General features: G+C 51.9%; 7 protein-coding genes and 1 non-coding gene across 14 annotated transcripts; 4 read left to right on the forward strand and 4 right to left on the reverse strand.

The window, feature by feature from the left end:
* The first annotated feature begins 42,404 nt into the window (after positions 1-42,404).
* Positions 42,405-64,786, forward strand: LZTS1 (leucine zipper tumor suppressor 1). The gene is made up of 4 exons (XM_054049601.1): positions 42,405-42,537; positions 58,683-59,170; positions 59,548-60,369; positions 62,073-64,786. The coding sequence occupies exons 2-4, from the start codon at positions 58,820-58,822 to the stop codon at positions 62,736-62,738; spliced, it is 1,839 nt and encodes a 612-aa protein (XP_053905576.1). The 5' UTR covers positions 42,405-42,537; positions 58,683-58,819; the 3' UTR covers positions 62,739-64,786.
* Positions 64,787-70,870: 6,084 nt separating this feature from the next.
* On the reverse strand, positions 70,871-80,692 carry ATP6V1B2 (ATPase H+ transporting V1 subunit B2). The gene is made up of 14 exons (XM_054088878.1): positions 80,537-80,692; positions 77,430-77,485; positions 76,649-76,747; positions 75,937-76,030; positions 75,765-75,842; positions 75,137-75,276; positions 74,905-75,006; positions 74,496-74,593; positions 74,121-74,244; positions 73,561-73,711; positions 73,113-73,195; positions 72,913-73,017; positions 72,634-72,763; positions 70,871-72,511 (listed from the first exon to the last, which is right to left on the reverse strand). The coding sequence occupies exons 1-14, from the start codon at positions 80,634-80,636 to the stop codon at positions 72,369-72,371; spliced, it is 1,503 nt and encodes a 500-aa protein (XP_053944853.1). The 5' UTR covers positions 80,637-80,692; the 3' UTR covers positions 70,871-72,368.
* A 3,740-nt stretch (positions 80,693-84,432) lies between these two features.
* SLC18A1 (solute carrier family 18 member A1) lies at positions 84,433-94,906 on the forward strand. 2 transcript variants are annotated; one of them, XM_009571462.2, is made up of 16 exons: positions 84,434-84,638; positions 85,587-85,782; positions 86,014-86,374; positions 87,046-87,104; positions 87,323-87,406; positions 87,687-87,779; positions 88,097-88,186; positions 89,408-89,451; positions 89,577-89,637; positions 89,778-89,873; positions 91,968-92,046; positions 92,418-92,469; positions 92,657-92,720; positions 92,808-92,927; positions 93,100-93,233; positions 93,549-94,904. In XM_009571462.2, exons 2-16 carry the CDS (start codon positions 85,659-85,661, stop codon positions 93,660-93,662), a joined length of 1,575 nt encoding a protein of 524 aa, XP_009569757.2. In that variant the 5' UTR covers positions 84,434-84,638; positions 85,587-85,658; the 3' UTR covers positions 93,663-94,904. The 2 variants fall into 2 exon arrangements, with proteins under 2 accessions (XP_053944856.1, XP_009569757.2); XM_054088881.1 differs by lacking the exon at positions 87,687-87,779 and having other exon boundaries at positions 84,433-84,638; positions 93,549-94,906.
* An 865-nt stretch (positions 94,907-95,771) lies between these two features.
* Positions 95,772-99,732, forward strand: MAK16 (MAK16 homolog). Its single transcript, XM_009571416.2, has 10 exons — positions 95,772-95,867; positions 96,750-96,799; positions 96,965-97,074; positions 97,181-97,245; positions 97,359-97,510; positions 97,959-98,013; positions 98,104-98,178; positions 98,522-98,632; positions 98,916-98,972; positions 99,217-99,732. The coding sequence occupies exons 1-10, from the start codon at positions 95,853-95,855 to the stop codon at positions 99,403-99,405; spliced, it is 879 nt and encodes a 292-aa protein (XP_009569711.1). The 5' UTR covers positions 95,772-95,852; the 3' UTR covers positions 99,406-99,732.
* Positions 99,733-99,764: 32 nt separating this feature from the next.
* Positions 99,765-104,043, reverse strand: TTI2 (TELO2 interacting protein 2). Of its 2 annotated transcripts, XM_009571465.2 has the most exons (7): positions 103,305-104,043; positions 102,555-102,741; positions 101,983-102,075; positions 100,950-101,134; positions 100,733-100,876; positions 100,134-100,296; positions 99,765-99,899 (listed from the first exon to the last, which is right to left on the reverse strand). In XM_009571465.2, exons 1-7 carry the CDS (start codon positions 103,946-103,948, stop codon positions 99,819-99,821), a joined length of 1,497 nt encoding a protein of 498 aa, XP_009569760.2. In that variant the 5' UTR covers positions 103,949-104,043; the 3' UTR covers positions 99,765-99,818. The 2 variants fall into 2 exon arrangements, 1 of the variants encoding a protein (XP_009569760.2); XR_008453613.1 differs by lacking the exon at positions 99,765-99,899 and having other exon boundaries at positions 100,159-100,296; positions 100,733-100,895.
* A 390-nt stretch (positions 104,044-104,433) lies between these two features.
* On the forward strand, positions 104,434-104,529 carry LOC128849218 (small nucleolar RNA U13). Its single transcript, XR_008447210.1, has one exon. It is a non-coding gene; the product is annotated as a small nucleolar RNA U13 (small nucleolar RNA).
* A 1,197-nt stretch (positions 104,530-105,726) lies between these two features.
* On the reverse strand, positions 105,727-112,582 carry RNF122 (ring finger protein 122). 4 transcript variants are annotated; one of them, XM_054088933.1, is made up of 7 exons: positions 112,561-112,582; positions 111,485-111,536; positions 108,983-109,139; positions 108,054-108,099; positions 107,602-107,643; positions 106,751-106,833; positions 105,727-106,672 (listed from the first exon to the last, which is right to left on the reverse strand). In XM_054088933.1, the coding sequence occupies exons 3-7, from the start codon at positions 109,090-109,092 to the stop codon at positions 106,558-106,560; spliced, it is 396 nt and encodes a 131-aa protein (XP_053944908.1). In that variant the 5' UTR covers positions 109,093-109,139; positions 111,485-111,536; positions 112,561-112,582; the 3' UTR covers positions 105,727-106,557. The 4 variants fall into 4 exon arrangements, with proteins under 4 accessions (XP_053944908.1, XP_053944906.1, XP_053944907.1 ...); XM_054088931.1 differs by lacking the exon at positions 112,561-112,582 and adding an exon at positions 112,175-112,251; XM_054088932.1 differs by lacking the exon at positions 112,561-112,582 and adding an exon at positions 111,751-112,128.
* A 1,984-nt stretch (positions 112,583-114,566) lies between these two features.
* On the reverse strand, positions 114,567-118,934 carry DUSP26 (dual specificity phosphatase 26). Of its 2 annotated transcripts, XM_054049671.1 has the most exons (5): positions 118,691-118,934; positions 116,740-117,052; positions 116,370-116,642; positions 115,786-115,994; positions 114,567-115,316 (listed from the first exon to the last, which is right to left on the reverse strand). In XM_054049671.1, exons 3-5 carry the CDS (start codon positions 116,546-116,548, stop codon positions 115,117-115,119), a joined length of 588 nt encoding a protein of 195 aa, XP_053905646.1. In that variant the 5' UTR covers positions 116,549-116,642; positions 116,740-117,052; positions 118,691-118,934; the 3' UTR covers positions 114,567-115,116. The 2 variants fall into 2 exon arrangements, with proteins under 2 accessions (XP_053905646.1, XP_009569712.2); XM_009571417.2 differs by lacking the exon at positions 116,740-117,052.
* Positions 118,935-121,896: the final 2,962 nt, after the last annotated feature.

Here is a 121,896-nt window from a genome sequence, read left to right on the forward strand (position 1 = left end):
CTGTCAGCACACTCAGGCAGCAAGAACACAGCTCTTAAAGGGGGGAGAAAAAAGGAGTAGGAAAAAATTCTGCACAGCCCCCTGCCTGTCCCTGACACCCAAGGCTGTCATCTTTGACGTGGGAAACTCGTTGCCAGAGGGAAGCGTGGGAGAGCAGAGTTCACAAAGGGAGAGGCGTACATATGTATGTGCGCACACACGCATGATCTCCCTGTCTGTTGCATTTGAAATAAAAATGTGTTTCCTTTATTCTTGCAAACGCTTTCATATAGAAAATGACTCATTACATCAGCGGGAGAAGCCACAGGGCGAAACGCTCTGTACCTTCCTTCGGGGTTCCTCACACCTTCTCCTGACCTGACCCTCGAATGCAAGGTGCAAGGCCCTGCCAGGGCAAGATGCAACACAGGGCAGCAGACAGGGAGCTGAAAGCTGCTGCTGGCTGCACTGCGGCACAGTTTAGCATTGCCACCTAGCGGGGTCCCTGCCAGCCCCGCTGCTGCTTCGCCATCCCTGCGGGTCACATCGCTTATGATTAGTTACAGGGATGCTGCAGAAATCCCATGCATCGCATAAAACCCACCCCTCGGTGCTGTTCACAGCAGATCCTGAACAGCGGGAGAGAGGAGGGGGCTGCTGGAATTTGAAAGAGTCGGGGTTGTTCAGCCTGGAGAAGAAAAGGCTGTGGGGAGACTTTAGAGCAACTTCCAGGGCTGAAAGGGGCTCCAGGAAAGCTGTGGAGGAGCTCTGGATCAGGGAGGGCAGGAATAGGATGAGGGGGAATGATTTTAAGTTGAAAAAGAGGAGGTTGAGATGAGATCTTAGGGAGAAATGTTCTCCTGTGAGGGTGGGGAGGCCCTGGCCCAGGTTGCCCAGAGCAGTGGGGCTGCCTCATCTCTGGAGGAGCTCAAGGCCAGGCTGGATGGGGCTCGGAGCCCCCGATCCAGTGGGAGGTGTCCCTGCCCATGGCAGGGGGTGGCACTGGATGGGCTTTGAGGTCCCTTTCAACCCAAACTATTCTGTGATTCTATGAATGGTGACAAATCCAGCAAAGCCTGTGCTCTGTCCCCTCTCTGGCAGCACAGCCTCCTCTAAGCAGCCGCAGGGAGATGCTGTCCTTCACCACAGCCATAAAAGTTGGAAGCAATGAGTTGAAGCAATGCCTCAGACTGTTTTTGTTCTCTCCATCCCTACAGTCTCCACAAATGAATATCTCCCTGCTCTGCCTCCTTTCAATTAAGGGAAAGATGGCAAAGGTCAGGCTTTGCCCCTGGCTGGCCTCTTTGGCTGTCCCCCCGCCGGGGAGAGCTGACAGACACCTTCGGCTTGCAGAAAGAAAGTCAGCACTAAGTTAAACTCCAGGCAGCGAGACACAAAGTTCCTTCCCCAGGGCACTGAGGGCTTGTTTCAAAAGGTGCCTTCAGTAGGCAGCCAGTTTACGCTTGGATGACAAAGTGCTTATGGATAAGGGATGGAGCCAGATGAGGCGCTGAGATTCAGAGCAAATGGAGAGACATACCCAAGGGCACAAGAGACGAGACTACATCTTACAGCCCAGCACCCTGGCACAGAACTGCTCACCCCCATCAAACACCCACAGCAGATGCCCCAGTGCAGCCGGCATCGCTGAGGGATGCAGGGATGAGACACCGCCTCCCCAAATCCCAGAGCCTGGGTCCCAGTGGGACGTTATTTCCCTTCCACTCCTAATTCTGTGTGGATTCCCAGAGATGGCAAAAGCCAAGAGCAGCCTGGACAGGTGCTGGGCATCCAAGGAAACTGCTTGCGATGGGCAATAAATGTTTCAGCAAACAGCAAGCTTGGGAAGGAAGGCAGCATGCGGCGCAGGAGAGCTCTCTGCCTACCATCCAGCTCTCTCTAAATGATTCATGTCCCTCCCTGCCTATTCCGGGAAGACCCAATTACCAACATTTTCTTCTAAACCATTGAGACGGTTGAAACCTTTTGTTGGAAGGAAGCGAGGAGCAAGTTGCCTTTGCCCAGCACTCGGTGCCCTCCACTCAGACAGAGCCGCAAAGAGCTTCATTCAACTTGGAGAGGGCAGAGCTGAGGCTCTGGAAATACCAGACCCCCCCGGACCAATTTGGGTCAAGGGCAAAGGATGGCAAATCCCTGGTCCAGAACACCTTTGCCAGACCCAGTACAGCAGTAACACAACAGCAATGTAAGCAGCATTCAGAATTGAAGTTTTCTAAACATGCACCTAATTTGGAATTAATGGGATGATTTCCCCCCACCCTGCATTAATTGAAAAGAAAAAAAATGATTATTAAACACAGATTCTCTGAGCTTTGACAACTAGGTAGTAAATATCCATCCAGCACATGGCTGCTAATTCCCAATAAATATGTTTCGTTCAATAACCAGCTGGTTTTAATTTAACAAACAAATAGCTGTCTGGTAAAATCTAAATTAATTGAGTGTTTGGAGACCTTAATGGAAAACAGCAGTTGTGTCTCAGCCCCCAGCCCCAGCCTGTGCAACCTCCTCATGCCCATAGAGCTCAGTGCTTGTAGGGAAAAGCAAAATTGCGTGGGTGCCTTGAAGCTGCAAGAGGGGAGATTGAGATGAAATCTTAGGAAGAAATGTTGTGCATGAGGGTGGGGAGGCCCTGGCCCAGGTTGCCCAGAGCAGTGGTGGCTGCCCCATCCCTGGAGGGGTTCAAGACCAGGATGGGGCTCAGAGCCCCTGGTCCAGTGGAAGGTGTCCCTGCACATGGCAGGAGGTGGGACTGGGTGGGCTTTGAGGTCCCCTCCAGCCCAAACTGTTCCACAATTTGATTTCCCAAACTGGACTTCTCCAGGAGCAGCCTGCACCACTTCTGGTGCTCCCTGGTAGAAGGGAGCAGCTGCTCCTGGATGTTTTGGCTGGGAAGGGAAAGCAGGGCCAGGCAGCAGCGTGGTAGTGAAAGCTGTGTGACAACACCACATTGGCAACCCCTTCTTGAGGTTTGTGTGAAGGGAGGGGTAAGGAAACATTCCCATCGCTGCACCTGCAAATCCAAATGAGCCCTTTCATCTCTCCTGTAGGACAGCAAATGCCGTGAAGCTTTTTCCTCCTGGGTTCCTTAAAGCAAGTTGTTCACAGATGAGACACAGCAAGCAACCTGCCTCGAGGGTTATTTTACATGGAGAGGTGGATTGGGGAAAGCGGAATTCAAGCAGCCTGTTGCAGGAGACAGCAGGGACCACAGAGACCACCCTGCCCTGCCACCATCCTGCTCCCAGCCCTGGGGAATTTGCTTCCAGCCTTAAGAAATACAGCAATAAAGTGGCCCCATCAACTGAGCAGCTCTTTAGCAAATAGGAGGGAAGAGTGGCCCAAATTATACCCAGCAGGAAGCTGCACACTCCAGTCCCCATCAACGGCGCAATCACCAAATCAAGGTCCTCGTTCCCCATTAAAGACCCGACAGCGTGCCTTAGTACGCTGTGCCTCTGGGTTATTGTTTGGAAATAGAGTTATTACAACAAATAACAGTGCTTAGCGCCTTTTGCAGCACCCATCGATGCCTCAGGTGCCTCCCTTCAGGGTTTACATTTGGGAAAGAAAAAGATGAACGGCACAAGCTGCAGCCTAGCAAGGCACAGCCTGGAGATGCTCTGCAAACCTGCGTGGAAATAGCACCCTAAAACCTGAGCAAGCGACAGCTCCGGCTGCAACGCCTGCATCCAACAAACATCCTCTGCCCCTGAGCTCCAGGAGAACAAACAGCACAGTCAAGGTGATTTACGCCTGTTACTTCAGTCAAGAAAGTCTAAGCCCTCTCCAAGTAACTCTTCGATTTACTTACAGTTTTTCAAATGTTTTTTTCTAATACAGCCACAACAATGGTATCAAGCCACTAAAATGCACTTTCCACACTCCCTGTGCATCAAATCCCTGGAGATGCATCTGGAAGCCCAAGCCGCAGCACATCAGCAGCACTTACGGTGCTTTATGGGGGGGGGGGGGGGGGGAAAAAATGACATTTCCATGAGCAAGAAACAACCTGGCCCTAAAGTTCAAGTGTGATGCCCTGTGAGTGGGCAGAACAGTCAGCACAAGTGACATGAAACATGTTCAGCCTTGGACAACATTCACACCCTGTTTTACAAGTGGAAGAGAAAGGGGAACGCGTCCGGAGCTGCAGGGACCAACCGAAGGGGACAGCATTATTTCTTTATAATCCCTTAGCTGACAGTTTGGCTTCAGCTCTGGAGCTGAACGAGCAGCAAAAGGGAGGGAGGAATGGGGAGGCAGTGGCTGAACACAGCCATCGCCTCCCAGCCTCTCCTCCCTGCTCCGGCACAGCACAGGATCAGAGGATTAAATGAGCACATAAAAGACCTTGCCAGACACCATGCAAAACTGTTTAATCAGAAAATTGCCTCTTGACCAGTGTGAGATTTTCCAGCTGCCATGGAGATCCCTGTCTTTCTGAAGGGGTTGCAGCAGGGCAGAGTTAAATATCTCTTTATTAAATCCGAGTGTCAGGGATACAGTGCCAGCCTGTTTGCTTATTGCAGAGAACAAGCCATGACCCCAAAAGGTCCAGAAGCTGTGACACAGAGCTGAGAATGAATTGCAGACACTTCAAAGAGGAGTGGAGATGTGATGTAAGGTCAGTGTGCCTCCCTCACAGCAGCCTCCTCCTCCCCAGGCTGCCGCCGCCTTTCAGCACTTTCCTCCTGCACCTCGGACTCCCATGGGTGCAAACTGAAAGGAGTGGAGGAAAAATACAAATCATAGGATCACAGACTTTCATGAGTTGGAAGGGACCCACAAGGAACAATGACTCCAACTCCCACTTCTGTACAGGACAACCCCAACATCCACACCATGGGTCTAAGGATGCTGGCCAAAGGCTTGGGACCATGACTGCTTCCGTGGGAGCTGTTCCAGCGCTCCATCACCCTGCCACGGAAGAACCTTTTCCTAATGTCCAACTTAGCCCTCCCATGGCTCATCTTCCTGCCATTCCCTTGGGTCCTATCATTGGTCACCAGAGAGAAAAAGCTCAGCACCTGCCCTCCTCCTCCTTTTGTGAGGAAGCTCCAGAGCTCAATGAGGCTCACTGTCTTCTTCTCCAGGCTGAACAGATCAAGTGACTTCAGCAGCTACTCATATGGCTTCCCCTCTAAACCCTTCACCACCTCCATGTCCTCTCTGGATGGTCTCCAGTAGCTTTAGATCCTTTTTCCCCTTTGATGCCCAGAACTGCACCCAGTGCTCAAGGTGGAGCCGCACTAGAGCAGAGAGGAAGAATCCCCTCCCTCAATCACTGGTGATGCTATTCTGGACGTACCGCAAGACAGTTGGCCTCTTGGCTGCCAGGACACGCTATTGGCTCATGTTCAACTTGCTGTTGACCAGAATCCCCAGATCCCTTTCCCCAGGGCTGCTCTCCAGCCTCACACTCCCGAGTCTGCCAGGACACCCAGGGCTGCCATGTTCTAGACAGAAAACCCAGCACTTGCCCTCGTTAAGCTTGAAGCAGTTGGCTGATTGCCCAACTCTCCAGTTGGTCCAGATCCCTCTGAAGGGCCTCTTTGCCCTCAAGAGTGTCAAAAATGACAAAATTGAGGGGAGCTAAGAAGGAGAAGAGACTGACGAGAGGTGGGGCTGTTCAGCTGGGGGAAGAGAAGGCTCTGAGGAGACCTCATAGCGAACTTCCAGTACCTGAAGGGGCTACAAGAAAGCTGTGGAGAGAGTGTTTACAAAGGCTTGGAGTGATAGGATGAGGGGCAATGAGTATAAACTGGAGAGGGGCAGATTTAGACTAGAGATAAGGAATTTCTTCAGGATGAGAGTGGTGAGTCCCTGGCCCAGGTCACCCAGAGCAGTGGTGGCTGCCCCATCCCTGGAGGTGTTCAAGGCCAGGTTGGATGGGCCTTGGGCAGCCTGATCCAGTGGGAGATGTCCCTGCCCACGGCAGGGGGGTTGGAACTAGATAATCTCTAAGGTCCCTTCCAACTCAAACCATTCTATAATTCTATGCTGGTGTCTGAGGGTAAAAGAATGCTATCTCCTTTACATTTTCAAGAGATGAACTGATGACAGCCAAGGATGTACACCAACGCCAGCCGGCACATCCCTCTCCCCAGGTACGTGCAGGCACACGCTCGCCTGCTGGAAGTGCTCCCAGTTGACAGATTGGGCTGTTTGGCCACAATAATTCCTGTATCCACAGCATAGCAAATTGTGAAAACCCGATATCTAGGAGAGGACCCCAGACTTCAATTATATCTTATTTCCCAGCTGCAGTCAATTCCTGCTACTGTTTAATAAACAGGTTGCATGAGCCGTGAACATATTTGGTTAATTTTCCTCAGGAAAATTGAGTTTTTACTAGCATTTTGGCAGAATTGCTTATCATAACAATTACAACAAATTGGTGAGAAATTGAAAACATCTGCAACAAGAAGAAACTTTGGGACAGAAGGACATCAGTCAGTCTGAGCATGGCCAAAAAGTAATTTTCAACAGATTATAGATGCCCCATGTTGTCTTGTTTCCTCTCCACACAAAATACTGGGAAAAGGTGTTTAAGAATCTGATCATTTGAGATGAGTTTGGCTTAAGTGTGTGTAAATCAGAGCTGTTCTCTGCATTTGGGTGTGTTGACAGTCATGGAACCAGGCAATTATTTAGAACAGGAAGGGGAAATAAAACCCTAAAGCAGGTAAAAATGCACACGCATTAGAAATGCCAGACAAACAAAAATGTGAATTTAATTCCTACCTATTTGACTTTGGACAGTGCCCTTGGCAAACAAAAAAAAAAAATAATTAAAATACACTCCAAGTTAAGCACTGATTTATCTTTCTGTAAAAGAGACAAGTTCTCCTCTTTGTTGCCTGGTAGACTCTGAACTCCTTGCCTGGGCATACAGCACGTGAGCACTGTGAGACCTTCCTGAGCATTAGCCTAAGCTGTATCATAGCAAAAGGAATAAAAATAATTGCCTGGCCCCTCTTGGCCCACTTTGATGCAACTCAGTAGTTGTACAAGCTGTATTTCCACCAATATTTCATCAGACTCATGACCACGGAATGATTTGGATTAGAGGAGACCTTAAAGATCATCCTGTTCCAACCGCTCAATTCTACACCAATACACTAAATACATGCTTTCCTCCCCCTCCTTCCCCCCCCCAAAAAAAAAACAAATCCCTGATGTTTTAATATTCTGCTCACAGCATAAGGGATTTTCCACAGCACTCATTTCAGCAGCCACTGAGTCCCATCACTGCCTGTATTTACAAGGACAGAAGGACAGACAGAAGGGTCCCTTGGCACTGCTTTGGGGCTGCAGGTACTTTTGGGCCCCCTGCAGCATTCAGCACCTCCTAAGCTGGTCCCCCAGCTCCACATCTCCTCCCCATGCCCCACCAGCCTTGTCCAATTCATTAGCGCGCCTTTATGCCTATGAATTCCCTGTGAATGGGATTCAAACAAACTTCAGCAACAGTGATCAAAAGGAATCAGCCAAGACATGAAAGAAGAAAGGTTGAAGCAGAGGTGTGGTGGTACAGGAGTGATTTTCATGGTTCTAGTCTTTTTTTTTTTTTTGCCTTCCTCTCCATTATTTCTTATGAGACGATTAAGTTCAGTCAGAAGCAACATTGCTGTTTTGATGGCTTGGAGATCTGAGGCGTTGAGCTGTCAGGAGATGCTCTCTGTTTAGCATCTATAATAACTCACAGACACCACAATGTGAAGCTGCTTTGCACACAGCAGTCCCAAAAAAAACCCACCAAACACTTGTCTAAGGAGAAAGAGATGAGCCTGGCAGTGTCGAGACCAGGATGGGTCTGGTGGTATCAAGACCAGGCAGCCTGGTGGGTAGTGGCAAAGACTAAGGTTGGAACCTTACCAAGAGCAAAGAAAGACAGGGAAAAGCTGAAATGTGAATTTGCAGACATTTAAATGATAGCATGACACCAAGATTTCCTGGGGAAAGAGACAGAACCCAGTAAAACTTAAAGGGGTTGGAAAATGTAGGCAAAAAAACTCTGTATGGATATCATGTGCTAACATATTCCCACCAAGTAGAGCTGGGAGCAGGCTCTGCTGAGCACCACTTGTCTCCAGAAGCTTTACCTTCTAGGAAGGAGGCCAAGGTGTTGGAGTTACAAGTAAGGGACTGACCTTTTTTGGATAAGAAATTAACACCAAAAGAAAATCCAGATATCTATATAACTTCTTCTGGCAGTCAAACCTTTCACCACCGGTTTAAATTCCCAGGAAGAGACTCTCAATGTTTCTACCATGGAAGAAAAAGTCCATTACCACCACTGCTTTAATTGTTTCCTTGAACAAACTAGGATACACCCACAGAAAAGCTTCACAAAAGGAGCTGTGCTGGGACAGAAGCACAGCCTCAAAGGAAGAAGTCGTCGCACCCTCTGCCAGCACAAACGTCCCCATGTACATTTTAAGCACAGCCCACATGTGACACTCAAATCCTTCCTTCCCTCTCCACCATTCAGGAACCCAAAAGAGCCTCTCGGCACAGGCAACTGTGTGTAGCAGCTGTGAGAAAGAGCTTTATGGACCCATCCACTTCAGATGCAATCCTGTTTATTGCCCAAATTCTCCTCAGTTGCTTTGATGAAAGCAATGTTTGGTCACTTAATGGGGCAGGAGTTGAATAAGCATTTGCCATTGGCTGCACAGCCGAGCAGCTCCCAGGACGTCTGACGCCATGCCTCTCGCACCTGTAATTTAGCATAATTGGCCATGGCCTTCATTGTTCCACTATGAAAATGAAAGCTCATTAATGTGGCAGTAAAAAGAAAAGGGGAGGGAGAAAATAAAAGGAAAGAAAATGAAGAGACTTTTAGCAGAGGATGGTTTAGTGCTTTCGGGGGAGATTGGCATCTCGGCACGCCGCGCCAATAAGTACCGGGCTAATTTCACCGCCGTACGGAGGGAGTGATGGATGGAGGCAGTTACGAGCACCATGACAGCAATAAAATAGATGATACATGCCAACGCTCAGAGAGCTCCACCTGCACGTCTTGTTCCTCCACTGCCACTCTCCCTGTTCCCAATGTGGGAGACTGGGAAATAGGACTGGATGAGGGGTAGTGGTTTTAAGTTGAAAGAGGGGAGATTGAGACAAGATCTTAGGCAGAAATGTTTTGCTGTGAGGGTGGGGAGGCCCTGGCCCAGGTTGCCCAGAGCAGTGGTGGCTGCCCCATCCCTGGAGAGGTTCCAGGCCAGGTTGGATGGGGCTTGGAGCCCCTGATCCAGTGGGAGGTGTCCCTGCCCATGGCAGGGGGTGGAACTGGATGGGCTTTGAGGATCTTTCCAACCTAAACCATTCCATGATTCTGTGAAAGCATCATGGGAAAACCTCTCAAACCTCAGCACACATCACCCTGCAGGCTTTGCTCCGCCAGAGCGGGAGGGGAAATAAGTACTCTAAAGGCCTTAATTCTGCCTCCATTAAACCCACTTGATGATGTTAATCTGCTGCGAAGCACCAGCATCCCAGCAGAGTCAGATCTGGGCAAGCAGCTACTTGGGTTAATTTAAACCATCACCACCGAGCTGATCCCAGAGGAGACTCCAGGGTAGGCTGAGCAGACAGGACAAGGCAGACTTTGCTGGGGATGTTCCCAGGTTTGAAACAAGGGCATTGGCAAAGCTATGAAGAGCAAAGGAAGTCACAATCGCAGACACAAACATCGGCAGAAGGATGGAGGGGACTGAGAAACGCTGCTCAGCATCTTCCTTTGGGTAGGAATCCACTCGTCCTGCCCTTGGTTTAAGCTCCCTTCTTCTCCCCGGATATGCAATAGCCAGTCTCTGATCAAGAATCAAATGAGCTGAATGTCAAACCACTCCGGACAACAAAGATAATAAACAATACTAACATTTTGCAGCCTCCTTTCCTTGGTGCTGGTTCATCACTGGCAGCTTTTGAAGAAGACTCAGTTATTTCATCTCTTCATCCAATCTGGCACTAAAAATAAGCTGCTTTTTTCCTACAGGTTCTCAGGTACAAAGCAGCACGAGCGCTTTGTAATTTATTTGAAAGAAAGGAGTTATTTTCTTTTTAATCCCCTAAACAGCGTTTTTCCCTTCTGCAATGTGCCAAATCGCCGGGATTTTGTTTTTAATTTTAGAAAAAGAAATTAATGCACGGAACAAAACACCACCCCAGAACAAAGCTGAGAGGGTTTGTTTGTCCCCAGCAAAGGAAGGGAGATGACAGACAGACAGCCTTCCACCACAGGTACAGCCCACATTCACGCTTCTTTGTCTTTGATGCCTTAAATTAAAACGTGGCAGAAGAAGGTAATTAAAAAAAGAATCCTGAAAACCACTTGGCTGTTTGAATTTGTCCGGATACATCACGATTTAACCCTTTGAAGGCTCTCTCCAGCAATAGGTGTTTCCTGCAAATACTCATAACTGAAGGGGGACAGCAAGATTCACGCTGTGCCTGAGATTTCCCTGCAGGACAAGGGTCGTAGTTCAGCTGGGACCAGAGGAAAAAGAGATCCCGCCCTTGAGGGAAACCCAAATCCTTGCAAATATAATAAAGACGACATTGGAGCAGAAGACTGCTCCAGAAGAGGCCACAAAGATGATTCGAGGGCTGGAGCACCTCTCATATGAGGCCAGGCTGAGAGAGGTGGGGTTGTTGGGCTTGGAGAACAGAAGGCTCTGAGGAGACCTTGGAGCAGCTTCTGGGACCGACCAGGGTGTTCAAGGCCAGGTTGGATGGGGCTTGGAGCAACCAGATCCAGTGGGAGGTATCCATGCTCGTGGAACTGGATGGGCTTTGAAGTCCCTGTCCGCCTGAACGATTCCCTGGTGATTCTGTGATTGAAGATCAGGTATTTGCCTCCCCTTCTCCATCCCCCAGCCTTCAGGCTCTGCAACTTCTCACTTCCTAAAATGATTCTCCTTTTTCACCCGGGCTATAAACACAACCCTTCTCTTCGCTGGGGAACGCGCGCAGAGTCAGGGAGGCTGAGGATTCTTCAGGGTCTATTTATGGCTCTGCAAATGATCCACTGAGCGACCTCGAGGAGAGTCCTTCCCCCCAGTATGAGTCAAATCCTGTGCGTGCTCACAAGTGCATTTGCCATCATCCTGAGTGCACTTATCCTGCCTGAGTCCACTGGTGTAAATAAGAGAACTTGGTTCCCCTCTTCAGCACTACCCGCTCTACCCTGCTATAAAATGTGACTCATACTGGCAATTCTCCCAGTGGAAGGTTGTAAGGCTAAATTAATGTGTGCAGAGCACTTCGAGATGCTGGAAATTGTTTTATGAATGCAGAGTATTAATAATATTAGTGTAGTTACCACAGAAGAGGAAGGTGATTTAGTGCTATTTGTGTCTGAGAATTGCCATGCACAAAAATGATGCCATTACCATAATGAAGAAGGGGGAAAAAAAAATACATTAACCGGGATTTATTTGCAGCAAAGGGTGGCAGGGTCTCCCCATGAACAACCTTTTTTTGTGCCCAACGTGTAACAGAAGAGCAGTGCTGGGAGACCCCACTAGAGAGCAAAACCCCACTGGGCCAAGTGCTCCACAGGCATTTGCAAGGCAGAAGCTGCTACAAAGAGCTGATAAAAGGCATATGCAGGGGAAAAAGAAAACACACAGCATCACGTTTCACTGCATTCTGCTCTCCAGCTCAAATAGACACAGGCATGATTGTTCCCAGCCCAAAGCATCACCTCTGCTCCTCATCACTTTCCCTGACGTCTATCCTTGAGGTTTCAGAAATCGTTCAAGGCCAGATTGGATGAGGTTTCGAGCACCCTGATCCAGCGGGAGGTGTCCCTGCCCGTGGCAAGGGGTGGAACTGGATGGGCCTTGAGGTCCCTTCCAACCCAAACCATTCCATGATTTTGTGATCTGATACATATAGATACAGACAGCCACCTATTTTTAATCAATCCCCAGCAAGATTTCCAGAGAGAAATCAAACCGGACAGGGTTTGGGGGTCTGATAGGTGCCTGCACCCTGGGAGAATGTGCAGCACAGGCTGGGGGAAGGATCTGGGTACAAGACCAGTTGCAGCTGCTGATGGGGAAAACACATCAGCGAGGACCTCCGACCAGCAGGGCTCTTATCATAATGCTTACAAGAACAGCTACTAAAGGTTAATCCGAAAATGAAAAACCAACCCACATTGCCAAAATGGGAAACAGCTTTCTGACCACAAAAACCCTAGCAGCTTGCTGAAAGTTGGAGGATGAATCAGCTGGCAAAGTTTGCCCATCAATAACCCATAGCAAAAGAAAATGAAGCCACAAGACCTGTCTCCTGTTAGCCAGGTGCTCCAGCCCTTGGCCTGGGGACTGTGCAGCAGCGAGAGGAAACGTGAGCACAAATCATATCACAGGGGAGCAACGGAACTGTTATTTATCAAAGCAGAGTGAACAAATACATTTGCATCCATTAATAGCTCCATGATCAATTACTGATAAGAACAAACTGCTCCATCCTTCTTGATCACTGAAAGCTCGTTGCTAATTGGCTCTATGGCCGATTTCAGCTAACGAAGCCAACCAAATATGGATCAATCCACACAGGGATACAATAATGCCTAAACTTACAGTGGAAAAGAACTAAACCTCCTGTTCTCGATAGGATAAATTGATCGTCTGTCAGATTCAAGTAGGTTCGCTGGAGTTTAGGGGATGTGGCAGCATCTCCTCATACCTAATGGTAGCAGAGAAACAGCCTCTTTCTTAATTATCTCCCATGGGAAGCCAGAAGAAAACAGTGCTGTAGTAAACACTTAAAAAGTACACGCATTAATTTATGCCGGCTGCTGCCTTTGTATTTTGGAACAAGTCAGGATTGTTTTTTTTCTAATTGCTTGATGCAACGTCCCATCAATCCTGTCAACACAAATAATGCCACTACATAACAGATGCCCGCACACCACCCAAATGGCAGGACTGCTAATCAGAGCCTGCAAGCAGATGCAAAGGTGCAGGGGAAGAGCGGTGGGCATGGGGTGACCTCCCCTGCCCACTTCCAGCTCACTGTGCCAGCGAGGAGATGGCAGCGGCCAAACCACGCCTGCCACCGCGGCAGCTGGTGCTGATCACGCACTTGGCAGCTCTTCCCACAGACCCTTCCCACCTTCCCTACAGACCCATTTTGAGCCCGACAGTGGGACTGGATGTCCTGCCAGCAAGGCAGACGTCAGCGCAGTGCTCCGCCACCCCCTCCCCAGCTCAGCAGGACTCAGGGGTGACAGAGAACAGTCCCCATTCTCCAGCTGCAATGAGCTGCGTCGCGGCGCGTAGACAAGCTCCACGCATTGGAAACTGGGGTGATCCCAGCCACAAACCTCACTGCCCAGTGAGGATCATGGTGCCTCCAAAGTAACCTTCGAGCAGCTTCCAGGGCTGAAAGGGGCTCCAGGAAAGCTGGGGAGGGGCTCTGGATCAGAGAGTGCAGGGAAAGGATGAGGGGGAATGGTTTTAAATTGGAAGGGGGAAGATTTAGATTAGACATTAGGAAGAAATTCTTTACAATGAGGGTGGGGAGGCCCTGGCCCAGGTTGCCCAGAGCAGTGGTGGCTGCCCCATCCCTGGAGGTGTCCCAGGCCAGGTTGGATGGGGCTTGGAGCCCCTGATCCAGTGGGAGGTGTCCCTGCCATGGAACTGGATTGGGCTTTGAGGTCCCTTCCAAGCTAAACCATTCCACGATTCTACTAGAAGAAAAAATAGGGGGAAAAGGATGTAAAGAAAAGAATATCTTAATAAAACTTAACATGGTTTCTGGGTACATTTCTGTTCTGTGCTGCTTTCAAGCACCTCCAGCTGAAAGAGGATAATTCATTAACTTGCTGTCTGTATGGTTGGACTATTCCTTATTATTTTGGCTGTATTGCTGCAGCTGATTTTTGGCAGCGAGAGCATACAGGTTTATTGCTTTCTGAAAAAGGTAGACCAAAGCACTCTCCTTGGAAGCAGCACTGATAATTGATTTGTCATTATTAGGGAGATAATTTACTTAAATGCACTAGCAAGCTCCTGCTGAATGTAAGACCAGCTAATTCCAGCCTTGGATTAGTGCTGATAAACACGATTAGCGTGGGCCCATGGAGCTCTGCAGTCCTGGAAGCACTCAGGCCGAAAGGGATTGCTCACTGGAAAGCTGGATGGAGAAAAGCACAAATCTCAGACCAAAAGGGTGGTGGGTAATAAGTGCTGATATGAAAATGTTGTCTTAAAAATAAGCCTGGAGTGCAGAGCAGTGGGATCCCTGCAGCCCGTGGGTCACTGCTGGAAGGCATCACTGTTGCAACTGAGCATCCACATTGTTTCAGGATGGTCCCTTCCACCACACTAAATCCCAGACTAGGGCAACCCAAAAACCCTTTGGGTTTTGAACAGTTCTGCTTGACTTCTGTTTTACAGGCTCATGCCATGCATGGGATCTTGAAGGTGCTCAGCACCCACATCCATGTTCTCAGAAGGGCAGTGTTTGGCCGTCGACGCCCTCATTTATCACAACCAACCGAAGGCAGCCTACACCGAGGGCCCCAGCCCGATCTCAGGTGAACTTTCATCCATCAACCTCTTCCAAAAGCCCCTTGAAGGCAACAAGACAAACTCTGAATGCAGAAAGGGCTGCACAGGACTCCAGGAGAAGGCGTCGAGCACTTCGGGTGCAGAGGCAATGCCGATTAGAAACAACAGCAGCATCTGCACTCCTTACCTGTGCATCATGCTGTCACCCGGAGAGGAGCCCACGGACTCGCACGTGCACACGTAACAAAGATGTTGTTTAGCAGCTTGTCAGCAGCTGTAAATTGGCCAAGGAGCGAAGCCGTTTGCATTCTCCACAGGGCTTGAGCTGAGAATTAAACAGCAGCAGCAACTGCTGCCTGATGGAGCAAATCAATTCTCCCCCTCCTTCCTTTTCCCCAGCACCTCCCCAGCCTGGTTTCATCGCAGCGTTGGCCACGTAGGGCAACATTAGCCAGACAGTCCTTCAGGGCCGGCAGGAAAAGGCAGCAAGAGATCAGGGCAATTAACCTGAAAGGCCCCTGGAGAATGGAGAAAGGAGGAGATTGGGGTAAAACTCAGGATCCGAGCCCTCCATCTGTCCGCTTGCTGCTTTAATTGATCTGGGAGTCAATCAAAGCAGCAGCAGCTTTTACTCAGCTAATCTGACCTCTGTGCAAAGCAAGCAAATACAGGGAGAAAGGGCAGAACATGATCCTCCAGCACCGCTGCCCATCACAGATGAAAGGTCTGACACGGGTAACAAATCAATCAGCAGAAAAGGGAGGCAGGGCAGGACAGCAAGGCATCCTGCACTGATCAGCAGCCGATTGTATGGTGTGTTGAAACTGGGTTTATCACAATGGAGAAATCCAGATGCCTCTGATTAGGAACATTCACCTACGTGGTCAGTTCTCACTGATTAAACACCTTCACAAGTGACCCAGCAGGTCTGGAGCTGCTGTCCCTGGGATGGGGAGGACAGACTCACTGGGCCATGGGTTTTAGCCATCTCCTGACAGCTTCCGTGGCAGCTGTACCCCTGCACCCTCTCCCCAGCCAGCCCTGATGGCTGTTTCCTGGGCCAAAAAGTAATTAGGAGGAACAGTTTGTAAAGGCGGGTCATCAATAACCCACCTTAAAACGGTGACGCGTGGGAACCAGGCAGTCCATCACAAGGCAGTGACGGATCACCCGGCCAGCAGACCACAGAGAGAGGAGTCCTCAGGCACATTAATCATCCCCAATCCTGGGATAACCCTGGAGACCTTGCCAAACATTAGCAACACTTGCCTTCATCTCTGCTGCTTGCTGCTTCTCTTCCCCTTACCTTTTTCCTCAGCCTCAATTCCCACTTCCCTCGTGTTCACTGCATGGCAGCCCCTCAACTTCTCCCCAGCCCCTTCGGTAAGCCAGAACAACAGATACCGGGGGGAAGAGCCAGGAATGCTGCCCTCAGCCCTGCTATTTCCACATCCTTCAGTGCTCACCCCAAGCAGTAACTCAGCACATTATCCAGAGTGACAAACGTTCACATTCTCACCCCAACAGCACCATGCTCAGGTCACACATCCAACAGCCACCTTCCCACCTCTCCCCATCCCACACACCCCCCATTACAGTCCTGTTCTTTGCCAACGCAGGCTGGCGGCACACACCCACGTTCTTTGGCAGAGGTAGGTGCCTGCCGGTGCCCCTGTGCTCAGAGCTGCTTCCCTTCCCCCGTGCCCCCTCTTTCAGAGCCCGCAGCCTCACTGCATGCAGAAACATAATTAGTCCAGTGTCGTTGCCTCTTGCACAGCAACATCTGTTTTGCATGGGCAAGGGGCAAGAAGGGAAGTAGTAAACATCATTTTTATTTTAAAAGGAAGAAAAACATTAAAAGCCTCTGCACTGCCCTTTCCAAAGCCCTCTGGATTTCTGATTTCTCTTCACAAGACAATTCTGTTACTGCAACCAGCTCCAGGAAGCTTTTTTTTTTTCCTTGAGTGGTGCACATGCAGAGAAATTATGCTTCTCCTGAAGAGCTCTTATGTGCATAGAGATGCTCTGTCAATGCCCAGCCCGGATGATTAACCCCAGGCTTTGGCTCTCCCATTCAGTCTGAGACGGTCTGTGGAGGCGTCTGCTTTCCCCCTGCATCAGGGAATGGAGAGAACAAGACAGAGATGCTTCCCCTCTCGTTTTATTCTCCTCTGTATAGAAAGGTCAGATCCAGCCCTGCCAAAACCGTGCAAGGCTGCCAGGAGACTGCTGAACCCAGCTGCTGAAAGGAGATGAGGTTGGAGGAATGAGGCTGCATCTGTCTTTTATAAAAGAAGCTATTTTGCCGCCTTGCTCTCTTACTGGGCATGGAAAAAAAGATGCAGCCTGATAATGACCTCCTGATGAGGTTTTCCAATTCAAGGGTCTTCCAATGCATCACCAGGCACCTGCTGGAGTCAGAGCCGGGGAAAGGCTTCAGAATATCTTTGTCTACAAGTAGTGTTTGTACCTGCACGTCTCTGAATCTGAGGGGATGCTTTCTAGGGACAGGGACAGATGTTCAGGCAGAAAGCAGACATCTGCATGCTATCTCTGCCCAGATGTTTGCTGGTCCCCTCTGGCAAGGGGCCAGCCCAAAAACAAGGATCCAACCATGCCCTGCTGCCTGGTAATATCCCCACCTCAGCGGGGAGCCTCCTTACTCGGGACTCAGCCACAAACGTGGCAACCTCTAGTCAGGGAGGACCCTTTATCATAACTGTGCGTTATTCCAGGATGAAAGTTATGTAAAGAAAGTCATGCTCACAGCTGTACTCCCGTGTTTAACTACCACTGCGGTAACCAGAACAGTACACAGAGTTTCCAACTTCATGGGGAAACATCAGGTTTAGAGCTTATGCCAGAGCTAATTCCTTCCCAGAGGATACATGTGCCTTACAGAAAATAAACATCCCCATCAGCAGCAGATATAAGCCTGTATTCTGCAATGTGATCCCTATCAGCCTTAGTCTTATCTCTCAGGCTTACCACATTCCCTCCACGTGTGTCAGCATCAGAAACGGTCCTGCAGACTGCGCCTCGGCTCTGCCTTTGCTTTTACGTGGGTACTTCAGCACCTAAAGGGTTTGGGGGAGGCTGCAGGCTCAAAGTGATGGAGTGGACCACGTACCAGGTGATGGCTCACACTCTGGTATAAACCTTGGGATTGGAAGAGTTTGGAGCAATGTGACATTCATGCCTCGGCTCTCTTGCATTGGGAACATCTTGTTTTAGCATCAGGGTTGACAAAGACTAGACAATATCAAAGGGGATAACTTGGCAGAGCCAGTCTTTGAAACCCAGATTAGTACCAATGGGTTCTCTCCTCTCCATTTTCAGGGCTGGGATGAGAGGAACAATTAGATCATTAGCAATCCTCTCTAATTGTGCCATGATGAAAGAATGATCAATGCCTGCTGCCTCCTCTGCACCAGCCGCAGGGGACAGGCTGCTCTCTGGCTCAGATCTTCGCCTCTCTGGAGCACAGACCAGCTTTGTTGAGTTTCCTCTGCCCTCACATTTTGGTATGCGGAGGCACAAGCTCATGTTATTCCTGTTTACTTCAGCCTAGAAGAGGTAAAGCAACTCATCTCCATCCCAGGAGGACTTCCCAAGGCAAAGAATTTGAAGAAGAAACTGTTTGTGTTGTTGCTACAACATTTGGTACCAATCTCCTCTTTTCAGGTGGTCCAGAGATTGATTTCTGCATCATCTGTCTCTCACTCGGGTTTCTGGCCCGATAATATCACAGCACAGACTACAGAAAGGCTCCAGCAGCACCAGCACATGAGCAATAGGGAAGACCATTAGGGAGTGGGAAGTGTGACAGCTGCTGCCTTCCCACTGCTGCCAGCCACCAAGAGCATCGCTAAAAGCAGAGTCACAGCAAGATAAAAGTTATAACAAGACTTCGAGCAATATAGTGTTTGCGTGCCTCAAACTGCTGTTCAGCAAAGCACAGAGCTGGGAGGGATGGGCACAGAAGTGCTTCAAGCAGAGGCTCGGCTCCTCTTGCTCTTTGTTTTCCTCTACTTTGGAAAGGAGGGGCTGAGTGGACAGAATTGACAAAGTCAATGCAAGGGCAAGTCTGTTGGGCAGCTAAAGATTCTATCTAAATGGAGAATTAGTGTGTGTATGTGTAAAACTCCTCTAATTGCAGCTCAGTGCTCAAGACCACTCAGATGACGCTCCTCAGCAAGGCAGGAGCAGTGGTATCAGGCCACAGCTTTCAAGGAGAACAGCCCTCAAAGAAATCAGGCATCCAAACCTCACAACAATCCAACGAGCACTCCGAGCATGTCCAAAATCCGAGACAACATTCACTGGACAAATACAACCCTATTTGTAAAGCCTTGCCAAATCCCACCATCCTCAAGCGGTGCACTTCAGGATTGTGGGAAAGACGGGAGGCGTAGTCCTAAAGTCTGGCTGCAGGAGGGATTTTTACCACTTAAGCCCATCCTGGTCCATGCAGCTCTGAGTGAGCTGGCAGATTTCCACCTCGGCAGCTTCAACTGAATTTTCAGTGGGAAAACAGTTCTCATCCTTTTGCATGACTGACTCCTGCCATCTAGTGCTGCTCGCAGCCCTGGTTCCCCACAAACCTCAGTCAAGGCCAAAGGCCAAGTGTGAAAACCCATCAGGGACCCAAGGAAACGACTCTTTCCGACAGGTCATGACACGAGCCAGGGCTTTGGGGCAGAAATCTAAGAAGATACTGAGAAGGTCAGACAGAGAACAGAGGTCAGAGGAAGAGGAGCTTGGCGCTGCTGAAAGGGGGGATGGAGTACAAGGGTTCTTCTTGCACAGCTCAAAGAGGCTACACTGACCCACAAAATCAGCCTGGGTGACCTCCTGACAAGCATGTTGACTGCAGGGGCTGCACACGTGCCAGGAGGAAAGCAGGCGCTGGCAGCCCCAGGCCTTCCTGCCCTCAGAATTAAGAGCCCTTACACGGGGCTGGGGCCAGAGGGGTTACAAATGCAGAGTGGGAAAAGCCCCCCTTGGCCGCTCCACACTCCCACCCAGTACCTGCTTTGTGCCTCCACAAGCTCACACCCACACGGACACAGATCACACAACATTTTGCAGGCAGGAAAAGCCACAGCCCATTCCAGCTCACATTTTTAAGCTATGCAGCACGTAGCCGCTCCCGGCTCAGCACAAACACACACGACCCCCTTCTTCATAACCAAGCAAATCACAGAATCATGGAATGGTTTGAGTTGGAAGGGACCTCAAAGCCCATCCAGTTCCGCCCCCTGCCATGGGCAGGGACACCTCCCCCTGGATCAGGGGCTCTGAGCCCCATCCAACCTGGCCTGGAACCCCTCCAGGGATGGGGCAGCCACCACTGCTCTGGGCACCCTGGGCCAGGGCCTCCCCACCCTCACAGCAAAACATTTCTCTCCAAGATCTCACCTCAATCTCCCCTCTTGCAGCTCAAAACCATTCCCCTTATCCTCTTCCTGCCCTCCCTGATCCAGAGCCCCTCCCCAGCTTTCCTGGAGCCCCTTTCAGCACTGGAAGCTGCTCTACGGCCTCCCTACAGCCTTCTCTTCTCCAGGCTGAAGAACCCCAACTCTCTCAGCCTGTCCTTGTACAGGAGATCCAGCACTCAGATCATCTCCATGGCCTCCTCTGGACTCTGTCCAACAGCTCCACGTCCTTCCTGTGCTGAGGACTCCAGAACTGGACGCAGGGCTCCAAGTGGGGTCTCACCAGAGCAGAGGGGCAGAATCCCCTCCCTCACCCTGTTGGTCAGCTGCAAATGCATCACTTAGACAAGTGCCTAAGACCCTGGCAGTGCCTTCTTCCAAGTGTTTTCGCTATGATAAGCGGAACTATTAGGCAAATTTGTTATTGACTGTTTCATATTAAACTACTTTTTTTTGCACTTTCATGGCAACACGACTAATAAAAATGCACTTTATCTTTGGGGATTTATGGGTTCGTAAAGCTGCTTTCTTGTACCTCAGGGAATCAGGGGATTAGAGCTGTATTAAACATCTCCAGTGAATATGCCACTCAGGTGAAAAGGGGGAGGGAAAGGGGGGAAATTCAAGGGCAAGGAATGAGTAGAAGCAAACTTGGTAAAAAATATGGGTTTAATATATTATCTAAAGAATAAAACCCTCATAAAACGTTATCACCAGGCAGGAGGAATTCATAATATCACTGCTTGTGAATTCTGCCTGGGAACTTCTTCCGTAGATGAGAGTCATTAAGGAAAAGCAAGATACCAACACACAGCGTACGTGGACAGAGAGGGAAGGAGGAAAAAGGTAGAAGAGGAAGAACGGTGTCATTAACACGAATCATTCCTCTACGCATAAAGAGCAGCCATGGCACAAACTATTATGGATTCAAATTGTGCCAGGGGAGGTGTAAATTGGATATTAGGAAGCATTTCTTTACTGAAAGAGTGGTGAAGCACCGGACCAGGCTGCCCAGGGCAGTGAGGGAGTCTCCATCCCTGCAGGGGTTCAAAGAATGCGTAGAGGCGGCACTTGGGACACGGTTTAGCAGGGACGGTGGGGTTGGGCTGACAGACTGGATGAGCTTTGAGGTCTTTTTGAATCTTAATGATCCTATGATTCCCACGTAGCTCAAGGGCACTTTGGGAATGCAGGTTTGCATTGCTCCCAGAGAGGCTGAAAGGACAGCGGGAGCAGACAGAAGAGATGACCTCGCACAGCAACAACAAACAGCTTCAGACATCACCAGGTATTATCCATAGCTATGGTTTATCTCAAGCCTGCAGTCTTATCTATGAAGCAGTCTTGTACTTGAGATAATTTCATTACTGGAAATTATCATCTCATTCCAATTAAAGACTTTTGGTCAAAAAAGTCAAAATTAAAACACAGTCATCTTTACCATAAGCAAACACTTTTACTGGGAAGTCATCAATACCGAGTTATCTTAACAAAGCCTCTGATTTCAGCCAAACAACTTTTCCACTCTGGCGAAGGATTTCAAGCCTTGTCACTGCAGCTGGTGATCGAATCCTCAATCCCGAGGAGTTAGTTGGGATTTATAGTGGTAGGAGAACAGAATCCACAGTGCTCACTACAAAGGGCTTTAGGATCGGTTACCGGAGTTAAGCTATCAAGTTCTACTTTTCAATGAGTTTTAGCCCAAGGAGTAAATCAGTAGTTTCTTCTATCCATCACTTCCAGACCTGGATCTCTGACACAGACCCATTGTGCACCCTGCCCCATGGTCACCCCTGAGCAGAGATTACCCCCTACATTTTGATGCTGTATTTTCTCTTCCCTTTCCTTTGGCAAAGAGCCTTTGGAGAAGTTGCCCACAATAAACACAGCTGATTTACAAACACCCTGCTCTGGAAACATCTGAAGAAAGGGGTATATATCCCTGTAATTAATCCTCTGAGGGCACTAATGGCATAGGCAACACTGCTGGCGTAAGTCAGCTGCTACTAAACAGCTTGTGTTATCTAAGGAACAAATGCATTTCACACCCAATAAACATCCCTGGTGATGAGTGCTGCTAAACAGACCATAAATCTGCCCCCACATCCCTGAACACAGGGGGGCAGGTACATAGGAGTGCTTCCAAAAGCCTCCCTTCCCAAAAGCCTCTCTTCCTCTTGCACCAGACTTTTCTTCATCACTTCACCCTGGGAGGGGACAGTTTTGCTACAAAATCCTTCAGACAGCATCCACCTTCCAGGCTCAGGCTCAGTACAGGTTGCTTATCCCCCACAAACCGATAATCATGCATAGAATCCCCGCTCCAGCACAGATGTGCCCAGTGACTGAAGCAGTTTGCTTCTGTACAGCAACATCTTTTCTCCCTAAATTCACAGCTGAGCAGAAACAAGCATCACTTTATTTAAGCATCCCTGGCTTCAAACTCCCTGAGGCTGCAAACACCACCGCTTTGATGCTGGGATGTTTTCCCAGCCAGCAAGTGCATCAGCAGTGATTTGAGCTGAGCTGCAGCCTGGGTTTCTCTAACAGTGCCCTTTAAACATCTGCACGCGCAGCTGGGTACTTGCTGAGATTTTTCAGGTCCTTTACAAACCGCAGCCTTACTTTGGCTCAGCTGCATCTGAGAAGCATCATCCCAGTCTATGAAATCAGTCTCTGCAAGCTGCAGGACACAGCAGGACCACCAGCCCCAACACAGGCTGTGATCTCCCCAGGAGCAACAGCTCCTGGGGCTGGAGAAAACTCCCTCCTCCTGTCTCTTTTTGAGACAGATCAAAAAAAAGGACCATATTATACTTAAAACTCATGATATAATAATAACAGTCTGTGTGATGATGAAAAGAGAAAACAGTAATATGAAATACCAGGTGAAAAACATCCTGTCTGAGCCTAGTTTATATTACTTATGTTTATGACAGCGCTATCATCCCAGCCACAATAAGATGAACGATAGGATAGATCAGTAAATATTATCTACCTCAGGCAGAAAGAGAGCACACACCCCAGAGGCGTTTAAGCAGCTTGCCGAGCCCAAAAAGTGGCATAATCTAATACAGGCTTTGTGAGAAGAGGTTCCCAGAGCCTCCCATCCAACTCCCCCACATCAGGCATGGTTACAGCTTTGTGGTGTAGAGCACGAGACATTTTGGGCTGCAACCAGAGCAGTGAGATGTGCATGGTGAGGGAGGGGATTCTGCCCCTCTGCTCCGCTCTGGAGAGATCCCACCAGAGCAGTGGTGGCTGCCCCATCCCTGGAGGGGTTCCAGGCCAGGTTGGATAGGGCTTGGCACCCCCGATCCAGTGGGAGGTGTCCCTGCCCATGGCAGGAGTGGGACTGGGTGGGCTTTGAGGTCCCTTCCAACCCAAACCATTCCAGGGTTCTATGAAACGCATGGCTGGGAGGAGGTGAGTATGGGCTGCTGCGAAGGCACAAGCTATGTCGTGCCATGGAAGCAGAAGCGGGATGGATGGGAATGAGCTGATGTGTGTTTTCCAACAGCAAGGGATTCAGCCCACTGTTTCAAATAGGTTTGTTAGTTAAAATGAAGATCAGCAAAACCCTCCTACCTGGCAACGCAGGGAAATTCCATCTGGTGAGAACACATTTAAGAGTTGTACTTAAAACACACACTGCTGCCAAGTTCCTGAAGCAGAATTGTCTTTCCTTAATGCAATTGGAACTGGCTGTGATTTTACAGATTCTGAAATGGTTAAATGTGTGTGCCGAGAGAAAAGGTATTACCGAGATAATTGGACTACAAAAATATTCCCTACACACTAAGGGTTTGTCTGGTGGAATCCTGATAATCTCAAGACCGAAATTTGATTTTCAATAATCCTGGAATATGACGCTGAACTCAGAATTCTCTCTACGGTATTGAACGTATCTGAAGGGTAATGTAATATTTTAACATTACAGGGTTATTACATCCCTGCATTTGCTCCGATTCCTCCCCGAATCCTCTGGATGATTGTTTGCAACTATCTGATTGTTGGAAAGAGAAGGTAATTGCAGAAAGAAAATGAGACTTGAGAAAACTCTTTCAGAAGTTGAGCTGGTGTGGTGTGAGCAGCAGCCCAGCTGATTGCCTACAGCTGATGGAAAGCATTTGCATATTCCAATCCTCACTGCATTTGATATTTGTCTGCCTCTTTCCCCAGCAGGTGAAACCATCCCAGGTGGTTTTTCTTGCCTGAAACATGAAAATGAATACCCTAGGGATTTCTAACCCCTTATGCTTTTTGTCTGTGTGTCTATAACTGACATATGTGAGTTGGGCTCTTGGTGTAAAACACAGCACCATTAAATAGAATCATAAAATAGTTTGGGTAGGAATGGACCTCAAAGCCCATCCAGTCCCACCCCCTGCCATGGGCAGGGACACCTCCCACTGGATCGGGGCTCCAAGCCCCATCCAACCTGGCCTGGAACCCCTCCAGGGATGGGGCAGCCACCACTGCTCTGGGCAACCTGGGCCAGGGCCTCCCCACCCTCATAGTGAAGAAATTCTTCCTTATGTCCAAATCTGCCCGTCTCCAGTTTATACCCATTGCCCCTCGTCCTGTCGCCACAAGCCTTTGTGAACAGCCCCTCCTCAGCTTTCTTGGAGCCCCTTCAGGTACTGGAAGGTTGCTCCAAGGTTTCCTCAGAGCCTTCTCCAGGCTGAACAACCCCAACTCTCTCAGCCTGTCCTCGTACGGGAGCTGCTCCAGCCCTTAGATCATCTCTTCTGGACTTGCTCCAATAGATCCCATTTTTTCATGTATTTCCCCTGGCCACCACTTGGGAAAAGCTTTTCCTGCCGTCTTCATTTTCTCCTTTCTGAACCAAGTCAGGGAAGCTTCCACGACTGACTTTTAATCATTGGTCTTGAAAGGTTTATGCGAGCGTTAAACCTCCATCGGCACTAATAAAACCCTGGAGCTAGAAATATTTGCCATTGGGAGGGTGACTACAGAGAGCACAGGGAGGGGAGACCCAGAGGACCACACTCTGAAGGGAAGATAAAGACAATGGCAACTTTGTGAGTTGGTTTTCTGTAACCAGCAGGGAACTCGCCTGCAATTTTCAGGAGACAGGAGAGCTCCTGCCTCTGGAAGCCTCTTCTGTCGACTTCACAGGTGGCAGTGGATGCTCTGGATTAAAAGTACAGCTGTTGCCTCCCTGAACAACTCTGTTTAGTAACCGTTTCCCTCTGCGTCAATTTCCCTCTTCCTCTGCTTCAAAAGAGACACAGAAGGCAGATCACTGATTTTCACCCTAGGTGATTCCTCTCTACAGGACAGCTGCCCACCACCAATTCCTGCTCCCTGCTGAAGCCACTCCTTTCCCCCTGCAGGAACTCTTCTGCCTGGTTTCAATCACCCTTCCCAAACCCTGCCAGGCACTGATGCTCCTTTCCTTACACCCTCTTTGGGAGGAGAAGGCTCTCAAATCATAACAGCAACCTGCACCCTGCCATTTCAGGGCATTTAATGAATGCAAGGGGATGGCCATTCCCAAGGAGCCCAGCACCAAAGCCATCCTCCAACCACCGAGCAGAGCTCCTCCTCGCACGGCTCTAATAGCAGCTACCACCGACACGGCTCCCAAACACAGCCCTGGCAGAAGAACCAGAGCTTCATTACGATGTGCCACTCCAACTAAGTGCTCACCTGAATGTTGATGGGGACTGGAAGGAAGAGGGACAGGAGCACCTGGGCTACAACATTTAGATATTAGTATGAAAAATGTCTTTCTGATAACTTTTTCTCATTATTTCCATGTTATTGTAATTTCATGCAAACTTCTCCTTTCCAACACCACTCTTGACTGCCGCTACACTTGTTCTGAGCTGGATGTGCCCCCCAGCCATGCTAATAACGGCTTCCGGATCATTTTTATTCATTTTGTGTTTCACTCACAGTACTTCATGTGACTTATGTATCCCCCGAAGCTCATATTTCTATTTGAATTGCAGGGCAAGTAGTGGGTTTTAACATTCTGACTGCACACATTCTCCTTTCCCTCAAAATGAAAGATCATTTGAACTTTGAATTGCATTAGCATGACATTTTTCTACTAAATTACCCTGGCTGCACTCAGTCTGAAAAGAAACAAACCCCTTTTAACTTTGTGTAGGTTATGCTGATGTCTAAACACCAGAGGCAACACACAGGGGAGAGAGGAGGAGCGAGATCTGCAATGCCACTTGGCATCCTCACCCCTCAAGAGAGGTGAGGTCCATCTGTGAGGACTCCAGATGTGAGTCAAGGTCTACCCGATCCCTTTCCTGGACGCACTTGGAGTACCAAGGTCTGAACATCAGTCACTGACTCAGCAGCTGCTGGTAGCTCCAGCTCCATGCAGCTGGGACTGCTTCACATCTACAAGGATGACACCAGCTTCTGAAGATCATCCACTCACCTCTACCCCTGCACATCCCACCTGCCTCCTCCTGGCCACTGCAGGATGAGAAGTCATGGAATGGATTGAGTTGGAAAGGAACTTAAAGCTCATCCATTTGCAGCCCCCTGCCATGGGCAGGGACACCTCCCACTGGATCAGGGGCTCCAAGCCCCATCCAACCTGGCCTGGAACACCTCCAGGGATGGCGCAGCCACCACTGCTCTGGGCAGCCTGGGCCAGGGCCTCCCCACCCTCACCAGAAAACACTTCTCCCTGATATCTCATCTCCATCTCCCCTCTTCCAGGCTTAAAATCATGAACGCAGGAAGCGCCACCATTTTGAGACTTGGTTTTCAATGCCCACCCCAAAGGCTGCATCTCTTTGATGGCAAGAGACACCCCAGCTCCCAGCTCTGGAAGGCTTTCAAGCAGCAGTGGTGTTTGGGTTGTTTTTTTTTAATGCAGTATCAACAGGTGACGAATGTTTTAGGTCTGGAGAAACATTTCAACTGCCTGTGCCATCCCAGCTTCTCTCTCAGCTCACAGCCTGGTTTATCCCTCTCATTCACGCAATCCCATCAGTGGTTTGATCCAAGCGACTCACACACTTGACCACTACATTTTATATTATGAGACACTTTTCCCCACCCAAACTGGCTCCTCTTAGGATGAATCTCCTGGCTCTGTAGACCTCTGCCTCTCACATTTACAGGCAATGCATTTCCTTCTGAAGAGGAATTTAAAAGCTATTAGTCAGGGAACACAGCAGATAGTAACTATAGCAATGCATCAATCACAGCATGGTAATTACACACCACCGGGTTGCCTGTAAAAGCTGGTCTACCTGGCAGAAAATGGCAGTAATCAGCCTATTGGCAGCAGACAATGCAGCATCATTTGTAATTCTTATGGCTGCATGTTCTTCATTTCACAGGGGCTGGATGCTAATCAATGAGTTGCCATGGTTACTCAACATCCCTGGCCATCAATACACAATGAGATGCAAAGAAATTAGAGGGGTTTTTAGTCCCCGCTGCCGAGGAGGAGTTGGGGGACCTGGCTGGCTTTAACCTTCTCTCCACATTGCACCTACAGGTTGGAAGCTCTGAACTTGGGCAGATGGTTTCAACTCTGCTCCTGGCTTCTCCTCAATGACCGAAGTGATGCAGCCAGAAGAAACCAGTACTCTGCTCTGAACATCACCACCACTTCCCAGCCCTGAGCACTGAAGGGGCTCCCTAGAAGGGGACAAGGGGTGGCAGAGCCACAGAAAGATGAGAGGCAACTCTTAACAGGGAGCAAAGCATGGTCTCTAGCCCATGAGCCAATGGGGACAACGCAAACAGACTGAGGAACAGGCAGACAACATCACCAAGGTCACACAAGGAACCTGCAGCAGAACACGGCACAAGCTGCCCGCTCAAGAGGACCCAGACGAGGTCAGAAGGCAAAACCTGCCTCCATGTCACAGACATTTCATCCTGGCCAAGCTTCTCTTCCCAGGAATAGCAAAGAAGGCTGTGGTTTTTGCTTATAACCGAATTACTTTAATATTCCTCAGTATTAAAAAAAAAGAGAATGACATTTGATGTTTGCAAAATTTCAGTCTAGTTATGAATCAATTTCCTAGATTGTTCTTATTAAGGTAATTAAATTACCTGGAGTGCTGGAATCTCCTGGGAAAGCAGGAGAGCTTTCCCTCTCTTTGCGGGACCCAGAATGTGAGAGATTCGCAAAGGGCACCATTGCCTACGCAGGGGCAGGATGAGAGGGTTGAAGGTCCCCGGCTTCACAATAAGCTCCAGGGAGCGACCTGCTCTGGTGCAGCATTTCAACCCTTTTTAATTGAAAGGCCATCTAAGCTTTTTCAAGGAAGCTTCTCAATTGCAGCCAGCCTTTTCTAAATCCATCCAAAGATTACTGTCTGCAGCACCGCCTTTGTGTTTCATTTATAATCACATAAAAGGTAGGCTGAACCTTGAATGCTCATTCTGTTTAGTCTCCGTTCCCTCTTTGTTTGAATGCACAGGCACATCCACAACGATTTAAAAGAAACATCCACAGGGATATCACAGACCCAACCACGCCGAGTTTCATGGATGAAATGAGATAGAAGAGGCACTGGGGAGCAGCCCAAGTGCCGATTACAGGAGGACACTGGTTTTAGGACCAGCAGTTCCTGGTCCAGCACTGGGAGAGCGTGAAGACCAACATCTGCAAGAGGAGAGGACGTATTTCTAATTATTCTCTGGTTTTAGGATTGATGCTCCCCCTTTCTGCGCCATCACTTCTAAACCAACGTGGAGGACGAGATCCAAGGAGCTGCTTGCCACCAACAAGGAGAGAACCAGACAGCAAAGCCCAGCACAGGGTGTTGCTGCTTTATAATCATCCAGTCCAAACTCTTCACATGTAAAATGCATGAGCTCTGTCTATTAGTGGTGCCGTTCTCAGGTGGCTCTCAGCAGGCGCCTTGGCACAGAACAAGGTTTGTTGATGTGAAATAACACACACTGTAAACACTTCTTAGTATGCATGAGAAATAGGACCAAACCCACTAAAGAATGAGGCCAGGACAGAAGGAGAAGGCTGGCCAGACCTCCCCTCACAGCCCCAGCCAGGAGATACTCAACCACTCATCTCTTCCTCTGTCCAGGAATCTGCTCTCCCCATTGACAGGCTGGGACATTCAGGCACTCCTCTTTCTCTTGGCTCAAACAGAACCACTCAGCTGCCAAGTGGTTCAAAACAGGACTGTTCTTTCTCTACCCAACAGCAGGGCATTCCTACAGGAATCCTTGAAATCCACCCACCCCAAAACATCGAGCAACACCTCATTGAATGGGTTGGGTTGGAAGGGACCTCAAAGCCCATCCAGTCCCACCCCCTGCCGTGGGCAGGGACACCTCCCACTGGATCAGGGGCTCCAAGCCCCATCCAACCTGGCCTGGAACCCCTCCAGGGATGGGGCAGCCACCACTGCTCTGGGCACCCTGGGCCAGGGCCTCCCCACCCTCACAGTGAAACATTTCTCCCCAAGATCTCACCTCAATCTCCCCTCTTCCAGCTGAAAACCATTCCCCCTTATCCTGTCCCTGCCCTCCCTGTGCAAAAGCCCCTCCCCAGCTTTCCTGGAGCCCCTTTCAGTGCTGGAAGCTGCTGTTTTCTGAGGTTGGCACAGTTGTACAGGATCTCACCATCAGCCCTGACTGTTCACCCACCACAGCACATGCCTTCACTCTTCGCACAGGATCACTTCTGCACTATTATCCAAGTGTTTTCCCCCTGGGCCGTTTCCAGAAACACCCTTGCAGGACTGTCCTGCCCCATCCCAGCACCCTTTTCCAGAGAGGGACCCTCAGCACACTTGGAAAGCACCAGTTCTCTCACCCACTGGGAAAATCACTCAGTCCCTCACCCATTTGGAAACGGAACAACTTCTCCTTTTCAGCTTTTATTGTGTTGGGGTTTTTTTCCTTTTATAGGTGTTATTCTTTCAGAATGAGATCTCTTGTTAAAGGAAAGGAGAAGCTGGCAGCAGGGATGCTTGCAAACAGCAGCAGCAGCCTCTTGTGGGCAAGGGCAGTCCTACAGCTGAGAGCACCCCAGCCTCAGGTGCTGAGCTGCCTCATGCTCAAACACTTGAGTCAAGAAATTCAGCACGATCCAGCCCTCAGCCCCTCCTTCTTCGGGATGTAAAAGTAGAACAAAACACTTTCTCACGAGTAGGATGCTAGCAGTCCATGCTTGCCTCTGGAATCTTGGCTCAATAAACCCTTTAGGATGAGGCTCACCACTCCTGATCACATTAACACCTCTGCTCAGTGCACAGATTAACAGAATTAGCCAGGAATTACATGGAAAAGACATCACATAGAAAGGCTTCACCTGACAAAGTTACCTCATGACTAAGCAATTAAATCAGCTTTCCCTACCTGCACTGTCTGGGCCGAGTACTGACTTCACATCACACTCTGCATAGATAAACCAGACCCTTATCTTCCCAGCAATCTTGTTTTCTCCTCCAGTGTCTCCCACTCAGCTACAATTTTATCTCGCAGTGCACAACAAGGATCACTCAAACCCTGGTGCCGCTCAGGTTGCTTCAGGCTAACCTGGGATTTACTCAGAACACTCTTTAACCTGCCCCCACTTAAACAGATATAGGAGACAGCCCACAAGGCTTTAGGGCCAGCAGTTCCTGGCCATTAAGCACTAAAAAGGAGAAAACATTTCACCAAAAATGCTCCAAACCCAAGAATTGAGCTAAAACCAGCAGCACAAACCTCTGAGCAAGCACAAAATTACTAAATCCTCCTCCCTCCCCAGCAAAATCCTGTCTGTCCCACCTCTGCAACCCCACATAATCATCTTTTCAGCATCCTAAAGCAACATTTTAATTAAGATGGACTCTCCCAAGGGGATACAAATATTGACCAACAATAGAATTGTCATGGAAAGGCCCAAGATAACTGGAGTTGATGGGATATCCATCCCAAAGCAGCTCTCCCAGGGCACACTGTGGCCAACCCAGAGCAGCACCATTTCCTCCCCACCAGTACAACACAAATCCCACCCAGCACCCCCAGTCAGCCCCTCTTCACACAAGGTAGCAGCAAAAATTCCAGCTCTGTCCCCTCCCGGGGTTTTCTGTCCATTAACCAGCGAGCTAAACCAAGTCACCGAGCCCAAGCAAACAGAGCAAGACACCCCTCTTACTCCAGAGGGATCACAGCCCCTGCGGCCTCTCAGAAACACAAAAAGGGAAGAGGAGACCCTTTCTCCCAGGTCATTCGGTATTGCAAATTCTCCCACACCTCCAAAAGGTGGAGAACACCAGGCTACAGCCCAGGCTGCACACTACCCCCCACAACACTTCTGTCCCACATCTCCCTTCCCCACACTTCAGGGAGGGTGCGAGAACAGCCAGGAAATTCATTTACATTTCTCTTTCTGCTTTCTTTTTCTCACTGGGCTGTTAATTCCAAACCAGAGAACAACACCCACACACTCAGATGGCTCAGGAGCTGAGGACCACCCTGTCCTGCCACAAGAAGAACGACTGTAAAGCACCATCCTTCTCATACGTGCCTTAACCTGGCCAGGTAGGTAATGACCAGAACAACATCGCAGACCGCCCGGGCACACGCACACCCACCTCAGCCTCCAGCTCCTCAGCCTCCAGCTCCTCCACCTGCAGCCAAGCTCTCCCTACTCCTCAGGAGCCCTTTTATGGGCTTCATCTCACCATCCTCTCTGCTCCCCAGGTGCCAGCAATTCCCTAATTGCCCTCTGCTCCAAATTAACCCTCTCAGTTCTGCTGTGGGGTATCTGCACACTCATGGATCCGGTGTTTGGGCATCCCCCCCGACTCCTAATAACTAGTTTTTGCACCCCTGAGCCTCCTGTCCCGGGTGGGGAGACCCATTGCTGCAGGGACTGTTCCTGCCATGTAAACCTCCTGTCTGCTCCAGTTAGTTTTAGCTTAAACCAACTTGAAACTGGTTTAAACTACTACAGCAGAGAAGAATAGCTGCTTAGGGTTTTGCTGTGATCCAGTGAAGCCGGTTTATATCTGTGTTTATGTAGACCTCGGTTCCATAAATCCCTGGATTATTGCTTGTGTTTATAAGTGATTTATGTTAATTTAAGGGATTTGATTTTGCAACAGTGTAGACAAAGTGATGTTTCACATCAGGGCAAAATAAATAAACAAATCATGGAGTTGAGCTCTTAGACACCACTAAAACTGATTTCACATGCGCTGACTGCTGCTCCTTCCCAAAGGAAGCACAGGAGGCTCTCACACCAAGCTGCGCTGCATCCCCCAAACTGTCCCCACGGGGCCTTTTAACCCAGTTTAAACATCCTGTATTTGAGTTGGGATAAAAACTCATTACAAAAGCTCTCCTTTCAGCTCAGCAGGGGATGCTCCTTGTTCCACCAGGCTTGCAGTGGATGCGCCACAAATATTTCATCCTGCACAGAGAGCTGGGGTTAATTCATGCCCAAACAGCGCCATGAGCTCTCCCGAAGCCCCAGCCCAGGGCAGGACTCATGGGACAGCCATGGATGCAGGCAATGCTAAACAAGAGGTTATTTTCAGCATGCACCAAATTCACAGATCACCAGCTCCCCTCGAATGCCGGCTGCTGTTGCCTCGACTCTGCTCAGGTCTGAGGGCTTCTGAGCCGTGACCGTACAGGAGCGGAGACAAGGGCTGAGTCATGACTTGGAAAAAAAAGCCACTTCCCTAAAAATACTCCCTGGCATCCTTTCACAGCCTCCTGCCCTGATAAACACACTGCGATTCCCTCTAGCACGTGGCTAAATAACCCCACATCCTCCAGCCCCAACCCAAAACTCAGCCTGGGCTGCATCAGAGCATCATATAGGAAGGGATTCCCACAGCAGCCGTGTCCAGCACCTCCCTTCTCCCCATGGCAGGCTCCCACTTTCCAGCCCGGTCATGGCCCACCAGGGCAGACCCCACCAGGCTGCCAGTGCCCCCAACTCTGCTCATTGTCCCATCAAGGCACCGATGTCTCTGCCGGGGACGGATCCACCGAGCCCCAACCAGCCTCTCCTGCTGCTCTAATTGCAGCTCTGCGAGGTGGAGAGCTGCTGTAACCACAGCCCTGGCACGCTATAAAAGCACATAGAGAAACGTATGTGATCATTATGCAAAGGACTCGCTCCTTTATGGGTTTGGATTATAGTTTATAATAGACGAAGCTAAACTGCAAAGCGCATTTGGGTTTTATGGGCGCCATAAACACGAGCGGCAGCAAGGCTGGGAAAGAACGGCTGGGCTGGGGGCATCGTGGCTCTGTTGGGATGTGGAGCAAATGATGACGGGTGAACCAAAAAGCAGGGATCTTGTCCAAGCCCTGTTGCCTTCTGCTGCTGCAGAGCTCATGCCACAGGGCGAAGGGGCAGCACCCTGAACTCAGCCCCAATCCCCAGGAGACCCTGAGAGCAACAAGTCCCACTGCTGTCCCAAGTGCAGAGCAGGAGGAGAAGAAGGGAAGCCACTTCCCTGTCTTTTTTTTGGAGGGAATATTCTCCAGTGCATGGCTCACACATGCCCAGGAGACTGGGGAACCCCTGAGCTCCAGTGGAAGGTGAAGGTGGTGTCAGCCCAGCCACTGCACTCACCCATTTGGCTGGAAGCTCATCTGTTATTGTGGTGATTGCCAATGCTTCCATGTTGGGAAAATCAATTTCCTCGGTGCAGAGATAAGGCCACCACTCAGCCCCGTATTGGGGGAGGAAGGTATGGGGGGGGGAAAGGAGCTGTATGACAGCTTTTTATCACACGGATGCAGAGGAAAAAGTGATGGGAAATATAGGGAGACCAGTTGGGAATTTAGGTGCTGTTTTTCAGCCTGCTGTTTGGGAAAATGAAGAGGACCTGACCAGTGGAAGGGCATTACCTGTTTTTAACTTGCCTTTGCTTAAGCTCTTTCACCCCCATTTCCTCCAAAAAAAACACTGTCGCCCTCAGTCCAGTCTGAACCTCAGACTGTGTTTCTCCTTCCTCTGCAAGCCAGGCTACATTTGGGGTCTGCAGTGCAGACAGGGATGGGTTTGGGGTCCAGGACACAGGTTGGGGCTGCACTGGCAGAGTAGGGAAAGGTATCTGTCAGTATCTTGCTTCTTCCATGGAATTATTGAGGCTAGGAAAGACCTCTATGCTCAACCAGTCCAACCATCAGCCCAACCCAACCATGCCTGTTAAACCACGTCCCAAAGTGCCACACCTACATGTTCTTTGAGCCCCTCCAGGGATGGAGACTCCCCCACTGCCCTGGGCAGCCTGGTCCAGGGCTTCACTACTCTTGCAGTAAAGAAATTTTTCCCAATATTCAGTCTAAACCTCCCCTGGTGCAACTTGAGGCCATTTCCTCTCATCCTATCACTTGTCACCTGGGAGAAGAGCCCAGTACCCAACTCACTACAACCTTCTTTCAGGTTATTGTTGTTGTCTTTCTGCTGTTTCTAAGTCACAAAATCATCCAGCTCTCCACTGCCTGACATTGGCACAGCACCACCCCCAAAAGCTCCCCAAGCTGCACCCGCCATCCCACACCGGTTGTGGAGCTCTGCACTCCCCCAGATCTGGCTGTACTTCAGGGCTGTGGAAGGATTTAATAAATATTTAAGCAAAATACTATCAGCACAATCCCTGCACGGCGTGTGCTGCTCACACCGAGCACCAGAACTGGAGTATATGGGGATGCCCAGGGGGTTGCCCTCTGCAGCCGGTCTGGCACCAGCTGGGTTAATGATCGATGCTTTGCTTTGGCCACCGATGGGCAATTTTTAATGTAACCGGCCCTTTGGAAAAGCAGGCACGTATCTCTGCTCCCAGAGAAATCTGCCGGCTGCTGACATGAGTTGCTCAATGATTCCCTGTGGGAGAATCATCTCTGGCCAAAGGGATTTGAAAACACAAGACAGGGGTTTCACACGCCAGAGAGCCACCCCGTCCCTTCTCCTGCCCCGTGTCCTCTCCCTGCACAGCCTCAGGACCAGGCTGTCTCAGCCACCCCTCTCCCTGTACAGCAGGATCCAAACATCCAAAGGGAGAAGAGGAGAAGCCAGCACAGCCCATGTGATGCCATCACCCATGGGTGACGCTCCAGAGCCCACGGGAGCAGCTCCCTGCGCTGCCCCTTCCCTCCGCTCTCTTGGGAAGCCCTGGCTGAGGCCAGGCTTTGTCCTGAACACCTCACGGCAAAGAGGGATGCAAGGGATCCCAACCCTCGGTGGCTGCGTGGGATGCAGCTCCGTTCAAAGCCCTCAGTGCAGCAGCTTCTCCCGACAGCGCTGACAACAGAAGCGTCTTGGTCTGATCAGAGGGAAACTTTGCTGTGGAAGGGAGTGGAAGAGCCCCAAAAGCTTTGCTGTGAAGGGTGATGTAACCACATTTCCTTCCTCAAAGATCCAGGATGAATTATTTAGGCTTATAGTGCAGCAGCTTTGCTGAATTATTTAGGGGGATTTGGATTTGTAGGCCAATGAAGCAGAAGCAAACGGAGCTGAGCAGCACATTGAATAGTCCCAAGAGGGAGACGGGCCCTTCTTCCTCCCTGGTAAGCGGTAGGAAAGCAGCTTGTACGCTATTCTGGGTGAGTCTTGGGAGTGAGGCAGGCAGAGTCAGACAAACTGCTTTTTCCAGCTGAATATTTGTTGCTGCCCAACTGGTTACTGGCGTGTGCGCAGAGATAAGCATTGCATAACCCGGTGAGTAATGCGAGGAGGAGGAGGAGCAGGAGGAAAAGGCTGCAAGAGGGAAAACCTCTGCTCATCTCTACTCAGATAGAAACCCAGCCTGAGCTCCAGGGTTGTGACAACACAGGGGTTGGGATATTTCAGCTTTGCAGCTGATTTCTGTTTCTGATCCCAGATTTAATTCCCAGCTCCTGCCTGCAGCCTGGGATTACCCTCTCACTCTCCCCGCCCTTGCCCACTGAGATACCATCCCTCCACAAACCATAAGGAGGGTTTGGAGCACATGATGCTCTAAAAGATAATATATCCGGGGGTCTGTGTACAATCCTCCTTTTGTCTTGAATGCCCTGAGGAGCCACTTTTTCCAGCTCCCTTTCTGGCCCTGAGGACTAGAAACCCTGTTTACCATCAGAGCAATGACGCCAGGATGATGCTTTAGAAGGATTCCTGGTTGCATGAGATCTGGGCTAAACAAGGCAGACTCTGTGGTGCGACCTGGGTGTTCAGCTAACAGAGACCCCGATTAGCATTGCAGATCAATACCAAAAACCACGCACAAACTTATCACTGTTTTGCAACCCTGCTGGGCAGAGGAAGCTGCTTTGTTTAACTGCGAAAGCAAAACTTTGCTTGGAGGCTCTGGGGACACAGTCTGGGCTTGTCTCTATTTTAGCACCAAGGAAAAAAAAATCCCAAGGAGCTGAGATGGGCTCTTATTATCAATTTTAATGGGAAAGGAGCAGATGAATCCCAGAAGCGGAAGAGGAAATCTCAGTTTGGTTTATAAGATCACATGCAATGTGCTTTTCTCATGACCTTTGGGGTTGTTTTTTTTTTGCTGCTGAACTGGCTGGGATTGAAACCAGGGCTGCTGGTTGCTTCTCGGGACCCCAGGAAAGCAAGCCAAGAGTGAAGTCTGTTCTAAGTAGGCTTAAACTCACCAAGAAAAAGCTTGCTACAAGTCTGGGAAAGCCATGTGGAGTTTACTTTTCATTCCAGCTTTGATTTGCTTTATTTTACCTAAAATTAAAGAGCGTGCAAGGAGAGAGGCAGACGAGCACTGGCAAGTGTCACGCAGGTGCCTCTCCTCATCGCTTTGCCCTTAAACCCCATCGGGGAAGGGTACAGTCAGAGAGGATTAGCTGGATGGATTCTCTCCTCAGCCTCAATCCAAACAAGAAATATCCCCAGCTCCGGCTGGAAATCGCTTTGTGCGGCACAATGAGGACAATATCACAAGCACGTCGGGGATATCAGCTGGTGGCTTGGCCACAGCAGGAAGGAGCTGATTAATATGCATCACCCCCTGCACAACAGCTTAGAGCAAAGCCCGCACGACGCGTAAGCAGCCACCACCAGCCTCAGCTGGGATCCTCCTCGGCCGCAGACATAAGCTCCTCTGTCGCTATCTTGCACATCGCTCCCAGGGTGTTTACCCACCTCCAGGATGGCTAAGCCAGCTTCGTTTCTGTTCTGCAAAGCAGACCATGCAAGCACACACATCTCCCTGCAATTATACCGAGCAGGTTCACAGGTTAATTGTCGTTTGTAATCTAATCCACCTGCCCAGTCAAAACGATCAAAGACCAGACAGTCATTCTTCTCAGCTGCATCTCATCTCCAAATCCCTGGGCAGGGCCAAGCACAGCACTTCCCCGCAGCCGAGCATGTAAACCTACTGCAGGGATGTGTTTTCAGCTTACAATTTGCTCAGGAGCTGGTTTTCGGGAGGGATGAAGGCTGCTGCGCCTGACACTCAGCAATCCCAAGGGTGATTCCCAGCCCTGAAGCCCCAAGTCCCTGTTCTGTCACCTACAGAAAGGCTCAAGCTGTGGGTGCAAGCTGAACCACAGCTGCTTTCTTGGGAATGGGAAATACCCAAGCGTGCAGCTGTGGGAAGCAAAGCAGGGCATGTGCAGGCAGAGCAGCTCTGCCCCCTCGCGAAGCCCTGGGCTGGGATGCTGCCCAGCTGCCAACCCCGGCACCAGGGATGCTCCTTCTCTGCACTGCCAGCACGTCCCAGCTTGGCCTCGCGGCTGTCTTGCTATTTCAAATTCATGTGCAAAAGTTAAAGTGTCCTCATTCCTGTTCCTTCAAGTACTGTGTCCTCCAACCCTCTAGAGCATTTTGTGGGATAGTTTCCTCTTCCCAGACTTGCCTCGCTCTTCCAATATTGCTTCATAGCTCTGTAGGGGAAAGAAGTCATTACATCCACCTACTTCTTGCTTTTATCACTGATCTCATTATCTTGTAATTCCCTTACAGAGCAGTAAATTAGTACAAACTTGGTTTAAGTTATATCCAATTTCAATGGATTTGTAAATAATTTGTTATGAAAAAAGAGGAAGAAATCCTGCCTTTGTCATTTCTGCTTATCTTTTATCTTAAAATATAAGGAAGGAGGGACTCTTATTCAATCTATCCATGCAAATCCACTTAGGGCTGTACTAGGGATGACTATGCCAAGTGATTAAGGAAATCTAGTATCAAGTGGAAGGGATCAGGGTCTGACTCACACACCCACTACCTGCGCCGGTCCTGGCACTGCCAGCAGCAGCCGGAGGTGCCAGACTCCAGAGAAGGGGGTGAGCATCTCATCCACACTCTGCCCTGATTTCCTCATAGGAAACGAGTCACTGGGTTGGATTCAATGGTCTTAAAGGTCTTTTCCAACCTATGTGATTCTATGACCAACACAGTATCCTCAGCACAGGAAGGACGTGGACCTGTTGGAGCAAGTCCAGAGGAGGCCATGGAGATGATCCAAGGGCTGGAGAACCTCCTGTATGAGGACAGGCTGAGAGAGTTGGGGTTGTCGAGAAGAGAAGGCTCTGAGGAGACCTTAGAGCAGCTTCCAGGGCTGAAAGGGGCTCCAGGAAAGCTGGGGAGGGGCTTTTGATTTGGGAGTCCAGGGACAGGATGAGGGGGAATGGTTTTCAGCTGAAAGAGAGGAGATTGAGATGAGATTTTAGGGAGAAATGTTTTGCTGTGAGGGTGGGGAGGCCCTGGCCCAGGGTGCCCAGAGCAGTGGTGGTGCCCCATCCCTGGAGGGGTTCCAGGCCAGGTTGGATGGGGCTTGGAGCCCCTGATCCAGTGGGAGGTGTCCCTGCCCATGGCAGAGGGTGGGACTCGGTGGGCTTTGAGGTCCTTTCCAACCCAAACCATTCTATGATTCTATTTCATCACCTGTTTTCAGTAAAGGTACAAAAACTGGATTTGGGTTTGGGTTATTTTCTCAGTTGGATTTTGCTGGAGGAATTTGGAATCTCTCTATTATGAAGGCAGGAGATAGGCATGCTTGCAGGGACTTCTTCTACCAAGGCTCAGCTCCCAGCATCAGGAAAATCCAAGCTCCACGCCACAGACCCCCCTGGGACGCAGCCAGGCATCAGCCCCTACAGACAGGCAAGGGCTGGGCATTCACCCCGCGCTCCTCAAAAACCCAAATCTCCTCCAAGGCCCTTTACTATTTCTCTCCAAGGCTCCCTCGTCCTGGGAAAGCTTCCAGGTGACTCGAGGAGGTGAGGCAACACCACGTAGTCAGACTCGTTTGCGGGGGTGAGGACACAGCAGACGGGGCAAGTGCTGACATGAACGGATGAGCTGGGGAGGACGAGTTTCAGCCCAAGAGGATCCGTTCCAGCACGAGGCCAACGAGGTGACAATACGGACTGGGGAGGAAGAGCAATCCCCTTGCAGCTAGCTGGGGACAGCCAAGAGACACCGTGAGGCTGTGGCACCCTCGCTCCCTCACGATGGTTGAACTCCTGAGCTCTTGGCTGCAAAATCTGCCCAAGTCAGGACGATTCCTGAAAAGCTGCAGACACAACCGCTCATCCATCTGGTACAAATAACTTCTTGGCTTTACTGCCTTGTTTTCTTATGACTTACTATAGAAACATGAAGGTCCGCTCAACTGAGAATGAATCATAATTCTTTTTTGTGCCTTTCCCCCTTGAGTGAAATCCTGCTAAACCATTCCTCTGTGCCCAAAGGAATCCACTTTCTTCTCCTTCTCCTTCTCCTTCTCCTTCTCCTTCTCCTTCACCTTCTCCTTCTCCTCCCCCTTACCCTTACCCTTCTCCCTCCTCTTCCTCACTTCATTTTTCAGCTCCCAAAATAGCAAATTCCAGCTGATTGCTTTCAAGGCAACAAGGCACCCGCAGGATTGTGGGAGCATTGCTCAAATCAGCAGAGAAACCAACTAAGCTGCCAGGAAACAATATTAAAAAAAGCAGGGGGGTGGATCTCATCTGCCGAGCGCCAGCTCCATAAATCAAAGCCCTGCGGTTTGTGCAGAGCTAAAACCTCTCTTCTCCCAGGCTCCACCCCGGCTTAACTATTTTCACTCGGTGTCAAATGCCATGATAGTGGGAGCCGAGGGCTGGGATCAGGCGCACGCCGGCGGAAGGCGAGGCAGCAGCAGATCTCTCTGCTCCAGTTCACGTCGCCTGCCTGTTCACATGGCAGCAGCGGCGCTTCTACAATGGGAGCAAAGCAAATCCTAGTGCCGAGCTGTTCTCCTCGAGTCGTGCCGTAGGCTGGCACCCATGGCATGCCATGAGCCCGGTCCCATGGGGACCTGCTGGCTGATGGGTGCACAGCCCCAGTTTAAGATTGGTTTAGTCCCTGTCCCCGAGGACCTGCAGTCCTCCCGTTCCTGGGGGTCCTGTCGCGCCCACGTGAGCTGCTGCTGGGGCTGTTTGTGGGTGTGGATGTGCACGCTAATGCTCTCCCCAGGATGGTTTCACATGCTGACTTTGGGAAGGGAATGGCTACAGCTCTCCTGCCGTTCGGCCAGACACCCGCTGCGATGTGCCAGTGCACCCTGGGGCTCCCACCTTCCCTGGTCCCCTTCCCTGCTCCATCTCGGCACTGAATGGGTCAGGAGCCAATGCAGGGCGTGGAGGAGCCTCTATCCGCTCCCCAGCACGGCTCAGATATCTGTTGGACCCACGAGGAGCCTCCTTGGCTGCATACCTGACCGGGACGCAGCCGCACAGCACCATGCACCGGGCAAGTCCAGATGTGCTGCCAACCACCCAGCAAATTCCTGAGCTCTGCGTCAGCTGTCGACAGCAAACAGAGCTGCGCAGTGTGCACAGGTGGGAAACCTGCAGGAAGAGGTGAGAAAGAGGGAAGGAAAACTGATTTCCCCAGCGTACATACAGGGAAGGAAGGGATGTAGGAACAGAACTGCACCTTCAACCCAGCTCCAGCCTCTGGGGAGCAGTGGGATGCACAGAATGCTGCTCTCGGTGCTTGGAAAGGGACAGTGCATGTGGGTACCCACTCGGCTTCCGCCTGATATCAGAATAATCACATCTGCACCAGCAGGATGGGCCCTACCTGTGGATAAGCACAGTCTGTTTGGGCTACAGAAATCGGTACCAGGGCCCCAGGCTGTACCGCTTCAGGAAGGTTCTAGCAGAGATGCTCAGGGTTTATTCCTTAGTGCATCTCTCCACACTGAGGGTGACAGCGGGAGGGGTCAGGAGGCTCTCCCCAACACCTGCACCCTGGCACAGCGATTCCCAGCCCCAAAGCAGGTTCCTCAGCCTGCAGTGTCCTCAATCTCCTGCTTTTGAGATGTTTCCGGTACCTGAAGGCAGCGCTGTGTGCACAGAGCACTATCTTGCTGGGTTCAGCAGCTCAGGAGCCAGAATGGGAGCAGCCGCCCGTGCAGGCGCTGCTGCGGCTCAGCTCCCCCTCATCCTGTATTTTTCTGCCTTTCTGGATGCACATGGGCACTCACAGTGGAGCAGCCAAAGAGGGTGGCTTGTTCATAGAGCTAAAGCCACTTAATTGAGCACCAGCATGAGCAAAATTCCTGTGCTGACACCTGACAGCGCCGCTGGCTTTGTGCCTGTTGTAGCTGGAGCCGTGCCTCAGTTTCCTCATCTACACGGAGGCTCTTGCCATCACTTCAGCTCCCCGTGGTCAGAGGCCTGAGCAACATGGCCTTATTCCTACCGTGAGGACTAGTTGTGGCATGAGAGACACACCCCAGCCCGCTGCTCATCCCATACTGGGGATACTGGTGACTCGGCTTCAAGTCCTTGCACCAAACCAAGCAAAACAGGAACTTCAGCCTTCCCAGCTGGACGAGCTCCCTCGCTGCTGGCTGCTTCCCCTGGGCTCTCGGCTCTGTTCCTGAAGAGCTTTCCAAGGGGCCAAACCAATCCCAGTGCCGGGCAGGGGCCAAACTGATCCCAAAGCCAGGGAGGGGGCCAAACTGATCCCAAAGCCAGGGAAGGGGTCAAACTGATCCCAAAGCCAGGGAAGGGGTCAAACTGATCCCAGTGCCGGGCAGGGGCCAAACTGATCCCAAAGCCAGGGAGGGGGTCAAACTGATCCCAAAGCCAGGGAAGGGGTCAAACTGATCCCAGGGCCGGGCAGGGGCCAAACTGATCCCAAAGCCAGGGAAGGGGTCAAACTGATCCCAAAGCCAGGGAAGGGGTCAAACTGATCCCAAAGCCAGGGAGGGGGTCAAACCGATCCCAGTGCCGGGTAGGGGTCAAAGAGAATCCGATTTCCAGGCAGGGGTTGAACTGATCCCAGTGCCGGGCAGGAACCGAACCGAATCCCGGTGCCGGGCAGGATCAGATGCACCGATGCTCCAAGTCCGGCTGCATTTACTCGAAGCATCTCTCACCTTTCCGCCTCCTCCAGCATCCGCCCCGTCCCCGAGCGAGGAAAGGAACGCCCCCTTCCCCCGAGCCCTGGGGGTGCGGAGGGGGCGGGGATGGGGGCCGGGGCGGGCGGGGGAGGGCTGCGGGGAGCGGGACACAAAGGCCGGGGGCTGCGGGGGGCGGCGCGGGGCTGCGGCTCCTCCTCCTCCTCCCGCCGGGGATGCTGCTGCCGGGAGCGCCCCGGGAGCCGCAGCGCTGCGACGCCCCAGAGCCCGCGGACACCCGAGGTGGGAGAATCCCCGCGGCCGGGGGGAAGGGGGGGGGGGCTGCTCTGCGCCGGGGGGGCGCCCCGAGGGGGGCTGGAGCGGCGTTTTGGGGTGAAACGGGACGGAGGGCAGCGCGTTGCCCGGCGGAGACGGGCAGACCCGTGCCCTTCCCGGGAGACAGCCGAATCCATCCCTTTCCCGGGATACATCCGGTTCTGTGCCTCTCCCGGGACACAGCCGGATCCGTCCCTTTCCCGGGACACAGCCGGATCTGTGCCTACCCTGGGATACGGGTAGACCCGCGCCTTCTCCCTGGAATCCGTCGTACCCATCCCTCTCCCGGGACACAGCCGGACCCGTGCCTCTCCCGGGACACAGCCGGACCCGTGCCTCTCCCGGGACACAGCCGGACCCATCCCTCTCCCGGGACACAGCCGTATCCATCCCTCTCCCGGGACACAGCCCAGCCCAGGGGCACGAGGTGTGAGCCGGTGCCGCGCAGAGCAGCTCCGATGGAGCGCATCCCCCGCTCCTCAGCCCTCCGCCAGCTCCCACCGGGCTCAGCTCCGTCTTTTCCGCTTCCCTCTGAAGTCTGGAAAACTTCTTCTCAAGGCAGTGAGAGAATTCTGCGTGTTCAGCACCTTGGTTCGGGCTGCTTCTGGTTACGCAGCCCCCAAACTCCCTGGGAAGAGAAAGGAAGGAGCAGACGCCTTTGGTTTGATTGAGCCATCCTCGGGAAAGGGGCTGCCTGCCTGAGGAGGGAATTATTTGCCCCCGTTGCCTGTGTGCGTGGGGTAGGTTGGGCAGCAAGGGGGTGGGCAGAGTGGGTGGAAGGGGATTAGCGAGCACGGAGCCTTGCGTGGGCATCGGGTACCTCTGTGTGCAAATATTACTGCGATCTGTGAGTGTGCGGCCAGGTAGGGTTGCGTTGAAGGTGTTTTAGCCTTTCCCTGGGTGCACACGCACGCGGTCGGGCGGGTTAGTGGATGCTCGCCTCGGTGTGCGCTGTGCGGGCTGCGCCGGTTTGTGCACACACGTATGTGCATGGGGGAAAAGTCCCTGCGGACGGGAGGGTGCACAGCTCTTGGGGTGTCTGCCCAGGGCTTGGAAACCCAGGGATTAACCTCTGCTTTTAAAAGGAGATGTTAAGGAGCGTTGCTGTGGCACAAGTCAGCTCCGGGCTGTCACTTCTCACCCTGCTGATGCTCTGCAGGCGGTGCCAGATCTGCACAGCTGGCAGCTGCTGACTCTGGTGGGGAACAAGCGCGGATCCAGGTCCCAGGCTCCGTGCACGATGCTCCTTTCTTTGATGAGTAGTTTGCACCTCACTTTTTCTTACAGTTGGTCATGGGTCCAGGTTCCTAGTTGGGTGGAAGGAGGCTTCCACACAGAGAAGTTGGCCCAGGACTGGGGGGGAGCCCTGACATCTCTCACCCAGCCCTGATTGCCACACGCAGCCGTACCCACATACCTTGATCCCAGCTGCATCCCTGCTACAAACCCCTTTCTCCCCAAGTATTTGGTTCCCACTGTCAAGCTAAGGCTGACCCAGCAGAGCAGCACCCAGGGGGCTTCTCTCTTCTCCTGTGTTCACAAATGAGCTGAGGCCTGCAAACTCCTTACACTTGTGACTCTGTGCTCTCAGCAGAGGGACCAGCAACCCAAACCATTTTCCCCAAGCAGGCTTGCATTTCTGCAGCAGCTACCTTGGCTGCCCAAATTCCTCCCGAGAGCTTGCTTTCCTCACTGAAGGCTGCAGCAAGTGGAATACAAGCAGGAAAAAAAAAGTCCTCGTGAGTCTCCGCTATCTATCTTCCTGATAGCATCACTCCAGACGCTGATTAACCTTCCTTTGAAATCGTTGCCAGGGCAGAGCCTGGCTCCAGCCTCCCACACCAGTCATGGCCATGCACCGCCGCACCCCATCACCCCGAGCCCCTCTGTGTCGCACTGTTCCAACCTTCCTAGCTCACCCCTTTGCCTGCAGCCGGGCTTTTGCGAGGTCTGCAGAGCCCCCCGTTAGCCATTCTGTCATATCACTCATGCAATTAATATCCAGGGCCGTTAATCAGTGGGACAAAGAATTGTAAGTGCAAAATCATCGGTGCACTCAGCGGTGGGGGCAATTAATGGCAGCTGCAAAAGTGCACTCAGGAATACAATCGCACGCTACGGGGGATGCTCTCAGCTCCCTGCCAGGCCTCCAGCCACAGCTCCGTGGCGCACACATGCTCGAGGGGCTGTGCTCGCAGCCGTGACAGCTCCCTCGCCCTCGGAGCCCCCAGCTGTGCCGGTGCCCCTCCTGCTCCCCAGGTGACCCCCTCTTCTTGACACCACAGGCTGCTAAATTGGTCTTGAGTTGTTCTTTTCCACCCACCCCTTAGTCACTCTTCCCTGGCAGGCAGCGCTGCGGAGCAGTGGGAGGCAAATCGATGTGAAACTCAAGGCAGGAAAATGAGATTTCAAGAAAAGCCAGCTCCCTTAGAGCCACAGAAGTGGGTGTAGGGACTTCCAGGGCAGGCTTCTTGTGCTGAGGGTGCACGGAGCAGACTCCCACTTCAGGCTTGGACAGAAGGACCATGGCACCAGAGCCAGCCCAGCCCTTGCAGAAGGAGCATTGCAGAGCCAGTGATGCTGCTTGAGTGAGCTGCTGCTGCTCTCCCGTCCCGCGCCTCCTGCATCCCTTGCTCTGATGATATCCTTAGCCCTAAATCACTGTTTTCCCCTCTTTGAAGGCCTCTGCTTTGCTGCGGGCAGGTACAGTCATGCTCAGCTCATGCTCAGGTGAGGTATCCGTGGCATGCAGAGAGGTGGGCAGCCACGGAGCAGCCTCTGCACTCCGCGGAGGGCTGGATCGCATGCCTGTGTTCCTTGAGACCATTCAAAAACTCATTCCCATCTCTGACTGCGAGAGCTGAGCTCCGGACTCGCTTCTTGGGATGCTCAGTGACCCACAGACAGCCCAGCAGAGCTCACAGCCTGTGGTGCAAGGAGCTGCGTGGACAAGTGTGAAAAGATAGTAGCGCTGCAGCCCTTGCAGAAGACGGGTGCTATAACCACTCCTTGAAGCAACACAGACGGGACCGGGACCCTGTACTGCTCCGTCACGGGGCCATATGGGCTTTTCTTGGGCAGTGCTGTCCATCCCTGCACCCTCCATCTCTTCACCCCAAGGCTGGAGACCGTAACCCTCCATCCCTGGACCCTGAGGCATGAGACTTTAACCCTTTCTCTCTTCACCCCAAGGTGTGAGACCTTAACCCTCCACGCCTGCACCTCAAGGTGTGAGACCTTAACCCTTCATCCCTGGACCCCAAGGTGTGAGACCTTAACCCTCCATCTCTTCACTCCAAAGCGTGAGACCTTAACCGTCTCTTCACCCCAAGGCATGAGACCTTAACCCTCCAGCACTTAGGAAAAGCTTAGCACCGATGGGAAAGTTGGAAGCTTTTTTTCCTTGTCCACCTACCACTGACTTGGATTTGTGTTTTGAAATATTTCTTTCTCTTGGGAGGTCTTAAAAGTCCCCCCCTACCCATCGTAATTTATTGGATGTTCTGTGTTTACCGTCTGCCCTTGGGTTTGCTGTGGTGTTTTTTTCGCAGGACTCCTGGAGGTGTGAGGTGCAGAGATCCCCTCTGCGGGCAGGGACGGCAGGAGGCAGGATGCAGAGAGGAGAAGTGGAGCTCACAGCCCTCAGGTCAGGGAGAGCAGTGGTGCAGGAGTGGGCAGGACCGACGTGGACGGTTGCCATTAGGGATTAGTTAAAAATAGCAGGGAATGTACAAAGGTTTGGCACGTGGGTCACAGAGTCTTTCCTACACAGATTGTTTCCTACTAGTGGGTTTTTATGCTTTCTCATATTAAGAAAAGCCCCCCTCCCTGCCTTGAGCTTGACAAATTGTTTCTAGGAAGCCCTGAGCGTGTGCACACACGGCAGCAGTGGGAGAAACTCTATGGGCTTTGAGGTCCCTTCCAACCCAAACCATTCTGTGGCCACTGCCTGGTTTTGGAGAGCAAAATCTAGAGGAAGAAGGACACAAACAGTGCTGGGGTTACTGCAGAGCTGCAGGAGCCAATGCCAACCCTGCATCACTTTGCAACCAGCTCCTCTCCACAGCAGCGCTCCGGTTCAGACCTTCCTCTTCCTCACACACAGAAGTTTTCCTCTCGAGCTGAAAGGTCTGTCTCCATTGTCTCCTTAGCAATGGGAGGCCTCTGTGAAAGCCAGCTCCTTCCAGCAGAGGGTAGCAATGCATGTGCACACTCTTCCCCCTTAGAATAAGAGGATTTTTAAGCATTTATTAAAGATCTTTATCTCCTGAGCCTATGACTTTTGGAAAATAGAGCATCTCTCCCCCATGGGGCATTGGCAGTGCCCGGGTCAGAGAGCTGGAGAGGCTGCAGCTGGGTGCTTGGTCTGGTGGGAGGTGTCCCTGCCCATGGCAGGGGGTGGAACTGGATGGGCTCTAAGGTCCCTTCCAACCCAAACCATTCCGTGATACTATGATTCTCTTAACTTGCCATCATGCAATGGCACAGAGCTATTTGCCAGTAGTGACAATTCCCAAGAGCGGTTTATCGAGGTTTCCTGGATGCAGAAGGGATGGATTTGGCCACTTGCCATCTTGCCTGAGCAAAGAGAATTATGGCAGAGGTTCTAGTTCAGAAACCAAGTCCGAAGAAACATTTAGATATTGAATTGCCTTTTAGCAAGACATCAGTGGTAACGGCAGCAAACCCAGAACCACCTCAACAGAGATGCTCCTCCGAAACACAAGTGCCCGTGCTTATTTCCTTGAACAATTAAATGACATCTCTGTAAGGCAGTTATGGGTGATCTCCTTTAGTGGTTAATTGAATATTCCTTGCAACTTTCTCTTTTGAGAGAAGTGCTCCATTTGGCAGCCAGGCATTAAAGGGGTGTTTGAAAAAGAAGAGGAGGAGTGGCAACTGGAATTGTCTTTTTCCCCTTCCGTGGCTGCTGCGTTGAAGCCTGATTGAGCAGAGCAGGGGTGGGGATGTGTAACATGCTGGAAAGCAAGAGCTGAAGGATGAGAAGACAGGGGCAGCGCAGCAGATGCTTTACACAGCAAGGACTGAGATTGGCTCTTCCCAAACACGCAGAAGTTGCCTTTTCTCAGCCGCGACTTGGATGAGCATCATGCAGGGTACAAAAATACCCAGCAGTGAGACAAACCACAGCATAACTGGTATCACAAACAAGGAAGAAGAGCGTAGAAATAACACACAACTTGGTTTTGGAGCTCAGATGCTGTGAAGCCAAGCATAGGCTTGACACGGAGAAGTTTACTTGGCTGAAGATCTTTAGGTCCTGCCTCAGAGAAATTCTTTCTCTCCTAAGTCACTACTAAGACAGAGATTGAGGTTTTTCAGCTGCTGCCAGGGTCAGTTATTTCCCCTCCTGTTTCTTAGAGGAGCAGCCAGAGCTTCCCACTGCCACAGGCCTATGGCTTTAGGAGCACATCCCAAGAGAACCAGCCCTGTCTCAGCCTCGGGCTGCTCATACCCTCTGCTACCTGGCCATTGCCAGTGAGGAAAGAGCAAGGAAGAGCAGATAATGGGTCCTCACACTCTGACAGTGCTCCTGTTGCACGTGAACCCAGCGAGGCTGAGAGAAAAGCAGCGCAGATTAGCTTTGTGAACCCAAATATACCAAAGAGGTACCAAAAGGCTCCAGGAGGTGAAGGACCAGAGAGGAGACCCAGCTGGGCTTCCTAAGCACTTGCATGCAGCCAGGGATGGTGGGCTGGGCAGTCGTGGTCAGCAGGAGCATGGGAGACAGCACAGGCCATGCTCCTGGCTGCTTTTCAACTGCTTGGGAGAGGAGGAGAGACAATAAAAGGCGAGAAGATTGCAAACAGAGCTCTGTCTCCATGGCAGCCTGCAGCTCCACTTCTAAATTTTCCCTGTACACGAAGAGGATGCTTCTGCCCTATAAGCTCTTGTGGGAGTTTTGCAGCAGAAAGAGCCTTTGTCCAGGTATTTCCTGGTGCCTGGGGAGGGGCTGGCCTGTAGAAGACACCCTTAGTGCTACCATCCTGTCATAACCTGGGGGAAACGATCTCGCTGTCCCTCATTACAGTTTTATCCATAATTAGGACAGAGGAAGCCATGTGCAAAGCCTGTGGAAGCGGAAAGCTGGGATGAAAAGTATTTAGAGCTCTTCTCATGTTACATGAAGTTCTTGCTATTTTTAACTGGACAGGCAGACCTTTTCCATCACTTAGACCCTAGAGAAAGCGTGCGGGAGATGCTAGGACACCAAACCTCACCCGCTGGGCTCCAGCTCTGCTGGTTACCATGAGACACAGACCTCAGCATGTTGGTGCTGCACAGGTGGGAATGAAAGGACAACTTCCCATACTCAGAAGCACCTGTGAGGTGTATGGAGACGCTGAGCTGCCAGCATCTAGCACAAGCTGATCCCTTGCAACCAGCTTTTTAGGATGCCCCCCCGCCATGCTCGCACCCTGGCAGATTGTGTTTTACAGGGTCGGAAATAGATGCGCGAGAAGGGGCCTCACAGATCCCAAGTGAAAGCCGTGCTCAGCTGTCACCCACCCCAGCACCAGCTGCTAGCTCCAGACGGTTCCCAAAATACCCAGCCCGTGTAAGGATGCAAGGGCTGCCTCGCCCTCCTCCGAGGGAAGGAGAGGTCCTTTTCCACCTGCAGGGAAGCGGGCTGCCATGGATGGTACCTTCTGCAAGGTCCTCCCCGGGAGTAGGATCTTCTCGATCCTCTCCCTACGAACATCCCAAGGCTGCAAAACCTCTCTGAAACTCAAACCCATTAAGAGAGAGGTCCTGCAAGCAGCCTGAGAGGGTGCTGGTGGCCCGAGAGCTACGGTGGAGCAGATGCTGGTGGCCTGAGAGCCATGGTACAGCTCTGACACAGCTGTTCCCACTGTACCTGTCACAGGAGAGGTGGCAACCGTCCACCCTAGAGGTGGTGGCCGCTCCCCAGCGCGGCATCGCCGTCCAGGTGTGCCTGCCACAGCCCCAGCAAGTCCTCAGACCTGCGAAAGACCAAAGCAGGGACAAAAGCATTTCTGAGTTTCCAGTTAGCAGGGCTTTAATTGCAGTATTAGTTGCTCATTAGTGGGAAAAGCCAGATGCTCTTAGGAATTAAGCAAGCTGACAAGATCTTTCTCTCCACTCCAGGAATATTTAACTATGTCTCATACCAACATTTCCTTTGTAGCAGGAGCATGACTGAGATGACTTGTGTGGGTGCTGAGCTGTTGAATCACTGCTGAGCTCCAAAGTCCGTGTGACGCGAGGCTGCTGGCAGGAGAGGGGAGGAAGCGGTGAGGAGGTCCTGGTACTTCTGGGTGGCACAGGTTGGGCGTCTTCATATGTGGTCATGTGAAGGTTGGGAGCTGGAGGGGTATTTAACCTAAAAGACAGTGAGAAAGCATTTAGGCTCCAGAGCTGGGGATGTCACGGGTAGGACTGAGGGTTACTTGCATCCAGAGCAGTGGGACCAGCAGGGCATGGAAGGGGATTCAGCTCCTCTGCTCTACTCTGGTGAGACCCTACACGGAGCCCTGTGTCCAGTTCTGGAGTCCTCAGCACAGGAAGTACATGGAGCTGTTGGACAGAGTCCAGAGGAGGCCACGGACATGATCTGAGGACTGGAGAACCTCCTGTACGAGGACAGGTTGAGAGGGTTGGAGTTGTTCAGCCTGGAGAAGAGAAGGCTCCAGGGAGACCTTAGAGCAGCTTCCAGTGCTGAAAGGGGCTCCAGGAGAGCTGGGGAGGAGCTCTGGATCAGGGAGGGCAGGGAGATGGTGGCTGCCCCATCCCTGGAGGTGTTGAAGGCCAGGCCGAATGGGGCTTGGAGCCCCTGATCCAGTGGGAGGTATCCCTGCCCATGGCAGGGGTGGAACTGGATGGGCTTTGAGGTCCCTTCCAGTCCAAACCATTCCATGACTATGATTCTATCTATGGCATTGGGGGCATAAAAAAAGAGCTATAGACCAGCCACAGTTGCAATAACATGGAGGACCAGGCTCCCACAGCAGTGCCAGAATATTCCCATGACGCGCTGCTGTTGCTGTGCTTGCATCCAGCGAGGGGACGGCATCACATGGGATCTGCTCCTCTTGGGAACAGCCCCTCCCAAGGTCGGACAGTACAGGACAGTAGGAGGGAGGCTGGGACTGTCTCAAGCTCAGCTCCCGATAACTCTGTTTGGATTTCCTTGCCTGTGAAGCTATTAAACACAAGCCGCAGCTGTGCGGGGGAGAGCCGAGGCGTTTCGGCACCAGAAATCTCTCATCGCTCTGTGCACAGACACACGTGCTGGCTCTGTAAACAGCCCTGTCTCACCCAAGTTGGCATGAGTGATGCCCAAAGGCTGGCCAGGGAGCACCCACTTCCCGGTGCAGCCTTATTTTAGTGACACCATCCCATCCCTGACCACTGGCCGGGCTGCAGGTGGGAGCAGGTTAAGCAGGTGATGGTTCGTCCCCCATCACTGCATTATATGGTGACCTGGCGAGCCCGAGGACCGGTTACGCTGCCCCAGCCCGGTTCATTTTGCTCATCTCTGGACTTGTAACTCCCCGCAGGCCAGGGCAAACACCTTCTTTTCCTGGGAATAAAGGGCTATTGGCTGAGGTTGCAGCCTTTCAGCCACCAGCAACAAGTGTCTCACTTCTAAGAGATCCCTCTGAGGACAGGGAGACAGAGAGGATAATATATTCACTACCCCCAGTATTTGCTGGTGCTAATACTTTGTGCTCGGGTTAACCGTCCAGTAAGCATTTGCTGGAGGGAAAGCACAAGGCTCTGCAGAAACGCAGATGTTGAAAATCATGGGACTTTGCTGACTTACACCAATTTTCTGTGGGTTGAGCAATTGTCTCCAGGCAGGGACAGGAGCCTCTCCCCACTCAGCCGAGGCTCCCACACAGGAAAACGCTGTGGACAGACCAGACGGCATGGCAGTGGGCAGGGCAGCGCGGGTGTTGAGCCGATACCCTCTAAAGCTTGCTCTTCCAGTATGATTCATTGTTAATTTGAGAAATTCCTCTTATTCCAGTACTGTCTTCCCCAAACATAGCTCAAGCCCTCAGTGCTGCCTACATCACCACGTGGATGGTTTTGCCCTGCTCTCCTATTAAAGCCACTCATTGACTCACCCCTGGTCAGGGTTGGTGCCTCGGTTGCTCAATGGGTGGAAGAGAGGTGTACAGAGCTCCTTCAGACTCTTTCCAAAGCTGTAGGCATGTGTTGAGCTGACAGTTGGACTTGATTACCTTAGAGGTCTTTTCCAACCTTGATGATTCTGTGATGCTGAATTCGGTGTTGATTTTTGGCTTTTCCAGCAGGGCTGCCAGGAGGAAGGGAATCATAGAATCACAAAATAGTTTAGGTTGGAAGGAACCTTAAAGATCATTGAGTTCCAACCCCCTTGCCATGGGCAGGGACATCCCACTGGATCAGGGGCTCCAAGGCTCATCCAACCTGGCCTTGAACACCTCCAGGGATGGGGCAGCCACCACTTCCCTTGGCAATCTGTTCCAGTGTCTCACCACTCTCATGGCGAAGAAATTCTTCCTAAGCGGTCTAAATCTGCTGCTTTCCAGTTTGTCCCCGTTCCCTCTCATCCTATCCCCACAAGCCTTTATGAACAGCCGCTCTCCACCCTTCCTGGAGCCCCTTCAGGTACTGGAAGGACTCTATAAGGTCTCCCCAGAGCCTTCTCTTCTCCAGGCTGAACAACCCCAACTCTCTCAGCCTGTCCTCAGATGGGAGATTCTCCAGCTCTCGGATCATCCTTGTAACCTCCTCTGGACCCGTTCCAACAGCTCCATCTCCTTCTTACATTGAGGGTTCCAGAACTGGACACAATCCTCCAGATGAGTCTCACAAGAGAGGAATAGAGGGGCAGAATCCCATCCCTCCCTGCTGGCCACACTGCTTTGGATGCAGCCCAGGACACAGTTGGTTTCTGGGCTGCGAGCACATGTTGCTGGCTCGTGTCGAGCTTCTCATCGACCAGAACCCCCCAAGTCCTTCTCTGCAGGGCTGCTCTCGATCACATCATCCCCTACCCTGTACTGAATTGAGGATTGACCCAGGTGCAGGACCTTACACTTGGCCTTGTTGAACCTCCTGAGGTTCTCACAGCCCCACTTCTCCAGCCTGTCCAGGTCCCTCTGGATGACATCCCATCCTTCTGGTGTGGCAACATAAGAGCCTTTGACCGGAGTCACCCTCCTGGAGAAACTGGGTGCAAAGAGGCAGTGCTCGGTGCTGCCGATGGGCTTCAAAACAGACACAGATCGCCTTTTGTTGCTTTCTTTCCACCGTTAAGCAATTGCACCTTCACGTCCAGGGCCTGCAGCAGGATCACCGGTCGTAAGAGCCCAGCTGCTAGGGGACACGGGCAGAGACGTGGCACAGTCTCCTACTGCTGCGCTGGCACGGAGCCCACCCAGCTCCTTGCCAACGCCACTGCTGGCTCCTCTAACGAGCACCAGCCAGCGGGTGTGAATTCTCTTAGTGTTCATTGAAACAACATTAACTGTGATGGACTCTTGGGCTCTTAGTGGATGTAACATGTAATTGAGGCTGGTTATTCTTCATCTGGAGTGTCCCCCTTCACTAATGGCAAATCAGGGCAGAACACATGGTGCGCCGCTTTGTGAGTCCCGGACTCAATTCACTCCCTGCCTCCGATCAAAATGATCCCAATGAATGTCAATGAATGAGTGGGAGACAATGAATTAGAGTGAATGAAAGCCTTGTAATGGGGCCCTTCGCCGCATCGAGCCACAATTGAACACCACAAGGAAGGCGTCTGCCTGGGCGGTGTTTGAATTCATCTCCATTAGCACGATTAGGGGGAAGATTACAGGGTGGGAGCAAGGTCAGCTCCAGTGATGGGGCTCTCCAAGCCCTACTGCTGCCATTTCTTTGGAGACAAAAAATGAGCAGGTTTTGGAGAGCACCGTACCAGCTGGGCATAGGGAGAGCAGGCTGAGCTCATAAGTCTGAGCAAAGACAGGCTTGTGCAGCCCAAGGAGGGTCCATCTCATTGGCCTGGTGTTCGTTAGTGGTTGGAGGTCATAGAATGGCTTGGGGTCACTGTGAAATTAACTCTATTGCTTACAGAGGAAGAAATCATCCTAGAATAGTTTGGCTTGGAAGGGACCGCAAAGCCCATCCAGTTCCACCTCCTGCCATGGGCAGGGACACCTTCCACTGGATCAGGGGCTCCAAACCCCATCCAACCTGGCCTGGAACCCCTCCAGGGATGGGGCAGCCACCACTGCTCTGGGCAACCTGGGCCAGGGCCTCCCCACCCTCACAGCAAAACATTTCTCTCTAAGATCTCATCTCAATCTCCCCTCTCTCAGCTGAAAACCATTCTCCCTTATCCTCTCCCTGCCCTCCCCGATCAAGAGCCAAGAGCCCCATCCCAGCTTTCTTGGAGCCCCTTTCTGTCCTGGACAGAAGGGTCCTGAAATCAGAACTCTGTTTTGATTGCCAGTCCCAAATCCAGCTCAGTGGGATTGCTGCACTCCCAAGGTTTGGATTAAGCCATTGCCTTCATTAAAACGTAAATCAGGTGCTCCAGGTAGCACAAGTGGGTCTTTTTACCAGGGAAATGTCCATATTTTCCCCTGGGGCCACATTCTTGCTGTCTCAAAGACCGAGATCGCTGCATAAACCAGGGGTGCATCACACATCACCCGGCAGCGATCAAGGGAAAGAGGAAGGAGGCAGCTGCTGCTGCTCCTCTATTATCTCTGCATCTCCCAACAAACACCCAAACGTGTGGGCACGCATCTGCACAGAAATGATGAATAATAATTCAAGAGGAAAAAAGAGTAGGCGAGAGAGCGCAGGAGAGAAGAAAGCGTTTGCATCGCAAGGGGAGAAGAACAGGATCAGCAGGGGCAGAGTAACACCGCGAAGCCTGGAAGGAGACGAAGGCTCTTGCTAAGATGCCCTTTCTGGGGAAGGCAGGGAGAAAGGGACTGCCTGTGAAAAGGGTGCAAGGAAGAGTGAAAGGCTTCAAAGAAACTGTGCTGCAAGGAGATAAGATTAAATTCCTGCAGCCCAGTCAGAAAGGAGGCGACCGGGAGAGCTCTCCCACGTGCGATTGCGGGGTAGGCACGACTTTGATCAATGTGAGATGCCATTCATTTTTTCCCCTCTGCTTCTGCAAAACCAAGAGTGGGTTCATCTAAGCGTTCCACCCCAATCCTGTGACTTTAGCCCGTGGGGTTATTGGGATTCCATCCCCTGGGTGATCACCACCGGGCTCCCGAGCCCTCCCGCTCACTGCTCCACCTCAATGGGTTTTGTTAACAGCCCCGTGAAGCCCCAAAAGGGTCAAGGAGTGCAGGCAGTGCCCTTGGCACAGCGTCATCCTAGGGGTCCGCCCGACACGGGGCTTGTGCCATCGTCCCCTCCACAGTGACAAAAGAGCTTTTGAGAGGCTCATTTACCAGAGGCAGCAGAGCAAGAGGGAAAGGCTTGTGTCTTTTCTGGCTTTCTGTCCTCATTAATTGGTGAGTGACAGCACAAAGCAGGTCTCAAAGTAATCGCATTTAGCGCCAGGCGAGGCTGGGGGCTGCAGCATTCGGCTTCAGCGACAGAGATGGGCTGGGACAGTGGCATCACCATCACACACACGAGGACCCAGAACAGACAGCATGCCCCCTCACAGGTCCACCACGATATACCTACACTCTATCCAGGCTGCCTGCACTGCTCACCACGGCGTGAGCTTGTGCCTACAACCCAGGGACGTAGCACGGTGCCACGCAGCCCTGCTCACCCAGGCACGCACCAGCCTCCTGCATCTCATTTAGATTGGTCGTTAGGAAGAATTTCTTCACCACAAGAGTGGTGAGACACTGGAGCAGGTTGCCAAGGGAGGTTGTGGCTCTCCCATCCCTGGAGGTGTTCAAGACCAGGTTGGATGGGGCTTGGAGCCCCTGGTCCAGTGGGAGGTGTCCCTGCCCATAGCAGGGAGTGGAACTCGATGATCTTTAAGGTCCCTTCCAACCCAAACTATTCTATGATCTCTCCCCACAGACTGGGGCACCCACCAGTACCAGGGCATTTTCAGACCCTGCACCCTCACGTACATCTATTTTTTGCACTTTGCAATATGCCTAAGCCCACTCAAACTGTAGCTGTTGCCAAGCATGCAAAAACCCCTTAAAATATACATCTAGCTAAATATATATGTATGTACATAAGGACTGGGTTTTGTTTGGCTCAGCAAAGTGAGGCAGCGCCCTCAAGGATCACGCTGTCACTGGGTTTGACACAGAGGAAGATGCAAGCATGTGCCCCAGAGCCTCAACAAGGAAGGGGGACAAGTTCGGAACTGGTGAGGCTGTACTTTAAATCCTCAGTTCAGTTTTGGGCCCCTCACTACAAGAAGGACATTGAGGGGCTGGAGCACGTCTGGAGCATGGAACAGAGCTGGGGGAAGGGGCTGGAGAACAAGCCTTATGAGGAGAGCTGAGGGACCTGGGATTGTCTATCCTGGAGAAGAGGAGGCTGAGGGGAGACCTCATCACCCTCTGCAGCTCCCAGAAAGGAGGTTGTGGTGGGGTGGGTGCTGGGCTCTGCTCCCAAGGAAAAAGAGACAGGATGAAAGGAAATGGCCTCAAGTTGTGCCAGGGGAGGTTTAGACTGGATATTAGGAAAAATCTCTTTACTGAGAGAGTGGTGAAGCCCTGGACCAGGCTGCCCAGGGCAGTGGTGGAGTCTGCATCCCTAGAGGGGTTCAAAGAACATAGAGATGTGGCACTTCACTATATGATTTAGCAGGCACGGTGGGTTGGGCTGATGGTTGGACTGGATGAGCTGTGAGGTCTTTTCCAACCTCAATGACTCTATGATTCTGGTCCCCTCTTCTGGAGGTGCCCCAAACCTAGAGCAAAATTCTGTGCTCAATGTGCTTCCAGCTGTGCTGTCTCTAGAGTCTCTCTTTCTGCTAACACTGTGCCCGAGTGCCAACTCCTCCACGGCTTTCAAAGCATTCATTTTTAAATGGAAAAAGAGAAGAAGAAAGACGTGCCCAACCCTCTCTCAGGCATGTGTAGGAGGGCTGGGATTGATTGAAACGCCTCCTGCCAAGAGGCTGGAAAGTCCCAGCTCTCCCTCCCCACATTTCTTCTCTCTTCTGTAGGCACCCAAAACCACAAGAACACGTCTATCCATGGTGTTCTGACCACGGTGACAGCCAGCCTGGCATCCCCAGAGCAGGGGGTCCATGCGCCCTGTGCTGCTTTAAAGCATCGAACCTCCCTGACACCCCTGTCATAGGGGGATGCAAATACACCGGCTGCTTTCCCCCCGCAACACGTTAAACGCTGTCTCTGGGATGCTGTCGCTACAGTTGGCAGCTCCGCTGCTGTGACACTGCCTTTTCTCTTCGGCAGGCACTTACAAGTGTGGTGTCGGGAACACACGCTGGCGGAGCAGCCTCCTGTGCCAATTATCCTGTTCCCTGCAGCGATTCCTCCCCCTCCGCACACATTATGCCTCTTATCCTGTAAAAGTGAATGAAGCCAAAGTCATTGATCACTTCTAACATATCAGCATCCGAAGCAGCAGTTCAGACCTTGACCCTTACTTCTCTTAATCTCTCCAAAATGGATTTGGGGATTAAAGAGGATATTCTGCCTTTCTGGGACTTCTCTTTGACAATTCATCAATCTGGGTCCTCAAGGAATGGGGGGAAAGGAAACAAAGCTGCAGGATGAGTTTGTGTTACCCTGTTTGGGATGCAGAGAAGCCTGCGCTGGAGCAGATGTAAGGCAGGACGTGAGGAAGAATGGCAAAAACATAGGAGCCGCTCTCTAATCCTTGAGGATGAGGCAGCGAGGATGCACGGTGCCTGCTTATCCTCCACCAACCAACCCTCTCCTGCTTCCAGAGCACATTTTACCCCTGCTGAGGCGATGGGAGCCCAGCACAGGGCTGCTCCAGAGCAGAGCCAGACACTGAGAGTTTTGAGCTGTTCTGCTGCAGCAGAGAGCAGAAATGTTTCCTGTCTCATGGAATCATAGATAGAATCATGCAAACAGGATTTAGCCCTTTTTGATTATGCACTAACTTCTGCCTACATGCAGCTCTTCCCCCTTCTCACCACCTCACCCTTTAATTATCCAGATGGAAGGTGCATCTCTATTATAGCCCTGACACTGGGAACAGAGCATTGCAAAGGCCACCAGGAGCTGGGATTTCATTTTACACTTCCCCCCTCCACCCTCCCAGCAAAGAGAATTAATGCACAGCCCCACATACCTCTGAACCTTAATCACAATACTTAGGGCACACACAATGCCTCTCATCTTCTTAAGTGCTGCACAGGCATTAAGCGTAATTAAGCCTCACAGCATCCGTTTTCAGGCAGGTTAAGGGGAGCAATGAAAATTGGAGAGAAATCAGAGAGCGACAGGCTGATGATGCAGGAGAGGTTGTGACTGCGGCTCGCAGCGTCTGTCGGGAGATGGGATCTATCCAGCACGGAACAAGCAAGAGGAACAGGCACTTGTTGAAATTCTTGCCTATTGGGTACCTAAAGATCACTACAGATGCCTCTTCCTCCTTATTTTTAGGGACTCTCATGGCTCATAACCCTCCTGGTTTCATCTGGGTGCACCATACCCAAAAGCTCCTGATGAACCCTGGGATGCAGGGCAGGATGCACCCAGCCAGCCCAGAGCTGTGTTGCAGGGGGTGCCAGCCAGCCTGGGGGACACAGGCACCTCTTGGGGGACACAGGGGAAAGCCCTGCTCTTCTCTGCCTTTCTCATCTGCCACCTCCCTTCACCCTGGGCTTTGGTGGAGGGTGGGGAGGAGCAGCCCTAGGCTGGCAGCAAGCACCCCTCTCCCTTTGCACACACCCAAGGACCGACCAGCTCGTCTGCACACATCCCTGACCCTTTCCCAGACACGTGTGGGAATTGCACACATGCAGCCTTCACACAAGCCCTTTCAAACGCCGATGCCGGCTCATCCCCAAACACAAAGCATGTGTTTACACCCTCATATCACCAGGAATCGCCCTGCTCGTGCTGATGCCCAGACCACGGGTGCGGCACTGCACTCCCTTCCCAAACCACTATTCCTCACTCTTTGTCTTTTGCCTCCCGCAGGCTCTCAGCTCACGGGCGCAGCGAGGTCTTTGCTATGATTGCAGCAGCCACCGGCTCTACCCGCTGCCCGGACCCCTTGCCGCACGGTTCAGCCGGGCTCCGCTCCCCTCGCTGCATGCCCCGGGACCGGGAGCAGCATGGGCAGCGTCAGTAGCCTCATCTCCGGCCACAGCTTCCACAGCAAGCACTGCCGAGCCTCCCAGTACAAGCTCCGCAAGTCATCCCACCTGAAAAAGCTCAACAGGTACTCGGACGGGCTGCTCCGCTTTGGCTTCTCCCAAGACTCCAGCCACAAATCCAGCTCCAAAAGCAGCAAGAATGAGGACTTCTTTTACATCAAGGTCAGCCAGAAGGCGCACGGCTCCCACCGAGCGGACTATACCTCGCTTGGCGGCGGGGAGCTGGGCGGCCAAGCCGGGACGAGCGGCATGGACTTCGGGACGCCCACGCCGCAGAAGCTGATGCCTTTTCCCAGTCAACTGGAAGTGGTTAGTAGGGAAATCCCCGGTGCTATCGGGATTTTAAGTGCCCTCAAAGCAGGTGCAGGTCCCACTGCTGGGTTGTCCTGGTCCAGAAGGCTCAGAGGCACCACTTGGTGCCAAGGAGGCAGGAGGAGAGAGGCAGCAGGGAGGTGCTGAGGTCACCCTCAGGGGGTCAGGGATCAGCAATGATCCGTATCCTTTCATTTCCAAACATGCCGTTTGCCTCCCAGTTTTAGCCATCAGCATCCTCCTGAGCTTTCAGCCCTCAGTGGAGACCCAGGACATCCCCACCGCGGGGGTCTCATCCTTGGGGGTAGATGGGATGGGGGAGAAGAGATGATGTGGTGTCGGTCGGTGCTGACGGGCTCTGCTCTTCTCCCCAGGCTGCGGAGAAACCGGCTGTGCGACCCACCGCCTTCAAGCCAGTGCTGCCCCGGTCCAGCACCATCCTCCACTCTTCCCCAGAGAATGGGGGTCACCTCTCCCAGCAGCTCCATCCCCCAGACAAAGCCAAAGAGCAGGAGTTGAAGCCGGCGCTGTGCTCGGGGGGTCTGTCCGACTCGGGCAGGAACTCCATGTCCAGCCTCCCCACGCACAGCACCAGCAGCAGCTACCAGCTCGACCCCCTCGTCACACCCATGGGACCCATCAGCCGCTTCGGAGGCTCAGCCCACAACATCTTGCAGTGTGCCATCATCCAGGACAGCAACATGATGAGCCTCAAGGCCATGTCCTTCTCTGATGGGGGCAACAAGATCCTCAACCCTGGCAAAACTCCCCACCACCACGCCGCCGAGAAGGCCGCTTGCATCCGTTCACCCATCTCCACAGATGAGTCCACCATCCAGGAGCTGGAGCAGAAGCTGCTAGAAAGGGAGGGAGAGTTACAGGAGCTTCAGTCCAGTTTTGAGGAGAAGGAACTCAGCTCCTGCCAGGCTTACGAAGAGAAGCAGCGTCGCTGCAAGGAAGAGCTGGAGGGCCTCAAGCAGAAATGCAACAGCAAGCTCAAGCAAACTTCACAGAAAACCCAACGGACGCAGCAGGTCCTTCACCTCCATGTGTTCCAGCTGCAGCAGGAGAAGAAGCAGCTCCGGGAGGAGCTGGAGAATCTCCTGAAAGAGCAAAACCTGCTGGAGACCAAGCTGAGGTCCTACGAGAAAGAGAAGACCAGCTTCGCCCCGGCACTGGAGGAGACCCAGTGGGAGGTAAGTGGGAGCACCAAGAGACATCTTGGGCTACCAAAGTGTATGTGCAGAAGGTGATAGCTCTGGCACCGGCAACAAAGCATACAGCTCTCCTCTATGTCCATACCTGCATTTGGCAGCACCACAGAGGCTCCGAGCAGAGCAGATGGTGCACGAACAAAGCCCAGGCTGTAGGAGATAGAGATTAAAGGAGAGCCCTTGTCCGTCATGTGGAGGCTCTGTAAGTTAAAATTGAGTGACTCAGTGCCCCTCTTAACCCCTCAGCACTTCACATCATACAAGGAAACAACCACTACATAAACCCCCCGGTCATTAGAAGAGCTTCACTTCCCAGCCTCCAGCACGGGGTTTTCAGGCTGTCTGCCCCAGAGGAGCAGTAAAACTGCTTTCCCACGAGTAAATAGGAACTACCAGGACTCGGTACGGCCATTTATTAGGGAGCAATAAAGCCTTCCACTCTCTCCTTAAGCTTAATTTTTCTGTTGATTGGGTATTGCTGCGCAAAGATGCTTAAACTGCCGAAGAACGCAGAAGCTCACCCGCCTGAATAACGCACACGGATATCATTTCACTGTGGCTCTATGGGGACAAGCTCAGCTATTTTCCTTGGAGGAGCGAGGTGCTCGCCTTCGCTTCCTTGCACGCGAGTATTTCTCAGATCATTTTCAGAGTCTCTATTTCATTTGCTCCCAAGCTGATGCTCCCCAGCCCTCAGGGTACGTTATTGAGCCACCTTTCCAGGCTATTCGCAAGCCCTACTGAAGTTCCAGCCGCAGGGTCCCACCAAACGCAGGCAGATGCTGAAGCCCAACAGCTGTCTCTGGGAGCAGCTGTACCGGCCGTGCTTTAGGCTCCAGCAGGATCACAGAATCATTAAGGTCGGAAAAGCCCTCTAAGCTCATCCAGTCCAACCATCGGCCCAACCCCACCGTGCCTGCTAAACCATGTCCTGAATTGTCACATCTACGTGTTCTTTGAACCCCATCCAGGGATGGAGGCTCCACGCCTGCCCTGGGCAGCCTGGTCCAGTGCTTCACCACTCTATCCATAAAGAAATCTTTCCTAATATCCAATCAAACCCTCTCCTGGTGCAGCTTGAGGCCATTTCCTCATTTCATCACTTGTCACTTGAGAGAAGAGACCAGCACCCATCGCACTACAACTTGCTTTCTGGGAGCTGCAGAGAGCCATGAGGTCTCCCCTCAGCCTCCTTTCCTCCAGGCTGAGCAGCTCCTGGTCCCTCAGCTGCTCCTCATAAAACTTGTTCTCCAGAGCCTTCCCAGCTTTTTGCGTGCTTTGCTCCCTACTGCAGTTTTGTGGGTGATTCTGGGTGTGTGAAACAGGCTCGATGAGTTTAACTGACCATGCAAACCATCAGTGGTGGCTTTGGCAAATGCGTTGAACGGGATATTGAGACTTCCTTGACACCTTTCATGTCCACACCTCAGCTGAGGAGTGTCGCCTCCTTAAATGCTCAGAGCTCCTTGCTAGCAGCCCTCTGTGTCCCCTGGGGTGTTGATCCATGGAGAACGTGGGGTTCTCTCCAGCCCCCCTGATCCTGGGGTGTTTTCCTGGGTAGGATTTTAAGGTCTCCACGTAGCAAATGCCGGTTGTGCCCAGCACGGCTTGCACGGGGAAACATGGGCGCTGCAGGATTTCTCCAAGGCACAGCCTTGACTCGGGTGCTGTTTCCCTCCCTTCAGGTGTGCCAGAAGTCGGGGGAGATCTCCCTCCTGAAGCAGCAGCTGAAGGAGTCCCAGACAGAGCTCAACACCAAGACCACCGAGATCCTCAGCCTGAAGGCTCAACTGAAGGAGGTGAGGATGAAGATGGAAGGGCTGGAGATGAAGACCCAGGACCTGGAGGGCTCCCTGCGTACCAAAGCCATGGAGCTGGAGGTGTGCGAGAATGAGCTCCAGCGCAAGAAGAACGAGTCCGAGCTGCTGAGGGAGAAGGTGAACCTGCTGGAGCAGGAGATCGTGGACCTGCGGACAGAGCTTGCCGTCCTCAAGGAGCAGCTGAGTGAAGCCCGGGAGGTGGCCAGGCCCTGTGCCATGGTGGACAATGCTCAAGTCCTGCAGGGAGAGGTGGAGAGGCTGAGGGCAGAGCTGAAGGCTGAGCGGGACAACAATGAGCAGATGACCTCCAGCTTCCAGCATGAGCGGCAGACATGGAAGGAGGAGAAGGAGAAGGTGATTCACTACCAGAAGCAGCTGCAGCAGAGCTACCTGCACATGTACAAGAGGAACCAGAACCTAGAGAAGATGCTCCAGCAGCTCGCTGCGGGGGAAGATGGCAAGGAGCCCATCGAGCTGGACATACCCGGCGCCGACGTCCCTTACGAGGACATCATTGCCACCGAGATCTGAGCCAGGTCTGCCTTCTCCTCCTTGCAGCTCAGGGGTGGGCGTCTCTTCCAGGCGAGAAGTGCTGCCCCGCAGCTCAGCCCGCGCCTTGTACAGTTCAGATGAGCCATGTATTTATTAGCAGAGCTGGTGGCCCGGCCGGCTCACCAGCCCCACTCCCCTCCTCGCATCGCACCACGGTGGTACCTGTCGTGTTACAGAGGTGAACAAGCAACTTGTGCCAATGGTGACGTGCCAGCAGCTCCCCCTCGCCCCAGCCTTCTGTCCCCTTGTAGGGCTGAGAAGCCGGTGATGGGGGCAGTTGGGGAACAGGACTTGAGCAAATAATCTCCCATCGGGTAATGGGATGATGCAAAACTCCCAGGGGATGCTCTGCTCCAGGCTTGGTGGGATCCCATGACACCACATCCCTTCCCACTGTCTTCAAGAGGAAACGGCCACAGAACATTTCCAGCCACTCACTGCCCACAGCCCAGAGGAGGCACCGTGCTGCTCTCACACCTCCTTAACCTTCCTCCAGGTGAGGAGCCACCTCCGGCCACCAGTGCAGGCTTCACATCCACTTTCCCCATCCTTCGGCAGCTGTAGTGCCTCAGGAAGGAAGCACACACCCCCACACCCCTGCCAAAATCAGCTTCCACTAATGAGCACAGCCCACCCTGCACTCATTCGGTCCCTTGGCCATGGTCACACCAGCACATCACTCCTCCCTGGACCCGCACAACCACGGCGAGCCCAGCATTCCCTGCTCTGATGGAAAAGGACTCAGTGTTCCTTTCCTCCAGCTGCCAGATGGGCAACTGGATTTAAAGGATTAACAGAAATTTCCAAGCCACAGCCAGCCCCAAGGAATCGATGGGGGAGCTGGTTGCGTTTGTCCCATGACCCCACGTGCTCCCACATCCTCACTGCGACCGTCCTCCTTGGGAAACCCGGCTGCCTTATCTCTTCCCGTGTCCTTACGTCCATGGGATCTGGCCGACAGGAGCTGGATAAAAGCCCAAACCAACCACTTTCACTTTGTTTCTTACCCAAGCTCTTAATATTCCACTCCTGCCACCAGCAAGCGGATAACAAGGCTCCGCTGCTCATCACTGGTGGTGACTCTGCTGCCCCTCCACGTCTCGGCACAGGCCGGCTGGGAATCAGCTGGCATCCAGCTTGCTGGGGTGGAGGTTTCCAGCTGGGATCCCTTTGCACCACTGCACTGGTGTTTTTACTGCAATGTGTTTGTTTACCCAGGAGCGAGCTGGGCACCAGCCTGTGAAGCCCCATCCCAGGGTTGCGGAGGGAATTCTTGCACAATCCCATGCTGCAAATTTGGCCAAGGGCTCCAAGCTGTGCAAAAATAAGTGTTCCTCACCCTGCTCCAGCCAAGCCTGGAAAGGCAACACACGGAAACCGGTCTGTGCCTTCTGCACCCGCCCCTGAGCACCTTCTCCACGCCACCCCGGGGCATCCCCACAGCCCTGGTCCCGGCACACAGCACAAGCCAATCCTTAACCATGGTCCGCTGGAGAAAAGCCAACTTCAGATCCCGGTTCCAGCCCCTCAGCTGTAGGTTGGGGTCAGCCAGGCTTTTCCCAGACCAGCTGAGGGATGATTTGAAGACCAGGAGTTAAAGGCCAGCACCCAGCGCACGAGGCCAGAAGGGATTTTCTGCATCATCCAAGACTCAGCCCCGCACCGAGGGCTCTGCACCCCGCATCGGAGCCGGAGCGCGGTGACCAGGAGCTTCCCAGTGCCAAACCCGCGGGGTGCCGAGGGGAGCAGAGCCCTCCTGGCTGCCCCATCCCGCAGCTCCCAGCCCTGTTCCTTCTCCCGCCAGCCTCCGTGGCCCCGTCCCAGGTCCCCGTCCCCCCGTGTCCCCCCCAGCCAGCGCTGTATGATGTGATCGCCCGGAGGCGTCGCCGTGCTGCCTTTGCACAACGCTGTGTGTGACCGTCCGCATCGCAGCTCTGTCGCTCCCGGCACAAGCCGGGCTCAGCCTGTACATATAATTATTTTTCTGCAGGTTTTTTTGGATGTTCTTTCTGGTGCCCGATGTAAACTACTGGTAATTTTATGTTTTTATTTATAAATAAATTTTTTAAAACCTATTTCTCCTCTCCTGGCGCCCAGAGGGTTTTCATCTCCAGCAAGAGCTTTGCCATTCCCCTCTCACATCCCATCCCAAGCCACAAGCTATTTATCACGCCAAGGTCCCCTTTGGGGACATCCTTCCACCTGGCCCTGTTTGTTTCCAGCCCCGCGAGCGCTTTGCTGCGTGGGCGAGCGGCGTTATCTCTGCTCTGCAGCTGGGAGAACCCATGCATGGAAAAGCAGCCTCGCGCCTCCGGCGAGCACCGAGGGATCGGAGAGGAGGCGATAATCCCGCCTGGAACCTCTCCCAGCCCACACCTCGCAGGCTGCGCCCTCCTGCTCGGGGTGGAAAACCAATTTGCATCCCAATCCCGTGTACCCCAACTCCCCAACGTTCACCAACCCCGGAACGGGCAGGAAAGCCGAGAAAAACAATTATGGAGGGGGAGAGAGAGAGAGAGAGAAAGAGAAAGGAAACATCTTAATGGAGCCAAGGACATGTTTTGACTATTTAAGCTGTTTTTCCCCAACACCAATCAACTTGGACTCTGTTCACACTGCACGGATCCGGCGGTTTCACAGGTCTGAACAGCACTGAGGGAGGTAAAGAGGGAGGTTGTGGGGCAGAAAATAGGGGGAAACAAACTGCAAAACACACTGCTCATAGAGTCATGGAGTGATTTGGGTCAGAAGGGACCTCACAGCCCATCCAGTCCCACTCCTGCCATGGGCAGGGACACCTCCCACTGGATCAGGGGCTCCAAACCCCATCCAACCTGGCCTGGAACCCCTCCAGGGATGGGGCAGCCACAACTGCTCTGGGCAACCTGGGCCAGGGCCTCCCCACCCTCACGGCAAAACATTTCACCCTAAAATCTCATCTCCATCTCCCTCATCCTGTCCCTGCCCTCCCTGATGAGAGCCCCTCCCCAGCTTTCCCAGAGCCCCTTCAGGTACTGGAAACTCCAATGTCTCCCCAGAGCCTTCTCCTCTCCAGACTGAACAACCCCATCTCTCTCAACCTGTCCTTGTACAGGAGGTTCTCCAGACCTCTCATCATCTCCGTGGCCTCCTCTGGCCTCACTCCAACAGCTCCACGTCCTCCCTGTGCTGAGGACTCCAGACCTGGACACAGGACTCCATGCAGGATCTCACCAGAGCTGAGCAGAGGGGCAGAACCCCCTCCCTCCCTGCTGGTCCCACTGCTCTGGATGCAGCCCAGGACGCGGTTGGTTTCTGGGCTGTGAGTGCACATTGAGCTTCTCCTCCCCGGCACACCAAGCCCTTCTCCTCAGAGCTTCTCCCAATCCATCCTCGCCTCAGCTTTGTGCTGGATTGCCCTGACCCAGGTGCATTATGTTGCCCTCGGCCTTTATGAGCCTCATGAAGGTTATTATAGGCATTATAATTCATCCTGACCCATCCGGCAGTTTCCATGGAGCTGGGAGGGGGCTCAAGCCGTGCGCAGGCTGCTCCTTGCCCTCCACAAGGGCACCGGCACCCACCGACGCTTTCCAGGGAAACCTTGGCTTTGCTCACACTGCCTGAGGCGTGAGGGGAATTTATTTTTAGAGCCTTTGAAACCTGCTGAGGAGGAAGGAGATAGAAAACCACCTGCGAGGGCTCTTTCTGCGAGCAGCCCCTTCTGTCACAGACCACCTCCAACCATCCCCTGCTCCCGCTGCGAGACGCTGCCAGCTCGGCCAAGCCCTTCCCAGAGTTCTCCATGGGTCTGGACAGGGAAGAGGTGAAGAGGAGACCTTCAAGCTGGCCGTTATCCCAGGGGACATCCCTGTCCTGAAGGGGTCACAGCCAAATCACAGATGCTGCAGCAAAGCAGAGACTTACCAGGGCTGAGCAGGAGGAGTCCGAGCAGGTCCAGGAGCAAGGACAGCATCCCTGAGAGCACATAGAAGAGCTTCTTGGCAATGCCCAGGGTGCTAGGAAGCAAAAACCTTGTCCCTAAAGCCCTTAGGCTGCTTCTCCCATTAAATCAGGGTCCCACTCCCTTTCCCACCAAAACCCTAATGAGCAACCGATAGGAAACATCTGTGTCCTCCCCAAAATCAGGTGATGGGCACCACCTGGGCCTTGCAGGGCTCTTGTGTGCCAGGAGCAGGGCTCCAGCGGAGGCACAGCTTTGGCCTTAGGGTGCTGTGAGACTCCGAGGCACCGTGAACAGTAGAAGACAACCTCAGGCAGGACAGCCTGGTCCCGGTTGCCCTGAAAGGAGCAGAAAGACCTGATAATACTGGGGTAAAGCCATTTCCTTATAGTACCCAATGCTTCCTCTGTGAAAGGCTGAACAGGAGTGGGATGGCATCAGTGTGTGCCGGAGCTCCTGGGCTGAGGAAGCATCCCGGCTCAAGGGCATGGAGAGCTCAGGTGATGGGGGCAAAACAGAAGAGCCAGCAGCAGCTCCTGCATCTCCCCTGCGGTCACTAGCACGATGCCAACACCCTCAGCCCCACAGTGTGAATGTTGGGGTGTTCTGTGCAGGAAAGGAGTTGGACTCTATGGGCCTTGTGGGTCTTTTGCAACTCAGGACATTCTATGGGGTTCTCCGCCTCATCTCTGCTTTGCGTTAGCTCAGCTCCAGCTGCCCGAGTGCCAACCGTCTCAAACAGAAGGAGTTTGAATTAGATGTTGAACTAATCAGCGGATGCAAATAAGCTTCAAGACAGAGAAAAGCTGATTTGCATCTTCTTTTAACACCCCGGTGCCACCGCACCGGTTTCTGGCTATTTGGTGTGGGGGGAGCAGAGTCAGCCCTAAAAATCTCAGCAGAGACAAGACCAAGGCTGCCTTTGAAAGAGCAATTAAACCGAGCCACCTCTCTACTCACAGAGTGAGAGAGGGTCGGAGGCAAAGCTGCTTTTGATGTGCAAATAACCTGCAGCAGCTCTCCCCACCAGCCTGCTCCCCTGCCTTACATCTGCCAGTCCAACCGAAAACCCAAGGGGCAGGGTTTGGGGGGAACGTGTCCAATGTTTGCTCTCCTGCCTTCCTAAAAGAGCCGACAGCTGGCGTGTGCTCCTCGGAGGGCTCTGACTGGCTGACATCAGTTGGCGAAGGGGGATCAGACCCCCAGGCAGCCCTCATTACTTAAAAAAATAAAGGGGAAAAAAGCAAACAGCGTGTAAATGCGCTCAGGCAGCAGCTGGGAGATCAGCACGTCCCATTTAACGCGGTACCTGCTGTCTCCACACCATGAAATATCGGGCTGTTTGTTTAGCATCTGACAAAGCACCGTGCCAGGAGCTGCCCGATGAGGGCTCGCAGCCCGATTCCACGCAGATGGGCACCCCTTCCTCCCACCCCGAGTGCCCCTTCGCTTTCCCACCTCGTTTTCCTAGTGAAGCGCTATGTTCTGCGTGCTAAAATAGCCGTGCTGCGTGCCCCAGCCTGCTCCCCAGGCCTCCGGCTGACGGGAGCTAAAGCTATTTTTGTCACTCCTCCCTTGCAGGGTGCTGTGCCAGGCTGTTCGCTGCCTGGCAGCTTCCAGTTCCAGCCTCTGCTGCAACCCAGGGACCTGCCTGCGCGCGGGGTGACAGCGATGCTCTGCCCGCCTTGGCAGGCGCGTTGCCTCCAGCAGCCAGGGAGCAGAGCCAGGAGGAAAGACAGGGATTTCTGCCCCGTGCTGAGTCTCCAGAGCTGGAGGAGAGCGGGCTCAGGCGTGCCTGGCGAGGAGCAGCGTGGCACGGGCAGCACAGCCACTGCAGCCGCTTGCCTGCGTGCATCCGAGGAACAGAGGGACAAGGTCAGAGCTGGATTTGGCTCCAAACCTCTGCTAGATCCGAACACCTCATTTAATCAGAGGACACAGAGGTTGAAACAGCAAGTAAGCCTGAATTAACTTCCCCTAGGAGGAGCTGCAAAGCCTCAGTGGAGGTTGGTTTTACGCCTCTAAGTACAACATTCTCAGTGGACCTTACAAAGCCAAGCAAAGAAACCCCTGGTGCCCAGAAACACCGTTCAAAAACTCAGGACGTTTGCAGTCAGCAGCATCCAAGCAAGCAAAGCAGCGTGCACTGCCGCATCCAGTGGGTCTGATAATTTCTGAAGCAGCTCTTGCACTGCTGCCTAAGTATTTAATGGGAAAAAAACTAGCTATTTCCAGGTGATCCAGGAGCTGAAACAGCCTTGTCCTGCAGCAACACGGCTGCTTCAGGAGCTGACGTGCAACAGCTCGCTCCATCGCCTCTCCGCTCGCTCCTGCAGTGCCGCTGCGTGGTTGCCACGCTCGCCAGAGCCGAGCCCGCTTCTCCCGGCCACGCAGGCTGAGCACACAGCTCTCGTGTGCTATTTTATCCCAGGACAGAGCCACCTTGCTATTATATATTCATCCCAAACCTTTGTTTGGCCCCACTGAGCCAGGCTATCAGCAATGTCTTTGCCTGTGCAATGGGTCCACCTCCTTTTCTCCCCTTTGCCCCCATCAACTGCGAATTAGTAGAGCTTAATTGAATATTCTTATAATCCCAGTGTTCCTTTTGCTTTGCTCTAACACACGGGCATTCCAGGAGCTATGCTATCCATGTGCAGAGCTTGCAGGTATCACATGCCTCGCTCCACAGCACTCGCCCACCCTCAGGAATGCTTGTTCAACCTTTGTCCCCTAAAACTGTCATCTGACAAAGGATTTCAGGAATTCACTGCACTTTGGAATTCCTTCTCTTACTCATGTTTTCAAAGCCTGCATTGCTGAGCACCTCATCATAAAGTCCTTCTCCTGCCCTGACCACAGGCTCTCCCCTAGGTCAGAGCCCTGTAACCAAGGCAGTTAATAGGTAGAAAGAGTAAAAAATTGAGACAAACGATTTTAAACCATCACAGAAGTTTTTAGCATACTAAATCTTCCTTCCTCCCCATTAAATGAAGTCTCTCAAAGCTCTGTGGGACAATCAAATCCATTATTAATGCTGGGGACGTGGGATTTGTAACTCGGTGTCTCCTCCTGGTGAAACACACTGATCAGCCAGGACTTTAAATGAGGTTTTAAAGAAATGAGTTAATGCCTTTATCTACCTCAAAGACTTGTACTCCTGTACAAGAAACAGCTCAAATTAAAGCACAGTACAACATTTAATAGGAGAGGATCTGAGACAGCCGCAGGCTTTTCACAGTCTGAACAAACCCTGGTGTGCAGAGAGGTGTCAGCACAGCTCAGGGCACAACTCTTTAAAGAGGAACAGCCAAATCAGCAGGAAGGCGCTCTCTGCTGTGATGAAGCGACTAGTTTTGATGTGCACATGTTGTTCAGCAGAGGAAAGTGTGTCTGGGTTTACCTCCGCTCCATGGGGTCCATGGGGAAGCAGCCTGGCTCTCCCCTTCACACTGTTCTCCGTCTCTCGCCTTGCCCAGCCTCGCTGCACACCCCAGCAGGGAACCCTCACTGCAGTTCACACGTGGCAGGCACTGACACCAGGGATTTTAGCAGCGCCACACTCCACACTGTCTGCATGGAACACCTGAAAGAACCCATCCAGCCCCCCTCAGCCCCGCGCGCTGCTGCTCACACTGGATATTTAAAGTCAATATATGCCTAAGCTCCCTTTGAAGCAGCCTTGTAACATTTCCGAGGCTCCCTCAGTGCAAACTACTTGCTGAGATCCATGTGGAAACAGTGCTATCGTGTTATCCTCGCCCGCGACAGCACCACCCACCCACTCCAGCAGCACAAAGTGTTCGGTCCTGGAGCTGAAGGCCAAATCCTGATCAAAGAATGGTTTGGGTTGGAAGGGACCTCAAAGCCCATCTAGTTCCATCCCCTGCCATGGGCAGGGACACCCCCCACTGGACCACGTGGCTCCAAGTGCTATCCAATCTGGAACACTTCCAGGGACGGGGCAGCCACCACTTCTCTGATCAACAAAACCCACCAGCACCAGTAACGATGTGGGGATGGCTCAAGCGACCCTCCCTGCACACACAGAAATGGAAGTGAGAAGTGTTTTCAGCACATGAAGCAGTTCCATGCAGGTGAACAGGATCCCCAAGGGCACAGGAGAGCTCTGGAGTTGTTCTTTACCACTGAATCGCAAAAGCTTCCGTTTTGTTTAACACCTTCCATATTTTATTTAGATATTCTCTACATTAAAGTACTCTCGTGCCAACACTTCCAACTGCCCATCCCCACCTCCAGAAAAATAGACTTGACACAGCTTTAGGGTGGAATGCACCGGATGAAGTTGCTATTCCGCTCAAGTTACAGAGAACACTGAACAAACTAGAGAGAGAACTGCACAGAGGAGACGTCAGGGAAAGCTGGAATTAGTACACTGCCATTCGCATCACGTTAGCACCTTCCCAGACAAGCACCGAGGGCGTTCAGAGAGGTGCAACATGCTTTGGTTAGCGAGACCAGAGCTTAGACTACATTAAGCCTGGGAAGAAAGTGAGAAAGCCTGCCAGCACTGGGCTCAGAGCCTCATCTGAACCCATTTGGCAAAATCAACACAGAATCAAGTAACCAAGTTTGCAGTGTTCGGGAATGTTGAGCTCTCCTGGTTGCTAAATCTGTGCCTGGAGTGCAAACCACAACAGCTCCAAACATGGCTCAGGACCCAGTGCCACCCGGAGATTGCGCTGTAACAGAATTCAAAATACCCATTCATGCACCTTCCTTGCTTTCTCCCGCTGCATCCTTTTGTTCAGACACACTTGAAATGCCAACCTCCCACCAGCACAACCCTGTCAGCTGGAAGAGGTTTCAAATACCTCGCATCATCCTCTTCATCAGCAGCACAAAGCCTCGAATTCCTGACAGTTATGCCCACTGGAACACCACCGATCTCGGAATGCTTTAGCTGCTGGTTTGTGTCCCTGGCATTTCCAGAATTCAAAGGAAAAATAAGGTAAGTAGAAAATTTACTCTGCAAACCTCAACTTAAAACCTTGAATTCAGTAACTAAGCCTTATCAGGTAGCAATCCACTGGCCTGTGACCTCTGAAAAGGTGGAAAAAACACCTGGGGTGCCTTACTGGTGTCCTCAGATCATGCACACCTTCAGGAATCGGAATCTCTAGTCAAAAATCAGTGACTTGCACTTTCAGAAAGGTACTTGTCATGCACCACGCTTCCCGCATTAGCCTGGGCTTCAGGCACCCCAGCAGGACAGCAGAGCCATCTGTTCTACCAGCAGCACAGCAACCGCGTCATCAGCGCGAGCAGATGCTTTGCACAAAGGAAGTCACGTTTGCTCTTTCATGTTTTCTAAACCACGTGTTCCTGGTTTACAAGTAAGGATTTGCAATGGCTGGTAATCCTCACACTCCCTTGAAATGCCTACAAAAGGTCCAGTTCAAAAACAACTCACGCTTGGGGAAAGCTATTGCACATTTGTAAGAGCTGGCCTAAAAAGTTTCCTGAAGATCCAGGCTTTGGAAGAAGGGATATTTTAAAAACTGGTAGCAGTGCACATTGGAACACTGGCACAACTGTCACCTACTCTCGGTTTTAACTGTAAGGGCGACAAGTAAACACCAACACATGAAAAAAAAAGAAAACAAACAGCATTTCACAGAGCAAGGAGTTCTAGGAAGCTGTGGCTAGTGTTTGGCTGTGGAATCCCGAGGATAGAACTCGGCCAGCGTTGACTGAGGAATTCTCTTCAGCATCTCCTTGGGGAAGATTCGCAAAAGCTGCCATCCGATGTCCAAGGTCTCGTAAACAGTGCGATTTTCGTAAGGACCTGCAGGAAGCAACCACAGAGTGAAATAGGGGGCAGGAAAGCGTATGGCCAGCAGGCAGAGCAGAGAGCAAGACCTTCAAGGTGTTAACGCATGCTGTGACGTTTGTGGAATAATCGCCTACCCTGAGCAATGAAGTTCTTCTCAAACTTCTGCAGGAACTCCAAATAAAGAAGATCATCCGAGGTAAGAGCTTCCTCGCCAACTACAGCCTTCATAGCCTGCACGTCCTTTCCGATAGCGTAGCAGGCATACTGAAAGGGACAGAAACAGAAGTGCTTTTACTTTGATCACCCACACAACAATTTAAAGCAGCGCCAGGAGTGCTCTGGATTGCAGCTGTGCCCTTCAGAGGCCGTTAGCAAGGGGTAGATTTGAAATACACCACTGCTTTTGTACATACCAGTTGGTTGGACACATCTGCATGATCCTTTCTGGTCATCCCTTCTCCAATAGCCGATTTCATCAGTCGAGACAAGGAGGGCAAGACATTAATAGGAGGGTAAACCTGCAGGAAGAGAGACATCAAGGAATTTCAATATTAACATTTCAAAAATAACAGATATAACACCTCAGATACGTTCCAACCAGTGTGGCACACACCTGTCTGTTATGCAGCTGCCTGTCCACATAGATTTGTCCCTCAGTGATGTATCCAGTCAAGTCAGGGATAGGGTGAGTAATATCTGTGGGGAAAAAATGGTTAGACAGTTTTCAGAACTTTGAAATCTATTCTAGCTCTGATGTGGCAGCTTTTTACAGTAAACCACTTCTGAAGTTCATCAGTTATTACCCTCCCTATATCACGAAGTGCTCTTACACAAGGATTAGCACTGTAAACACTCTTGACAGAGGGCTGGAGAACAGTCCTGAAGTCTGAAATGCATTTCTAGAAGCCATACAGACAGAGAAGGCAGCCAAGAAGTGCAATATTCAAATGGAAGCCTAAAAGCCACAGGATCTCCTATGTTGCTGTGTCCAAAACAAGACAGCTTGCTCCAAAGGAGCTCTCTGAAGTGCTATTTATTAAAACCACTTGAAAATAACTCACCATCATTTGGCATGGTAAGAATAGGAATCTGAGTAATGGAACCATTTCTGCCTTCCACACGCCCAGCGCGCTCATATATGGTAGCCAAGTCGGTGTACATGTAACCCGGGAAGCCACGACGGCCAGGCACCTCCTCTCTGGCTGCAGACACCTGCGGCAATCCAGAAACACGTTTCCAAGACATCAGATCCCTCCCACAGAGCTACTCTCTCCCTTCATTAAACCTAAAAAGTACCGCTTATGGCAGGTGATAACAAAACACAGACACACAAACCCCGGTTAGAGAATTTTGTCACCATAACCAGGTACAGCAAGAGAAGATGCTAAGGCAAATCCAAAGGTATGATATCAACCTGTGGAATGCCAACAGTCAGGTAAGTTGAGCTATCACAGAAGCAAGAGCTGTTTGGCTGCTGACCATAATCCTAGACAATTAAAAGATAAAAGCCTCACTGGCTATTTAAGAACATCATAGTGAATGCTAATTGTAACGGCTTGAGCAGGAGTTTCCATTCTCTCTTTATCCTACAAGCCCAGCACGCGAGTGAACAAACACGTACCTCTCGCAGAGCTTCAGCATAGGAGCTCATGTCTGTCAGAATGACCAGCACGTGCTTCTCACACTGATATGCCAGGAACTCTGCTGTTGTTAGAGCCAGACGAGGTGTGATAATGCGCTCAATGCTGAAACAGAACCGTATGGCATTATTTACGACAGCTGCTTTAAGGCTGCAAGGTAACAGTTTGAAGTTACCAATGTTTTGAAACCCTCTGAACATCTGTTAGGTGCACCAACATTTTGTATCCAGCAGTGCCAGCATTTCACATCCAAATCTGCTGCAAAACATCAATCTAAGTGACATCGGTGCAGCTTCAGCTTCCACTTTAGTTGTTCTCCCCTGCCTTTTCCCAACCAATACAGCGTAACTACTTACGTTGGATCATTGGCCAAATTCAGGAACAGACACACATTGTCCATGGACCCATTTTCCTCAAAGTCAGATTTGAAGAAGCGAGCAGTTTCCATGTTCACCTAAGTCACAGTATTAATGCATCAATTCCAGACCATAAGCACCTCAATAACCCATAAGCAAAGCTACCACAAGGGGTGTTCAACTGAATGAGTTATTTCTAGAGTCCTAGGCTAGAGACTGAGTTTAAGATACTTTATCCTGATCGGATGCACTTTGTCACAGTACTTCTGCCCATCTGGGATCTCAGCCAGCCAATTTAGCACTGTTATATACGTAATATCGACTTGGAATACTTAAAAAAGTAACTTTCGGCTATTCTCAGCATTGTCTTAATTATTACTCAACTATCATTCTCCTCCAACTGACTTACACCCATAGCAGCAAACACGATGGCAAAGTTTTCTTCACTGTAGTCCATCACATCTTTGGATTTCTTCACCAAGCCAGCTTGGCGACATATCTGAGCTGCGATCTAGGGAACAAAATGTTTCAGTCCATCTGTCTATTTGATGTTATTACACAGACCAAGCTTTAATTTGCTTTACTTCGTAAACCCCAGTAAAACACCAGTCACCGCTTAGAGAGCAGCTCCGAGTACTCACCTCATTGTGGGGCAAGCCAGCAGCTGAGAAGATGGGGATTTTCTGCCCTCTGGCGATACTGTTCATACCGTCAATAGCAGAAATGCCGGTCTGAATCATTTCTTCTGGATAGATTCGACACTGGGGATTGATTGGCTGACCTGTTGTATTTTTAAGAGCATGTTATTGCATGTACACGTTTGAAGCTCAATCAAGCTACCACTGACCCTTAGCACAGATCCAAGGCTCCTGTCAAAAGTGCAACTCCACCTCAAGGCCTACGAATCTTTAGATGCATCTGGTCAAACCCGACCCTTAGGTAGATCCGAAGACTCTGGCATTCTTCATTCATGTAAATGGTGCTCTCAAGAAAAGCCCACCAGGCTATTTGCTTTTTATCTTTGCAGGCTGTATCATTAAGATAGTTACAAATATTTCCAAGAACGGCTTCCAAGTATATAACTGAAAGCAGTTATTTTCTGCTATCTTATCATCCTGATTTGGGTTTGATGCTACACATGTACTTAAAAATAAGATTAAGCACTCCCTAACCGTTATATCCTATGTTCAAAACCAAATCCATGTAACATTCAGAATTAAGAACCAGATTCGTTTCTAAATCTCTCCCAGAAATGGATTAAGAACGCACCCATTATGTCAAGGAAATCTTCAGCCAAAACAATGGGGCCTCTGTCAATGGGTTTTCCCGATCCATTAAATACTCTGCCTGCAAGGAACAACAATAAAACCCAAATGTAAGCAGCTGTGAAAATCAGCTGGGATAATTCTGTCCATTCTTCAAAGCAGATGCAAGCACTCACCAAGCATATCCTCGGAGACAGGGGTGCGGAGAATATCCCCAGTGAACTCACAAGAGGTTTTCTTGGCATCGATACCTGAAGTTCCTTCAAATACCTGTGAATATAACAGAAGAAAAAAAGAAACCCATGTGAGAAAGGAGTCAGTATTGTGCTTTACAAAACCACACATGAGAACGCTGCTTCACAGCTTGAAAACTCCAGCAGCCACAGGGCAGAAAAGCACGGCAGTCAAAGGGTTTTAAGAGCAGCTCGCTCACACAAAACATCAAAACCCACTTTAAACAGAATTCATGAAGTGTATCAGCAGCAACCAACAAACCCGGTGCCTTCCCTTTGATCTCAAGTATCTCCCTTTGCCAACAGGGTAAAGTTCTTCAGATAAGGAGAATTAATATTAACAAGAAAGAGCTGCTTGGAAGAAATACCTGCAGCCACAGAGCGCAGGCCCTGATCTCAAATCTAATACAGCACAATTACACTTCAATGCCTTTAATCCAGCAGCAAAGACATCCATAGGGGATGCAAATAAATGCACTGTACTCCAGTTTTCCATCTTCTAAAGTTATTTGTGCCTCTGGCACGCAGAATAAGTAGGTGATTTTTCATTTACAGTACCAAAGGAACCTATCACAGAGCAGGTTGGACATGGCACATGCTGCTTAGTACAACATTTCTTTGTTGCAACAAGAGACACTCCTGGCTACGATCATACCTGAACCACAGCTTTGGAGCCGCTGACTTCCAGAACCTGCCCGCTTCTTCTTGTGCCATCGGGAAGAGTCAAGTGGACAATCTCAGCGTACCTGGGGAACTGAGAATTGGCAGGAAAGGAGATGGAAAATATTACCATCCCAAAGAACAGCCACAAAGTCAACATCACCCATTTTGAGCAAGCTCAAGCTTAGCAACTACTCATTTATTTAAAGTATAATTTTAACATCAGAACAAAATTCATCCTAAGGCAATTAAAAAAAGTGTTTTACAGGGACTAAACAACATTTACTCAGAGTTGCAGGCAGCAGGAAAACCCCCAGTAATCCTGACACACCAACACAAAGCCCCAGTGCCGTTTTTGACAATGAGAACAAGCTGGATTTTGCCAGTACATGGCATCAGCTGTTGCCTTCAACAGTACCTCCCGTGAAATGTGAAAACAAACCCACACTGTATACAGTCCTCTCTTAGACAGAGCTTCTGCTTTGGTAACAAACAGGTCAAGAACACAGTGAATATCTACATTTCTAGAAGTTTAGACAACATTTGGGGGTTTTGGTAAAACTGAAGCAGCGTTTCCTCGCTTTCTCCCAACAGTCTCAACTACTCTCCCTTTCTTCCAGGACATGGACAACTCCAAGCTTCACAGCAATTCCTGTATTCTCATTTATCTTGCATTAAAATTGACCCCATGAATTTCACAACTATTTAACCAGTCACAGCTTTCCCTGTAAACTCTCCCTCAAGAAGCTTCACTCATTCAGAAAATGAATCTTTACCTTTACTTGATCCAAGATAACCAGGGGACCATTCACACCTGATACTGTTCTGTAAGCTGAAAGAAAGCAAATGACAAGTCAGGTACTTCCCCAGGCCATCAGGAATATACTGCATCAACCTTTCAGAGTTTCATTCCTACCACCAGTCTCTGGTTTGCAGATTCTGTGCTCAGCTTTCTGTTTATTATGAACCCTACAGGAAGGATTAGGTACTGGATTGTGTTGCCAGCTACTTCAATGCTCCCAAGGTCACGTCAAGATGGGTAACATCACTGTTTTCTTGTCTGCCATAGGATTTATTGATGTGAGCCTCTACCTGGGGATAACATGAATGCCGCCAGAAACATCAACACAACATAAAGCTGTCATTGTAAATTAAGAAAAATACAGATGCAAGATGTTTAAAAAATAAGACAACATCATCTATAATCCATGGTAAAGCAGAAATCACAGTTGTTTGCTATTTGTGTCCAACAATTGGTAGGAAGACCTTCATACCAGTACTCAGCTTCAAGGCTTTTGTTTCTTTAACCACACAAGCCTCCCACTCCACGATGTTGGAACCGCCCATGGGAAAGCCTGGACTTGGCAAAGCAGACCTCTGCTCAAAAGCTGATGGGCAGAGCTCCTGCAGCAAGGTGTGGGTTTGGCACACTTCTAAGAGGAAATTTTATAGCTCCTTTCCTGCCTGCCTGGAAAAGGCTGATGCTATATAAAAGGCTGAATTTCACTTTGGGCAAACTCCTACTCCTGGGTGATCCCGGCTTAAGGACTGACAGCGGATAGATGGCCACAGCCAGACAGCTCATGTCTTACACATTAGCAGCTCAAGTGTTCACACTGCACACAACTTTGAGGTATCATGTGCCCAGGAGTCATTATCAGCTCAGTAGAAACACTGTGAACTTGCAGTGCACCCTCCTGTGCTGTTCTAAGGACACAACGGTGTCCCAGTTAAAGGGCATCACTTGATCATAGAATAACAGAATGGTTTGGGTCAGAAGGGACCTCAAAGTCCACCCAGTCCCACCCCCTGCCATGGGCAGGGACACCTTCCACTGGATCAGGGGCTCCAAGCCCCATCCAACCTGGCCTTGAACCCCGCCAAGGATGGGGCAGCCACCACTGCTCTGGGAAACCTGGGCCAGGGCCTCCCCACCCTCACAGCAAAACATTTCTGCCTAAGATCTCATCTCAATCTCCCCTCTTGAAGCTGAAAACCATTCACCCTTATCCTATTCCTGCCCTCCCTGATCAAGAGCCCCTCCCCAGCTTTCCTGGAGCCCCTTTCAGTACTGGAAGCTGCTCTAAAGTCTCCCCAGAGCCTTCTCTTCTCCAGACTGGTAAAGGTAACACTGAGTCAAAGCTTAATCAGGGTCACAAGGAGCACCAGCCAAGACAGTGACTGTTAAGCATGGAAAAATGAGCAATTTGAGCCATTTGCAGAGCAGAAGGCACACAGCACATCTGGTCACGCTACGAAGTTGCTAGGAAAGATCACCAATTCCACCAGCACCAGGCCACAGCGAATCACCTGCCTTGGCCACTCCAGTCTGGCACAGTTAACCCTGCATTGTCTGGGCGGTCAGCAGTGCGGCACTGACACCTGAGCAAACAGCCTGAACTGCAGTGTAATCTCTTAAAAAGCAGTAATTGAAACTGTGTTAGATAAGGTTTGATGGTCACTGGATGCGGGAGAGCATCTAAGACTGTGACTTCCTATTTCTCAGTTTTAACTATTGCCAAAATCCTGCTGAACACCCCAAGACATGACACGTGTCACTGTCTTAATTAAAAGCAGAAGTTGGCCGGCTCCTGGCATGAAGAATCACCCTGACATCATACTGTGAGGAGGACTCGGCTCAGACCACAAGCATTTGCAGCAAGAAGCGGAAAACATTATCTTGAGTGAAGCATTTAATCCCATGACTGCCTCATGAGCACTTCCTTCTTGGTCAGTCGGAAAGGGCTAACACTCCTTGCCTTAGTCCATGAGAAAACACTTCCTAGACATCAGTAAGCACTGATTCCCCTTGGAAGCAGCTCCCGGCTGACTCGCAACTCTTGTTCCCACTGAGGTTCTATGGCAAACCAAAAGCAACTGCAATGTTTTTCATACCCAGCTTGCAAGCAATGTCAGCTTGGGCAAAAGCCAAAATCCACATGGGAAAAGATGAACCAAATACAAAGTCACCTTAGCTCCAACTTTGACAGAAGCCTCTGCTCCAGAGCAAAGCAGAGCAAGAATCATAATGATGGATTTGACTTTCAAATCACACTGACATTTTCAAGGAAGCCACCGCAGAGAAGCTCCCTGACCATGACCCTGTCCGTATTCCACACTACTTCTGTGTACAGGTTGAGTCACTTAGGTCATTGCCACGTAGATTTTAAAAAAGGGCAAGAAAACACAAATCTTCAAACAACTCCGACCTTCCCTCACCACCTTGCAATAAAGGGTTTGCTGCAAGGCTGTCTTATTTCCTCTTTTACATCAGATTTCTCAACTTCACTTTAAAGTAATAGACTCCACTCCACCTCCCTCCCACAAACTTCCAGTTCCTGCTAAACCCCAAGTTTTTACAATGATAGAATCACTGAGGTTGGAAAAGCCCTCCAAGCTCATGCAGTCCAACCATCAGCCCAACCTCACCGTCCCTGCTAAACCAGGTCCCAAAGCACCACATCTACACATTCTTTGAACACCTCCAGAGACAGAGACTCCACCACTGCCGTGGGCAGCTTGGTCCAGGGCTTAACTGCTCTTTTGGTAAAGAAATCTTTCCTAACATCCCGTCTCTCGCATCAAGGGGCCCCGTCCCGCAGCCCCAAGCATCCCAGAGCCCAAAGGAGTGGCCGGGATGCAGATCAGAAGCCGAATTAGGATCGGGATAGGGATTAGGAATCAGATCAGCGCTGTTGCCGGCCTCCCTCCCAGGATCCGGATCAGGATCCAGATTAGGATTGGAATCCTGATCAGAATGGGGATCAGGATCGGCATCAGGATCCAGATCGTCGCTGTCACCGGCCTCCCCGCCCGCCCCCGCGCTTGCCGCCTCCCGAGATTCGGATTAGGATCCGGATTGGGATGGGTGCCCCGCACTCACTGAGCCGCGGCTGGGAGCGGTAATCACGGAGCAGGGCCGCCGCCTGCTCCGCCGGCCCCGCGCCGTTCAGCATCGCCCGCGCCGCCAGCACCGCCGCCATCTTCGCCTCAGCGGAACCGGAACCGGAACCGCCCCGCGCCGAAACGGAAACAGCGGGGGCGGTGCCGGAGCTGTCCGGGGTGCTGGGGGCGGGGGGGGGAGAAAAGGGAGAGGGGAAAGGGGAAGAGAGGGGGGGGAAGAAAAAAGAGAGAGGGAAAGGGAGAGGGAAAGAGGGAAGTGGAGCAAAGGGAAAAAGGAAAAGAAAGGAAAGGGGAGAGGGGGAAAAGGAAGAGGGAAATGGGGAAAAGAGAAGCAAGGACAGGAGGGGCCAGAGCGGCAAAAGGAAACAGAAAGGGAAAAGGGTAACAGAGGAGAGGGAAAGGAGGAGAGGGGGAGGGAGAGAGAGGGAAAGAGAATGAAGGAGGGGGAGGAGAAGGAAGAGGGGGGAAAAAAGTAAAATAAAGAGGAGAAGGAACGGAAAAGAGAAAAATAGAAAAAGGAAGAAGTGGGAAGAGAGGAAAGAAGGAAAGGAGGAAGGAAGCCAATTACTGAACTGACAGCAGGGTTAAATGGCTGACAAGACAGAAAAAGGAGCAGTTCCACTGAAAGAGCAAAGAAGAGCCTCAGTGTCCCACCCCAGCAACCCAGGTGCAGCCAGCCCCCGCCCCAGGCCAGGAGTGCGAGGGGCAGCTGGACCCTCTCTGCCTCACTGCCCCAGCTCAGCAGGGCTCTGGTGGTGGGGTTTGGGGTCTCATGAACTCCACGTGTGCCCTTATGGCTCAGCCATGCTTCATCTAAAACAGTGCTTTGGTCTAAGAGTGCAGCAGCAGCTGCTTTGGGGAGATGGGAGATAAGAAACCAAGTACAAACCTGGCAAGGAGACAGGGCTGTCGGTGGAAACACCCTGTTTGCACTGATGCCGCATACTCATACAGCAAAGGCTGACTGGTGCAGCTGTGTAAAGGACAGAGTAAGAGCTGCTTTATCCCCTAAACCTTTAATATAATGAAAAAAGACAGTGGGTTATTTGTAAACAGTTAAGCCATTCATCTGTCAACTTTCCACTTCCTTATGGGCTACCTGTCTCTTCACACAAGTTAAATTCTAATAGTTTCTGTTTGTTCTCCTCCTGGCTTAGCACTGAGATAGAATTATTTGATGTTCTAAACCAATATTCTATTTTCTTCTACATCAAACCTAGAAATATCTCAGATGAACATGTTTTCAAAGAGCTGTTGGCAATTCTGTGCATAGCCAGAGAGGCAGCAAAGTACCAGGGACTGGTGAGACTGATGGAAAAAACCTGAACGACTGCACAACGAGCTGTTTGGCTAAGGAGGGAGTAAACACAATAAATAATCCCCAGACAAAAGGGACAATGTCGTCAAGTGGATTAAACACAAAAGTGGAAGACTTTGGCCAGGTTTCAGCTGTCCTTCTAGCTCAACGTGACCTTGAGCAAATTACCCAGCTCTCCTCTTTGTTAAGGACTTCACAAAATACAAAGAAGCCAGGCTCGCTGAACGGCAGCCTCGAGGGTTCGTTCAACTGACACTGCTTTGCAAACAGTTTCCAGCTGCAATCAAAGCCTGGCTAAAAGGTGGCCCAGGAATGCAAACTCCAGTTGCTCAATACAGACCCTTTTTATGGTCTAAATATTTGTATTCATTCATAGCGTTTGAGAGGACGATACGAATGTGCCCGCAGGAAGCATAAGGCAGCGGGTCCAGTGCCGGGCAATAGAAACCTTCTGGTAAAGGAAATATTAGCAGAGAGTGGCTCTAAAGAAAAAGATGGGTTTACTGTTCCAATCTGAGTCACCACTGCTGTGTTCACCCGACCCCAGGCTGGCGGTGTTACATCTATAAGCCATTAGTCTCCCGCTGGTTTGTAAAATGCTGCTTTGAGCCAGCAGGCAGGAGCCCTGGCTGCGCAGAGGATGTATTTCACTGCACCTTCGAGGCGAGGCAGCTGCAGAGAGCAATCTCGCCGAGAGAAGCCTGCTGTCACCTGAATGCACCGGAATTGCAATCGCCTGCGGAGCGGGCATGAGGTCTGCTGCCAGCGATTTTTCAGGCCCTATGCTGGGCCTTCAAAACAGCCCATAAATTCTCTTGTACTTTTCTTTACAGCAGAAATGTTCACTCTATTTCACTACTTCAGTCTGGCTAGGAAGAAAATGCCAGCCTTTTTTTCCCCCTATGGTGTTACTGAAAGGAAAAATAGAACCATAGAATGGTTTGGGTTGGAAAGGATCTCAAAGCCCATGCAGCTCCAACCCCTGCCATGGGCAGGGACACCTCCCACTGGATCAGGGGCTCCAAGCCCCATCCAGCCTGGTCTGGAACCCCTCCAGGGATGGGGCAGCCACCACTGCTCTGGGCACCCTGGGCCAGGGCCTCCCCACCCTCACAGCAAAACATCTCGTTGAGATCTCTTCTCAATCTCCCCTCTTTCAGCTGAAAACCATTCCCCCTTGTCCTGTCCCTGTGTTCCCCAATCCAGAGCCCCTTCCCAGCTTTCTTGGAGCCTCCTTTAAGTATTGAGAGGGCTTAAATTCATGGCAAATATTTATAATGGTTAAAAACAATGTATATATAGAAGAGAAGTGCCTGGAAAATGTTGATGGACACATGAAAATGCTTCCAAAGCACCTGTGAGTAAGCTTTCCCATTGTCTCAGCAATACAAGTGACACGACAGCAGTCTCCTTCAGATGCTTAGGGCTGCAAACCATGAGTTCTACAAAAAAAATAAAAAGAGAGAATCATCGTCATCACCATTGCTGTCTCCACATACCCCTCCTCACCTGAAGGAGCCCCCGAATGATTTCCTAGCCGGATCCCCAAGCACAGCTGAGCAATCCCGAGCTCCCTCAGCAGATGGTAGTGCTGTACTGCTCATCCTCTGCTTGCTCTGCAGATGTTTAGAAAGTCATTTCTAGGCCTAGACATTCAATTCTCAGTTCATGAAGCATATTTAAAGGCTTCAACTTCTGCTCTAATGCACACCCGGGGAATTCCTTGGTAGGATGCACTCATCTCATGTCATTGGCAATAGTTTTGGGCCATGCAGAAGCCAGATAAACGGCCTCCCTGGCAGATTTTTATGTGCCAACAGAGAAAAGGTGAATACATTTAGGATTTATTTCCTTTCTTGGCAGTAAATCTCTGTATCCTGAATGAATGATGGTATCGCTTTGGGTTTAAAAAAGAAATCATGGAGCAAAGTGTCAAAAGTTTAAGAAAACAGAAATGATGGAAAAAAAGATCACATTTTCAGTGGTATTTGCAGTACCTCACCTATGCGCGGATATAGTTTTCCATCCAGCTTTGCTTAGGAGAATCCAGCCTTGTTAGTCCAAGAAACCTCTCTTTGTCCCTGGAGAGAAAGCAGACACAAAATAGCTTAGGGACCAGTTCTGGACGGGCACCCACTGCCAGCATCCTTCTTAAAGGGGGCCTACAGGAAAGACGAGGAGGGGCTTTCTTCCTAATATCTAACCTAAATCTCTTCTCTTTCCGCTTAAAAAGGCAGTGCGAGAACAGCCACCAGTCACTGGAGGGTAGTCCAGGACCTAGACTATTGTGTGTTTTATAAATGCATTTCTCAGGGCCATTTAATGATGCCAGCCTTGCCTCCCAGGGATGAAACCGTTTGCTGCCCCTCGTATCTACCCATCGATGGGGCAGAGTGGGATTCCCCCATGGAAGTGCAATCCCAGGGCAGCACGTTCAGTGTGCACAGACCCAGGCAAGAGTTAAGGTGCTCAGAGAAAGAGAGGCATTGATGAAAGCCTGGAAAGCAGGTGCTTCTGCTGCAGATAAATGCTCCTGCCTCTCCTCCCCATCCCCCTCAGCCCACCCCTCAGTCCTGCTCTGACGCAGAGGGAGTTGCAAGGCTGAATGAAACTTGTTTGAGGTTCCAATTAAATCTCCATGGAAGAGGAACACTCATATCCTCTTGTGATAAAAGGTAACCATAAATCCTCTGGGAGCAGCGCCTGCCGACCACACCACCTCCCGCAGCAGCAGCTGCCTCCTCGCACCGAGATGAGCTCCAGGGTAAGAGTTCGTTTGCTTTCCTCTGCTCCATGCAACAGGTTTGCATTGAGAATGTGACTTGAGATGGAAAGGCTACATCAGTCTACATGTTTTTATTGTCTATGCTTCCTTACTTGTTCTGTCTCTCTAATTTATATCTATCAGATATCTCCTCTCTTGCATTAATTCTAATATTTGGTATTTCCTAGTGCTACAGCTAGAAACAATTCCTGTTTCCCAACTTAGTGATTCTTATGCGATGACAGAGAATTTGCTTTTCATTTAATTAAAAACTGATACATATCATTGCCTGGGATTTGAGGAAACCACAGGATTATTGGAAAGAGTGATAGTTTGGACTTGGCTCCATTCATTTTGCCACTTTGTCTCTGAAGTGCCTACGAGCTACAAGAACGCAAATGGCTAATTGTTTGGTCGGTTTAATGCAAATTTCTGATTGATATTTTCAGTGTGACTGGGCAAGCAATCTTCTCTCCATCCCTCTGAAGCCCTGATCTTAATCACCTATGTTAGGCTTTTAAGTCTTGTATCTTGCCATGACATTTCAATTAGGTCAAATGAAAAGACATGTAAGGTAAATTAATTTCCTTTGAGACCTAATTTAATCTCCAAAGAACAAACATGGAATAAAAGATGTAGAGATTACTCCAGATAAGCTACTGGCTTGATCAGCGCTTTGAGTCTTTGGAAGAAGACTTAAATGATGCCTTGAAGCAGGTACAAGACGTCTCGGGAGAGTAGAAAGGGGATAGAGCGCACTCCATCTGTGATTTTAAATGCAAGCTTGATAAAAATCCAGCCTTTGACTGCAAAGCTGGTGGTCCCAGCTCCTAGGGAAGAACACTCAGCTCCTGGAGGACACAGCCACCAAATGACCTCAGGAGCTGCCTTCTCAAGAGAGAAGTCATGAGCTGTCAGAGGTTGTAACCAGTCGTGCTTTCTTTAAAGCTCATAGGAGATCTCCAGCCCTGAAGAGCAGGGACCAGCGGGACCCGTGCTGCGAGCTCCAGGTTCTCGGCCATGTCTCCGGATGCTGAACGCCTGCCTTGGCGCTGGCTGGCAGCAGGCAGGGCATCGCGCAGGCTGGTGCTGGTGGTGGTGTTCGTCGCATTGCTGCTGGACAACATGCTGCTGACAGTCGTGGGTATGGTGCGGTGTTCATGCCGGCTCTTCGGGTGCCGTCTGGGGGTTTTGCCTCCTCGGTCAGTCTCCAGATGATGCCTGCAGGGTCCTTATGCAGGGAGAGCCATGGGGATGGCTGGGCACAGGGAGCCTGCAGGACACCAACATTTAGCCACCATTCTGTTCACCTGCATGCCAAGCTAGAAAAAGGAGTAAAATGGCTGACTAATCCCTTGCCTGGCTTTTCTTCCAGTACCGATCGTCCCCACCTTCCTTTATACAACAGAATATGAAGGCACCAACAGCTCTGTTGCCCCAGCCTGGACTGAGCTGGCCCCTTCAGGCTTGAAGGCTCCTCCTTTCTCCTCCATGTTCTCCTATTTTGACAACACCACAGTGACCGTTTTGGGCTCCACAAGTGCCATAGGCTTGGCAAGCGGGATGGGGAGCAGCTCCCTGCCACAGCCCCACACCAGCAACCCAACCCTGCCGAGCAGCTGCCCGGAGGGCAAGGAGTTCCTTGCCAAGGAAAATGTCCGTGTGGGGCTCCTGTTTGCCTCCAAGGCTCTCGTACAGCTGATGGTCAACCCTTCCGTGGGTCTCCTGACGAACAGGTAGGTCAGAGAGCTGGGTTTGTAGCAGGGTGTAACCCTTCGGGGACAGGCAGTTCCTGTCTGTGGATGAAATCACCATTAGCTGAGCAGTAAAGGTCTGTGCTGCACGTGTGCAGCCCCTGCAGACACGGAATTACAGGAACCGGTGGGAAAGATAGCAGGGGGAAGAATATACTCATCAAAATAAGCATGATTTTTACCTTTCCTAAGAGCCTACAAATAACTTGCAAGTTTATATTACAACATAAGCCTCACTAATGCTCTCCTCAGGTGCAGACAGATGCTGTTTAATACCAGTAACCATCAAATAAACAAACAAAGATTCCCACCCTGTCACGGATTTAATGCTGTTCATATTTTCTTCCCTGGAGTTTTAAATCACCTTTGTGTCTAGCAGACACGTGTGAGGGGTGCTGGGCTCACCTCCATATCGCTGGGGTGGGTGGGTGGGCTGGCAAAACAGAGCCGGGCCTCTGGGGGTGCTTTGCAGTGTTATCGGGGGGCACTTAAGCACTGGAGCCTTCCTTGAACAGCACTCACATCCACACGTTCAGGAGATGCTCACTAACCCACAAAGATGTGTCTGTGTGTTAAGGCTGGGCATCAAGACCAGATCTCCGTCCGGAATGAGGGATCCTCCCTGAGATGGTGCCCCTGTTTTTGCTTTCCAGGATAGGATACCACATCCCCATGTTCATGGGATTCATCATCATGTTCATCTCCACAGTCAGTGAGTATCATCCCTCGCTCTGACCTTCACACTTTGGTCTGTGCCCGCACCGCTGTCCCTGTGCAGGGGAAAGGAGTGAAAGCAGAACAACCAGTCTCAGAAATCAGTGACAAGAATAGATGAGCAGCACCCAGCACCCAAACTGGTGCAAGCTGGGACTGCTGTTACCCTCTCAGTCTGCAGTTCTGCCTGACGCTGTCTCTCTCCTTCCTCCACAGTGTTTGCTTTCTCAGGCACCTACACCCTGCTTTTCATCGCCCGAGCCCTCCAAGGCATTGGGTCATCATTCTCATCTGTCGCAGGTAAACGTTTTAGCTACACTTCAGTCCCTGCATTAGCTCATCTTGTCTGGGTTCAATTATCGCCTCGGGAATGATCAGCAGCACGCACGCTCACTGCCTTCCCCAGCTCCAAACTCCTCCTCCTCGCTGCTCCTGCCTGGCTGGTGCAGAGGGTGCACCCACACAGCCCAGATGGCAAGCAGATAAACCCCCCACAAAGCCCAGGCTGCTTTCAGAGCGAAGCCCCACCACCACAGTCCCAGCCAGCCTCACGTGGCCTCTGCTTTCTCTCTGCTCCCAGGCTTGGGCATGCTGGCCAGTGTGTACACAGATGACTTCGAGAGGGGCAACGCAATGGGGATCGCTCTTGGAGGCTTGGCCTTGGGTGTGCTGAGTAAGGAAACCTTGTTCCCAAGGGGGTTTACATCAGTAGCATCTCCAGAGCCTTAGTGGCCATCACCTACAGCTTCCACTTTCTTGGCTGTGCCCCTGTGCATTCCGTGGGCATGGCTGGCCTGTCCTCCTCCTTCCCTCTGTCCACTCTCCATGGTCACTGCCTGCACGACCTGACACCTTCTCCAATGCAACCCATCACCAAACACCCACCAGGGCATGCCAAGAAAACCACAACAACCAGAGCCGAGTGCCTCTGCCCGAGCGCTGGGGATGGTGGCAGTGCCACTGTGTGGTGACACAGCCTTTCCCTTGCAGTTGGAGCCCCCTTTGGAAGCGTGATGTACGAATTCGTGGGGAAATCATCTCCCTTCCTGGTCCTGGCCTTCCTAGCGCTCTTGGACGGAGGTGAGAAACCACATGGTTTAAGCCAATCAAAAATAAAGCACGGGAAAGAATTAAAACACAGTTATTTGGGGGAGAACCTCACAGGGTTTGTGTGAAGGAAGAGGCAGACGAATACCAGCCGGCTAATATCATCAGCACTGGTTATTCTGTTATTGCTAAATCACATGTTTTCTACCACCAGATGATTGACATCGCAATACAGTAAGAATTAGTCCCTCATTACTTAATAAACCCCTTGATTACTTTAGTGGCTTGAATAGCACATTCAGTGCAGCTTTTTGAACTGTGGATTCTTTGTAGAAAGCACACTCGTCTGCAGCCTCTTCTCCACACCATGGAGCAATGAGACTTTGCCAGCAGGAATGCCGATCCTTGTTCTTTTGCCGACAGCTGTGTTACAGATGCAGGCCATGAGGGCCTGCGGAGCGTAACGGCAAAGTCGGAGAGAGCAGAAATGTGCATTTTCAGCGGGAAGCATTAAGCTAATTAAATTATAGTCATAGTTACCATCTTTGCTTGGATGTAATGCAAGACAGCTTTAATGAAGCATGTAAGAGCTTTTGGAAAATTAAATGTAGGTCTCATACAGATGAAACTTTCTTTTTCAATCTTATTCTTTTCCACATCTAATTTCTGTCATGCTCTAATTGTGGCTCCCAGCAGGCAGACAGATGGAAAGTTTTTGCGTATTTAACTGCTTCATGGTTCAACAAAACACTTCTAACCCAGTCCACTTCAGGGAGCAGGGCTGGGACCCACCTCTCCCTGTGCCCGCTTGAACGATGTCATAGGATCATAAAATCATGGGCTGGGTTGGGAGAGACCGTAAATATCACCCAGGTCCAACCCCTGCCATGGGCAGGGACACCTCCCATTGGATCAGGGGCAGCCACCGCTGCTCTGGGCAACCTGGGCCAGGGCCTCCCCACCCTCACAGCAAAATATTTCTTCCTAAAATCTCACCTCAATCTCCGCTCTTCCAGCTTAAAACCATTCCCCCTTGTCCTATCCCTGCCCTCCCTGATCAAAAGCCCCTCCCCAGCTTTCCTGAAGCTCCCTTCAGCACTGGAATGCTGCTATAAAGTGTCTCCACACGCAGTTACTGCATCCCTGTGGCCTCTGCCGAAGAGAGGGATCCTGCTAAAGGAAAAGCCGGAGGGAAATGGGAATTGAAGTAATGTCATCCGCAGAAGTAAACTAACATCACTTTTTTCTTCCCAGCTTTGCAGCTCTGCATCCTGCAGCCCTCTAAGATCTCCCCCGAGGTGAGTACAGATGTGTGAGCTTCCATGAGCTGGTGCCAGGCACACGAGGGAGGAGGGCTGGGTGGGCACAGAGCTGAGGGCACACATGACTCGTGGCCGACATAATCCCCTTTGCCCTCCCACAGAGCACCAAGGGCACACCAGTGTTTACCTTGCTGCGAGACCCCTTCATCCTGATTGCTGCAGGTAAGGTGGACATCAGCATGCTCTGTGCTCTTTGTCTTTGTGCACTGGTGTCACCCAGTTAAAGAGATTCACTCACACCTGCTCAAAACCACAGCAGAAGGTAGTTAAAATAGAACATTTCTTCCTTTTCTCCCCATCAGGAGCCCTCTGCTTCTCCAACATGGGGGTAGCCATGCTCGAGCCCACCTTACCCATCTGGATGATGCAAACCATGTGCTCTCCGAAATGGCAGCTGGGTAGGTGCCGTGGTTTCCAGCCTTCACACCTGAACAGTTGCTTGAGGTAGCTGACAGGCTGAGAGAGTTGGGATTGTTCAGCCTGGAGAAGTGAAGGCTTTGATGAGACCTTAGATCAGCTTCCAGTGCTGAAAGGGGCTCCAGGAAAGCTGGGGAAGGGCTCTTGATCAGGAAGGGCAGAGACAGGAAGACAGGGAATAGTTTTCAGCTGGAAGAGGGGAGATTGAGATGAGATCTTAGGGAGAAATGTTTTGCTGTGAGGGTGGGGAGGCCCTGGCCCAGGTTGCCCACAGCAGTGGCTCCCGCATCCTTGGAGGTATTCAAGGCCAGGTTGGATGGGGCTTGGAGCCCCTGATCCAGGGGGAGGTATCCCTGCCGATGGCAGGGGTTGGAGGTGCATAGCCTTTGAGGTCCCTTCTGACCCAAACCATTCCATGATTCTATGATTCTGCGGTTCAATTACAACCGGTCCCACTTTGGCACTGCGATATGGATCTCTTGTATCATTCTAAAAAGAAGAAAACACATCTCCTCACCCACACAGAGTGAGTGATCCCAGGCTGCACGTTGCTCCAATTTCAGCTGGAATTGTCCTTAGCAGTTGCTCTACAATGTGCTTTTCTCTATTATTGAAAAAATTGTATGGAATCAGACTCCCCACAAGAGCAATAATGGTGGAAGAAAGGCAGTTTTCATGCAGAGGAAGCCTGCCGAATCCTGTCTTCTGCAGGGCAGATAATGGCATCATACTGGGCTGGAATGGTGGCAGCCAGATGGGTTCTGCAGAGGCAGCTCTGAGTCAAACAAGGCCATTTAGAGAGTCCCAGTCAGGACAGGATGCTACGTGCTAATTACCAGCTGCCTAGAAAATGGGATCTGGAGATAACATTGTCTGTGTGTGCTACAAAAATAAAAACTAATTGTTATAAAACCCAGTTGGCTGAGGGATGACCCAGGGGTGCCATGGGCTACACTTAGATCCCAAATCGAATTGCATCTGGAAGCAGGAGGGCTGGGAGAGCTCTTAATCAAGTTATCTGCTGGTTTGGCAGGAGCATCCACCCTGATAAGAACCAAGGATGCTGCTCATGAGTGACCAAGCAAGGATGGGCGAGGGTAAGGCAGCGTCCCGAGGCTTCTGGACTCGGGAGAAGGGATAGCATAGCTGCTTGGTAACTACAGGTGTCACAGGCTGAGAAATGCACTCAGGGTTGCTGCTGTCACCACTGAACTCACAGGGAACCTTTAAGGCGACTTAGCAGGACCCAGAGGACAGCAGCCAGCAAAGAAAACCCCAAATATACTCACTAGATTTTCAGGTCCCTGAGATTTGAGAACAGTTTGGATTTAGAGACTGTTCAACTGCAGTCCATCCATCTCACAAGCTTCTAGGTACTCAAGGGGCTTCTTCATTTGTACGCTTTGCTTTGTCCGCTCCCATGATTCTGGAACAAAAAAACCCAGAAGGGCTTGGACTGAACCTCCAGGATTAACCACGTTCTGTAGCTGTTAAAGAGAGGAAAGAAAATTAAACATGAATTGAGCTGTTTCAATAAGGAAGTTGTCTCAGTGAAACGGAGCTACCTAGTTTTATTTGTACTCAGTGGCCAAGTATATTAAAAATAAACAAATCAGCAAACAGAGCAAATATTTAATTTTGACTGCACAACGATCCCGAAGCTTTATACTTAAGCAGTGATTTTTTTTTTTTTTTCCTCTCGATTTAGTGAGCCAAATGAAAGGAGAGAGAGGTGGAAGAGGAAGAATCCATGACAGGAAAGGAGGATGGGTTCATTAAAGCAGTGGGGAAAAAAGGGTTCAGCGTTGGGTCCTGGCTGTCTCACAGCTCCTGGGGGTGAATTGCTGCACCCTCCTTCCGTAGGGTATGGAGTGCATCCGGGACAGGGAGGCAGCAGAGGACTTGGGGAAGCAGCACAGCACAGAAAGGCACACAGAGTAGGTGCTGGGCATTCGCTGGCCTTGCCTGGCTCACAATACTCTCCAGACGAGAGAGGCAGACAGTGAAATGAAGAGTTTTGCAAATCCCCTGTATTATTTTTAGGTATGACACTCTTTTTTTTTTGTTCCTCTCAGGGATGGCGTTCCTCCCTGCAAGTATTTCCTACCTGATCGGCACCAATCTCTTTGGGATTCTGGCCAACAAAATGGGTCGGTAAGTGGAACACAAGATTTCAGCTCAAGCCAGCCCTGTGCTTTCAGCGTGAATTACGCTCGTGGTGTTGCACACACCAGGACCAATGGTTTTAAACCAAGGGAGGGCAGACTTAGACCGGATATGAGGAAGAATTTTTTTACAGTGAGGGTGGGGAAGCACTGGCACAGGTTGCCCAGGGAGGTGGTTGGAGGCTCTATCCCTGGAAACATTCAAGGTCAGGTTGGATGGGGCTCTGAGCAACCTGATCTGGTTAAAGATGTCCCTGCTTCTGCAGGGGGTTGGACTGAATGACCTGTAAAGGTCCCTTCCGACCCAAACCATTCTATGATTCTACCACCTGCTCTTTCCTAACCGGTGTGTCCTTGCAGGTGGCTGTGCTCCCTGATTGGCATGGTCGTGGTGGGAATCAGTCTCCTCTGCGTAAGTAGCACAAGATGATTTGAGACCTTTCTGTAGAAGAACCAGCTAGAGCAGTTCAGGTGATAGGACTGAGAAGGGTTACATGCCTGGCAGCCGCTAGATGTTCGGTGCTTGCACACATGTATTGGTTTCACACCTCACTCAGCTTTTCTGGCCTCACCCAGAAATCCTTTCTCTCCTCCTAAAGGTACCCCTGGCCAAAAATATTTATGGGCTGATTGGCCCCAACAGTGGGCTTGGCTTCGCCATAGGTAAGCAGCTGGAGCTCAAAATGGAGCTCTCGCCATTGCCCTCAGCAATGATGAGATGACTGATTTGGTCCTTCTTGCTTTGGGCAGGAATGGTGGACTCCTCAATGATGCCTATCATGGGTTACCTGGTGGACCTTCGCCACACCTCCGTCTACGGCAACGTCTATGCCATTGCTGACGTCGCTTTCTGCATGGGCTTTGCAATAGGTATAGAGGATCTCTTACTCATGGGAAGACATACTTAGTCTGTACCTCACTCAGTTTATGATTCCATTTGCTCCTGGCAATCCTGCAACCCACTCACTGTTGACTCCTCCAAACTGGAAAGGCACCGTTTGTTCCCTGGCATCTCAGCCATTACTAATTATTATATTTGCAGGCCCATCAATGGGCGGTGCGATTGTACGAGCTATCGGGTTTCCCTGGCTGATGATCATCATTGGAGTCATCAACATTTCTTATGCTCCTCTCTGTTGGTATCTGCGTAACCCTCCCGCTAAAGAGGAGAAGACTGTGAGTCTGATTGTACTTTATTCTCTTAAATTATGAAGAGTTGATAGTCCAGAGATTTTGGGGGGGGGGGGGTTAGAATAAGTTTTCCAAGGATTGTGTCTTCCCTTTGGGGCTCTACCCTCAAAAAAGGGGCAAAAACTCAGATAATAAATGCACAATAGTCTGGAGCTCCTGTCTTTCTGCTAACTCACAGTTTGTACTCCGTGGGGAAGAGCCACTGCCTGCTTTGGCTTTCTCTCCAAGTAGCAATGCTCCCATTAATAATTTAAATTAATCATTTTTACTAACACGTGATTCCTTCTCTCCTTTACTCAGGCAATCCTAAACCAGGAATACTCCATGCAAACCAAAAGCTACACCACTCCAAAAACCCTGCGCGATTTCCCGCTCACAGACAACAGTGATGTGGAGGTAGAAAATGCAGAATAGCAAGATTAAGGACACGTGCTCTTTTTCGAAGCTGCAGTATGTGTACACAACATGGATGTATTAGCTCCCAAGAATAATCCAGCCTCCCCCAAGACTTACGGACACAGAATGGACAGAGGACCACTCTCTCAGCTGTGCAATGCACAGCACGGGGTAGAGACACAGGATTTGCAGGCTCTAGCTGTTCAGTTAAGCCTTTCAGGTGCTGTGTGACTTCCAGGCAAGGTACCCAAACTCACTACACCTCATCTGCCAAAAAAAGAGATTAGGAGAACTGTACCATCCTGCCTTGCAGAACAAGAGTGTCTCAGGCACAGCCTGCCCATGCAGTAAGGAACCACATCAACATCTCTCCCAGACCCAGTGGTATTTGTTAGAGGTCCAAAGTGATTATGAATCAGTGAAAATTCCTGTGATCCCATTTTTCCGAATGAAACGTCAAATGTACAACTTCTCTGTTTGCATAAACTCGTTTCTGTCTCGAGCAAGCAGTTGTGTAATGCGCAGCTGTCTCTCTTGCCAGACAGAACAGATGATTCCCTGCTCCACAGCCTGAGACACACAATGCAGATGTACTCACCAGCAGGGAAACAGGAGGATAATAATAATCCATCAAGATTTGGTACCTGATGACTCATTATGGGCACAAAATGGCTCTCGTCAAGCAAGCCCACACCCACGGTGGGGCCCTCGCCCCTCTCTCTGCACTTACAAGATGAAATTGTGTCTCTTAGTCTGGCTGGAAGTGACTAATGCACAGCCTGTTCTCAAACCCGTGTTATTTTTATCTCCCACCTGTTTCCCTGTATTGCCAAGAATAAAAGGAAAAACGTGCTTGCTTTCTGTGATAGAAGGAAAAAAAATCAAGTCATTCCATTTTGGGATCTAGCCACACCACCACAGGTAAATATTAACTCCAATGCTCTCTGCGTGCCCAGCAGCAGGTTTCTCCAGAAACTCGGTCCCCGAGAGCATCGGGAAGGTAGAGGAGCCTTCGGATCCTGCAAGAGGGCTCCTCACTATCCAGCCCTCAGCTGTTCCATCAGCAACACTACTCACTCTTCCCTCCAGCCCTGGCAGCTCAGACTAATTATTAGCTGCAGTGCCAATGACATTGATGGAGCTTCTCTGCTCTAAGCGAACAATTAGGATATAATCTTTGCATCAAACAACTCCATTTTTTTATCCACCCTGCTGAAAAAAAGAGTTAATCTAATTCTTTAGTGCATTAGCAGCAATGTACACAGGTACCGCCAGCACTGCGGCTTGGGGAGGCGGCAGGAGACACGGTGGGTGGTGGTAGGTGTGAGGAAGCAGCTTTCCCCCACTTGGACCCACAGAGATAAAAGAGCAATGCAGAAGCTGTTGGGGCAACATTTACCAGAGAGTGCGGGGATAGGATAAGGGGGAAGTTTCCAGCTGAAAAAGGGGAGATCGAGACGAGATCTTAGGGAGAAATGTTTTGCTGTGAGGGTGGGGAGGCCCTGGCCCAGGGTGCCCAGAGCAGTGGTGGCTGCTCCATCCCTGGAGGGGTTCCAGGCCAGGTTGGATGGGGCTTGGAGCCCCTGATCCAGTGGGAGGTGTCCCTGCCCGTGGCAAGGGGTGGAGCTGGATGGGCTTTGAGATCCCTTCAAACCCAAACCATTCCGTGATCCCATGATTCTACGGTTCAGTTACAACCAGTCCTGCCGTGGCCCTGTGAGATGGATTGAATCATCTCTTGTATGACTGGCAGAGGCTGCCCAGGGAGGTGGTGGAGTCCCCATCCCTGGCGGTATATAAAAGACGGGTAGACGAGGTGCTCAGGGACATGGCTTAGTGGCAGATAGGAATGGTTGGTCTCGATGGTCCAAGAGGTCTTTTCCAACCTGGTGATTCTATGATGCTATGAACATTCTAAAAGAAAATATTACTACACACTAGTGGGTTTTTATGCCTGCTCTCATTAAGAAAAGCCCCCTTCCTTGCCTTAGGCTTAACAAATTATTTCTAGGAAGCCCTGAACGCGTGCACACACGGCACCAGTGCGAGGTGTCCCTGCGCACGGCAAAGGCAGATGGGATCAGGTGGGCTTTCGGCCCCCCTTTCACCCAACCCACCCCGCGCCGCCATGACATCCCCAACTCTCGCGAGATCTCCGCTGGCCCCGCCCCTTCCTGCTATGGCCGCGCTCCCGCCGGTCTCACCACGATGCATTCGGACGATGTGAGTCCGCGTGTTCCCTCGCTCCGCTCCGCAGCGACCCGCGCCGCGGCCAATGGGAGACTGCGATACCCCCATCGCCGCTCGCCCCTCGCCGCCCGCACGGGGCGCGTCCCCAGCACGTGGCTGGAGATGGGGGGGGCGGACAGGACGGGCTGGGGGGACCCTCGCTCCCGTTAGAGGCTGTCAGCGTCCCGGGGGAGGCGGACAGACCCGGGGACACCAAGCTTTGGGGTGACCCTCACCGCTGTTAGAGCCTGTCCCCAGCCCAGGGATCGATGCAGGACAAGGAAGGGGGACCCAAGCTTTGGGGTGACCATCACCCCTTACAGAGCCTGTCCCCAGCCCAGGGATTGATGCAGGACAAGGAAGGGGGACCTCAAGCTTTGGGGTGTCCCCAGCCCCAGAGGATGGGCAGAATGAGGAGGAGGGACCTGAGTCTTTTAGGGGAAACCCTCACCCCCTATTAGAGCCCATCAGTATCGTGGGAGGGTGGACAGACCCGGGGATACCAAGCTTTGAGGTGACCCTCACCCCTGTTAGAGCCTGTCCCCAGCCCAGGGAGGGATGCAGAACAAGGAGGGGGAACCCCAAGGTTTGGGGGTAGACCCTCACGACAATTAGAACCTGTCACCATCCGTGGGGGGAGCCAGCTGTGCCAGAGGGGAATCCTAAGCTTTTGGGGGGGGCCTTACCCCCATTAGAGCCTTTCAGCATCTGCCCCTGGGGGGGGAGCAGACAGACCCAGAGAGGGACTAGATCTGCTAGAGGGGGGACCCCAGTTTTTGGGGGTCCTATTGCCCCTGTTAAGAGCCTGGCTGGGGACTGCAGGAGGGGGGAGTGCAGGCTGGCGAGTGCCACATCACCCAGTCTTTGTCCCCACAGGTTGTCTGGGATACGCTCGGGAACCGGCAGTTCTGCTCCTACAAGATAACGTGAGTTTTGGGGATGTACAGGGTGCTTCCGCAGGGAGAGGAGCAGGAAGGAGGGATATGGGCGCTCCTTGGGTTACAGGGGATCGGGTGGGTGGCTGTGAGGGGCATGGGATGCAGGAGGGTGCTCCCACCCTTCCCCTTTCATCTCACCTCTTGTCTTTCCAGGACGAAGACCCAGAACTTCTGCCGGAATGAGTACAACCTGACGGGTTTGTGCAACCGTTCCTCCTGCCCACTGGCCAACAGCCAGTACGCCACCATCAGGGAGGAGAAGGGTGAGAGCTACAGCCCCTGCTGGAAGGCATCCTGGCTCCCAGCGCTTCCCCGCTCTTGGCAACATGCTCTGACCCTTCTCCTGCATTGCGTTCCTCTCTTCTTTAGGTCGGTGTTACCTGTACATGAAGACAATTGAGCGGGCACCTTTCCCCCGTCGGCTCTGGGAGCGGGTGAGTTAAGGAGAGCAGACTAACACAGTGAGAGGCAGGGAGCAACAGGATGGATGTGTTCCCACTTTCCTGCTGCTCCTTAGCTCAGCCCTTTCCCCTTCCTGCCCTCCCAGGTCCTGCTAAGCAAGAACTATGAGAAAGCCCTGGAGGAGATAGACGAGAATCTCATCTACTGGCCACGCTTCATCAGACACAAGTGCAAGCAGCGGTTTACCAAGATCACACAGTACCTCATCCGTATCCGGAAGCTGACGCTCAAGCGACAGTGAGTGATAGGACTAGCAGCCATCACCTTGGTTCAGCTTCTCCAGCCTCTGTCTGTCCACCCTGGAGGTGTCCCAGGCCAGGTTGGATGGGGTTTGGAGCAACCTGACCCAGTGGAAGGTGTCCCTGCCCACAGCAGGGGGTTGGAACTGGCTGGGCTTTGAGATCCCTTCCAACCCAAACCTTCCAAGCATCAAAGTCATGCTCACTGGCTTTACACAGAGCCTTTCTGCAGCTCCAGTGCCTCCAGCTGTTTTCCCAAGGCTTTGGTAGGCTTGTAAATAAACCTGGCTGCGATAGATTTAACTGCGGCATTATAAATGCACTTAGCTAATTGCAGCCACATTTCTAATGACACAAGTGCTGGTTTGTTGCCCCAAATGAGCATTTGCTCGTCTGCTACATGAGTGCTGACAGATTCACTACCGAGTACTTGTTGTTCCCTGCAGGAGGAAGATTGTTCCTTTACGGAGGAAGATTGAAAGGCGAGAGAAGAGGAGAGAGGTAAGATGGCTCTTTCATGTCATCTCCCATCTGTTGCTCCTGTTCCACAGTCTTTCAAACCACTGACACAGCTCCTCTGTACTCCATTAGGAGAAAGCCCTGATTGCTGCTCAGCTGGATAATGCCATCGAGAAGGAATTACTGGAAAGACTGAAACAGGATACGGTAAGACAGAGACCCTTCAGAGCATAGTGGTAAAACTGCATCCTGCTGGTTCTCCAGGGAGAGACATGGGCGTTGGTGTGCAATAGAAGCACCAACCATGTAGAAGGGGTTGGGGATGACCGCACACTGCCCTTCTTTACTGGCTTTATAATGGACTGGAGAACTTCTTTCTTCCCAAATGTAGAGCCTCTCATTTTCTGTGCAGCAGCACGTACTTCTGAATTAGGGAAGGGGCCAAGCCACAAGTTCAAGCTGTTTTGATGCTGCCCCTCTGCCACTTACGGGCTTCAGGTGGCCTTGCCTTTCTCCTATGACTGACCAAAATTCACATCTTCCTTTCCAGTATGGAGACATTTACAACTTCCCCATTCACGCCTTTGACAAAGCCCTGCAACAGCAAGAGGCTGACAGCGAGAGCGAGTCCGATGCAGAGAAGGAAGAAGACGAGGAGGAGGTAATGTTTTCAGCCCCAGCACCACACTTCATCCTTCTCTGACCTGATGTGGCAGCTCCGAGTCACCCACGCTGTGAGCAGTGAATGTCAGAGTGAGAAAAGATAAGGAAAGGTTGTTATCACCTAAGGGAATTTAAGGGGTTGTAAAGGTTCCCTCGGTCTGAATACCCCCTGGGTGAACTCAGTATGTGTGTGCAGCGGTGGCCTCGAAGGGCCCTTCCATCACAAGCTGTGACGCTGTGTTGTGCTCAGTGTATGCCTACCAACTGTCTATTCCTTACAGGACGCAGATAAAAGGGAGTTTGTGGAAGCAGATGACAGTGACCTCAGCGACTTTGAGGTAGGTGAAGCACCAGGAATAACCCATGAGGGTTAAGCTGTGGTATCTCCCTGCTGGGATGAGACAGTGGAATCAGGTTTGTGGAACAGGCTACAGCCAGGCTGCACTGTATCTGCACCCCAGCTCCTCTGGATACACAGTTGGGAGCCAGGAATGATAAAATGCCATTGGGTACATGAGAATTCTGCAGAAAGGGGAGGTTTGGTTACACAGCGTGGTTTGACATCCCTCTTGTCTTTCTCAGGACATGGATAAGTTGGAGACAAGTAGCGAAGAGGAGCAGGAAGAAGAGGAAGAAGTAGAGAAGAAAGCCTCTCGCTCCAAATCTAAAGGGAAAACTCCCCTGAAAGGACCAGCTAGAAGAAAACGTCCGTACATTGAGATAGAGTATGAAAAAGAAACAGAGCCTGCCACCAAAACGAAAGCAGCCTGAACTCCCATTTTGTACCAAATGACAGACCACCACTAGAACTCCTTCCAGCTTCTGCCACTCTGTGCAGGATCCTTAATAATTACTCCTTTTCCATACTGCAGACTAATAATTTTCATTAAGATAAGAAGGCGATTGCAGCAGATTTGTACAACTCCTGCAGCAAGCCTCCTGAAGAAGGCTCCCCACCTTTTCTACCACACCAGGCTCAGCTCAGACCATGCTCCAGGAAGGAACCTGGATTGGGCAGCACTGTCACTTGCTTCCAAAGCTGGAGAAGCCCGTGTGCATCTGGGCGAGTGCACTTGTTTTGGGGAGGTGTTGGGATAATGGGTGGGATGAGAAAGACAGTAACTTTGAATAAATAAAACAGTTTTACTGTACAAAACACACAGTGAGCATTGGTCAGTCACAGCTCACGTGTTCTCTTGCACTTTCCTGATGCATTCTCGGACACGGTTCTCCTCACAGCTGCTGTAGACACCTTCCAGCAGGATCTGGAATGAGAAAAGCATAGGTTTCCAGTGCTTTGGAACACTTGGGTTTGTGTGTTATCAACCCTCTGTTGGATGAGAAGGATACAAAGCGTGGACACCTGTCAATATGCATCATGTCCCTTATCAACAAAGTCAAGCACTCATTTCGAGGCAATTTGAACTGAGGAAGCTCTTTGCTTCCTTGATTGAGGGTGAAGGGATGGGAGATGAAGCAGGGCAGGGTCCCCAGCTCACCTTCACTTGCCCTTCCGAGCAGCGATCCAGCAGGATGAGGCATTCTGTGGCTCCCTGGAGCAAGGCGGCTTTTACTGGCTCAGGCGTTGGACCTTGGTCAGTGTGTACATCCCAGATCATCTTCAGGAGGGCTTTGAGGAGCACAGAAAGTCTACACGGCATTCTGCAAAGGGAAATGACAACCACGCCTTCCTCTAAACCCTCTTTGTAAGACAGGGGAAAGCACAGCCTCATGTGACAGGTCCTGGATGCCAGGCAGGAGCTGCCTGTTGCCATTCATGTGGGGAGCAGGGCTGTAGCTGGTGTAAGGCAGCAACAGCTTCAGTGGTGAGGCTGAGGAAGCTGCCTCGTTCGCATGGTTTATTTTTTAGCCCAGCCAATGCTACTAAACCAGGCAGAAATCAGGTCAAAATGAGGACCCAGCTTAGATTTTGGACCAGGTGTTTCAGCAAAGCAGTAATGCCAGTGATTCCCTCTTGTGACAGGTTCTCCTTTGAGATTTCAAGGCCTGTTCCTCAAGGAACAGCAACATTGGCTCTGGGAGAGGAACAGCATTCAGGATATGCTCTCTACAGCATCTTTCACCCCCAGACCTGTACCTGGGCCAAGCGTGCTCCATGGTGCATTGCAGTGTCTCCAGTATTCCCAGCCGAGCTTCTTCCTCGGGGCCATCAGAGACTTCCAGATAGCCCAGGATAACTCGCTCCAGCCTCTTCAGGTGCCGCACTATCAGGATGCCAAGCCTGCTGACACAAAGAAATACTGAGGAGGGAGATCCAGACCAGGTCCCCGCAGGGCTGCGGTCTCTGCTCTCACCTCTGCACAAAGGCAGGGAGGGTCCTGGCGTACACCCGGCGCAGTGCGAGGCGATGCTCTGCCTCCATGTGGGTCAGCAGCAGCTGCAGCACTGCGTCGCAGGAGGAGGTCGGCCTGGGCTGCTTCTGCTGCCGCTGGGCTTTCTCCAGGATCGGCAGCAAGTCCAGCAGGCACAGCAGTACGACCTGGTTTGGACAGAGAGCAAATCTGGGCAAGCCTGCTGGTGTTCTCTTCAGAACACCAGAACTCCAACCCTCTGACCACCCAGAGCTGCTGCAGTTCACCTGACAGACCCAACTGCTTCTGCAGCACAAAACAGATATTGAGGGGCTGGAAGTGCGTGGAGAGGAGGGCAACGGAGCTGGGGAAGGGCTGGAGCCCAGCGGTTCTGGGAGCGGCTGAGGGCCCTGGGGCTGTTTAGCCTGGAGGAGAGGAGACCGAGGGGAGACCTCATTGCTCTCAGCATCTCCCTGAAAAGGAGGTTGTGGTGGGGTGGGTGCTGGGCTCTGCTCCCAAGTTACAAGAGACAGAATGAGAGGAAATGGCCTCAAGCTGCGTCAGGGGAGGTTTAGACTGGATATTGGCAAAAATTTCTTTACCGACAGAGCAGTGAAGCACTGGACCATGCTGTCCAGGGCAGTGGTGGAATCTCCATCCCTGGAGGGGCTCAAAGAACGTGTAGACGTGGTGCTTTGGGACATGGTTTAGCAGGCATGGTCGGGTTGGGCTGAGAGTTAAGACTGGACAAGCTTAGATGTCTTTTCCAATCTGAACAATTCTATGATTCTACCTATTACTGGCCCCTTCGACAAGGCTGCCACCTGGATGGGGAGGGGAGGCAAAAGACCTTCCCCTCTACTTTGCTATTTTCCCCAAATCTATCGAGTTGCTCTGTGCCTTGGCAAAACCATTGCTGTTAGTAACAGCCTGACTGCGAGGAAACAGGTTCTGCCTACCCACGCCTTAAGCTGCTTGCCCTTGTGGGGCTGACACGCAATACCATGAGGCAGGCAGATTAAACAAGAGTTCCTACCTGGATGAGTGGGGCCTCCCGTGAATAGAGGTGGTTGTAGAGGGCATGGTACACAACCTGAGCCCTGTTGAACTGGCACAGGTCAGCAGCTGGCTGCAACAACCAAACAGAACCTTATTGCTGTGCATTGCATTCAGCAGCTGCTTAACTTCATAAAAGAGAACAGCCTGCACAACCTCGGGTCTTATTAAAACAACCCTCACCCACAATGCTGACAAGAAAGTGGGAGCAGGTGTTGGAATAAGCAGAGGTTAAACCCTGCCACACACAGGAGCAGCCAATTCCCATCACCTCCCCAGCTGTGCTGTTTTGCAGTTCCATTGGCATTAACTTTAATAACCTGCTCTGCAAACTGGTGTTGAGCCGCTCTGTAAATCAGCTGAGTTCAATAGGTGGCAAAACCATTCTTTGCCTCACGTTAAAAATATTTAAACACACAGGGATGGTTTGGAGGACGCAGCAGAACTGTGAGGTTAACAGCAGGATGACAAGTCAGGAATTCTAACAGGCATCCAACCCACCCTTCCTTCAAACAACACCCAGAATGGGATCTAATTTCTCAAATCCCTTACCACATTGAGGATGATATGATGGAGGCAGCGCACACCCAGGATTTTGTTCTCCTCCCGGTAGTCATCAGAGATGAGCAGCGATGGCGGGAGGACACGTTCCAAGTAACGGCTGAGCCAGGGCCGGGTGACATGGGGCAGTGTCCAGGAGAACACAAACTTCGTGGCAGGGTTGCGCTTCCAATTGTCTCTAGGAACACAAACATAGGCTCAGCAAATGCTGGAACTAAGGAATGCTCATTTCCCACACATTCAGGCCCCTCAGCATGACAGTGAGCTGTGATCAATTCCTCCCTCCCCTTCCATCACTGGGGATAGAGCTTCCAGTTCTGGAGTTCCCAGGACAGGAAGGACATGAATCTGCTGGAGCAAGTCCCGAGAAGGCCATGGAGATGATCTGAGGGCTGGAGAACCTCCTGTACAAGGACAGACTGAGAGATTTGGGGTTGTTCAGCCTGAAGAAGGCTCTGGGGAGTCCTTAGAGCAACTTCCAGTACTGAAAGGGGCTCCAGAAAAGCTGGGGAGAGGCTCTTAATTGGGGAGGGCAGGGACAGGATGAGGGGAAACAGTTTTCAGCTGAAGGAGGGGAGATTTGGACAGGATGTTAGGGAGAAATGTCTTGCTGTGAGGGTGGGGAGGCCTTGGCTCAGGTTTCCCAGAGAAATGGTGGCTGCCCCAGCTTCCAGTTTTTCCTATGCAAAGACCAGCCAAACACGCCACTGTCTCCATCACTGCCCTCCCCTTCCTACTCACTTGGTCAGCTCCTGTTTCAGGAGCCCCATCACTGCTGCAAATCTTCCCTCCTCATCTTCCTTCTTTCCTCGAAGGAATTCAGCCTCTGACTCACAGTCTGCAGCCTGAACCAGCAATGCCAGCACCTCCTGTGCTGCTGCCCGGGACTTCGCATTGGTCCAGGGCCTCTCTGCAATGTGCGTGATAGCAAAAATATAGATGGGTGCCGCCACATGGCACAGGGCTGGACCCACCACGGGGACACCCAGAGATTCCTGAGTCTTGGCAGCTTCCAGCTTTGCGAGGAGGTGCAGAAACACAGAACCAACGTCTGCTGCTCTCACAGCTGCTGCAGCGTATGCACTGTCCTTAGCGGGGAGATCCACCGAGTCCTGCTCCTGCTTTGGGGGTGCTGCGTAGGCGCTCAGCGCCGCCACCAACCCGCCCAGCGTGGTGGGGCTCAACCCTCCGAGGAGCCACTGGCAGCTCGCAGCGTCCACCAGTGCTCCCAGGTCTCGGATGATGCTGGGTGAGCTGGGCCCCTCAGAGAGGAGCTGCCCGAGCTGCAGGAGGACTCGCTCGGCTGGAGGGACCGCGAGGGGAGGCTGCTCCCCATTCCCAGGCCCCTCCGGCCTCAGGGCCCGCACGAGGCCGCTGAGCTCCATTGCCCCTCCAGGACCGACTCGCTCACCCTGAGGGCCCCCAGCCGCCTTTATGGCCGCCTCTCATCCTCAGGGCCACCCCCCCCCAGCTCCAAATCCCCCCTCACACCCCGCGTCTCCCGCTCCGCTCGTTAGCGGCGCCACCAGAAGAGGAGAAACCCTCTCACGCTCCCCTTTCTCCACCACTTCCGCATTGGCTGCACCCCAAACCGCGCCTGTCGCAAAACGTCGCCTTTGCCGTAAAGGCAACCGAGGGGGCGTGGCTTTCTGGAATAAATTAGCATTAGTAATTAGCTCCTTCTGTGGAAAAAGTAAAGAGAGATTTTCTGGCGCCGAGAGGGGTAAAACGTATCTGTTAGAGCGAAAAACATTGGTGAACAATAAATCACATTGATATATGTGGAAACAATATAATGGCGCCTGTGTGTCTCCCTGACCTAGAGATGTGTGGCGCAGCCCTGGGGAGAAGCCCGCCAAAACGCGTCTTGATCCTTCCGGTTCATAGCGCATGATGAATGGGAGCGGCACGCGGCTGCGTGACGTGTGCGCCCTGCGTTACGACGTGGCACAGATCCCTTCTGAGCGCCCGGGGGGTCCGTGTTGGTTTTTGTGTTTGTGGACGTATCGAACGGTATAGGGTGGCTATTTGTGAGCCTGTTAAGGGGGGTGTAGGGTGGTTACAAAGCACCCAGAAAAGAACTTATTTTTGCCTGATTTTGTCACCCCAGCTGACAAAAACCTACGTTTTTAATTTATCATAGGATTATAGAACACTTGGGGTTGGAAGGGACCTCAAAGCCCACCCAGTGCCACCCCCTGCCATGGGCAGGGACACCTCCCGCTGGATCAGGGGCTACAAGCCCCATCCAACATGGCCTGGAACCCCTCCAGGGATGGGGCAGCCACCACTGCTCTGGGCAACCTGGGCCAGGGCCTCCCCACCCTCATCGTGAGGAAATTCCTCCTTATGTCCGGTCTAAATCTGCCCCTCTCCAGTTTGTCCCCATTCCCCCTCACCCTGTCACCACAAGCCTTTATGAACAGCCCCTCTCCAGCTTTCTTGGAGCCCCTTCAGGTCCTGGAAGGTCACTATAAGGTCTCCTCAGGGCCTTCTCTCCTCCAGGCTGAACAACCCCGACTCTCTCAGCCTGTCCTCGTAGGGAAGGTGCTTGGATCATCCTTGTAGCCTCCTCTGGACCCGTTCCAACAGCTCCCTCTCCTTCTTATGGACTCCAGAACTGGACACAATCCTCCAGATGAGTCTCACAAGAGAGGAATAGAGGGGCAGAATCCCATCCCTCCCTGCTGGCCACACTGCTTTGGATGCAGCCCAGGACACGGTTGGTTTCTGGGCTGCGAGCACATGTTGCTGGCTCGTGTTGAGCTTCTCATCGACCAGAACCCTCCCAAGTCCTTCTCTGCAGGGCTGCTCTCGATCACATCATCCCCCATCGTGTACTGAATCCGGGGATTGCCCCAACCCAAGTGTAGGACCTTTCACTTGGCCTTGTTGAACCTCCTGAGGTTCTCACAGCCCCACTTCTCCAGCCTGTCCAGGTCTCTCTGGATGACATCCCATCCTTCTGGTGTGGCAACTGCACCCCTCAGCTTGGTGTCATCTGCAAACTTGCTGAGGGTGCCCTCAATCTCTCTGTCTATATCATTGATGAAGACAATAAACAGCACTGGTCCCAGTATGGACCCCTGAGGGACACCATTTGTCACAGATCTCCACCTGAACTTCGAGCCATTGACCACTACTCTCTGAATATGTTGTCCATTTAATCATTGTTTTACACCAAACCGTACGCCTGCTTCCCATTCCTCATGGGAATCAGGTACAAAAATACTCTGTGCGGCAAAAGGGAAGGAGGGAATGGGGGGGGGACAGCACCCACCTGTGGGGTTCAGCATTCCCGGCTCCACTGGTCCCCAACTGGGAGCGTAAAAACCCCCACAACCGCCCAGGGCAAAGCGAGTTGAAAATCCCAACTCTGAAATCCCAAATCCTTTAAGATCAAGTCCTTTGAGATGAGCTGTTCGAGCCCTGGGATGTGTGGGTCCATGTGATGCTGGAACTGTTCAAACCCACAGAATGCGTGAGTCTGGGCAATGCCGAACCGTTTGATCCCCCAGGATGCACAGGTCACACTGGGAACTGTTTGACCCCATGGGATGTGTGGGTCCAAGTGATGCCAGGACTGTTCGATCCCCTGGGATGCACAGGTCCGGGTTATTCTGGAACTGTTCGATCCTCTGGGATGTGTGAGCCTGGGTGATGCCAGAACTGTTCAATCCCCTGGGATCTGCAGGTCCAGCTGATGCTGGACTGTTTGATCCCTCAGGATGCATGGGTCACAGTGGGAAGTGTTTGACCCTGTGGGATATGTGGATCCAAGTGATGCCAGGACTATTTGATCCCCTGGAGTGTGCAGGCCCAGGCGATGCCAGGCATTGTTCAGTCACCTGGGATGCGCAGGTCCAAGCGACACTGGGAACTGTTTGATCCCTCGAGATGCACGGATTCAGGTGATGCTGGGCTTGGGCATCCCCGGGGAGCCATGGTCCAGCGATGGCTCTGTCAGGATCTCTCCGGCGAGCAGCAGGGATGCTCACACCAGTTCATCCAGCAGCGTGCCGATGCCAGCACGGGGCTGTGCCGGACCTGCCATGGGTTTGTTGCACATGGGGCAGACGCAGCGCACCTCCAGCCACTTCACCAGGCACCTGCGGGGCAGGGAGATGATGGGATGCACATCCTCGCCTGGAAAATCCCCCCTCTCCGCACCTGGGATCTGTACTCACTTTCTGTGGAAGCCGTGCTGGCACGGCAGCACCCCCAGCTCCTCCTTCACCTTAAAATCCTCCAGGCAGACGGCACAGGTCTGCTGCGGGATGGGGAGACAGAGGGTGAGGATAAGCGCACAGGACCCAGCGCAACGCCCACGCTCCCACTAGAAATGTTGTGAATGGGGAAATCCCACTGCTACGGTGCCTTTTCTCGGGTGTTTCCAGCTGGGAGTTCAGCCCATTTCCCAAAACGCCTTCAGGGAGGGGATTTCCCTCCTGATTCCCAGCCGTGTGGTGCCCATAAATCCCCATAGAATCATGGAATGTTTGGGTTGGAAGGGACCTCAAAGCCCATCCAGTGCCACCCCCTGCCATGGGCAGGAACAACTCTCACTGGATCAGGGGCTCCAAGCCCCATCCAACCTGGCCTTGAACCCCTCCAGGGATGGGGCAGCCACCACTGCTCTGGGCAACCTGGGCCAGGGCCCCCCCACCCTCACAGCAAAACATTTCTACCTAAGATCTCATCTCAATCTCAACTGTTTCAGCTGAAAACTGTTCCCCCTCATCCTGTTCCTGCAATCCCTGATCAAGAGCCCCTCCCCAATTTTCCTGGAGCCCCTTTCAGCGCTGGAAGCTGCTCTAAGGTCTTCCTGGAGACTTCTCTTTTCCAGGTTGACCAACCCCAACTCAGCCTGTCCTCGTACGGGAGTAGCTCCAGCCCTTGGATCATCTCTGTGGCCTCCTCTGGATTTGCTCCAACAGATTGAAGCCACCTTCCACCACATGGAGCAGAGGGGACATGCCCCAGAGCATGATTCCCATTAGCCCTGACTCCATCCCAACCCTGAGGAGGTACTGCTCACCCCGTGCATGTTCAGCCTTCGGGTATCACCTTTCAAAACCACCTGAGGGAGAAAAAGAGGCAAAGGATTAACAGTATAGAATCATAGAATGGTTTGGGTTGGAAGGGATCTCAAAGCCCATCCAATCCCACCCCCTGCCATGGGCAGGGACACCTCCCACTGGATCTAGTTACTCCAGGCCCCATCCAACCTGGCCTTGAACACTTCCAGCGATGGGGCAGCCACCACTGCTCTGAAACCAGGGATATAGGAGGCATTTTGCCGGGAGACCCAGTGGGAACCGGGCAGGGGCAGGCAGACCCTGGACACAGCGGGGAGCGGGGAGCGTGTCCCATCACTCTGCTTTTGAATGCACCCAGCTGTGAGGAGCAGCATCAGTCGCTGCCGTGTCCCCACCCGCCTGTGCCCACTTCCTGCCATGAATCCATGCAGGGAACAACCATGGACTTTACCTCCTTGTACCCAAACCTCTCGCTCTGAGCCTGGTGCCGCAGTTTGCTGGAGAGGGAGAGAAGAAGGCACCATCAGTTTTACAGCATCCTCAAGGGTCATATGTGAATCGTGTGGCCAAAATATTCAGCATGCACCTAAAATAAGGGGAATGTGCCCTTCCCAACTAGGATTTGGGGATAAGGATCTCCGAGGCTATGCCTGTGCAGGAGCACCACGAGGCCATGCCCTGGGCAGAGCGGTACAGCGGGGCCCCGCATTGCCGCCAGTGCTGGCAGGAATCAGCAGCGGGGAGTGATAAGAGCCAGCCGCCCCGATTGTTTGCCTTAGGAAGTTGTTCTCAGTGCAGGAAGCATTGTATTTCCAGCGCTCGCCCGCTGCTCCCAGCCCTGCTGTGACCTTGGCCGGGGTGCAGGCGCCGGGGAAAAACCTCCTGGCAGAGCAACCCAGCAAGATGTGGATGGGGAGATGGGGACAACTCGTAGTAGAGCTTCTTCTCCAGCCCAGGCACTAAGGCTGCTTCTGCAGTTCCAAAAGTGGCTGAGAGACACGTGGGACATCGGTGGAGCCAAAGCATCCCTCAGGGAACAACTGAGCCGCCCTGCAGGAACGCCAGCTGCTGCCTTGGCTTTGGGTTTAAAAATAGCCCTCCCTGAATGGGGAGTGTAATGTAAAGACACATCCTCTCCTGTGCGGCACCACTCCTTCCCTGTGCAACACAATGCATCCCTCTGCCTGGTCCCCTGAAAAACAAGAGCCCCTTCCTGCACTTCCTGCCCTGCTCTAGCCACAGGGACCATGATCGCGCCCGACCCCAGCTCCTCAGGGCAGATCCTCAGGGCTCCCATGTTATAGGACAAAAGAACAGGGTGCTGGGAAGGGCAGGGGCTGCCCCAGGGATGCCAACCCATCGCCACAGCCCCCTGCTCACCTGATGAAGTAGCAGCAGAAGATAAGGCTGAGCATGAAGACAAAGATGCCGGTGCCAAAAATGACCATGTAGATGTTCAGCGGCAGATCCTGGAACGTGATGGGAGGCATCGTGCAGGGTTTAGTGATGTAAATCCACCCCAGACTGCAGGAGAACCCTTCAGGGAGGAGGAGAAAAGTCATCAGTTTGGATGGAAGAAGGGGGGAAAAAGACGTGAAGAAGATGTGCTGTGAAAGCAGAGAGAGCCTGGGCTGACTCCATGCCCTCCAGAGTCTGCAAAGTGGGCAGAAACCAACATCGAGACATCATTCCCTGGCCTGTAAGTTGGAGATTCCCCCTTAGAGCAGCTCAGTGTGGTCAGGCAGCAGCCACCGCTGCATTTCTACAGCCATGAAACCCTTCTCCAGCAGCACAAATGCATCCCAGACAGAGTCCCAGCCTGGGAGAAAAGAAGGCCCCGCGCTTCCACCTCCAGAGAAATACAGAGAGGCTGGAAGGGTATTTAGGGAAGGACAGAGCAAAAGAAGAGCTTGAAAAAACAAGAAACAGTTGGCATCTGTCATTGCTGTGTGGGAGCCAGCAGTGGCAAGCAGCTGGTTGGTCCTCGACGCTGGGAAGCTGTGCAGGAGCATGTCAGGCACCAGAGAGGCTGCATCCCTTTTCCCAGCAAAACCATGGATGCCAGCACACATCAGCCACACATCAGCACACCCAGGCTGTGGCATGGCTGGCAGCATGGAGGAAACGAGGAGAAGGGTGTCACACAGAGCTGATGGCACCTCAGGACATTGCCACCGAACCAAGAGGGGAAGGCAGGGAAACCCCAGAGCCACTGCAGCTGCCTCTGCTGGGAGCTGATGAAAGTCAGGCTCTGGTTCTAAATAACCACAGGTTTTGTGTCTTGAAATCGCGGTGACCCTACAAGAGCTGGAGTTTTGATTCCTCACAGCTCTCACTCAGATGGGACTTCAAAGGAGAGCAGCCCCCAGCCCCATCTGTGTTCCATGGAGCATCTCCCCCTGCCTCTTTCCCTCAGTGCCCTCTGCTCCTGCACTGCACAGTCTCATCACAAATCTCCCACAGGAACACTTCTGGGTTTAATTACAGCCCACTAAAATCCTCCGCCTGTTTCTCATGAGAGGATGGAATTTGCTCTCAATCACAGAAAAGAAGAGAGTGAGCGGCAGAAACCTCTACACAAATGGTGGGATCCCAGGTCTGGTCTGTCTAGTTTCCTCCCTGTCTCATAAAGCAGCGTCTCCAACGTGGTGAATGCAGGAGGCTGAGCAGATCTCACCAGGCAAAAGCGATGCTATGCTGTCAGAGAGCTCAGCGCTCTTCCAAGCTTCAAACCATTGGGCAATTGTGGTATGGCCAGCACAGGGCTGGGAGAGGGAGTGGTGGAACTCAATCTCTTGGGGCCACAAGGCTCCAGCTTCCCTTCTCCGAGCAGAAGCAGCAAAGATACAGTCAACCCATTGGGGCTAAGAGTTTTGGTTCCTCCTCCTCCAACCCACACCGCTCCCTGGCAGATTTAAGTGCTGAGCTGGAAGCTGTGGACACACACGGAGTTACCAAATGGGGTGACCCCAGCCCTGCTCCCCTCGCACCAAACCCTTCACCGTGATTTAACCATCACAACCCCTCTACATGACCTGGCTGACACCTCTGTGAATGCAGAGCCTCCTCCTCCAGCAACACTGCATGGTTTGGGTCTCTGGAATCAGCAGGTTGCAGTATTTCCCAGGGAGCTTGCAGGATTCCCTAGTATTTCAAATACTAGGACAAACACAAAATTCCACCCGTACTACGCAGGCACGGGTTTTATTGCTGAGCAGAGCTTCTCCCTCACCCCAATTCTAGTACAGTAAAACAAATGGAAAACTCAGCAGGGCATTAAATAAAACCATTCTTTCTCCTCCCACACAAAAGCTGTGGGCTTTGCATCAGAAAATTGAACGCAGCTTCCATATAATTTTTGCTGTGACGCCGGAATAGGTTTCCTGCAAAAGCTGCTGCCGAGCCAAACATTTTCCCATGGGGAATAACCATCTCCCCTCCAGATAAAGTTACCTGGCTCGTGCCCGGTGACTGTCAATCCCCTGAACCACAGCTGGGCGACAGGAGGAAAATCTGATGCAAAAGAGGAGCTGAAATGCCAAGGCAACACGGCATTCTGCTGTCCGTGAAGGTATTTACATTGTAAATGTGATTTCTTTACTGGGTCTCAGACTTATTCACACCAATTCGGTTCTAACAGCAATTTTGCTGGACTCTGCTGATTTAAATACTTGCGAGCTTGGGGCTTAAAGCCAAAACGTACAAGTCCCACGTCCTGGCTTTTGAACAAGGGTAGATTCTGTTATTGGTGCTTTGAGAATCTGTGGCTGCTCAGAGCCTCCAAAAGCAAAGTCCCTCTTATTTAGGATGTTTTTTTAGCACAGCCAGGTTTGCATCTTCTGCTGAGGAGCAGATCCTTGCACCCCGCTTGATGGAACTCACCACACGTCTGGGGCCGAGTGCCTGCAGGAGCAGCAGCTTCTCCTCCCAAGAGCTGCACAAGAACACACGAGGTATGCGTTAGGGCAGAGGAAGCCACTGCTTGCATTATATTTAGCTTCAAAGGCTGTAACCCTTTCATAAATTAAACCAACCCAGCCTTTGTTGCTCAGGCATGGCTTTGAGGGTGGAATTCCCAGCGTAGCGTAGCTTCTCGACTACTTAGTCATAAAAATAAACCACTTCTCATTTAGCCCCAAACCCCTCACATGAACAAACTCGGTTCTGCGTTCCTGAGAATTCCTCACGGCAAACGGGAGAGCGCGGAGCCAGGGCTTGGTCTGAGGGTCCTTGAAAATGAAGTTTATTCCACTTCTTCAGGCACGTGGAAGAGGGGTTCATTGCAACGAAGCAAAAGGATGGCAAACTCGCCTAGAAATAGGTTTTATTGCTGGAAGCAGAGCCCATCCCAGCTCCTGGGGAGCTGCTCCCCTCTCTCCATCCCAGGGATGGGGTCCCGGTCCCTCCTTCCCCAGCAGGAGATGCTGGCTGGGAAGAGCAGGGACCAGCAGAGAGAAGAAACCTTCCCGAGCCCCACGGAGGGTCTGAAGGGGTGCCATGGGAAGGAAAAGGGGAGCTGGCCCCCATCCCAGCCGCCTCCTCCCCAGGTTTCCCCCCGGACCCCGCTCTCACCGCGGCACCGCTGGAAGCGCATCCAGGAGCGGCTCCGCCGGGCCATGGCCAGCAGCAGGGCTGCGCTGGGATGGGGTGGGGTGGGATGGGATGGGCGGCCGGGAAAGGCTCTGCCCGCCCGCAAACCCCGCCCCGGAGCCGCCCAGCATTGGGGAACACCGGGCACCGCATCCCGGGACCCGAGCAGGGCTGCTCCGCTCCTCCCGTGCCCAGCGCTGCAACCCCAGCACGAACCCAGGCTGGGCAGAGGATGGGAAGAGCAGCCCTGGGGAGAAGGGCTTGGGTGCTGCGGGAGGAGAAGCTCAACGGGAACCATCAACGTGCATTCACAGCCCAGAAACCAACCGTGTCCAGAGCAGTGGGACCAGCAAGGGGTGAGATCCCACCTGGAGCCCTGCGTCCACTCCTGGAGTCCTCAAGGACACGGAGCTGCTGGAACAGGTCCAGAAGAGGCCACGGAGATGGTCCAAGGGCTGGAGCACCTCCTGTATGAGGACAGGCTGTGAGTTGGGGTTTGTTCAGCCTGGAGAAGTGGTGGCTGCCCCATCCCTGGAGGTGTTCAAAGCCAGGTTGGATGGGGCTTGGAGCCCCTGATCCATTGGGAGGTGTCCCTGCTCATGGATGGGAGTTGGAATTGGATGGACTTTGAGGTCCCTTCTGACCCAAACCATTCAAATCATTATCCTCATCCCTGCCACACACATCCCTGGGGTACCTGTGCCCATGTTGCACCTTTCCACTGTGCTTGTTCCCATGAAGAACCACATAGGCAAGGGGCTCTGCTCAAATACAGCCCCATCCTCTGGCAGAAATGCTCTGCACATGTCCCAGATTTGGATTCCCTGCTGTTCACATCCCACCTGGCTAGAGCCCAGCCTGTTCCTTGTTGTACGCACCAGCCCTTTGGAGGAACTTCCCAGAACACACCGAGCTCCTGGTGGCTCCCAGTCTTGTGCAGGGGGCGGGTTTGGATGTGATCAGTGTCTCCATCCAAACCATGGCCCCCGTGGATCAGGAATGGCAGCATCTGTGTCCTCCTCCACCAACATCCCCAGGGATCAGGCAGGTTCCTGCTATCAGTGGCTGTTGCTGGGCTGACAGGTCTCCCAAAGCAGAGTGGTTTCCCACACTACACTTCCATCTCCCAACACAGATGCCCAGTAAGGCAAGGCACATCACCAGCTCTGTTGGTGGTTTCACTCCCTGGATTAGCCCACTTATCCTCCAAACACCATCTGCCCCCGTGCTCCGAGCCTCCCTGATCCCATCTTTGTCCGACAGCCACGCTCGACATTCGGGGGCTGATTAGCAGTCAGCAGCACAAAGGGAGCTGCGCAGCAGCGCAGAGCACAAAGCAGAATTATAACATCAGACAGGAGGCATTTTACACACACCCCCAGGGCCTTGCCAAGCTGCAATCCCTGCTCTGTGGAAGCTTCTGGCACGTTGAGCAGTCCCAGCATGGCCACAGCACACAAGACCCAGTGCCAGCTCCTCCTTGCCTCCACATCTGCAGCCCTTGCACATGGCTTGGCCCCACGTCTCGTTCTTCCTCTCAGTGCCTTTCTGGGATGGTGCCATGCCCTGAGCACCCCAGGGCACCACGGGGACCTGTAAGCGCAGAGTCCCCAGCCCAGGAGCTGGGCATCACACTAGAGCCTGCTCTCCCTACTGCACTCCAGCTGCAGGCAGGGCTTCCTGGATCAGGGTTGCTTGGTGCCACCAAGGCATGGGATGCAAGACCACAGCTCTCAGTGTGACCCAAGCCAAGCAGCTCAGCTTTCGAGCTCCTCCCGTAATCTGTTTACATGATCTCAGCACAACATATAGCCGGCAGCTGAGCAGCGCTCCATGTGCTCTCAGGAAACGGAGGAAGAATGGGGCTATAATAAGAGCAGGCGGACAATGGGTGCTGGCAACATGCAGGAGCAGCCTGGCACCTGTGGGGCCACCAGCATCCGTGAGGGCCAGTGCTACCACAGACACTCACTCCTGGCCCCTTGGCTTGGCTCACCCATCTGCTCTGCAAGTGGGAAAGGTGTTTTCCACAAGCCCCAGCGGAGAGCCAGCCCTTCTGCAAGCCTTGGTGGATGCTGGGTGCCTGTGCCTCCCTTTGGGAGACTGACACTGCTGCCTCCTGAGGGATGGTGACCTTGGTGATTGCCAGCCCGGCTCTGATTCCCACCAGAAGCCTCCCTTCCTGTCCCCACTGCCAGAAAAAAAGTGGGGAGGCCCAGCATAGGCACTGGCCAATGGTGAGGTCTGAGAGGTTCAGCTCTGGACTGAGGACCTGGGAGAACGTGGGTCCACCTCAACCCAGGGCATTCCAGGTGATGTTCTCCCTGGTCCCAGCCTGAACGCAAATTCTGTCCTAAAGCACACAAGGGGGGCCAAACTTTGTCCTTAGCACTGTCTTTATTTGTACAGGTTGACACTAGGCATGGAGGACACTATGACAAAGGGGCTGTTCGCCAGAGCCCACACACCAGACCTACATCACATCGCTACGCAGACCAAAAACGAATGGCAAACAAAGAACACAGAGCTTCAGTTTCCTGGGAAGGAGGGACAGGACTGGCTTGCCAAATGCAGCTGCCACCTGGGAGAAAGAAGCCTTGAAGGCTTCCTGGAGCCAAAAGGAGTGACCTGAAACATGGGGCTGAGTCCCTCTGGAGGCATCTTGGAGCGAGCAGGCTGTGAAGGAGGCTATACGTTAGGTCTACCTAGGTGGCAAGGTTGCAAGCTGAGGCCCTATGCTTTACCTCTAGGAATAGCTTGCATGTCTGGGGATCCCTTTGCTGAGGGGCCAGTTGTGTGTAACCCATTATCTGCCAAGCATCTGCACCATGAGGAAGGCCTTATCTCTGCTGCTCAGCGGGCATCAGGGTCAGGTGAGCACTGCACACACGATGCTCCCACTGCACAACCCGTCTCGTCCTCCTTCATGCACTCCTCTTCAGCCTCAGGGCATTGTCCAGGGCGACCAGCTGGCGCAAGAAACCCCGGTTGGGGATGATACCGCGGTGGTCCTTGACCGTCTTTATGGCTTCTACAAGGGGCATGTGGTGGCGGATCATGAGGTAGGCGAGGACCAAGGTGGCCGACCTGCTGACTCCGACAGCACAGTGCACAAGGATCCTTCCTGCGGGTGAAACATAGGGGCCGTGACACAGCAGAGGAAATATCCCAGTTAAAACAATACTGCAGAGCCAACTGTTGGTCATGGAGCATCTTGGAGCTGTGGCTCAGGTCTGCAGCCTCTGGAGTTAGATGTAGGGTCCAAGTTACGGTGTGAACATGATGCACTGACGTCTCCCTCTTGGCAAAATATATCAGAGTATCGTGATCTCCCCAGCTGAAAAGGATCAGTCACAGCTCAGGACACAGAGGACACAGGTTCAGGCTGTGGCCTGGGATGCCAGAGATCTCATCAAGCCTGTTCCCTCCTTGGAGAAGGTGACCCAGTGCAGAAGACACCAACTCAGGCTAGAAATAACTTTGTTTTCTAGGATGCTTAGCAATAGGATGTCAATCCAGCTTCCCACCTGCCCCGGAACAGTTACCTCCCATCCCTGCTCCCCACTCCTCTCCCAGAAATCTTTACCACCCACCTTCATTCAGCGCTTGGTGGATGAAGTCAGCTGCAGGATAAAAGTAGGGGCTCATGTCAAAGGAAGGCGAGTCGTGGGCCTCGATGCCCAGGTAGCGGATGCCTGTGCCCTCGTAGTACTCAGCACCCCCCCTCCACTTGCTGTGCGAGGCATTGAGGATGTGGGTGATGCGCAGGTGAGCCAGCTCACGCCGATTGGCCGCTATATCTCTGTGGGGAGTAACAGACAGTGTTGAGATACATAAGACTCATTAAAGGGAAGTTTCCAAAGGGCTGTCCTGGACAAACATTAACATCTGAGAAAGCTGGATGCAAAGGAAAAATGCCAGACTCAAGATTCTGGAATGTTAAGTCAGCCTCACTCCTGGACTCCACGGGTTCATCCTCTCCTCCCACCCTACCACAACAGTTCTCTGAATGCCCTGCCCAGCCGTGCTTATGTCCTTCCTCTCCCTTTGTCCCAATGCACCACACCCCTCATGCCCTCCTCTTCACTGCATTTCCCAGCCTCCTTCTCCCAGATTTCCCCATGTCACAAAACCAGCCCTGAACCTCCCCTGGTTCTTGTCCCCTTCAGATACATACTGATCTCCTAGGTAGAGTCCTGGCCAGACCTCATCAGCATGGTTACAGGCTGTCTTTCCTGTGTACAACAACCTTTCAAGCTCGAAGACGCTGAGGATGGGGTGGTTGCTGCGTTCTTCCCGCAAGCCTCGGCTCGGCGACCTGGTGCCATTCCTGGAGAACCTCGACAGGAAAGCCATTGGGGCTGCTGAGACCCACAAGGCATACCTGTGGGTTCGTGAAGGCCGGAGAGTGGCCTGGAGGTCGCTTCTGCTGCTGCTGCCACCCACGGTCCTGTCATGGAAGCAGTGGACACGCCATTAGAAGAACCGAGGACCTCTCATTCCACCCCTTTTTGTAGCAATATTGCCCCAAAGCAGCCAACTCTCACCTTCTGGGGGATTGGGCTGTGTCAAGTCAGCTACCCAGTGGTTCCCAGCGTGAGACAGAGTCTCGCCTACACTCCCTTCTGAGAAGCAACACTGCTGGGGAGAAGTTTATGATGCCAGGGCTGGTGAGGGAAGCCAGAGATGCAGCCAGATTGCTGAGTCTCCACAGGCTGAGGTTTTGCTCCAGCCCCACGACTTTGGGTTGAGGCCACGTTGGCAAGAGCTGTTGTACACAGGACCACCTCCCTTCTGCGCTGGCTCTGGGGCTTTGCCTGCCAGCGGGACAATGCCAGCTCGAGAACTGATGCTGCCAACCTGCGAGCAGAAGCAAGGAAAGGCGGCCAGGTCTGGGCAAGGCACCAGGATTGGGGAGGAACACCCCCCTCTCCCCCCCCCCCAAACAGGTGGAGGATTCCATATGGCACCACACGGAGTCTGGCCAGGACCCAGGCTCCTAAGGACCAGGCACAAAAGCCTGTGGGGAGGGAGAGGCAGGATTAACCCTTCCAAGAACAGCAGCCCTGCTGCTGCATTTGAACATCCAGGACTGGTTTGGGGTGGGAAGAGTTAACGTCAGGGGATGAGAAAGCTCATTTTACAGAGTGCATCCTCTAGGATGAAAGCTGGGCTCTCAAACCTTTAGATGATGCTGATACTTGTCACACAGCTGTAAGAAGCCTCCCTGGACAGCCGTACCCATGCAGAGCAGCCAGACATGCAGAGCTGCCTTTCCTTGCTCCTTTGCTGCTGCCCCACTGACAGAAGCCCCCCACCCGGAAAGAACACAGTTCTCTCTCCCACCACCACTTGCTCCTCCTCTGGAAGGTGTCCAAGGAGCATCCCACCACAGCTCCCCCGGCAGCTCGGCATGGGCCAGTTGCCTCTGGGACTCTGGGGAGGAATCGCAGCAACCTTGGGCTGGATCAGAGCGCGTCTGGTGTCCGTCTGCCTTGACATTTTGCCTAAGGCCACGGCCAGCAGCCACCAGTGCAGAAGGAAGAAGCCTCCAGCCATTTCTTGGCAACGTGCAGAGGAGGAAAACACGGCAAGGGCATGGAGGAGTCCAGAGAAACTCCTGAATATCTCCTTCCCCACTCCCTGCTCCAGGGAGGCAGTTTTGACCCTTCCTGGTATGCCAGAAAGACTCCTGGATGTCTTCTTCCCCACTCCCTGCTCCGAGAGGCAGTTCAGACCCTTCCTGGCACAGGAGAGGTCAGCCCTGCCCGGCACCAAGCACACCGCGTTCCCCCAGCATGCAGGGTATGGGCCAGACTCCTGATGCATCTGCCCTGCCCTGCTTGATTTTGGACTCCTTCATGCTGAGATTCAGACTTGGCAAATCCAACCTGGAAAAGGCATTCGGCATGGCCATGCGCCGGGGCCTTTAAACCTTGTGTGACCTTGGCTGCAGCACAGCCACATGTCCCCAGCCCCGGGCAGCGTTAGGGAACAAACAGCAGAAGGGGCTGTAAAAAGCAACTCGAGTCTGAAGCTGGAACCAGCCGAAGAGCAGACCCTCTTCTTGCTGCCACTGGATGGAAAACCAGCAACCCACACCTCTCCTGGGATGTTGCTCAGGCCTGAAGGTGGCTTCCAGCATCCCACCCCCAACACACCACCACGCCAGCCCCTACAAAGCACTGCAGGGGAAGAGAAAGTACCCAACATCCAAGACCTCAGGACAGAGCCCAAAGCACTCCTGGCACCCAAAACCCTCACAGGCATCGTCTGTGCCCCCCTTTTTAGCAGCCGAGCCTGGGGGCTAATCCCCGGCTCCTGGCTGTCTCTGGAGCCCCTCAGCCAGTCGTGCCATGCTTGGAGGGAGGGGAGAAGCAGCCGGAGCCTGCCAGGATGCAGAGAGAGGCATCGCTGAAGCAGCGCAGGCAGCTCAGCCCCACAGAGACAGACAGACAGACACGCAGGAGGGAGGAGACGCCCACCCTGATACTCTACCTTTGCGAGGGCTGAGATTTCTCAGCTTGAAGCGAGTGGTGTAGTCAGATCCAGTCGGCCATGTCTTCCTGCTGCTGCCGCCGCTGCTGGAGAAAGGCTGATGTATGAACATCTATTTTAAGCCATGACATGTCCAGAGGCAGGTTTGTTTATATCATGCTGTGCATGGATGGATAAGGGAGGAATGAGGGAGACAGGCACAAACACAGAGATCGCATGCAGGCATGCACAGAGCCGCACATCAATGCCCATTACTACACAGACAAAAACAACAGCAACAATAACATCAAAATTCTCCTGCCAGCTCTTTACACTCCTCCTCCAGCAAACCCAAAGCCACAGATGCAGAGGAGAGAAGAAAAAGCTGATAAAGTGGTGCCAATGACATGGTTACCCTATCGTACATCTGTTTCTGGAGGATGTTTCTTCATGGTTGCTTTATTACAGTCGACCATGTCCTCCCCCCTCGCAGGGGTCTCCTTGGCAGAGCCAGGGCTTCATGGCAGTTTCTTCATTTAAGCCTGGGGAGGATGTACATAGCGAGATGCCAAACTCTTCAAATCCTATCCAAAACTAGACAAATCCCTGACAAAGACAGCAAGTACATTCTTCGGGGGGGAGGGAAAAAAGATGAAGGTCAAAAGATTGATGCTTTTCGTTTTGACGTTTTCTAAACGACACCATTCATTTCAGGAGTGCTGCAATATTTCAGTTAAACATTTTCCAGGCAGAATATATTCGCCTTTTGAAGTGGTGGCTTTCAATTTTAAAACTTTGACTCAAATGAGAAAGTAGGAGTGTGGTGGGAAAAACAGCCTAGGGAAGAATCGAAACATTCTGTTCCAGGCCAAACAACACAAGCCCTAAGAAGATGCAATCGCATCCTGGGCTGCATCCAGAGCACTGGGAACAGCAGGGAGAGGGAAGGGATTCTGCCCCTCTGCTCCACTCTAGTGGGACCTCACCTGGAGCCTGCATCCAGTTCTGGTGTCCTCAGCACAGGAAGGTCACGGAGCTGTTGGAGCGAGGCCAGAGGAGGCCACGGAGATGGTGCGAGGGCTGGAGCATCTCCTGTACGAGGCCAGGCTGAGAGTCTAAGGTCTCCCTGAGGCTGCAGGGAGACCTTAGAGCAGCTTCCAGTGCTGAAAGGGCCTCCAGGAACTGGAAGAGGGGCTCTGGATCAGGGAGGGCAGGGATAGGATGAGGGGGGATGGTTTGAAGCTGAAAGTCAGGAGATTGACATGAGATCTTAGGGAGAAATGTTTTACCCTCCCTTCTTTCACCAGGGAATTACCTTCCCAGTAGTCCATAAAATGTGCTTCTAAACAGAAGTGCCTACAAAGACCATCACAAAAGGTTAAATCAGAATTTAAAAGAACTACATGAAATAAAATTAGGTGGATAAATGTTTTGGCAGAGCATTGCCCGCAGGGAACTTACTGGTCATTTAAACCGAGGATTAGTAGTTGTGATGTTTTTATTCCAATAATAATACTGGAATTGCTTCGTAAAGCAGCCAGAAGTCCCCAACAAAGGCAGTGACTGCTTCTTAGATAATGAAATCTCAGATGCTTTGAAATGCCCGGGCAGCCGCATCAAGGAAAAGTGTCAGCAATCTGTCTTCTTATAAAAGAAGTCTTTTAGACACAAACCAGACCTCTCTGCCTCACCTCCTCTCCTCATTTTCCATAAACATCAGTGCTGTAGCAGACAGCGAGTTGCTCCTTGCTCCCTGGTAGGAGTTATAGCTCAGACCATTGCTCCTGAAACTCCTGCCCTCAAAGACAAGAGGCCACTCTGAGCACTGGGGCAGAGCTGGGGGCTTGCTGGGGGCACAAACAGCATTTGGGGTTTGTTCGGACTTTCACAAACATCTTGGCTCAGTTTCCACACCTCCCAACCACCCCTGGCTCAGAGTCCTCTCTCACTTATTTCGCCCTCAAGGGCCCCGAGAAGTAAAAACCGCTCTGAGAACTCATCACCAAAGTACAAGGAGAGAATTAAAGACAAACCGTGGAGGGAAGGGATGGCATCCAGAGGGACCTTGACACAAGGGTGTTCTGCAACCTCACTTCTCTGCAAGCTTTATCACTCCATGAGGCCCAAACCCACTAACGGAGAAGGTCCTTGGCAGATAATGGTGACATGGGAGCAGAGCTACAGACACAGAGAGGTAGGGTCTGGCTTCCCCCAGCCATGGGCACTGCCAGGGAGTACCTGTAGGGTTGGACAGTTGAAGGATGGAGCAGGCAGAGGTTTCTTATATCCCCTGGCTGGAACGCTGTGGGGGAGCTACTGTTCCAACAGGGTAGGATGCTGGCACAGGCAGCTCCGAGAGCTCTAGATCTCAGCTATTGTCAAAAACTGCTGTGCACAGCAGGCCTGCGGCAGCGAGGACGGAGCAGCTGTTTTCAGCTCAATTAGGGATGAAATTGGCTCCCAGCAGAATAAGCAGGGCACCCGTGGCTCTCGGCTCTCCCCCCTCTCCTAGGCTGAGCTTGGAGCAGGGAGAAATCAAGGTCGGGGTCTGTAAAACCCACACATGAGCTAAGATAAAGACCTGCTTGGAAAAATTCACAATCCAGCCACTGGAGGCTGCTCTGGTTATGCATAAATCACCACTGCATGCATTGTCAGGCATGGAAAACTCAGCACAAGGAAATAAAGGGCAGAGGTTAGGGAGTTTCAGAGCTGCTGTTTCCTGCCTTCGTACTCCCCACGCATGCAAATTCACCGCCGATTTCACAGTTCTACTTTAAAGATCAGAGATCAACCACTTCGCACACTAAATTCTGCATGTCCAAAAGCCACCTGGACGGCGCAAGAGCCAGACTTTATTAAACTCAATCATAAACAGAAAGAATTTATGTGTTTCATCTGACATGTGCTATTTGATAGACCCACTGCAGAGAAGGGCAGCAGATGGAGGGAGAGCAGAGGGCACGGACGGCTGTAGCATAACAAGGCAAAATTAAGCCTTCTATAAGTTAACAGTCAGGGTAAGAAGGTGGCATCATTTAAGAGGCAGCGCAGGATGACAGAGCAGCGTTACAGCCACATACCAAAAGGGGTTTGAGCAAATATGATTTACTTGGCACTGAAACCATCCAGGAGGAACTGCATGCTCGGCTGAGGGGACAAGAACTACAGCAGGGGAGGCAGAGCCAGGCTATCCCATAACCAAACCATGGATAAAGCACTGTAAA

This window comes from Cuculus canorus, chromosome 26, assembly GCF_017976375.1.
Source record: "Cuculus canorus isolate bCucCan1 chromosome 26, bCucCan1.pri, whole genome shotgun sequence".
NCBI lineage: Eukaryota > Metazoa > Chordata > Aves > Cuculiformes > Cuculidae > Cuculus > Cuculus canorus.

Excerpts from the sequence above, each read along its gene's own strand:
- LZTS1 (XM_054049601.1), top strand. The coding sequence starts at position 58,820 with ATGGGCAGCGTCAGTAGCCTCATCTCCGGCCACAGCTTCCACAGCAAG. Across the intron at positions 59,171-59,547 it reads TTCCCAGTCAACTGGAAGTG|GCTGCGGAGAAACCGGCTGT; the intron begins GTTAGTAGGGAA and ends TCTTCTCCCCAG. Across the intron at positions 60,370-62,072 it reads TGGAGGAGACCCAGTGGGAG|GTGTGCCAGAAGTCGGGGGA; the intron begins GTAAGTGGGAGC and ends CCCTCCCTTCAG.
- ATP6V1B2 (XM_054088878.1), bottom strand. The coding sequence starts at position 80,636 with ATGGCGGCGGTGCTGGCGGCGCGGGCGATGCTGAACGGCGCGGGGCCG. Across the intron at positions 73,196-73,560 it reads TCTTACCATGCCAAATGATG|ATATTACTCACCCTATCCCT; the intron begins GTGAGTTATTTT and ends TTTTCCCCACAG. Across the intron at positions 72,764-72,912 it reads CAGATGTGTCCAACCAACTG|TATGCCTGCTACGCTATCGG; the intron begins GTATGTACAAAA and ends TGTCCCTTTCAG.
- SLC18A1 (XM_009571462.2), top strand. The coding sequence starts at position 85,659 with ATGTCTCCGGATGCTGAACGCCTGCCTTGGCGCTGGCTGGCAGCAGGC. Across the intron at positions 89,638-89,777 it reads CTTCATCCTGATTGCTGCAG|GAGCCCTCTGCTTCTCCAAC; the intron begins GTAAGGTGGACA and ends TCTCCCCATCAG. Across the intron at positions 89,874-91,967 it reads CTCTCCGAAATGGCAGCTGG|GGATGGCGTTCCTCCCTGCA; the intron begins GTAGGTGCCGTG and ends TGTTCCTCTCAG.
- MAK16 (XM_009571416.2), top strand. Across the intron at positions 97,075-97,180 it reads CACCATCAGGGAGGAGAAGG|GTCGGTGTTACCTGTACATG; the intron begins GTGAGAGCTACA and ends TCTCTTCTTTAG. Across the intron at positions 97,246-97,358 it reads CCCGTCGGCTCTGGGAGCGG|GTCCTGCTAAGCAAGAACTA; the intron begins GTGAGTTAAGGA and ends CTGCCCTCCCAG.
- TTI2 (XM_009571465.2), bottom strand. The coding sequence starts at position 103,948 with ATGGAGCTCAGCGGCCTCGTGCGGGCCCTGAGGCCGGAGGGGCCTGGG. Across the intron at positions 101,135-101,982 it reads GGGAGGCCCCACTCATCCAG|GTCGTACTGCTGTGCCTGCT; the intron begins GTAGGAACTCTT and ends TGTCCAAACCAG. Across the intron at positions 100,297-100,732 it reads ATGGAGCACGCTTGGCCCAG|AATGCCGTGTAGACTTTCTG; the intron begins GTACAGGTCTGG and ends TTCCCTTTGCAG.
- RNF122 (XM_054088933.1), bottom strand. The coding sequence starts at position 109,092 with ATGCCTCCCATCACGTTCCAGGATCTGCCGCTGAACATCTACATGGTC. Across the intron at positions 107,644-108,053 it reads AGAGGTTTGGGTACAAGGAG|GTGGTTTTGAAAGGTGATAC; the intron begins GTAAAGTCCATG and ends TTTCTCCCTCAG. Across the intron at positions 106,673-106,750 it reads CAGCACGGCTTCCACAGAAA|GTGCCTGGTGAAGTGGCTGG; the intron begins GTGAGTACAGAT and ends CCTGCCCCGCAG.
- DUSP26 (XM_009571417.2), bottom strand. The coding sequence starts at position 116,548 with ATGGCTTTCCTGTCGAGGTTCTCCAGGAATGGCACCAGGTCGCCGAGC. Across the intron at positions 115,995-116,369 it reads GGACTCTACCTAGGAGATCA|AGATATAGCGGCCAATCGGC; the intron begins GTATGTATCTGA and ends TACTCCCCACAG. Across the intron at positions 115,317-115,785 it reads CCACCAAGCGCTGAATGAAG|GAAGGATCCTTGTGCACTGT; the intron begins GTGGGTGGTAAA and ends TTTCACCCGCAG.